At 42.0% G+C, this 135,423-nt stretch overlaps 7 protein-coding genes across 15 annotated transcripts; 2 read left to right on the top strand and 5 right to left on the bottom strand.

The window, feature by feature from the left end:
* Positions 1-11,868: 11,868 nt before the first annotated feature.
* Positions 11,869-15,914, bottom strand: LOC118089863 (nuclear transport factor 2). The gene is made up of 5 exons (XM_035124923.2): positions 15,865-15,914; positions 14,058-14,165; positions 13,004-13,075; positions 12,636-12,734; positions 11,869-12,249 (listed from the first exon to the last, which is right to left on the bottom strand). The coding sequence occupies exons 2-5, from the start codon at positions 14,154-14,156 to the stop codon at positions 12,136-12,138; spliced, it is 384 nt and encodes a 127-aa protein (XP_034980814.1). The 5' UTR covers positions 14,157-14,165; positions 15,865-15,914; the 3' UTR covers positions 11,869-12,135.
* Positions 15,915-19,128: 3,214 nt separating this feature from the next.
* Positions 19,129-24,980, bottom strand: RBFA (ribosome binding factor A). The gene is made up of 7 exons (XM_035125542.2): positions 24,665-24,980; positions 23,626-23,668; positions 23,345-23,521; positions 22,816-22,928; positions 21,353-21,437; positions 20,077-20,153; positions 19,129-19,742 (listed from the first exon to the last, which is right to left on the bottom strand). Exons 1-7 carry the CDS (start codon positions 24,877-24,879, stop codon positions 19,346-19,348), a joined length of 1,107 nt encoding a protein of 368 aa, XP_034981433.2. The 5' UTR covers positions 24,880-24,980; the 3' UTR covers positions 19,129-19,345.
* A 2,768-nt stretch (positions 24,981-27,748) lies between these two features.
* Positions 27,749-36,273, bottom strand: LOC118090273 (probable 2-ketogluconate reductase). Of its 3 annotated transcripts, none has more exons than XM_035125792.2 (6): positions 35,738-36,273; positions 34,019-34,403; positions 32,596-32,767; positions 30,817-30,995; positions 30,228-30,324; positions 27,749-28,372 (listed from the first exon to the last, which is right to left on the bottom strand). In XM_035125792.2, the coding sequence occupies exons 2-6, from the start codon at positions 34,398-34,400 to the stop codon at positions 28,219-28,221; spliced, it is 984 nt and encodes a 327-aa protein (XP_034981683.1). In that variant the 5' UTR covers positions 34,401-34,403; positions 35,738-36,273; the 3' UTR covers positions 27,749-28,218. The 3 variants fall into 3 exon arrangements, with proteins under 3 accessions (XP_034981683.1, XP_034981684.1, XP_034981682.1); XM_035125793.2 differs by lacking the exon at positions 35,738-36,273 and adding an exon at positions 35,276-35,359; XM_035125791.2 differs by lacking the exon at positions 35,738-36,273 and adding an exon at positions 35,100-35,320.
* Positions 36,274-38,174: 1,901 nt separating this feature from the next.
* LOC118090274 (glyoxylate/hydroxypyruvate reductase B-like) lies at positions 38,175-46,377 on the bottom strand. Its single transcript, XM_035125794.2, has 5 exons — positions 43,643-46,377; positions 42,061-42,232; positions 40,877-41,055; positions 40,247-40,343; positions 38,175-38,573 (listed from the first exon to the last, which is right to left on the bottom strand). The coding sequence occupies exons 1-5, from the start codon at positions 44,022-44,024 to the stop codon at positions 38,417-38,419; spliced, it is 987 nt and encodes a 328-aa protein (XP_034981685.1). The 5' UTR covers positions 44,025-46,377; the 3' UTR covers positions 38,175-38,416.
* Positions 46,378-46,667: 290 nt separating this feature from the next.
* LOC118090275 (probable 2-ketogluconate reductase) lies at positions 46,668-54,625 on the bottom strand. 4 transcript variants are annotated; one of them, XM_060277935.1, is made up of 7 exons: positions 54,375-54,542; positions 53,077-53,277; positions 50,928-51,312; positions 50,121-50,292; positions 48,775-48,953; positions 48,017-48,113; positions 46,668-47,016 (listed from the first exon to the last, which is right to left on the bottom strand). In XM_060277935.1, the coding sequence occupies exons 1-7, from the start codon at positions 54,453-54,455 to the stop codon at positions 46,860-46,862; spliced, it is 1,272 nt and encodes a 423-aa protein (XP_060133918.1). In that variant the 5' UTR covers positions 54,456-54,542; the 3' UTR covers positions 46,668-46,859. The 4 variants fall into 4 exon arrangements, with proteins under 4 accessions (XP_060133918.1, XP_034981687.1, XP_060133919.1 ...); XM_035125796.2 differs by lacking the exon at positions 54,375-54,542 and adding an exon at positions 54,557-54,625 and having other exon boundaries at positions 46,670-47,016; XM_060277936.1 differs by lacking the exon at positions 54,375-54,542 and adding an exon at positions 53,821-54,362 and having other exon boundaries at positions 46,670-47,016.
* A 31-nt stretch (positions 54,626-54,656) lies between these two features.
* Positions 54,657-60,984, top strand: TXNL4A (thioredoxin like 4A). Of its 2 annotated transcripts, none has more exons than XM_035125799.2 (4): positions 54,657-54,841; positions 55,999-56,171; positions 59,683-59,786; positions 60,162-60,984. In XM_035125799.2, exons 2-4 carry the CDS (start codon positions 56,019-56,021, stop codon positions 60,331-60,333), a joined length of 429 nt encoding a protein of 142 aa, XP_034981690.1. In that variant the 5' UTR covers positions 54,657-54,841; positions 55,999-56,018; the 3' UTR covers positions 60,334-60,984. The 2 variants fall into 2 exon arrangements, with proteins under 2 accessions (XP_034981690.1, XP_034981691.1); XM_035125800.2 differs by lacking the exon at positions 54,657-54,841 and adding an exon at positions 58,080-58,159 and having other exon boundaries at positions 56,035-56,171.
* Positions 60,985-72,159: 11,175 nt separating this feature from the next.
* On the top strand, positions 72,160-133,724 carry SLC66A2 (solute carrier family 66 member 2). 3 transcript variants are annotated; one of them, XR_004693230.2, is made up of 6 exons: positions 72,160-72,407; positions 74,356-74,694; positions 85,098-85,231; positions 88,400-88,453; positions 106,895-112,046; positions 130,160-130,290. XR_004693230.2 is itself a non-coding variant. In XM_035125802.2 (6 exons), the coding sequence occupies exons 2-6, from the start codon at positions 74,465-74,467 to the stop codon at positions 130,365-130,367; spliced, it is 843 nt and encodes a 280-aa protein (XP_034981693.1). In that variant the 5' UTR covers positions 72,162-72,407; positions 74,356-74,464; the 3' UTR covers positions 130,368-133,724. The 3 variants fall into 3 exon arrangements, 2 of the variants coding, with proteins under 2 accessions (XP_034981693.1, XP_034981695.1); XM_035125802.2 differs by having other exon boundaries at positions 72,162-72,407; positions 106,895-107,111; positions 130,160-133,724; XM_035125804.2 differs by lacking the exon at positions 88,400-88,453 and having other exon boundaries at positions 72,162-72,407; positions 106,895-107,111; positions 130,160-133,724.
* Positions 133,725-135,423: the final 1,699 nt, after the last annotated feature.

Here is a 135,423-nt window from a genome sequence, read left to right as displayed (position 1 = left end):
AGAACTGATTTTTGAGACAGAAGAGGAAGAAATCACTGTTCCACCGGTGGGAGGGGTGGAACAGGGAAGGGATGAAGAAATCACTGTTTCACTGGTGGGAGGGGTGGAACAGGGAAGGGACTCGATTCAAAAGCCCCCCGAAAAGGGGAATAACAAAAAGGTTGCTACCCCAGTGAGAGAGGGGCAGAAGGAAGCAGGTGGGGGGGGGCTGAAAGAGAACGAGATTGAGGATAAAATGTCGGGAATACAGCAGGGGAGAGAAAGGGGTGAGCAAAATTTAGAATGCGACAAAACAGGAGTGGGGTGAGGAGGAATTGAGATGATTTTTATAGGTGGATTAAACACGGTCTGAAATCGGAATGCAATAAGGAGCTGGCTGAAATCTCTGGAGACACCAATTCCAAGGAAAGGGGTGAGAACTTGCTTTTAGGGTGGCAAGAAAGGGAAGAAGATTTTGAAAATTAATTATGAATATTTTTGGGTAAAAGGTTAGAGGATATTGGGTAATAAAGGTAAAGAGAAGTAAGTTGGGTAAATGGTTAAAAATAAGTTATAAATTGAAAGAAAGAAGGTAATCTTAGATTTGGAAACTACAATAAATAGTAATTGATAAGGAACTCAAGAAGGGGAAATGAGGAAGTCCGAAATATTTGGATCAGAAATGGGAGAATGGGATAATGTTTTATGCCTTTTTATCTTTAATTTGGGGTTGTTGTTTTTCTTTTTTTCTATCTTTCCTTCACATTCCTATATATAATGAATAAGAATGATATAAGAACAAGGTTATGAAATGTGATATAAGATGTAACTTTATGATATTTAGATGAGATTTGGAAATGGTAAGAGGAAATTATAAACAAGGATTGTAAGAAGGGGAAGTGAAGATGTTGGAAGAAGTAAGAGGGGATATACATTGTCTTTTTTGCATTTTGTATTTTTGTATCTTTTTTTAAAAAAATTCTTTTTCTTTTGTTTTCCTTTTTCTTCTTTTTTCTCTATGTAAAACTCAATAAAAATTATTTTTTTAAAAAAGAAAAAAATACAGTGGTACCTCTACTTACGAATTTAATGCGTTCCGAACACACATTTGTAAGTCGAAAAAAATTGCAAGTCGAATCCCATAGGAATGCATTGGGAGAAAAAATTCGTAAGTCGAAGCAACCTTATTTAAAAATTCGTAAGTAGAAAAAATCCTATCTAAACCGCATCCAAGATGGCGGACGGAGCTCCATTTGTAAGTAGAAAAATTCGTAAGTAGAGTTATTTGTAAGTAGAGGTACCACTGTAATGCTTTAGTAAGAAGATAAAGAGGGCAAAATCACAGAAACAAAATGTGCCTATGAGCTGCAAAGTGTTACCTCTGTCATTTTCCTTATCTCACATGTATGTGGGCACAGGACTTCTCCCCTCCTCTCTTGTACTGTCTCCTCTGTACCTTTGGTTGTCCCACCTTCCCTGATTATCTCCCTTTCTTAATCTGTGGGCCAGGAACACATTTGCAAGCCTTTACAAGTCTATAATGTCATGATCTCTCCAGCTGCCATATGGTTAGCCGCTATGGCCAAAGAGAGGCATGGACTTCTAAGGCCATACAGATACATGACTTTGTGAAAAGGTTCTGGATTCCAGGTCTCAATGGAATAGGACTTCTCTCATACTGTCTTCCATTTGTGCATGGAAATACAGATCACTTGCTGGAAACAGACCCATCACACATACAGTACCATAGTGACTATTAAATGCAAGATCCTAAAATATGCAACACTATCAACCAACCCTCAAGTCTTGGGATCAGAAAAATATCACATTACCCAGCAACCACTTTATAAACAGCCTCTACAGCAGGCATCCCCAAACTGCGGCCCTCCAGATGTTTTGGCCTACAACTCCCATGATCCCTAGCTAAGAGGACCAGTGGTCAGGGATGATGGGAATTGTAGTCCAAAAATCTGGAGGGCCGAAGTTTGGGGATGCCTGCTCTACAGCTTGCTCCAGTCCATCTCTCTAACTCAAACCCCGTTAATGCGCTTCCTAACAAAAATCACAATTCTATTTAGCCTTAAGCAACCAGTTTTGTATTCCAAAATTATTATTTATTTAAAAAAAATGGGTCTACCGTTGGCCACCCCCCACCGAAGCAGTCGAGAGTTTACAGGCTTGCTGAAATCACTGAGGTTCCACCTGAAGGAGAGCGGCAGAGCTGGTGGAGTTAAACACGTAATAATAATAATAATATTGCAAACCCGAATGCCTCACGACATTCCACCCTCCCTAGCCTCCGAGGAGCCCCTGGACCTTATTTGTGCCCCTCAGCTATTACAGCTGCTGGCAGCGCCGGGGAGAAGCGAGCAGGCTGGAGAGAAGCAGCCCTCTCTTCCCTTCGCGGCTTTCCCCCCCTCCGCGCCCGCGAGAGGGAAGGCGGGCTTCCCCACGAGGCTGGGGTTGCCCTCTGGCTGTGGCTTGGCTGGCAGCGCACCGAGGCGGCTGCTGCCAAGGCGGCCTGAGGGGGGCGGGAGGCCGCCCTGGACACCAGAGAGCCCGGGCTCAGCGAAGCGCCGCAGTGCTGCACCTACCTGCCCGGGCGGCAGAGGGAGACCGCTGCCTGCCCGCCGGTTCTTGCACTCGCGCCTCCCCGAGGCGCTTGGACGCGTTGCAGCCTCCGCCGCCTCCTCCTCCGCCCGCGGCCGCTTGCTTGGTCGGCCGGCTGCTCCGTCACTCCTTCCGCGGCCGCCCCGCCCTGCCCCGCCTCCTGGTCCCGATCTGCAGCCCGCGCTCAGTGGCCCAGCAGGAGGGGCAGCGGCGGCGGCGGCAGCAACAGCAGCAGGACCAGGAGCAGCCGCAGCATCCTCGCCCCGACCGCTCGCCCTGCAGCCGTGCAGCGTCGGACCCGGTGCCCGGCTCAGCCCGCGCTCCCAGCCACCCACCCCCGGCTGCTACTCCTCCCTCCTTCCCAAGCCAGAAAGAGAAAATGGCGCTCGATTTGTCTAAGGAAGTGACGTCGGCCCTCATTTGCATGCCAGTCGGTGGACCAATAGGGAGACGCGTGGTCCATGGCTCCAATTGGTTCCCTCCATCAGCACCAACTCTCCAGGAAGGATGGTGTGGCTTCTGGGGAGCGCTCTGGGAGTGCTGTAGAGGTGTCCCCCACCCCTTAAACTACTCACCTGTGCCCTCCACTTTCCTTCCCTTGCTCTGACACAACTCCTGGAACAACTCCGAAGTGGAAACTCCCGCGTGATTTCGTGCTATGACGTCATTGTCAAGGGGCGTGGCGCTGTGACGTCATATCATGTGATGCCACCACGTGGCCATGCAGTATTTCCCTTGCCTATTTGCACAGAATGTTGTGGAAGCCTTGTCTGCAATCAGTATGTTGGTGAAATCCCACCTTACAGCCAGCAGCCAATGAAATGCTGACATGTCAAAAAGCTTTGCATCTCATTGGATGAGGGAACCACTGAAGCCTCTGAGGGAAAGTGTTTCACAAGGTTCACACTTTTCAACAGCACATACACCTTGACATACAAAAAAATGAGGAATATACTTTCCTTTGCAAATCATGCATTTAAGTTTTCCTCAAAGAGCAGGAAGAAGGATAAACTAGATTGTCTATCATAACTTCATAAGAAGATTGTTCATGGGCCTTAGGAACCATTGTGAAATGTTAATGAGGACCACTATATGATGGGTGGAACCACCAACCAATAAATGCAGCTAGAGCAGAACACAGACCAATCCTTGTGGAGCATCTCAACTTAGTTCTTACTAGGCAATTGAATATTTTATATCTTTCTTGGTCTTTGGTCTCTTAAGGTCTTGGGTTTTCCCAAGGAACAATCAATAATTAATAAATATCAAACCAATGTAGAGCTTTCCTTCTTAGCCTAATGTGCTGATCTGTTGAAGAATTGCTAATCTGAGTGACAGCAACAAAATAGGACTTTCATGATTCTGTCTACCCAATGTGGAGGAAATTTGGGGGGGGGGGGTTGACTATACAGTATAAGATATATTTGAAATATAGTATCAGTATTGTGATAATACAATGGCAAGAGGTAATCAAGTTCTATTGTAATTAAACGTATTATAGGCAACAGAAGAAGTGGCCAACATGGGGCTCTCCATGTGGTGTTGGGTTCCCATCAATCTCAGCCAAGGATGGTCATGGATGGTGGTCAACAATATCACTTTGACTATACTTTGGGCAATAGTACACTTGGTGCTGTTTGGAACATGGAACACTGAACTACCTGGATAGGCTACTTCCCATGAAACTCCTGTGATTTCCCATTCATGTGCTATTGTTTACCCACGTTGTTAAAAAGATGCAGGATCAGCCCATGCAGAAACAGCTTCCACACTTCAAAGAGATCTTTTGGAACAGACTGAGACCCTACCTGCCTGTGCACTGTCTCTCCAGGGTGGTACATGCTCAGGTTATCTCCCACTTGACTTCTGCAATGCACTCTACGTGGGGCTACCTTTGAAAGTGACTTGGAAACTACAACTAATCCAGAATGTGGCAGCTAGACTGGTGACTGGGAGCGGCCACCAGGACCATATAGCATTGGTCCTAAAGGATCTACACTGGCTCCCAGTACATTTCCAAACACAATTCAAAGTGTTGGTGCTGACATTTAAAGCCCTAAAAAGCCTTGGCCCTGTATACCTGAAGGACCTCTTCCACCATCATACAGCCCAGACACTGAGGTCCAGCTCCAAGGGCCTTCTGGCAGTTCCCTCACTGCGAGAAGTGAAATTACAGGGAACCAAGGCAGGAGGCCTTCTGTGTAGTGGCACCTACCCTGTGGAATGTCCTCCCATCAGATGTCAAAGAGATAAATAACTACAACATTTAGGAGACATATGAAGGCAGCCATGTATAGGGACGTTTTTAATGTTTGATGTTTTATTATGCTTTTATATTTGCTGGAAGCCACACAGAGCGGCTGGGGCAACCCACTCAGATCGGCAGGGTATTACTACTACTACTACTACTACTACTACTACTACAATAATCTATACAGTGGTACCTTGGTTTAAGTACACAATTGGTTCCGGAAGTCTGTACTTAACCTGAAGCGTACTTAACCTGAAGCGAACTTTCCCATTGAAAGTAATGGAAAGTGGATTAATCCGTTCCAGACGGTCCACAGAGTACTTAAACTGAAGCCTACTTAACATGAAGCGAACTTTCCCATTGAAAGTAATGGAAAGTGGATTAATCTGTTCCAGACGGGTCCGCGGAGTACTCAACCTGAAGTGTACTTAACCCGAAATATAAGTGTAATTGGTTCTGGAAGTCCGTACTTAACCTGAAGCGTACTTAACCTGAAGTGAACTTTCCCATTGAAAGTAATGGAAAGTGGATTAATCCGTTCCAGACGGGCCCAGAGTACTTAAACTGAAAGTACTCAAACCGAAGCGTACTTAAACCAAGGTATGACTTGGTTTAAAAATGCAAAAGGTCCATGTTTGTGTGTCTCCACTTTTCTCTGAAACCGCTTGACCGATTCCATTGAAAATTGGACACAACGTCACATGCGAATACGTGAGTGATCATATAGTTTGCATAGACAGATGTCACACCTGTGCCAGGTAGAAACCCGTTTTTCCAAAAACAAAACTCAGGACAGCGCCCTCTATTGGGCGCTGACGTAACAGACGCATCACTACATGACTCACACAGAGGAGGCTGCTGGGAATAACAACCCAGCAGCTACTACTCCAAGGGCGGGGGCTCAAAGGGTGATGGCGGGATCCTGCCTCTTGCCCCACCGGCACCTGCCATCACAGGCAGGCCGGGCCCCACCGCCAATGCAGACCCCGCTGTGAGAGGCAGGCCAGCCCCCACTGCCAAATACGTCAGCAGCACCCCGGGCCGCAATGACACCGCAACCAACGCCGCCGACCGACCAGTCCATGTGGAATGCTTCGTCTCCGAAGCCGCATGCTCGCCACAGGATGTGGGGAACGACCTACAGGAGGCCGGGAGCGGCACTGCGGGGAGGCCGGGTCAGGAGGCCTAAAGTCAAGGTAGGAGGAGGAAGGGGGGACGGTTGGGGGGTACCAGTCCTGCTGGAGACTCAAGGAAACATGGAGGCAGTCAGGGGAACTTCCACTTTCTCTTTCCTTTCTTCTCTATTTCACAGACTTGGCCACAACAAGTAAAAATAATAATATAGACTGTAGTTGGGGATGAGAACTGGGTAGCTTTAAATGAGGACTAAACACCTGAGCTTGATTCAGAGTGGCAAAGAACCTTTTCAAACACTTAAAAACAAAACATGCCAACAGTAGGAAAGGGTTGTATTTCAGACTGAGACTGCCTTGCTTGTCTGGATTGATGACCTTTGTCGGCAGAAAAAACAGGAGTATGGCCTTACTAATTCTCCTGGACCTCTCAGATGGTTTTGATACAACGGATGATGGTATTCTTCTGTCTGACATGTGTTGGGCATTGGAGGGCACTATTTGCAGTCATGCAGCTCCTACCTGATCAGAAGATTCCAGAAAACGATGATGGGAAGACATTCTTTCCCAATGAGCCTGTTCACGGTGTCCTACAGGGATCTATTCTGTCTCCCATGCTTATATGTTCATGAAACTACTAGCAGAGGCAAACTGAAGTGGGTTGTCCTTGTAATGCTAACATCACCAAGCTCTCTTTCTCCTTTCCATCTGAACCAGATGTCTTCCTTGAACATCTGGTTGGTGTCAGAAGCAGGCTAGATCAAAGTAAACACACTGAAATGTACTCTAGAGAAGTTGCAGATACTAACAATGGATGGTTCTAAAGTCAAAGAAGTGGTAGAATGGTCTGTCCTGTATGGAATCACACTCCCACTGAAAGAACAAGTTCACAGGTTGGAAGGAAGCCTTGAATACAGGGTTCCTGCTTTCTCAGCTGAAGGCTGTGGCCATGCTTACTATCAGTTCTATGCTTTTCTGGAAGAGAGACCTTGCAACTGCATGCCCTGGTGACCTCTTGATTGGACTATGCTACTGTGCTCCACATAGGACACCCCATGAAAGCACTTCTAAAAGTTCAGTTTGGCAAAAATGTGCCAACAAGTCTGGTGAAGAGTGGTAGCCACCAGGAGTATAAAATACTACACACGTTCCACTGGTTTCCAATCTGCTTGGGGCTACTTTCACAGTGCCAGCAGTTCTTACATTTGAAGCCCTATACAGTGTAATTTCTGTTTACTTGATGGCATGCCTATTTCCATATGCATCTCCCTGATCATCAAGGTCCAGTAATTACTGTAGTCTCTGCTGAAGATGCTGCTGCTTTGAGAAACTAGGTTGTCCTTGACAACTAAAAGAATATTCTCTCTTGCTGCCCCATGTTTATGGAATTTGTTACGACTGAAGATTCATCAGATATGAGAACTTAGCCCATTCATATGGACAATTACCAGTAAGTATAATTGAGCTGTAGTTCATTGTATTATTCTCCTTGCTGGTAACATAATAATGCTGATTTATTTCTGTATTTTTCTTTGGATGTTGTACTGTATCTATTTTGTTTTTGCTGTTGTTAATGTTTTTTGCTTTGAGAATTCATCAGCGTGAAAAGTGCATTTTAAATACTTAACATAAATCATAGTATCATAGAATTGTAGAGTTGGAAGAGACCCCATGGGTCATCTAGTCCAACCCCCTGCAATGCAGAAATCTCAACTAGATCATACAAGGCAGATAGCCATCCAACCTCTGCTTAAAAACCTCCAAGGAAGGAGCCTGCCACCTCTCATGGGAGTCTGTTCCACTGTCAAACAGCTCTTACTCTCAGAAACTTCTTAATGTTTAGTTGGAATCTCCTTTCTTGTAACTTGAATACATTGGTTCAGGTCCTACCCTCCAGAGCAGAAGAAAACAAGCTTGCTTCATCTTAGATGGTAGCCCTTTAGATATTTGAAGATGGCTATCATCTCTCCTCTCAATCTCCTCTTTACCAGGCTAAACATACCCAGTTCCCTCAACCGTTCCTCATATGGCTTCATCTCCAGACCCTTGATCATCTTGGTCCCCCTCCTCTGCACACATTCCAGTTTGTCAATATCCTTAAATTATGGCACCCAGAACTGGACACTGTACTCCAGGTGTGGTCTGACCAAGGCAGAACAGAGTGAGACCAATAGTGGCACTTAATAGTCTCCCTTATACCAAGTCGGTCATCTAGCTACTTCTATTGACTTGAAATGCCTCTTCAGGGTTTCAGACAGGAGTCTGTCCATCCCTTCATGGAGATGTCAGGACTGGACCTTTGGTGTGCAAAGCTGTTGCTCCACCATTAAGCTTGTAAGAACTTGTAAAAAGAAACTGCTGGGCCAGGCCAAAGACCCATATAGTCCAGCCCTCCGTTAGCCAGGTGCTCAAGAGAAGCTTGCAAGCAGAACCTGGGCACGGCAGAGCTCTCCTGTGATTCTCAACAGCTGGTATTCAGAGGCCTACTGCATCCTGACAACAAAGACAGACAGTGTCAGGAGTGCGTGCAGGAGCCAGGCCCTGTGGGTATATCGCCAGGTTCTGCCCGTCTTGAGCCCCTGCGTGGGCTAGGCGACTGGAGCACCTTCAGCAACCTTCCGATTACATTGACTTTCTTGGAGAACAGGTCCTGGTGCAGTGGACTCACAACTGCACATTGCGAGCACCAAATTCAGCAGAGAAATAATCAGCAGAGAGAGAAGCTAGCTGTGGAGGTTTTGAAGCATACCTCATTTTATTACAAACAGCTACTACAAACACAAAAGACATACATGAGAAAGCAGCTCTCATGCAGCCAACTTATCACTACAAAGATAAGAGCGAAACCCTTCTCTCTGTGTCAGGGACGGAAGAACAGAAAAGTAGTTTCCGCCCCCTCCTTTCTCATAACACCAGATCAGGAGATTCTCACAATGGGAGGGGTGAAAATGTCAACAGGCCCTGTGACTGGTAGGACCTCACAGGACTGGGGCCTGGTGGCAAGGGTCGGGAGGGGTATATAAGACCAGCATTTCCCTCTGGCTCTTTGCCACAGCAACATGCTACCCACCTAGCTGTGCTTTGACTTCCTGACTCCTGGTATCCTGACTCTTGGACCCTTGGCTTCCTGACCCCTAGACTTCTGATTCCTGCTTCCTGCCCTCTACCCTGGTCCCGACGTACTGGGCTCTAACTGACTGTAACACGGACCGTGACAGACAGGGCATAAACATCATAGCTAGCAGCCCGTGATAGCTTTATGACTCTTTAGTAAATGAAGAGTTCACTATCTAAACTTGATATTGTAAAACGTTATAGGCAACCTGCTGGCCTTGGCCCAATGTTGCGTGGATGGAAGGAAGGAAAAAATGGGAGATAGCCGACTTCGGCATTTGGGTCCCTCTGCTGCGCCAGCATAAAAATTCAACACTGAGATACCCATCACTGATAAAGCTCCCATCTCAGAGTGTCAGCTAGATTAGGAATTGCCTTTATGGAAAAGAAAAGTATGGGTTGCTGCTCATTTAATTGCACCCTGCATCTCCCAGGACAATGTTGCAGCAAGACCAGCCTGGCTTCATCCATTAGCCAGAGATGCAGCTGTTGCAGGGAGCTTGCATCCCCAGTCCCTGCCAGAAATAATCTTTACCGCACCACCAGTTGTCCTGGGGCTTCAGAGCTGAAGGGAAACATCCTGTGGCCTCCTCCATTAGCCAAGGCAGGGATCGGGGACCTGATCTGGCTGGTGGGGCCAGTTGCTCCTTAGCTCCCCTACTCTGACCTGCCAATCACCTGAGACCACAGAGAAGTCAGCTGATGATTGCTGGGACTTCAAAGCACCACTGAAGGATTACAAACAGCCCTGCATGGTGCTTTGAAGCGCTGCTGATCAGCAAGCTTGGTCACTGCCCATCATCTGATAGGGGGGTGACTTCAACCCTGCTTTTTTCAGGCAGGAACTGGCAGCACAAGCAATCAAGTTCCTCATGGGGGACTCGGCTGCACAGCTCATCGAGTGACATCTCTACCTGCCTCATATTTATCTTATTACCGGTATATTGTTTGTTTATTGGATTTCCTCCCTTCATCTGAGGATCACAGGACGGTTCACAATATAAAAACACAAACATACCACAGTGACAAACAAAAACATTAACATCCCCCATCTCAGTTTAAAAGGCCATAGACTGTTTAATTAGTCAAACGTCTAGGAGAAGAGGAATATTTTTGCCTGCTGCCTGAAGATATGTAATTAATGTGCCAAGGAGCCTCCCTGGGAGCCACCACAGAAAAGGCCCGTTCTTGGGTTGCTGCCCTTTGGACCTCTCGTGATGATCACCTCATATGATGATCAAAGGGCCCAGTTTTGTTGATATGGGGAGCATAGCTGCCAAGTTATCCCTTTTTTTTAAGGGAAATTCCCTTATGCTGAATAGGCTTCCTCGTGAGAAAAGGGAAAACTTGGCAGCTATGAGGAGAGGCAGTCACATATATACCATCAGGAGTGGGGCAAGTGGGTGTGGTTTGAGGAAAACAGCTTCACGAGCAAAATTGGAACCCATGCCACGTCAAATTTAGCCTGCATACTGGAGGTTCCCTAACCACGAACTATTGGACCGCGTGTATATGTGTCTACTATTACAATCTATGGTGAGCTGCCTTGATCATGTGATCAAAAAGTGGGGTATAAATTTTATACAAAAATCAAAATGAAAAGTGCCCAAACCTATTTTCTTCCCCCGACACACTTTGCAGCATTCTATTGCTTTTAAGCTCTATTCTGCACACTCTGGTTCCAATGCCACAAATAAACTGGATAGGGAACCTACCGGTATTGCTTAAGTTCATGGAGTTGCGGCAAATAAGAGCAAAGCGTTGTCCTGAACATCTAGATTGGCCTCAAGAATTAGTGCACGTATGTTTCTGCCAAGCTGAGAATCATGTCAGTGTTTCCAAGAAACTGGTATTCAAAAGCATACTGCCTATGATGGGGAGGTGGATCATAGCCAGGCTGGGTAGTAGCCACTGACAGCCTTAAAGACTTGGGTGCCTGACATTTATTTATTTTTGACCGGCCAGGTGTATCCAAATTGTGCCAGGCCTACAAAGCCAAGAAAGGCAGCAATGAGAATACCTATCAGGGCAGTTCTTTAACTGGTTAACAGAAGTTCTCTGGATGATCCATTTGATGAGCTCTATCTTATTCACACCAAGTCAGGGCAAGTTGTCAAGACAGCAGAGCTCCTAAAATTGGTGGAGCTTTTTTGCCAGCTCTCCTTTCTCCCACAGCTCCCCTATATTCAGACATTCAGAAGGCGTCTGCTGAATACGACTTTCCAGAGCTTTTTTTCCAGCCAGAGCTCAGTTCCATCACCTCTCAGGTAGGTGCCATTGCCATTATAAGAGAACAAAGGAAGTGTTCATGGTGAGCTCAATAAATTCAATATAAACAAAATATTCAATAGAGCTCAAATTATACTCGAGAGGTTAAAAGCCTGCTTAAAACGAAAAGCTTTCATTGTCCCTATGAATGGGCCAAATTCTTATTTCTGATAACTCTTTAGCCATAACAAGTTCCATCAACACGGGGCGGCACAATGGTGCACTCTTTAATTTTCAAAGGCTTGTACTGCCATGATAATGAACGGCTCCAGCCGCCTCAGACTTCACGCAAACAATATATTCAAAATGCAAACTTAGCATTGCAAATTCACCCAGAGTTCATGCCATCATATCAACAAATAACATGAGGATATGAAATATGTAGTCATGTGGAAGAAATGCATTTAAGAAAAACGGTTATTCCCTCACGTCCACCAACAGGACTTCTTGTGGTTATTTCAGAGCTAAATTTCAGAGCAATTTTAAAAGTGATCCTTTTTGCAAGTTACATGTTTAATGCAATTAAAATAGACAAGCAGAGCATTTTTACAATACTTTATATACACAATGTTTTATGTGACATGTGCAGGAGCGAAGTGCAGGTATATTAGAGGAAGTGATCATCCTAATGAGTTTGCTTAACATTTAAAACAGAATATACATGTTCTTTCAATCACCAAGCAAAAGAATGAAGAATACAAGCAATTTTAAAACCAAGTTTTGTTTAGGGGAAAAAAATTGAGATGAACGATCTCAAAGGCATGCTTGAGAACAGAGATTTCAAGCAAAGTTGTACAGAGCCAACCTAAATATGTCATTGGAACAGATCCATTTGTCATTAATGTTCTTGAGAACAAACAACTGGTGAAATCCCATCACTGGATCATCATCCACCTACATTAAGAGAAGATGACATTTTAGATTCCATATAAATATGGCCATCATGTAAACAGAAGCCCCATAGTAGTCTTAAACATTATAAAGCAAAATCCAACCAGATTTAAGCCCTTTTATGCCTCGCTTATTTCAGTGAAAAGACAAATAAATGAAATCTTACAGTATGTCACTTTGATTACATTGTACCTTCAGTTTCATTTTATGTGGTAGATGTACTGTATAACATCTAACACACACACTTTCCATTTTTATTGCTCGGATTATGATATTTTAAATAAATAACATTCTGTTTGGACGCTTTAATGTTTCAGCTTTAACAGCGAGGTAGCCAAAGATTTAAACGTTTTGCACATGCCAAAGATGCAAATAATTTTCAAACTTACCTTCAGCTGACCAACAACCATACTAAGGATACAGTTGTCAGGAGCTGGCTGGTGATCTTGGGATGTTATGTTGTGCTGAATTTTTTGGAAAGGGAGTCTCTAGTACCATAAAGAGAACAAGTGTTAAACCTGCCTAGCTTCTTAGATATATAATACTAGCAACATGCAAACACATGAGAAACAGAGGAAGTCAATCAGTCAATCAGTGCTCTCCTTTCACTTCCTCAGTTAAACTATTGGATTTAATTATTTTAAAACACTTACACAACAGGCAGCAAGCTAGCTTTGCAGGGGGTTGGACTAGATGACCCTTGGGCCCCTCCAAACTCTACAATTCTATGAACTACTGATTTTAAGTAGGAACATACCATCAATTTTTCCATGATTGATGCTTTTCCTTGGTACTGCTGCCCTTCCCATGATAAACAAGAAGCATCTGTCTGCAAAAAGGTATACGTTACTAAAATCTATACATTAAAAAGACCAAAGCAAAGTACACAGGTTCAACCCCTAGGCAAGATGCCTTCAGCGAGCTCCACTCCTCATCCTACCAGGCAGTGTCGTGTAGTGGTTAAGAGCGGTAGACTCATAATCTGGGGAACCAGGTTTGCGTCTCCGCTCCTCCACATGCAGCTGCTGGGTGACCTTGGGCTAGTCACACTTCTTTGAAGTCTCTCAGCCCCACTCACCTCACAGAGTGTTTGTTGTGGGGGAGGAAGGGAAAGGAGAGGAGAATGTTAGCCACTTTGAGATTACAGGTAGGTAGCCGTGTTGGTCTGAGTCGAAGCAAAATAAAAAAATTCCTTCAGTAGCACCTTAAAGACCAACTAAGTTTATATTTTGGTATGAGCTTTTGTGTGCATGCACACTTCTTCAGGAAGTGTGCATGCACACGAAAGCTCATACCAAAATATAAACTTAGTTGGTCTTTAAGGTGCTACTGAAGGAATTTTTTTATTTAGCCACTTTGAGACTCCTTCGGGTAGTGATAAAGTGGGATATCAAATCCAAATCCAAACTCTTCTACTCAGCTTCCCACAATTGTTTGCGGGGTGTGTGTGTGTGTGTGTGTGTGTGTGTGTGCAAAGTTTGGCAAAGCCTATGGCAGTATTTTCTGGGTCCTTGGCTCAAACTGCACTTCACATTAGAAAGGGGCCGATAAGAAAACACACTATTATGTCTAAAATATTTGGAAAACCTCAATTACAAGACTCTTATCTTCAACTACCGATAGGAATTAAAGGAAGCTGCCTGAGATCTAAAATTTACAGTATTTTGTTGTTAACAAACAACAACAACAGACCCATGTTTTGGTTAGGCACCTCAACCACATCTTAACTTTTGCTGCTTTAGCAAAGATGTCAAGTCAATAACCCAGGACCAATGAGAAAACAGTCTAAACAAAGGTAAGTTGGTACATACATAAAGTGAAGCTAGTTGTTCCCTGTTGGTATCAAACTGCTGGTAATACAGTTGTATAAAACTTGTTCCAATTTGCTCCCACATAGGTCTTTCTGCCATTTTGCACGCCTACAAAGGGAAAACGAATGTTAGGCATGTTTAACAAAACCTAGACCGTCACAAGCCCACCCACAATGGAACTATGTCTGGAGGTATAAATGTACAATGTAAGTGGGTTATGGTCACATTAAGCTTAGTAGAAGTGAAAGAGTGAACATCAAAGTTGCACAAGAACTCAGATATGAAATTTTCAATTTATTATTTTCCTTTTGCTTATCATTTAGGTAAGACAGGATGGCAGGACCTATTGCTGATAAACATGTTTAGGATTCCCCTTGATCTTCTGGATAAACTCAGGATTTACCGTACATGGAAACTGGTTGAACTTACTTCTAATTAAACACGTATAGGATTTGGCTACATAATCCAATGAAACTTTTCTTGGAGTAAGCCCAGCTGAACTCAGTGGGACGCCCACATAAACATGCCTAGGATCAAACAGTAAAGCTGCAGTAGTCCATTGTGCCACGTAGGTAAAAGCAAATCCTATGGGATGCAGTGGGAACAGGCATGCATAGAACGGCACAATGAGGCTGCAGTCCTAAACAGGCTTACTTGGGGAATCTCATTGAATTGAATGGGAGACTTCTGCATAAACATGCATAGGGTCCAGTACGGCATGGGCTTACTTCAGTGTAAGCCCCACGGTGCAGGGCGTATCTCCGATTCCATTAAACATTCATGAGATCAGGCTGCGCGATCCACAAACGCCTTTAATGGGGTCCCCCTAGCTTGGCCACCTCACGTGCTGACTTGGAGTAAGTAAGATAGATGTCCCTTCCGTTTAGGCTTAAAGAAGCACAGCACCCATTTTCATCCGGAGGTTGTCTGGGGGACAAACTGACTGTCGGCTCCACGCTCTTGAGCTCCCGTGATAATGCAACGAGGTCGCTTTTCTTCACTCACCAACCCCCAGCGCCGCCACTCCCCTCCCAGTTTTGGAAAGGCCACGTGCTACTAGCGCCCCTGCGTCTCGCTCGAGCCCGGGGGTAGGCGGAGGGGTGGGGGTGAGCTGCTCCGGCAAACGCTGGGAGAGCACTGGGGAAAGCGAGGATAAGGGAGCAAAAACGAGAAACTCGTGCACATCTTGGGAAAGGATCGGTGCAGAAGACAAGCTCCTAACGTGCAGTGCCAGGTCAGACCGCTCTCTTTTAAAAGCAGTTCTGCATTCAAAAGCTGCACCCACTTTCAAACTATGCAGCGCTCAGCTCAGCCATTCCATCCCCACTCCGCATCCCCAGGGCGTTGCACGCATAACAAAGCCCGCCGTCTGCCCCCCAGGCGTGGATCTTGGCGCCCAAACGGCCGACTCACCCGGCAGCTTGCCCGCCCGTTGTGGTCGCCTGCGCGTTACCTCCTTCCCAGCTCGACTCCAACCCTCTGCTTATCTCCAACCTATCGCCAGCAGCCTACAAAAGAAGTCGGCTGGAAACCGATTCGGATTATAAGCGAAAGGATTCAGCCACCGCGCCGGGTGCACGGGACCCGGGAACAACCTGGAGGGGTGCTTCTGGAATCCGACCACCTCAGGCTTGAAACGCACGTGGGGATGGCTCCCTCCACCGCGTCCCGGTTGGGGAAATGAATATATGAAATCCACCCACATTTTGGGAATCATAACACACACACACACAGAGTAACTCTCTGGAAATTTGTCGCCATTAGAATTCTTCCCGCCCCCACAAAATAAACTTTCCCGTATCCCCACCTCCTTAGCAGCCGCTTCTGTCCTGCAAACAAATGGGTCACGGATGCAAACTCGTTAAAACCATCAGATGGCGCGCCGACCCCGGCGAAATAGAATTAATACGTCACACCCTCTTCGACCAATGGCAGCCTGAGCGCCGCCACTTTAAAGGGACTTGGAATACTGGGCTGGCTTTGATGTTCACTCCTAAAGCGGCATGTTAGAGACACTTCCTTGCTCTACTAGTCGTCACAGTGCTGCTCGGTTAGTGGATATAAAATTAGCCGCGCAGAATCTTTGGCATGCATGAGATAAAACTGGGAGAGCATGTATTAAAATCCCTAGGCGAAAACAAGATTTTTTGGCTCAACTTCTGTTTCTGTTCACTCTTTCAAAGCTTTTGAGGAAGAAAGGTTATTGGGTAAGAATCCACAGCACAATGGAAAGTATTAGCCTGTAAGGTGCCAGGGACTCCTGACAAGAGGTCAGCAGGGCTAAAGCACAATCCTATGTATGCCTATTCAGAAATAAGTCAATTTAGTTCATTGAGGCTTAATCCCAAGTAAGTGGTTGTAAGAGAATGCTGCTGTTCCTCTGGAGCAGGTGCCGAAAATGGTTGCTGGCAACCAATTTTAATGTTAACCAATTCTTAAGTGGGCCTTTAAAAAACCCTAAAAACCCTATATCTGAAGCACATATTCCCCTCATTAAGAAGCCAAGGAACTGTATAGTTTGTCAAGAAAACTGGGAATTGTAGCTCTAATCGGGGAAGCTACATTTCCCAAGATTCTTGGGGGGGGGTGCTTTAAATGTACGATGTGTGCAGTACCTACGAAATAAGAAAAGCTGAGCTAGATCAGACTAGTCCCATTCTAACTGTAGTTTCCTAGTGGCCAACCCCCAAGAAGCCTATGGGAAGCTTGCAGGCAGGGCATGAGCCCAAATAAATATCCTCTCCCTACCCACCAATAACTGCCATTCAATGGCATTACAGCCTCTGATACCTAAAGATGCTACACAGCAATCACGAATAGTAGTCATTGATAGCCTTATTATCCGTGAATTTTTCTAATCCTCTTTTAAAACTATTTAAGGTGGCAGCCGTCACATCTTGCAGTAACAAATTCCATAGTTTTAATCATGGGAAAACAGCAGGCCATTATTCAGAGCCAGTGTGATACGATTAGAGCAGGTGTTGCCAATGGACGCACGTGTGCCCAGAGACCCTACCTGATGTTCACAGGTTCCCTTCCCCCTTCTAAAATTAGGCTTGGAAGATGCATTCTGCTTTAGTCAACATGTTATGATGTGTGTGGTGCCCATGAGTGTCTCTGGTTTACAAATGGGCCCTGGGGCCTCAAGGGGGCTGGCAATCTTTGCTGGGACTAGGGTCTGGGAGACCCGTGTTCAAACCTTCACTTAAGCCATGAAACTCGGTGGGTGGCTATGGGCCATTCACCATCTCACTCACTCCCCTCACAAGGCCATTAGAAGGATAAAATGAAAGAAGCTAGTATACCATCTTGAAGTCCTAATAGCAAGGTGGAATAGAAGTAATAGTAGTAGTACTAGTAGTAGTAACTTTGCCAGATCTACCCCTTCTCCTCCAGCCTACACAGCTGCATGGCTACCAGCCAACTTTCTGAATAACAAGGCTACTGTCTTTATCTTGGGACCACTTCTGATAGGGCTGCTTTGAAGAAGAGAATTATGGAAGGAGCCACAGTCATATAATCCATCACTCCATTGTCAGTGTTATCACCCACAGACCACTTCTTGGTAAAATTATTGGAACCACTGTTCTGTCTCTCATGGGAGATACTGCCAAGACTGCAGAATCTCATGTCTACTAACCCGGCCGTGGTATCTGGACTTAGTATAGGAAAACAGTTAAGAACATTAGCCCAGGTATTTCTTTCCAATCTCAACACATCTCAGGGGGTGGCTGTAAGAAAACTACTAACATTAAGCATCATCTTGTCTTATAATGTGGGGGTACTCTTACTAGCTGACCTCATAGTGCTGTTGTAAAGATTGCTGGAAAAAATGTGAAAGAAGACTGATCCTGTCAATGGTAAAGGTAAAGGGACCCCTGACCATTAGGTCCAGTCGTGACCGACTCGGGGGTTGCGGCGCTCATCTCGCATTATTGGCCGAGGGAGCCGGCGTATAGCTTCCAGGTCATGTGGCCAGCATGACAAAGCCGCTTCTGGCAAACCAGAGCAGCACATGGAAACGCCGTTTACCTTCCCGCTATAGCGGTTCCTATTTATCTACTTGCATTTTGATGTGCTTTCGAACTGTGAGGTTGGCAGGAGCTGGGACCAAGCAACGGGAGCTCACCCCGTCACAGGGATTCTAACCGCCGACCTTCTGATCGGCAAGCCCTAGGCCAGTGATGGGCAACCTTTTGAGATTGGTGTGTCAAAATTCACCAAAAAACCGAGCATAACTCAGGTGGTGTGTCACTTCGAGAAAAAAACCGTAATTCCGCGATATTATAGTTTAAATAACAAAAATGTATAATTGTAATATATAACTGTATTTAATAAACCAAAAACTAATTATTTAACCAAACCAAACAAAAAACCCCTTATTTATCACAAAGTACCCAGAGTTGTTGAGCTTTTGGGGGGGAGCTGCTGACCAAAGTTTTGAAGGTTTTGGGTGTGTGTGTAAAAGTTGCTTTACTTTTTTTGGGGGGGGTTGCCCCAAAGCTGCTGCACTTTTTGGGGGGGGGAGAGAATAGAAATAAATTACGAATAATACCTTCGCTGGAACTAACACATAGCACTGACACAGTCTGCCAAAGCGCCAAAAAACCCCAGCACAGAACGGGTTAAAAAATGAATGCTGTTACACCCAATCATTGTCTGCCAAAGCGCCAGAAAAAAACAGCACAGAAAGGGTAAAAACCAATCTCTGGCTACCAGCAACAACAACAGCAAAAAAGGATCTGGGTTTTAACAGCGGAGACAAGCTGTAGCGTGAGGAGGAGCGGGAGAACAAATGTGGGGGGGAATCAACAGCGCGAATGGGCCGATGGGGCGTGCCAGCAGTGAGGGCTCTGCGTGTCACGTCTGACACGCGTGTCATAGGTTTGCCATCACTGCCCTAGGCTCTGTGGTTTAGCCCACAGCGCCACCTGGGTAATGGTAAATATGGTTATTACTGGGATACCAATTAAGTTCCAGTGATACACATTATAATGAAGATAGTTTGGTACTGTCACTGTTGTTCAAATGTAAGTCATTGTGTGAATTAAACTGAACTGCTGACAAGGAGAATTGTACAATTCTTTAATAAAAACGGTTTGAAACAAGGTTTTTTAAACATAAACTATTCTATGAAAACTTATGGTTTTCCTCATCTATATGCTGTTTTAATGGTGAAAAGCAAAATGCTTATTCTCCTCATGTATATACCGTACCTACTTAGAAATAAATTCTACTGAGGTTAATGGGGTTTGCTCTCAGGTAAGCCATAGTTTTGTTTTACAAGTTTACTTGTGCTCGGTGGTACTGTTATCTACTTCTAGTCTATCTTCTATTTCCTGCAATTCATCCTCCAGTTCATTTTCCAGTTCATGTGAGGACGCAGTGTCACTGTCCCAATCATCTTCACTGCATTTGTCCATTAGGTATTCCTGAGGTGTAATTCCGTCATCAAATGGTTTCTTGGCTTTCTTCCATCTCATTTTCTTGCGCTTTTGTAACTCAGCCAGCTGTTGCTTCTGCTGCTCCGACAATGCAACTCCTCCTATTTCCTTGTCCTTAGTCATTTTTTTGTACTCAATTATTTGCTTATTTAATGCATCATGATCAATTCCAAACAGATTATCAGGCATGCAGGAAAGGGACGAGTCCAGGTATGTGGTGGCTTTGGTGTATCGTTGTTCACTGCAAGAAAGGGATAAAAAGGTAAGAACTGTAGCCCTAACGGTATGTGATACTTGTGCCTTTGCCTAGTTTTTTGCCGATTTCCCCCCTCCCACTGCAGCCCACAATGTTCTGGAGGGTTCATTGATTTCTCTAGAGACAGATCCTGCACTGTAGGAAGGGAACATTGAGACTACAGTAAGAAGGAGGAGTGGAAATGTCTTGTTCCACAAACAGCCTTTCATCCAATACAGGCACATAACTCTGAACCAAACCAACGGTAGCTTGAGAATGCATCTAAAAATATTTTAACTAGTTTTTCGAAAGCATTACATTTGTGTTTATGATTTTATACCTGAAATCATTTTGAACCGATTCCTTTCCTTCTTCTTCTTCAGGCCCAAAATCAGCAGTTGCCAGTAAATTCTCAATCTGAAAGAAAATAAATTCACATGTGTCAGGGACTGTTCTAGCAGTGAGCATTCCCTGACAATCGCAGAAGAGAGGCACCCTGACTCAGGCAGCATCCTAGAGACCTTACTGCAACCTCAAACAGGATATCAGGGGGAGGGATCAGGGGAAGTGTCCAGCGGGGAGATGCCTCGCCCTTTTAAGTTCATGCCTGACTTAAGACAGGCGCAAAGGGAGGAGGGCAGGAATCCCACGCTTACTATGCTGGGGGAGGAGCAGACGCCAGGCATTGGGAGAATCTTTGTCAGACTGATCGGACATGTATTCTTGATACTGATTCACATTGAAAATATCAGGCAAAATAAAAGCCTTAAAGACAGAATGGCTGTGGTACTAGTTTCTCAGAAGTAGTCAAACAAGGACCGTGACAACACGCATTTAAGATATCCAGAAATAGGGCAGTTTCTTTATCAAGAAGGTAAATAAGTTGCAAGCCCTCGTTACCATGCAAGTGGTCCAGTACACATGACATCATGGTAAGTCAATCTAGGGTTTACTGTGTGGATTCTGAGAAAGAACAAACCTTGCCTACAGCTAGTGGTTAGTGAGACAGTTTAAACACGGGTCTGGGTTTGAATGACAAACTAAGTCAAATCCTTGACTTAGCTTGGTGCGGTATGGGAGCAAAAAAGGACCGAGGTGGAGCAAAATGGTTGCAAGCTCATCTCCAGGAGCTTGCATGTTTGTGCACTTCCAGTAAGCCATAGTTTGGCTTAATGTGTTGAGCAAACAATGTGCCCCTGAAATGTGGTAACACCTTTCAGTTGCCTGGATGGATGCATGTGTAAAAAAATTCTGACATACACAATTGGAATGTAGCTTATTGTACACAGGTAAGCGTCGTACCCATTGATTTTACCATTTCTGCCACTGGCCACAACCCTTTGCTCTGCTCACTGCTGGCATGTGACCCCCCCGTCCACCCAGTAAGTTGCTCATGATGGAATGTGGACTTTGGACTGAAAAATGGACTCCACCCTGGATCAGCCTAGTGCAATAGTATATTTCTATTAACAAGTTGCTATGAATGCATCCCAAAATGGCTTTCCCTGGTTTTTGTGGCAGTGGGATGGGGAGGGCTTGGAGCAGTATCCCATCTCCATGCTGCGATTACCCTGACGTTGCGTATTAACAATACAGTTGTGCACTTTCTTCATTACCTCTCTTATAGCAGCTTCTTCTTTGTCTCTGACAAACACTAATGAAGGAACGGTTCCTAGGACCTGATGTGAAATCAGAAGGTGTCTGTAAAATAAAAAAAAGAAGAGGAAGGAAGGAAGGAAAGGAGAAGCCTCTAATATTAAAATCAGCTACAACATTTGTTAAATTTTTGGAGAAAATCAGAATAAAAACAAAGATAGAATGAAAAAATGAAGCACTGCAACATCTCCTAATTACCCCACTGGACAATTATCCAGTTTTCAAAATGTGAAGTAGGCCCATCCAACTTTTGTGGCAAACTCCATTCCACAGGGCCATGTCAGCTAACAGTACCCCTCGCGGGGATTTTCTGTAAAGTGAGAGTGATGTACAGGAAACAAGCCACTCTTTCCTGTTTATTCAGCAGAACAGCTTCCTCTTCTAGAGCAGATTCTTGCAGATCCCAGTCAAGTAGGTACCAATCAAGGGAAGGAGAAACATATTTTGTATGTGTGTATTTGAGAAGTAACATGGACTGCTCTGTGTATACACAAAAAAATGTTATTTTGAACACTTGCATGGAAGTGTGCATGCATATCTGTCTGTGGATGTTGCATAAGAATGTAACTGAAAGAAAACAGTACATACGGTACATGTTTCTGCATGTGTTGAAGTTGCTTGCGAGCCTAACGGTGTAACAAGCAAGCTAAAGTTGGGCATTTGAGTAACAAAAACACCATTTGACCAGTTAGATAATCATATATTGGCAAACTATTTTTAAAGTGTTAATAATAATAATAATAATAATTTATTATTTATACCCCGCCCATCTGACCGGGTCTCCCCAGCCACTCTGGGCGGCTTCCAACAGAAGAATAAAACAATAATCTATTAAACATTAAAAGCCTCCCTGAACAGGGCTGCCTTCAGATGTCTTCTAAAAGTCTGGTAGTTGTTTTCCTTTTTGACATCTGTTGGGAGGGCGTTCCACAGGGCAGGCGCCACCACTGAGAAGGCCCTCTGCCTAGTTCCCTGCAACTTGGCTTCTCGCAACGAGGGAACCGCCAGAAGGCCCTCGGTGCTGGACCTCAGTGTCCGGGCAGAATCATGTAGGTGGAGATGCTCCTTCAGGTATACTGGACCGAGGCCATTTAGGGCTTTAAAGGTCAGCACCAACACTTTGAATAGTTAAAGAGATACTAGTTAAAGAGATACTTGAATTGTGAACAGGTTTAATATTTATGCTAATCACAGAAGCACTTTTTAAAGATAAATCACCATCTTTACAGTGTTAGACAAAGTTTTTATACCACCTACATAGTGGCACTTTAGACTTTGGAAACTTGACCACAGCCAAATAATAAACCAGTCAATTGACCACATATTCTTAAGTCCAACACTCAACGTGCCCTTTTAAAGTTGCCAATATGGCCTCTAGACAAGGACATTCGCCCTCCTCTGGATACAGCAGTGTAGTAGCTACCTTATACGGGGACCACTCTTCCGTAGAACCTTCTCAATGTAGTCATCCTGTTCCACACTGCTAGTAGTCCTCCAGTAGATACGACATACTGAAAAATCTGATGTGAGGGACACCTATGGTGTTCAAAATGCCAGTTGTAAGGGCACATTTTACATGGTGAAGAACTCTAATCTTGGAAGGGGGCAATGACAATAATCCCATTACATTCAAGAGGTTCAAGAAGAGGATTACTATTACCTAAGCAAAGCAAATCCTGACAACAATACCTGTGTATCTAGCTGTTCACTCCTATCCAACTTTTTCTACTTATGCCCGACTTTCAACAGGGAGGGATGAATATCCTACATTAACCAAGCGTTGGACTACAGGCCCTTTCCAATTCTGTTACAGATCTTGCAGTCAGACGGCAACAAACCATCGTGAAATCTGTAGAACAGGTTTCATGACTGGGCTTTGACGGTCCCATTACATTTCTGATCTCACAACTTTATATGAGGGACTTTGCTGGATTTATGCCTTTTGTACTTGCCTTAGACAGTTCCACGTTGAGGTCATAAACTTCTTGGCCAGCCTCAAAGGTACTCAGGACATCCCTCACAGCTTTAAGCAGCAGAACATTTAGGGCTCTTTTACGTATGCTGTCTTCTTTCTTCACCTTTGGTGGATGAAGCTTTAATATACTTGCCAAGTTGGATGGCTTGTGTGCCTTTAAAACAAAAAAGATTGCTGAGAGGAATATCTTGTGCATCAAGCACGACCTACTTTTCCATTGTAGTTGTCTTTCCCATTTAAAAATCCGCCTGTGCTTACCAGGGAAGAGCCCAGTGTAGGACTATCATACCAAAACTTCTTCCTTTCGGAAAAAAAAGAGAGAGACTATATGAGTTTTATGGATTTAACATGAGCAATAATGTATCAAACATATGTCAAACTACAGCAGCACTATTTCAGGGAGAGGCAGATGCACTTGTCATCTGAGGCCCTTCTCTATGTCCCAGACAGGTTCAGAGAGTGGCAACAAGAGAAAGGGCCTTTTCTGTGGTGGCTCCCCATTTGTGAAATGCTCTCCCCAGAGAGGCTCAACTGACAACCTCATTACATGTCTTTAGATGCCAGGCAAAAACATTCCTCTTTACCCAAGCCTATGGCTTTTAAATAATCTATGGCCTGCGAAAGTGTGGGGAAGATGATGATGATGATTTTACTATCAGGCTGTCTGTCAGCATGCTTTTTACTATGTTTTTGTCATTGATGTTTCGTAATGTATTTCTAATGCTGTACACCACCCTGAGATATTTTGATAAAAGGCACTACAGTATATAAATTGAAACCGTAATAACAACAATAGCCTGGTTTATAATCTTAACACTTGCTGGATCCAGGGGTTAGAAGGATCTCACATATACCATTCTACTTTCCCGCCCCACCCCCAAACTCATAACAATATTAATCAGTAGAAAGTGCTAAAGGAGGGGCCCAATCCCCTCCTTAAGGGGGGTGGGGTGGGATCAGAAAAACAATTCATTGCAGTTTAGGGACTTCCTGTGTTCATCTGCACAGCACCTAGTGAATAGTAGTGAGAGCTCAGCTGGTTCAGCACGAGGCTCTTAATCTCAGGGTCGTGGGTTCAAGACCCCTATTGAGCAAAAGAATTCCTGCATTGCAAGGGGGCTGCACCCTCGCGGTCTCTTCTGACTTTCTATCCTTTCCCAAAAGAAGTCTGTCTTACCCAGAGAGGTAAGGAAAGTACTGTATTGCATATATATGGCTGTCTATTATTATTATTATTATTATTGTTATTGTTATTGTTATTGTTATTATTATTCGGGGGTGGGGGTGCATTACTCACTTCTTTTTAGAAAGGAACTTCTTGAGCAGGTTCCTGGAGCCGCAGAGGGCGGCGGAGCAGCGCAGAGCCCGGCAGCCGGGGCAGCCCAGCGGAGGGAGGAAGAGGCCGCCGTCCCGAGGCCGCCGCCACCACCAGGCTGCCGTCCCGGGAGGCGGAGTCGCTCGGCTGCTGGCAAAGGCTGCAGCGGCCGCGGCCGCGCTTCGAAAGCCCCACATGGTCACCTCGGGACTCTTCACCGCGCAGGAGTTCCAAGAAACTCCCCGTCGGCTGGAAACAGCTCCGCGGCCGCGGCTGCTCCTCGCCGCACCGCAAGGCCCCGGCAACGTCTATAGCGGGAAGCTGCCGCAGCGCCCCCAGCGGCCATGAAGCGCTCTTCTCGCCGCAAAGCATCCGCACTCGCCGCTCTGGACACCTGGCGGCGCCCGGCGCCTCTGAGTCGGTAAGCGTAGCCCTTCCGCAGTCACGCTTCGCTTTCTCATTCATGCCCGCGCGGGTTTGCTTGGCGATTGCGGTTGCGATCGCTCCCGTTGCGAGGTGGCTGTGTACTGTATATGCAGTGAATATCGCTGCTTTGTTATTACTACAATAAATTATATGCTGATGGTGACAATACAAATTATTATTTTGGGGGAGGGGAACCATGTATGGTGTAGACTTGACCTTATTACTGATCTATTATTTTATTTACATTATTACATTCATTATTACATTCAGTTACACATTTTAACATATGTAAATCGCTTTGTATATATACCCTGTTTCTCATATTTTAAGGCATCCCCATAAAATAAGCCATAGCAGGATTTTTAAGCATTCAAGGAATATAAGCCATACCCCGAAAATAAGACATAGTGATAGGAGCAGCAGCAATGCCGGTCGCGGCAGGAGGAGGAGGAAAAAAATAAGACATCTCTTGAAAATAAGCCATAGTGTGTTTTTTTGAGGAAAAAATAAATATAAGACGTGTCTTATAATATGAGAAACACGGTATTTCCCTTATTCCTACCCCTGTGTCTTCCCTCCACCACTTTACAGCTTCTTTTGTTTTTGTTTCCTATTGTATTGTGTTGTGTATATTGTCTGTATTTTCCCCATAAAACGTCTGTCAATATCTTAGCTTTACAAAATTTAGTCAATGCATATCAATAAGTTTGTTTTAGAACGATGTTTTGTTATATATTATTCCATGCATTCCCATTCTTTCCTTAGTTTCTGATTTGATTGGTATCTGATAGCTGCTGCCATTCTATAAATTCACATAGTTTATTTTGCCAATCCATTATTCATGGGACAGTGTCCCCTTTCCAATTTTTGGCTATTAGTATTCTGGCAGCAGCTGTAGTATATAAAAACACTTTTTTCTTGTCGTTGGGGATGTCTATTGATACAATGCCTAACAGGAACGCTTCTGGTTTTTCCTCAAATGATGTTTTAAACATCTTTTTCAGTTCCTCGTGAATACTATTCCAGATTTTTTTTATTTTCCCACATCCTCACCATACGTGGTACATCGTTCCTTCTACCATATTGCATCTCCAACAAGTGTTTGTTTTTAATTTGCAGATCTTAGCCAGTTTAGAGGAAGACATATACGGTACCACCTGTACATAATCTTCATAAGATTTTCTCTTATTGTGTAACAAGTAATAAATCTTTTATCTTGCTTCCACAATATTCCCCATTGCTCCATCTGGATGGTATGTCCGATATCTTGGGTGACAATACAAATTATTATTACCGTAATAACAATATTGATGTGTGTTCCACCAAATCCCATGCAATTCCTTGCCAATTAAGGTTGAAATGTGTACCCATTCATTATACATTTGAGTGCCTTCTTTTTTTCTCAGTAAGGCTACATATTTCAAACCCCAAATAGAGCAAGAGTGGGACTGTTTACAGCCGCTCCAAAATATGTATTTTTGAGGAAGAGATGAGCTGGTGATCAGTATCCTCTAATCTCATTTTAATCCTGGAATGTGCTGTTCAGTGATGACGTGTTTGGTGTGCAGGGACAGATAACCGTTGTGCAGGAATGCTGTCCATATGTGACTACTGTATATGTTTTGTGCTTTGAAGATGTGTGACCTCTATTGACTATTTTTATTTGGCTTTTAATGTATTTGTTGTTGTTGTTTAGTCGTGTCCGACTCTTCGTGACCCCATGGACCATAGCACGCCAGGCACTCCTGTCTTGCACTGCCTCCCGCAGTTTGGTCAAACTCATGTTCGTAGCTTCGAGAACACTGTCCAACCATCTTGTCCTCTGTCGTCCCCTTCTCCTAGTGCCCTCAATCTTTCCCAACATCAGGGTCTTTTCCAAGGATTCTTCTCTTCTCATGAGGTGGCCAAAGTATTGGAGCCTCAGCTTCACGATCTGTCCTTCCAGGGAGCACTCAGGGCTGATTTCCTTAAGAATGGATAGGTTTGATCTTCTTGCAGTCCATGGGACTCTCAAGAGTCTCCTCCAGCACCATAATTCAAAAGCATCAATTCTTCAGCGATCAGCCTTCTTTATGGTCCAGCTCTCACTTCCATATTTACGGAGGCTGAATCCTGTGCTCCTTTGCCAGGGAATAACACTGCATATCTACGAGGAAGAAAATCCTGTTGAATTTATTCCCAGGCAAGTAGGATTAAGACGGCAGCCCAAATCCCATTAAACTCTGTGGTACTTAACCTCTGAATTTATGTAGGATCATCGGGCAACATACCATTTTTTCTTCTGAACTTTTGTTTACTGTGCTCTTGTGATTCTCTTTCTTAAACCTGAACGCCATTGTTATAACATTTCCTGCTTCCAAACCCTTGATGAGATGGAGATGTCAACTCTTGTTTTAGGGAGGTACAATTACGGCTATGTTTACAAAGAAAATATAGACACCTAAATGTGACGAAGTAAAAGAAATCACTATCAATTACTTCTCTTATGAGCATATCTCATTTCATAATTTTCAAAACAGAAACTTTTATATATGAGAAAACACAGCATGTCACACAGGTTGTACCCTGGACAATGTAGCAGTGAACTGTAAGGGAGACACAGAGATCTAAACGGAGACCAGTATTTGTGGCACAACACCCTTCTCGCTTGTATTTATTTTTTATTCAGATTTGTCATGGCCATTGGCTAGTACAATAAAGTTATTTGGATTGGATTGAATATAGCTATACAAATGTCATGGAATTTTTCAGAATAATTCTTCTGATGTTTTACAGCACACTCATTTAATATGCCAGCGCTAAAGATCTCATCCAGCAATATTTTTTTAAAAAACAGAAAAAAGCACATATTACAACTTTTTTTTTTTAATTTGTGTTTCCATTCCATTTAGCAAAGCCCTGTAAAACAATTTGAACAATACAATAAAGGAAACACATCAAATAACATATTCATTCATTTTTTCTTTTTCATATCTGAATATAAGTGCAAATTTTGTTTTGTACTGAAAATAAAAATCGAATATATAATTTTCATATGAAAACATTGAAACAGATACTGTATAGCAAAACGTACACCGAATTAACATTTCATCTGTATCATGTGGAGAATGTTATACATGTACTTCGTTAGGGACTGGGAGACCACTGACGCCAGCCAAGATACTTTCAACCATGTTTTTCATCATCAGACGGCGAGTTTTTGAAGTTGCACTTCCAAGGTGAGGAGTTATAATGACATTCTTTAAATGTAATAAAGCATGATCTCTGAAGGAAGGAAGAAAATAAATCATAAATTTACTTAAAATCTTAGTAAAGCATGCCACTATTTTGACCACAAAAAGTTTGTGAAAATGAACCGATTATTATGTTAGGCTTGGTTCCTAACAAGGCAGTTGCTGGCAGAAACATTCCTACACAGAGTTCTGTTCGCAGGACGCTTCTGCCAGGAGAAGGGGAAGACGTGACTGACTGATTCCTTGTTCTCCCTGAAATGCCCAATGCCCATGAAAATTTGCTCCAAAGGGTTGGGGGACCCTTCAGAACAGCATGAGGGACAGAGAGGAGGGTGACTTAAAGGGAAATCAGTGAAAATTACCTTCCTTCATTTGCTGACAGAACCCTCCACTGCTCAGTCCATTCTATAATTGGAAGGAAACTAACTAAAATATGCCATTACACGCACAATCAAATCCCATTCTTAAAATCAGTTCAGGGCCACAAAGGCAGTGCTTTTTTCTTTAAAAAATGTTTAGGGGTACTCTCATTTTGACTCAAGAAAACCACCATTTTATAGTTCAAATCAGGGGAAATAAATACAGTAAATGGACAAAAGTACAAAGATTCACAAAATGTTTAGGGGTATGCGTCCCCCCAGAAAAAAGCACTGCAAAAAGGTACTGTATCTAAATGACAGGCATGTTCTACGGTATGTGTCTGCTAGTCACACATCACATTTTAATCTGTTTGTAAACATTTATATCCTCTCCTTCATTTGAGGAGTTCCAGATAGTGTACATAGAGATGGAACTGAATAAGGAACCTTCAGATTGTTTTCTGCATACACAAAATACAAGTAATATTCACATCTGCATTATAAAATGGAGTAATAAGTATGACCCAACCCTATGATTGAAATAGTAAAAAAAAAGAAGGTAAGTTGTGTCCATTAATTTGCCTGCTAACATGTTCAAGGTTTAAGAGGTCTGAATGACTGATCTACTCTTATGCTGCAATGGCAGCCATTTGCATAGGTGCTGCAATTTCACAGTTCACTTAAGGAGATTTGCACATATGAGGTCAAAGGAGGCCTTGGAATCTGAATTCCAAGGTCCATGAGCAACTGTTATTAAACTGATTGCATAAGTATTGTCTGTGCACCATGAGGTTTAAAATTATACCACCTTGCCTATGCAAACCAGTTAACATTTCAGAGCCATTACAATGTAAAGTTTGCATTAACACACTATGAGTGATACCCAACTAAATCATATTCCGACTTAGATTCATTGAATTTAATGGATCCACCCTGACTAATACTAGATAACAACCCTACATCACATCTACAGTAACCTGAAGAATTAACAATTGCCATGGTTTGGAGTAAATGTCCAGCTGCTTCATCTTAAATTGCCCTTGGTGATGGCGCCCTCCAGATGTTTATATTTACGTATTAGATTTCTAACCGGCCCTTTAACGTGAAGTGCCAGGGTGCGCTTCAACAATGAAATATACAATTACAAAAGACACATATAAATATAGTGAAAAGTTGCAGCCATAAAAGAGAAAAATGTAAAAAAAATTCAAAAAAATTTAAATATAAAAATGTGGTTTTAAGGATAAATTTGTACAAAAATGCTGGTGAATTTTCATGAAGATTTTTTCTTTAAATTAGCACATTTGCTGTGGAAATGTGGAGAAATGAATTTAAGATTAGAAAAGTAAGAAACTTTGAAAACCAAAACTGATTCATCCATCTTCAGGCAAATCAGAAATGAGTCAGAATACATTTTGGGACATAGATTATGCCAAAGATGGGGCAATCGATGGCAAACCAAATAGTTAATAGACAAACATTGATTCTGATTTCTGCTTAAGCATTTCCATGCAGAACCATTTTTACCTTGGCAATGGCTCAGGATATGTCACATCCAAAGCTGCGGCCTTAATAACTCCATTTTTCAGTGCGTTCACCAATGAATCTTGATCAACCACTTGACCTAAATGAAAAATTGTACTGTTTTCTTTGAACTGAAACATAAGACTGCATTATAGACAGCAATATAGAAAGCAAGGACTTCAAAATCCTATCAGCCGAGATTTCTGCAGAACTATAATGTGTGTCCAATATCTGTTCCAATCTAGCTCAGCCTTTCCCAATCTGGTGCCTTCCAGGTTTGGGCTAGAACTCCCATAATCCCTTACCATGGACCATTCTATGCTGCCTGCTGGAATGGTTTAGATTTATGCTCCAAAACATTATAAGGACACCAGGTTGGGAGAGGCTTATCTAGCTCTACAGCGCCTAAAAAGTAGGAGACTAATCACCTGAAGCAAGTGCAGTGGACAGTTGCTGGAGATGACATGATTTCCCCCAACTCCTCTCATTCTTGTGTGTTGACTCCACAAAATAATGGAGAGTCCTCAGTCTCTAGGCCGGCATCTCTCCAGGAAAATGTGGTTTACTTCCCAAACATGATTCGGTATCCTACCTCTAGAGATGTTGATAAGAGTAGCAGTGGGTTTCATGAGCTCCAGCTCCTTTTTACCGATCAGTTTTTGTGTTTGAGGTGTCAGGTTCACAGACAGTATGACGAAGTCAGAACGCTGGAGTAAGTCTTCCAACTTTGGGCAATAAACAGCACCGACAGCCCGTTCATCAACCTCATTCCTTCAGGAAACAGACATTTAGCTAGTTAAGCATTTAACAAAAATAACATCGAGGTTGTTGTTAAACATTTTCATGAAACCACCAGGAAAGGTCATCTGGGGATGTGAGTTTTAGTGTCAGCAATATGCAGGTGATACCTAGTTCATTCTTTCCTTTCCCAAAAAAATCCAGGACTTTTTGTCAAGGATCACTGAAGGACTAATAATAAACTGAAACTTTTGCTCTTCTGGATGCAACTGTATATTGTTTGGGCATTCTCCTGGAACCAACATGACCTCTGGATATACAGGTTGCAATACGTCCGGAATTTCCCAGACATAGCCAGGATTCAGCCACAGGGAACATCCGGACATATGGCAACCCATGTCGGAAGTGTAGATTTCGGTTCATTTCTTTTAAAATAGCTCAAAACATCTTCTTCTTTTCTTGAGACTTTGCAAAAAATAAAATAAAAAATCTCTGGCCAAAAAAACCCCAAAACCATCTCAACAACTTTGCAAAAAAAAAAAAAAAAAGCTGTCCGGATTTTCAATTTTTGAAATATGGCAACCCTACCTAGAATTGCTTTTGCCAAATTAAAGCTAGTGTACCAGCTTTATACTGTACATCCTTTTTGGAGAAGGAAGGTCGCATGACTTTCTCCAAGTTACAACCAGCATTCAGGGCTACAAAACAGAAATTTATGAAGAATGTGAAATCCATCAGAGTGCCGGGGGCGGGGCAGGATAAGTGGCATTTCTTCCTCCTCCCAGCTATGTGTGTGTAAAAAGACAGGATTTTGGAGGCTGGGGGGGGGGCAGTAAAACAGCTAAGCTGTAAGTAAAAACAAGCATTTGGGAATACCTCTTCCCTATGGAGGTTGGATGGGGCAGCAGCGAATTTTCTGCTTGTAGAAGTCCTGTGCTTTCTGCTTCCGTCGATCACATTTTATATTTGTAAACAAACCCAGATATTACCAAAACACCTTAAGTCCCCAGTGACCTCTCCTTCCAAACAAAATCAAACGAAGTAAGACCTGCCCGGTGACTAGATAGACATGGAGATGATATTAGAAAGGATTGGTGAAATGAAAATACAGCTATCCTTGGGAATTAGTACTTGTCTGAATTGTGCAATGCACAAACAATGTTAGCAAAAATGAATATATTAGGAGAAAGTGTGCATAAAACTGAATCTATTAGTTAAACTAACATTAAAAATGCATTGTGTTAGGAAAAATTGCTTGCAAAAATGTGTACTTTAATCCAAAATGTCTTCACCTGGGAAAATTTGCATTGCAATACTGATGAATTCTCATGGGGATTAAAAAAAAAGAATTCCCCAATTGTTGCAGAGATATAGAGAACCAAATGTATGATTGAAAAACTGAAAGAACGGAAATTGACAGATCTTTCTATTCCTACTCATGACCTTGTCACTTCTCAGAGAAGTAGGCCTTGTTTAATAGGAACTCTACCGGTATTAACATTCACAGTAAATGTTTAGGCAGTCCAGGGAAACTCAGTTACAATGGATTTATGCCAGGCAGTGACAAAATAAATGCTGAAGTTAACAGGTGGGTAAAATCAGATTAAAACACCGAGATCAGGCACAGGTTTACCTCTGGTTCCTATTATGATAAAGAATGTTCATTTCAAAAGCTCTGGCTCTCTGGGCCACTTTATACCCGATAGTGCCCATTCCAATGATCCCCAGCGTTGCACCGTTAATTTCCTCTCCTAACCAGTCAGCCATAAAACATTTAGTGTCAGGAGAAACTGCAATCTGATGACCTAGAAATTAAGATAGACAAAAGAAAACGAGGGTTTGCAGCGTTTTAGGAAAACAACCAACAAACATATGGTGTGATGCCAATCCCAGTGTGGCAAATTGCTCTGGTTTTAACAGCTCTGAGCTGTATTTGAACAACAGCAACCCACCAACTGCTTTGATTTCTAAAATACTACATACCAGGTCCCAAATCTTCCTTAAAGGCACACACCCTTTTAGCCCAAATGTACAGTTATACTCATCAGAGGAGTGATGGGGGGGGGATGGTTGGGGTAGGGCCTTTTCATTGACAGAACCCCAATTATGGAAATCTCTCCCTGTTTATCTGTCCCCCTCCTCTTTTTGACAATTAATACATTTTTATTATGTCATGATACCAGTGTGTTTTAATCTTGCTAGCTATTATTTTTGTTCTAAACATTTTACTTTGTCTTTCACTGCTCTCTGATTTTGCAAACTAAGACATTGACTGTTGTGAACTTGTCTGTGGGAGTTCTTAATCTGAGCTGGAAGGTAGTATAAATATGTAAAATAAACAGATATGAAGATATAGTTCTACCAACAGCAGGATGTCATCACATCCTTCAAACGATACCTGTGCTAGTGGATCTAAATCAAACATCTGTGGCAGTGCAATTATCCGTGACCCACTTTCAGTATTTAGCATTCAGCAGCTAGGCTGTATATTTTATGCATATTGAAAACGATGTAGAACAGGTTTATCCATGTGTTTGCTAGTGCAACAAGGCGTTCTCCAACCTATACAGACATCCTGCTGACTATGTAGACATTTTACAGATAAACCTCTCTGCACGTGCCTATTTATAGGCCTATATAATCAAGCGCTTGTAGACCATGAGAAAAAAACTTCCTCGTCCAAGAAACTGTTTGCAAAATCCAATAAACCAGGCATCCCCAAACTGCGGCCCTCCAGATGTTTCCGTCTACAACTCCCATGATCCCTAGCTAACAGGACCAGTGGTCAGGGAAGATGGGAATTGTAGTCCAAAACATCTGGAGGGCCGAAGTTTGGGGATGTCTGCAATAGACTGTCTTTACAGGGCAGGTGTTTCGTAAGACCGAATATGTTTTCTAGGGTGGATTTGTTTGGAAATATTTTTTTTATCAACAAACAGCATTTAATAATTCCCTTTATTTGATCACTCTATTACTTTTAAGCACAGCAACCCGTGCACAACCAGTTGCATTCACACCATGTTTTAAAGCAAGTTAATCGGAAAGCTAAAGTGTACCTTCCACAATCCTCCTGGCGGAAGCCAGCATCAAGGCCATCCCCAAGTCTGCTGTAGGATTGGAAACTGCGAATGGGGTGTTTGCTACTTTCACGCCAAAGCTGGAGATCAGTTTGAGGTCCAAGTGATCCACTCCTACGCCACAGTTTGCAATCACCTTTAAATTAGGCAAGCTTTGCAGGAGATCCCTGTCAACCACTGGTTTGTGAAACCACATAAAAATTGCTTTGATTTTATGACTAAGAGCTTGCTTGTTTTCAGTAAACTCCTTCATGGTAATGAGCTTAAAATGTTTCTCCAGAAACTCCACATGGTCTTCATATACTCCATTTGTGCCTCCTATGACATTTATCAGTGTATATGGATGCTCGTTCTCTTCCATGGTCTGTATATATATATAAAAAGAATTTATATATCAAAACTCATTTTTTAAAACCAATGTGAAGACAGCAGTGTTTCTCTTCAGATTATTGTTTTTTTCTAGTTCATTGTGATTAATAGGGTAGTTCCTTTATACAATAAGGGTGGGGATATCCAAGACTGCTAATTAGCATTCCGAAGCGTTCAGTCCAAAATTGTGTAATCTATGCAGATTTAATTTGGGAGTAAACCCAACTGAACTCAGCAGGGCTTAATTCTGAATAAGATCAAGGCGGAAGTGCCCATCAAGGGTCAAGGTTTTCACTATTAAATAATAATAATAATAATAATAATAATAATAATAATAAACCCTTCTCCCCAAGGGAGTCCAGGTAATCTATACCTACCACTACTGATTCATTAGCAAGAATGGAGTGTTCTTAGTATAAATTCTGTTGAGAAACACTGATTAGTGATTTACATAAAGGGGAAAAACTAAACACCATCATGAAACATAGTAGACGTTTTGTAATCTAATCCTGACCATATCAAAAGATGAACGTTAATGCTTCTGAATGCTGTATTCTCCTCCTCAGGCACTGCAATGCACAAAACTCTTTCCCCTAATTTAATATACATCTGGATTTTAAGAAGAAGTTCAACGAACTAAATACAAAACCAACTTCATAAACAAGTGTCACAGGACATGAGTCACTATCACCTCGTGAAATGACGCCTCCAGTTGCTATTCAGGGATAACAAATGCAAAAAGGTAAAGGACCCCTGGCAGTTAAGTCCAGTCGCGAACGAAGGAACAAAAGGGTTCACTTCGCCCAAGTGTATTTCTCCGAAAAAGTGCGCCCCAATTTAAAACAAAATCTGACGATTACAACTCACTCCTTCCTTCCCCCGGTGAGAATAGAATTGCCTACTGTCACAAAGCTTGAGCTGCAGAGACAATGTGATCCCTGCCCCGCTCCCGGAAAAAGCTCAGATAAGGACCCCGCCCCCTCTCTATTAATTTGCATATACCCCTCTTATTGGCTGGAATTAAACACCCACCCAAGCAAATGACAGTTAGGGATGGGACATTTCTGGAGACGGAGAGCCATGAAATTCCCCATGGAATTTAGGAACTTCTGCTTAGGGCAGGGGCTGATATGCTCGCTAGTTTTGTGAGAATGTTTGCCTTTAGGAAATTCCTACACAGACAAGCAACCCCTTAGATAGAAGATGCAAAAAGGGGAAAAGGCGTCAGTTAAAGGTTAATAAAGATTAGCAACCTTAAAAGAGAGCGAGCGAGCGAGAGATGCTACCAAGTACTATGGCGCCTTCGCTTGCCCCCGAAATACAAATTACCTTGTGGAAAGAAACGTCTTTCAGCTCCTTCAGGAAGGTTGCTCTTGAATTGGCACTTGCTGATTCGGAGCAGAGCTGAGGGACCGGGACGTGGAAATCAACGGGGAATAAATCCCGGAGTGTTTTGAGTCCCCAGCTAAGGAGTCGGCACGGCAGGGAGGACTTTGTTCCCCCTGGGCTGGGAAACCGCGAAGCTGCAAGCTAGGAGGACCTGCTGGAGGAAATCTGCTGTACAGATAAGAGAGTAACTAGAGGTAAACCCAGCCCTCTTGCTGCCGGTTATTTCACCCAAAGAGGGAAATATTGGCAGCCAGCAGCAATGGAAGGGAAATAAGTTGAAGAAAAAGAGATAAGAATAACAAGTATTTTACAATTTGGCATTATCTGGATACGCTGTCATTTATTTACATTTACTTCTCAAGATGCTCAGGATGGTAAAGGCAGTTCTCCCCATCCATTTTATCCTCACGTCAACCCTTTGATGTAGGTTGGGCTGAGGCTACCCAATGAGCTTGATAGGTATTGGAAATCTTAAATACCGGTACAAGCTTCTCCACTCCTAGTCCAGCTACTAGCCTGCACCAGCTCTCCCAAGTTCAGTATTGTACCTGCTTCCACACATAAACAGAACTTGCCACCTGTTTACTTTGAATGAATTGTTTGTATTTTGGGAGCCCCATCCTTAATGAAATATTATATGTGAGCAGTGCCGGATTTACGTATAAGCTAAACAAGCTATAGCTTAGGGCCCCACTCTCTTGCCCCCCAATATACTTCTTTTTAATTGTATTTCACTATTAATATACTTCTTGTCTTTCAGTTCAACAATTACTTTGATAAAATACATATTTTGTTATGTGCAAATAGCTTTAGATATCTATTAGGTCCATAAATTACCATATAGCATACATTCAACACACACAAAAACAGTGACAATTTATTGTTGACAAAGGACAGCTGGACCAATAAAGGGCCCCATCACCTTCAGTAGCTTAGGGCCTCATCAAACCTAAATCTGGCGCTGTCTGTGAGGGTGTGCAAATACCAGTACAAAACGGGGTGTGCAAATATCAAACTGCTCCTTCCAGTTTTGGAATTGTGTGTTTGAAGATGGGTATATGAGAAAGTTCAGGAAGGTGGTCAAAGAGCAACACCAAACAATTCTTCTTCCTACAGTTCTGAAACCACAGTTGGGTCATTTGAAAACTTACTCATTTGTCCTCCACTGAAAAAATGAACATGGGACTAACCATAGTGTAATAAACTACAGAGTAACATGAGCAGAGCCCTGCTTGATGCCTATGGGAAACAAACAGCAGGGCATGAATGTGTTGGTCTTCTCCTGTTGATGCACCCCAATGGCAATTCCATGAAAATGTCAACCTACAAACCCATTTTTTAATTTTCTTATATCATTTAAAAGATAATTTCCCAAAGTTTCAGGTTCTGCTAACAGTTTTTCAGAATTCTATTTCACATGTGAACAAAACAACCAGAAGTATGACATGCAACGCAACTCAGAATATCGTGGTTTCTCTCTCTCTCAAGTTCATGGTTTCTTGGATAATGCTTATACAATAAAGTAGACAACAGGTTAATTAACATTTATTCATTGTATTGACAGTTTTGCCTTCTCATTGGTGAACTGGCAATAAATTTTATGTTAGGAACAAAATCACATGAGCTTAAGACAATAAAACTTGGGTTGCTTGAGCATGTTGGTGTTGGTCACAAAAACACCTACTTTTCCCTCCCCCCCCCAACAAATGAAAAATCTATGTATTTCAACTTTATTATTTCGAGGTTCTTAGCATCAAAAAAATGCTCCCTGAAATGTGATTTACATGCAGGGACTGAAGGTTGTCTATAGCCATTGTAACTAGCAGCCATTGATAGACCTATTCTCAACAAAGGTCACATGTCCAGTCTTTCAAATATTCCATGCCTTGCATGGTTTGCTGCTCCCACTGGCTAGGGGAGAGAAATGAAGTAGGAACTTTCCCAATTACAGTGTAGGAGGGCTTAGTTAGGGTAGTATGGAACAAGCGAGTTGTGCCAAAGTCCTCACAGAAAACTTGGTTTTTGAGGGGTGATTTGACAAAATAAAAGGGCTGGAAGAACTTGTCACCAAGATCTTAAATTATCCAGTTTATAACTTTTAAAGCCAAGATGGTGGTACTTGATATTTTTGACCTTTTAGAAAAAGTTTACTTTGAAATGGCAGTCAGGCATAGTTTCCACATTCTGATTGATTACCAGGTAGCAATACTCAATTTGGCTACAAATTATTGTGAAATAAGTAACTTACTTGCAAATTTCAAAGCGCACACACACACACACACACACACACACACACACATATATATATATAATATTTTATATAATATTTAAAATTCAAGCATAGAAATTTTCACAAGTCTTTCATATTAACGAGCAAGCACTGTTTAAAATTTAATTGTGTGAAATGGTAACAAAGGACATATCTGCTATAACTATGATGAGGAGATAACAAAACATGAAATCTACTATGGGCTTGTTTTGTGTCTTCAGTCCAGAACAAACACTGCTACATGAGGCATGAGATTCAGGTTAAATTTGTACATCTGTCATTATGTTTCTTGCACTAGAGAAAAATGTAGAATAGTTCCATGTTGCTATGTTAGATGACAGCCCGCAGGTTTAGTCAGGAAACACTTCACTGGGCATTGGGAGACCATTAAGAGCTGCCAATACATTGCTTACTGCTTCCTCTGTCATCATAAAAGCAGTTTTGTGTGTTTTACAACCAACATGTGGTGTTATGATAACATTTTTTAAGTTTAGTAATGGATGATCTCTGAAAAGAAGAGGGGGAAAAGACAGGTTATTAATATAGGAAGTGGCATTCATTCAAACAAATGAAGGAAAAGTACCGGTACTTAGAGCTATCCACCGTTTGAAGGATTTTTGTTATCTGACTTGGCAATCATCCATATTCTAGCAATGTACCCAAGTCAAAGGACTTGAAAATAAGCAAGTGTACCCTTCAGTTTCAGCCGCCGTGGTAAATATTTACTCCCTCTGATTATGCAGGTGCTTTAGTAGAGTATAATAGTTAATGTGTAGTTATATATAAATAAATCACTGTAGATCTATGTAACTTATATTTCTAAAGTAGAATATTAACGGAGCAATCCTACCCATGACTTACGCCTGCAGTTATAGACTGGATCACCCCCATAGCCCACCTGCAGGCTAGAAGCTCAAAAACATGCAAGTGTTGTGGATTACATTGGTGTTGGATCACTGTTGCATTGGTGCTGCTTAATGCATGTTTAACTGATTCACCAACATGAACTGAGGAAGTTCAGGCATTAGGTAGGAGGAGAGAGAACCTCAGATACTGGTAGCGTCCATGGCACCAGCACACCATTATAACCGCAGAACAGGTAATGCAAAATGAAAACACTCACATTGGAGTCAATGGGGAGCCCCGGACGACTCAAAGCCCCACCCTCTGTCTCCCATTGCGTTGCTCCTTCTCACTAAACTTCTGGATATCTCCTTGTACATTAAGAACTCATGGCTGAAGTGCCTCCTTTTCTTGGGACTATATGGCCCTCTCTTTTGCAAAATGTTTGCTCCAATCACACAGATCCCATAAATTCATGTGTGGAGTATTCTTTCAGCTATCTATGTGGTCAGACAACTGACCATAAGCCCATGTCTTTGGGAGGAAGAGGGTGTAGGTGTGCAATGTATGTTGCACTGAGAAATAGGGTTGGCTGCTTGTTATGAATGGAATAACGCTCCTCCTTTCCTGTCTTATCTGCGTGATAAAAGGTGCATAGGATCTCAACTATAATACACGAGCATAATGCTTGTATAACTGTGGTGCAGGGATAATCACTACAATTATAGAACTGCCCTTTGAACTGCAGGGTCCCCAACTATTTTTGGTCTGGAGGAACATTCGGAAATCTACAAACTCCAGCATAAAATTCCCATTTTGTATACAAAAAACTGACAATGCTCAGAACCGCGCATCTGAAAATAGGCTCCCACCCCGATCCACAAACAAAACAAAGACTAAAAGCAGACCATACTCCCCTTCCTCTAAATAAAAAATAAAAAAATCAAGCGATCCTCCCAAATGAACAATAACAAAAAAGCCAAATACACTTTTTAAACAAATTGGGAGGGACAGAGGCCTTGGTGGGCGGCAAGGGATGTTTTAAGATGCAGTTAGGAATCCCAGCTGCAGATGAAAGCTTTCAGCACTAACTCAAACATTTATGGTACTTAACACCTGCTCACACTGTCCGTCCATTGCCTCATGGCTTTAATTTGGAAAGGAAGCATGTTGTGTACTATATAGGTTCTCCTACTACTTCCCAGAGTATACAGTGGAAGAAGGCAGAGATGTCAGTCTGAACTTTAGCACTGGTTACTTCTATGCTTTCCTGCAGTCTTTACAATGTGCTTATAGTCATTCATTTTTTAAAAATATATAAATACATAGTTGTTTACCTGGGTAGTGGTTCAGGATAAGTGACATCCATAGCGGCACTTTTAATGACACCAGTCTGAAGAGCTTCCACAAGCATATCTTGGTCTACAACTTGCCCTGTGTGGAAATCATGTTCTTATGATAACCGCTGGGTAATTGTGCATTGTACGGTTTCATCAAATCATACAGTTGGAAGGCACCCCAAGAGTCCACTAGTCTAATCCCCTGCAATGCAGGAATCTCAACTAAAGCATCCATGACAGATGGCCACCCAGCCTCTGCTAAAAAAGCTCCAAAGGAGGAGAGACCACCACCTTCCGAGTTAAGGAGAACATAAGTACAGGCTGCCGAACTGATCTCATTACACACCTCCATTCATCAAGCTGGGAGCAACAGACCATGAGCCTTGGTATAACACAATTTGTGAGCCAAGACTTGTAGTTTGTTTCTCTCAAAACAAACTACGATGTTAAGCTGAGCACAGATTCACATGTTGTGATAAAGAATGCAGGGCTTCTTCAAAAAGCAACTGCTCAAAATGGGAACACTGGGCTGCTTCAAAGCCTTTTTGCAAAGGGACTTTCAGACAGTGCTGTGCTTTGAAGTCCTAACAATCAATATTTTTCTTCAAGCAGCTCTTTATGACCTACCTCTAGAGATATTTATAAGGCTAGCTGTGGGTTTCATCAGCTGCAACTCTTTTTCCCCAATCAGCTTGTATGTCCGAGGTGTCAGATTTACAACCAGCATCACAAAATCTGACTGCTGGAGCAAGTCTTCTATTGCCCCACAATAGCAGGCACCCACAGCCTGTTCTTCATCTTCTTTCCTGCCAGAAAACAACAACAAGGATGATCTCCCCTGTTCTTGGGTTGGAATTCACAAATGTGCAGATCCCTTGTAGAACAAGGGGTGCACCATAGTTCAAGGCTACACAGTAGATCAGAATAATGTTCCAATCTACTCTGTATATTGTATTGATACTTATCTTTCTAAAAAAGTTTATCTTTTAAAAAAAGTTTAAAGACTTTTTCAAAGCTGAAGAACCTAAAATATTGCAATCAAGCTACTGAGATTTAATAACATAATCGAACTCAGCATAAAAATGAGCTGAGCTGTATACTTTTTCCTAGCAAACTCTTGACACACACCAAAAATGGCAACTGCATGTAGTAGAGCTTCTCCCTTCTCCCTCCATCATGATGAGGTTAAGTTCTTTTAATATTCTGATTTGAAGCACAGGAAAACCACAGGTAAGTTCCACAATGTGTTACTGAAGGGAAGAAGAGAGCTTTGCCCATGACTCTTTTCAGCAGTCCTTGTGGTTTTTGTAATAGCTAGTTTCCTCCCTAGCAAGGCAACAGCTTAGAAAACCAGAGTGAAGATGAAACGGAACACAGCGAAAGCCAATTTCAGACATAACTTGGGGTGAATATCAACCTTAAATCATGGCTCTCTTGTAGAAAAAAAGTGGGAGGGTTGGAAGACTGGCAGGAAGACTTCACATATTGTTATAGGATTTGGGTGAATGCTGGAACAAGCTACTTAGCCAGTTTCCTTATTTACAAAGAAATGAACTTGGTTTGTGTGAAATGGCCCTTATTTTTCCTTCTCTTCTTCTCACCGGATGGCTCGCCTTTCCTAAGCACAATAGGCTAGCCTCTCTTCATCACATTAAACAGAAATACGAGCTGAAAAGTACCGCTGTGTTTGTTCACTTCTGAAGACCAGCTGATCTTTCTCTCTATACACATGCACAAAGATTCGGGGGCAAAATAGCTTTAGAGGTGAAGATGTGTTCTATTTTGTATGGGACCAAACTGTGTATTTTTACCTTCTGTTCCTGTTATGATAAAGAATTTTCATCTCAAAAGCTCTGGCTCTCTGAGCAATTTTATACCCAATGCTTCCCATTCCAATGATACCCAGAGTTGCCCCAGTGACTTCCTCTCCTAACCAGTTATTAGAGAAATAGTCTGTGTCAGGAGAAACAGCAATCTGGCAACCTGCAAAATGACAAAATAAGGGGTGGCGGGTGGAGAAGAGGTGTTAATTAAAAACAGAATTCTAGGGAGGAAAGTGATTTTTGTAAGAAATCTGAGTTATTCAGTTGAGGCTGTAAATAGGTGATTTTTCATTATACATCAGGGTTAAATTATTTGTTTAGATCGTAACAAAAGTCATATTGCATACAAAATTTCATATACACAAGCATATACACAAGCAGGGGCTACCTTTGAAGGTGATCCGGAAAGTGCAAATAATCCAGAATGCGGCAGCTGGACTGGTGACTGGGAGTAGCCGGGACCACATAACACCGGACCTGAGAGATCTACACTGGCTCCCAGTACGTTTTCGAGCACAATTCAAAGTGTTGGTACTGACCTTTCAAGCCCTAAACGGCCTCGGTCATGTGTACCTGAAGGAGCGTCTCCACCCCCATTGTTCAGCCCGGACACTGAGATCCAGCGCCAAGGGCCTTCTGACAGTTCCCTCATTGTGAGAAGTGAGGTCACAGGGAACCAGACAGAGGGCCTTCCAGCAGATGTCAAGGCAATAAGCAACTATTTTACTTTTAAAAGACAACTGAAGGTGGCACTGTTTCGGGAAGTTTTTAATGTTTGATGCACTATTGTTTTTAATATTCGGTTGGAAGCCGCCCAGAGTGGCTGGGGAAACCCAGCCAGATGGGCGGGGTATAAATAATAAATAATAATTATTATTATTATTATTATTATTATTATTATTATTATTATGCAAGTAATTGCTCTACTGGGAGCTGGCTTCAGGCACCAGGCCTGTTAGCAGACCAATTCAGCATTACAAATATATCTGCAAACTGCAGGGTGAGGTTCAGGCAGGATACAAGGCAACCTGACGCAATATTAGGTAGAAAAAGGTTGAGGTTGAAGTCAGAGACTCGAGCTGTACTCTTTGAACAGAAAGCTTCTATGTTGTTTCAGCAAGGAACAAAGCGAGCTTCTTTCCTGTAGATCAGCAGCGTTGATACTTCCCCATTGTGAGCCTCACCCATACTGGAAGGTGCTGCTTTGCTTAAAGGGACCTAGCTCTCAGCATTAATCTCTATCTGCGACAGAACGTGGGAGACTGGTTGCTTGTCACTTTCCATGGAGTCTTCCAAGTCAGAGGACGACAGTACCACTTCCTCTGGCCAGGCTTACGTTGACTCCATGAGCTTACTGGGTAGCAACGCTTCTGGGTCTGGCTGTACCTGTCCTCTGTTTTGGATTCCTCCACTCCATCACCTGAATAATAATCGGACTCCTCATCCCTGACACCAGCCTCAACTTAACTCCTTCCATCTGGATAAGTGCTCCGCCCTGGAACGTCTCATTGCTCGGGAAAATGGGACAAGGGTAACTGTAAAAAAATGTGCACAGTATTGCCAGTGTTACCTTCTACGAGCCTTCTAGCAGCTGCCAGAAGCAGGGCCATGCCAATATCTGCTGTAGTGCTGTGGACAGCATGAGGGGTGTTGGCAATTCTCACTCCAAACCCAGAGATCAGCTTCAAATCCAAGTGATCAGTACCCACTCCTGCACTTGAAATCACTTTTAAGTTAGGTAGACTTTTCAGCAGCTCACTGTCAATGACTGGCTTATGCCACCACGAGTAAATAGCTTTGACTTTAGCACGATAGTATTCTTTGCTTTCGAGGAATTCCTTCATGGTGATAAGTTGAAAGTGTTTCTTCAGAAATGGCACGTGCGCTTCTAAGACACCAAGGGTGCCACCTACTTCATTGATCAGTAAGAGAGGCAACTTGGGATCTTGCATGATCTTCGAAAGGATGGGAGACAACTAGTTTTCTGAAAAGCATAGAAACAAACCATGCCACAAAATACTGGATTATTTTCCTTCATTGTGATACATTACAATATGCAAGACATACAATATACAAAAAATTGGTGGAACACCAACATGGTCAGAAAGATGTAAACCTGTCTCTTCTGAATCTCTTAAAATCAAACTTCACAAAGCCTGTCTCTTCTGAATCTCTTAAAATCAAACTTCACAAAGCCTGATCCTTAAACTGTCAAGATTTGTATGATAGCACTCATAAACTCATTCCTGTTTATTTTATTTATTTAACAAAACGTATATACCGCTTGACTGCAAGAAAACCTCTCTGTGGTTGATTATCTGTGAAGCAATTATTTCAAGAGAAAAGGAAACATCAAAAATTAACACAATACCAGTTGTGAAGCTGTGCTCATCAAAAGGATGTCTTGAAATAGTAGCATGCAAATCTCTACTGCTGAACTTTGAACACTGGAATTTATCAAGTTACTTTGTAAGCCACTTTGCTTGCCAAGAATGGGTATAATCCAAACTAATTTAAACTTATTTAATTATCTAACAAAGTTCAATCCATGAGCATTAAATATATGCATAATTCTCCACTAGTTAATCAACAGAGAGTACTTTGGCATATTGTTTCTTAAAAAAAAAACAAAAAAAAACACTCCAAATACATTGTTTGCTAAATCCGAGACTCAACCACAATGCACTTATTTGATTATAACCTCAACATTGTCGTAATAATATAAAGAAATGTTTTCAAATGCAAAGAACAGGTTGCCTCCAGCACTGCTGTTCCACTTGCACAGCAGACTTCCACTTGCACAAAACTTCCCTCTCCTCTCCCCTGCAGCACCCCTAACTCAAAATCCAGAGCATTGAGGGGACCCCCCCCCAGAGCAGAGTCTGGGGACACATGAGGGGGCTGCAAGGGAGAGGAGGGGGATGTGGTGTTGCTCAAGTTGAACTCCTCTTATATAGCGTTGCTTATAATCCAATCACACTGCTTTAGTATGTAAAAAAAAAAACAACCCACCTTTTTTGCACACTTCTCAGTTACACCATGAATGGAATCTGCTTTTGCTTGATGTGTGACGTTCAAAAGCAGGGGTAGCCTGCAGTGGTCAGTAGCTCTTTCGGGAAACAAAAAAATGCAAGGGAAAACAAGGTGGCTACTGCAGCATATTGGGGAGTGTCATCTTCCTCATGCAAACGGCATGTGTTGGACAAGATACAACATTGCTGTTTGGGACAGTTCACGTTTTTAAGGGTACAGAAATCAAACCTGTAGATGGTATGTCCAACAGAATACCAAGCTGCCTCTTATTCAATTGCAGTATAATTTGGTATTGATATTATGTATTATTTTACTTTTGAAAGCGACCGAGGCTGCATGCACATCCTTATTTACCAGGGCTCCAGGATGCTCCCACCATTGGTGTTTGGAATAGGGTACCCATGACATTAGTCACAATTCATATCTATTTTTGTAGGATTGGGATGTTGGTTTGGATTACGCCTTTGGGTCTCCACCAAGCTGGTAGTTTTGTATCTATAAGATGGGGCATGTAGTAGAAGGAACTGCTGGATTGTTCAAACCAGTTTCTTCGTTGAGCTGATGACCTAGCTGGCCCTCTTAAGCACCCTCCTTCTGCATGATGGAAGTTTGTCATGTTGTCATAGAGACAACTGGGTGTGGATACTCTTCCTAATGGGGAAGCAAGATGTGCTGGAGTGTGAGTCCCTCCATCCTATGCTCAGGTTGTATATATGTGTAACTAAAACCTTATATCCTAAAGAAACCAGTCTCCATTGGGTAAGCCAATGGCACCTGTGAAATCTCTCGCTGCTTAGCGATAGAGATGTTTGCAACACTATCCTAAAGCTACTTGAGGAATCCTAGTGCTTTCCCTCAAACCAGTGTCCCATTTGATTGGAAAATGCAGGCTGTGGTGAAGCCGAGATCTGCACAGACAGCCATTGTGCATGTGCAGACAACTGCTTCATTGGAACTCTGTGGGGAGAGCGGGGTTGGAGGTATGGGGAAACAAATCAGGTATTGTAATGTGTATCAGGTAAATGGGACCCAGGTGGCGCTGTGGTTAAACCACTGAGCCTAGGGCTTGCTGATCAGAAGGTCGGCAGTTCGAATCCCTGTGACGGGGTGAGCTCCCGTTGCTTGGTCCCAGCTCCTGCCAACCTAGCAGTTCGAAAGCACGTAAAAATGCAAGTAGATAAATAGGAACCGCTACAGCGGGAAGGTAAACGGCGTTTCCATGTGCTGCTCTGGTTTGCCAGAAGCGGCTTTGTCATGCTGGCTACATGACCTGGAAGCTATACGCCGGCTCCCTCGGCCAATAATGCGAGATGAGCGCGCAACCCCAGAGTCGGTCACGACTGGACCTAATGGTCAGGGGTCCCTTTACCTTTTACCTTTATCAGGTAAATACATCCTTCTCCTTCTGTGCTGTGTGCAGCAATGTAAGTAAACAACTTGAAATGCAGTGGGAAAAAACAACTTGGCTGCATTTCAAGTGGCTAATATTTACATAGCCTTACTACATAATGTATTTGCTATCATACAAACGTGCATATCTGTTTTGGGCTGGAAGAATCAGAAAGCCAGCTGTTGCGCTCAAAAGCCTTGGAGCAACATTTATTAGTTCTTTTACTTAAGAATATAATTACAGAAAATAGGAGGCCATAAATGAAAACTACGTAGGATGAGTTTTGATTCTCATACACCATTGTTACTTAGCAGTTAATGTCCTTTTGCTGACCAGCCATTGATTATTAATGTTCTCCATCAAACTATTGGGTGATCACTTCACTAGGAATGGGGAGGTCATTGAGAACAGCCTGTATATTTTCCACTGCTTCTTCTGTCATCATAAGCAGGGCTTGCACAGTTGCAGTTCCAATGTGAGGAGTTATAATAACATTCTTCAGTTGCAATAATGGGTGATCCCTGCAAGAAAGCCATAACAGAAAAATCAGAAGTCATCTGGCACAGGCAGATCAAAGGAACTATATTGCTATATGACTGCACTGAAAAAGACTCAAAATGGGGGAAAATAGTGTTAGCTTCCACTGAGCTGTCTTCTATACATTGTGTGGGTCACAATCATTAAGTGTGATATGATCTACTAAACCATTATAGGGAGTTAGCCCTATGAAGATCTGCTTTTGAGTGACTGGTGCTCTGAATCAAACTTCTCATCGCCTATAAACTTGTTTGTATGGCAGTACTGTTAGACAGAAAGCTTAGAACGATGCAGTCTATATTCGAGGCTTAGAACAAGAACTCCCCCTTACAATTCTGCTCTATTTTTGCATCTCAAATGCACGGTACAGGTTTGAGTGAAAATGAATTACAGCAGCAAAACAAATTTTGCCACCTACTATACAATCTGAAGGTTGTTTTGTTTCAAAGAGTTAGAGGGCAAAGGAAAAGGATTTGAGACCTCGGGACAAGGGACAGGTTGCTATCTCAGCCCTGAATGCAAGTGCTATTGTGTTGTTGGGTTATATTTAATACCTCTACCATCATGATTTCTTGTGTTACTTCAGTTTGTTTAAATCCAAATACTCTGAGACTCTGGTCAGTCAGAAGAAATGGCAAAATGACTTACAGAAGGCATATTTATGACTATCCATACACACAGATTTCTGAACACATCAAGCATTAAGAAGTCTGATTAAAATGGATTTTAAAAACCCCCAAAAAGAAAATTGGTGACAATGTATGTCCCTCATAGCACATATTATCAACATTGTAATATGACAGTAGGTCATGCTGGCTCAGGAACGGGACACAGGGAAAAGAGGCAGCAGCAGAGGAGGCAACAGAGGCAAACCATGATCATCTATGCCTTAATGTTGAAGTTTTGGACCAATGAATAATAATTATTCCATGTCAGAACTAAAACAACAACAATAAAGGTGGGGGTTTTTTTGTGATATTTTACCTTGGCAGTGGTTCAGGGTGAGTCACATCTAAAGCTGCAGCCTTAATAACTCCATTTTTGAGCGCTTCTACCAAGGCATCTTGATCAACTACTGCACCTGATACGGACAGAACTTTGATGTCAATAATCACAACAAGAAAGTCATAAAGTAGCTCATGATAAGGACTGAGAGCTCGTTTCTGTGCATTGTTCACTTGAAAAGCACAACATTGTGTCCAGTGGAGTAAATGCCTAGGTAAGTGTTCTTAGGATTGCAGCCAAAGAACACATTTTAAGGAGCTAAGGGTCTCTCCACATTATCTCTCCAAACACATTTTGATTGACCCAAAATAGGAAAAATGAAATCCAGTCCTTCATCCATTTCCTTTGCAGCAAACCTGTTAAAGTTCACCAATAAAGCCACTTCATGTGATGTTGGCCTTCCATCCTTCTACATCTGGATTAGGGTGTAATGAAACCCGTAGCTGTGCCAAATCCAATGTACCCAAAATATGTTGCTTCATCGCTGAATTTTCCCTTTCTTTTTATTGAATACCATACTCCTGATCCCCGCCCCCATACTACTGGTTTCAAAATAACCCATATTGATTCCTGACACTGAAAATTGATTGTCGGCCTCACCCTTTATTAGTGCTGGTGAAATGTATAACCTTTCACAAACAAAAATACAAAGAAAAGGATGGAATATATGCAAAAATAGTTATTTGAAAAAATGTATATAGCTGAAGTTTACATTTAGGTAGTCACACATCCCCTACCTCTGCAGATGTTGATGAGAGTAGCTGTGGGTTTCATCAGCTGCAGCTCTCTTTTCCCAATGAGCTTGTGCGTCTCAGGTGTCAGATTCACAACCAACATCACAAAGTCAGACCGTCGGAGCAAGTCTTCTATGTTTCTGCAGTAAGTGGCACCAACTGCCTGTTCTTCCTCCTCTTTCCTGGAAGGAAGGAAATAAATGTGACCATTGTCACTTATACTAGTAACTCTAGTCCCTGGAGCTACTAGGGCAGCATTTAAAGTCCACTGCATCCCTCCCTATTCAATGCAGCATCCATGTGAACATCAGTGTTGCTCCTTGCATGGTGCTACACGCTTGCCTTTCAAGGCAGCCAAAAGGCATTGCTAAAGGATGCTGGCTGATCATGGGAATCTGAAAATTTGAGGAACACGGGAGCCTGCATGTGTTTCTGGTTAGCAGTGATTTTTTTTTAAAAAAATGTTTACTATCCTTTGAAAAGATCTTCTAGTCCTCTAGTGCACCTTCTTGTGTTGATTGCTTTAGGTGTTGATTGCCAATACTGGAGATAAGCAAAATTACCCTTATTTTGTATGTGTCGCACTGTGCATGCTGCAAAAAGAGATTCAAGACAAAAATCTAATAAATCCTTATTTATATATTAATTCTGAACAGGCAGGGGTGTGTGTGTGGTCGTTTTACCATATTCTAAGTCTGAAAATCACCATGTCTTTAAAAATCACTTGCTTTCCACTTCAGTATTCAAATATTAGCAAGAAAAATCATCATACATGTAGGTTTGCCATGCGTCCAGGAATTCCCGGACATGTCGTCTTTTGGGATCCTACATGCCCATCGGGTGTGTGTGATTTTACATTTTAAAGCAAATGTCCTGCATTTTTTGTGGGGGTTCTTTTGTGGGGGTGGTGGCTCTAGTTCAGGCTCAGCAGTGGCGGAGGCACTATTGAGCGATTGCCCTAAGGAAGCCCAACAACTTTTTGTGTCCAGACTTTTACCTCTTGAAATATGGCAACCCTACCATACAATGACTTTTCCACTTTAATGGTAGAGATGAAAATAGTCTCAACTGATGGAGGAATTGTTTTTTTGTCTCTCTCAGCCCCTTAGCCTCCATGACTACACACAGACTGACACTGTAACATGGTGCAGAGATTGGTAGTTTCGAGCAACTGCTTCCAACAGACTTTGAAGCCTAGATTACCAATACATTGCAAGTTAAATAACTAAGGCTGAGGTCTTGTAGATATCTACTCAGGAGTAAGCCCCACTGAGATCCATGAGACTTACTCCCATGCTAATTTTGCACGGGCTGCGCTGCACTGTACAACACCTTCATCAAAGATATACCTACGGTTCCTGTTGTGATAAAGGATGTTCATGTCAAAAGCTTTTGCTCTCTTGGCTACTTTATACCCAATGCTGCCCATCCCAATGATACCAAGAGTGGCCCGGGTAACTTCTACTCCCAGCCAGTCAACCGCAAAATGTGTGGTATCTGGAGATGTTGCAATATGACAGCCTAAGAAACAAAAGCAGAAGCCACACAGCAGCGAATGAGAAACAATAGTGTTAGTACTTACAACAGCTTTAATTCAGAAATGAGAAAACATGCCTGCACTATTTACAATAGTTATTGAAAATCAGAAGACAGCTCTAAATGGGAGTCCCTGTAAGGCATACCGGTATTTCTACTTAGAATTTGTACAGTAAGCAGCACATAAAAATATAGGTGGGAAAATAAATTTAGGGAATAAGGTAGCAGAATCCATCACCGTTAAATCTAGTTAAGGAATTTCATATGGAAAGATTAGAGAAAACATCTGTTCAAGAGTTTGAAGAGCTTCAACACATCAAGGTTTAAAATGTTGAGCTAAATGGGTATTGGCTGACTCAATTTCAGTTACAAACTAGAAGCAAGCCAAAAATTGGAGTACTGTACTCCATAATTTTCAGTTTAAAGGGTAATTTCTACTGGTACTTGGTACCTGAATAGCTAGAAAAGGGAGCAAATACCTGTATTATTATTTATCAGTATATCATGGGCATTATCATGTAACTATTGATCAGCTGATCCAAGGACTGATTGATATTGGGAGTGGTGAACTCAAAATCTGCACAACAACTTACATAAACTGCAAGAGAAAATGACTTTACCTTCCACTAGTCTTCTTGCAGATGCCAGCATTAAGGCCATGCCTATGTCTGCTGTGGAGTCAGAAACAGCATGTGGGGTGTTGGTGACTTTTACTCCAAAGCTCGAAATCAGTTTCAAGTCCAAATGATTCACTCCCACCCCTGAGTTTGCTACCACCTTTAGGCTGGGCAAGCTTTCAAGAAGTTCCCGGTCAATGAGAGGTCTGCACTCAAATACAAAAATGGACTTGATCTTTTCACGAAGTTCATCCTTGTTTCTGTGAAACTCTCTCAGGGTGATGAGCTTGAAGTGTTTCTTAAGGAATTCCACATGGCTCTCCAGTACACCAAATGCACCTCCTATTTCACAGATCAAAACGCCTGGCAGTTCTTTTTCTCCCATACCCTGAAGAAAAGGGGATGACGAGAAATGTTAAACAGAAAACTAGGCTTTCATAAAGCCACTGGAAAATATCCAAGGATGTAAAGTGGAGTCTCAGTATTCTGCATTATTCTATATTAACAGTTAGACAGTCTCTGACAATAATTACATTTTGTTGGGTGCTTAAAACATCTATTTCTAAAAGCGTTCCCAGAAGGATGAGCTGACTCACAGGCAGTATCGGATTTCTCTTTAGAGATCCGCTTTATTTCTTTCTATTTCCTGTTTTTTAATGTTGTTGTACACTACTATGGCATTTTGTGGTGTTTAGATATTTATAAAGATTTTATACAAAAATACTGGTACATAAGAAAAAGAATATGCCCAGGAGGAATTAATTTACAACAGGATTTAATTGCAACAGATGACTTTCTACATGCGAATTTTCTTGCCCAATTGTGGCAATAAGATACTACAATGTAATGATAAAGCTGTATTCATCATGTAAGATGCAGGGAAAATGCTTCGTTGCTGGAGTGGAGTGGGATCCTCTCTAAAAATGTCTGAGAATGCTTCATGCTGATCAAATTAGCCTTTTTTCAGTTTTGATTCCAATTGTGTCAGCTTCTGTACAAAAACTGAGCTGCAGCCTGTCATAGAAGTGGTTACAGGACAAAAAACTTCACAAGATTTAGCTGCTTATCTTTTAATAGAAACACCAACATCAACTCATTTTGTTCATCCTAAAAGAAGGACAGCATACACTACTTTGGATGATTTATCAGGGGAAAAACCCTAGTAAATTATTGTTTCCTATACAGTATTTAAATATTGCTTAAATATTAAGGCACTAACCTTGTGGTCTTGAAAATAACAAATACAATATGTATATACAAGAAACAATGAATATGAAAAACTTCAAAACAATGTAATATAATCTAACATAAAACAATAAAATCCTTAAGCCCTCAAAACATAGCAGCACATTTTAAAAACTTCTTAAAGAATCAATGAACCCTTCCATCTTCAGCCTCCCTCTCGGCAAGGCACATCTTGGGTCACAATATACAACTCTCACCCCACTAAAACATACACATCACACCCAAATTCTGCCTTATATGTATGCTTCAACCCACAAAAGAGGGACTCCATTAGTTACTGCCTTCTATGATATGCTTACTGGACTTCTGTCTAATATGAGCAATACATTTAAGTGAAAAGGCATCATGTAACACGGCGGACCCTTCCATATAATTATCAGTTGTGGTGTGTGAGGCAGTGTGTTCAAAATGGAAGGCTGTGGGCAGCGCTATTTTTCTAGAAAAAGAGGTGCCATAACTCACCATGAACACTTCCCTCGTTCTCTTTGAATGGCAATGGAGCACACCTGAGAGGTGGCGGAACACCTGTCTTGCAGCACTGGAATAGTTTACATCTGTCTTTCCACATATTTTGTCAGCAGTGAGTTTTGCCAAAGAGTCACTTTGATTGGCAGCAACCCCATTCCATTCCCAGGATGCAATTAAATATAGGTGGCTATAATTTGGTCCAGGGGCTACTAGTACAAGTACCCTCAGCTGATTCCTGCTAAGGAATAAAATCTCTGTTTTTCAGCAAGCTAGAGATAAGAATAGTAATTCCTTCACTCATTGCCTTGACATGCAATATAGACACATGGCTTTATATTTACAGTATATATTATGTGATTAGCATAGATAATCACAATAAGCACTTTAATCCTAAACAGGAATATTTCTACAAGGCAATTTGCTTCCTCCTGGTACTAACCTTGGCCTGATAAGCTGCTCCCCCAGTGCTGTTTTGCTCAGTTCTGTAGCTTTGCACACTGGTAGTGTTTGTCTTTGCCCAGTGAGACCAATGCTTGCTGGAGACTTTCACCCAGGCGGCAGGCAGGCGAACAGACTGTGCCAAGCAGAAGGCTTTAACTCTGAGCATAATCCTACATAAAACACAGTGTTTTGGGAACACCTGTCCAAGAAACAACAATTTAAATCTAAGCTAGTGTTGTGAAAGTTTAGCAGATACTAAAGTAGACATTTCTAAATAAAAAGGAAGTAACAGTACAATTATATTCTAAAAAACCTTTGTGGAGTCAGCAAAATAAATCACTCAAAATAATTATGTTTAAAACTTTTAACAAAGATTACACCAAGATTAACAACACCTTCTGCTGTAACTAACTTACCAGTTTTGGTTGGGGAGGTGGATTAAACAATGTCTGCGTATTTCTTGATTCCTACAGTACACAGTGTGTATAGCACCGAGTACAGCCAGTTCTTTAACTGTGTGCTTTTAAGGCCCCTTAGCTGGCCTGGCTCTGCCTGAATGTGAGCTATGCACACAGCACATCTGTTCCTTAGTACCGTACGTACACATTGCTAACAAGGATGTATCCCAGTCTTATACTTGGGTTTCCAGATATTTATTAACAGCATTTAATTCTCAATTAAAAATAAATGCTCAATGTATTATCAGTTAGGAGCCAAGGAAATATTCATTACAGTAGCAAACCTGGATAAAACACATATGTGGTGGTGGTGGTGGTGGTGGTTGTTTAGTCGTTCAGTCGTGTCCGACTCTTCGTGACCCCATGGACCAGAGCACGCCAGGCACTCCTGTCTTCCACTATCTCCCGCAGTTTGGTCAGACTCATGTTGGTGGCTTCGAGAACACTGTCCAACCATCTCGTCCTCTGTCGTCCCCTTCTCCTTGTGCCCTCAATCTTTCCCAAAATCAGGGTTTTTTGTGGTTGCTATGTTATGTGGTACATATGTGGTAGCTATGTTTATTTTGCCCTGTCTACAGTGCAAGAATATGACAGGGACAAGCCATTATCAGCCCATGTTTTCATAGTTTACACATGGTGCTAAAATATGTAAATGCATATCTATGTAAAAACAATATGTATTAAGGCTCTCTAGGATAAATACACTTCAAAGGGACCACGTGGTTTGAAGCTGGCAAGAGGCTTAATTTGCAAGTCTCTGCCCGCCGGAGGGGGCAATGGCAAGAACTGCGGCCAGACGCGAGCAATCAATCCTAGCTCTCGATTTGCTTTTACTTACGGGTTGGAAGAAACCATCAAAACGAAGAATTCCTCTATACAAGCTTTCGGCGGACAACCTTTCCCAAACGGTTGACGTCATCCCATAGTCTATGGCAGCCACCTACGTGGGCTTCATAGTTGTCAGAACCACTCTCTTCTACGCACCAAGTACCCGTTTTACCAGATCGGTTCCCCCCTTACCTCTCTTTCTTTTTGCAATGGACTCGTCCCCATCGCTCAGGCGTCGATGAAAGAACAGCCATTCCACTTCCGTCGTGAAATGAAGCTCTCCGGAAGTGGCGAAATAAAAGGCGGGCAAACGGCTTCATTTGCCCTCGCGGGGCTAAGCGTAGCGCTGCATTAGGCGGCGCTTACCCCCTACCCCGCTTGGCCTCTAAGTTCGGCGGCCGCCGGTCGTTGCGAGTGCGCACGTGTCCTTCAAGGCGACTGTGGGGAGCCGTTACAGCCGTTATTCCTTTGCGTTCGGTGAGTGGCTGTTATCTAGCGGGCTGGAGTCCGCGGGCGGGTGAACGGTCGGGAGACTGAGGAGTTCAGCGGCGTTAGGAGGGCCGCAAGCTCCCCATCCCTTGGGGTTTGCAGGATCCCACGGAACCTTAAACTGGTCTCGGGTTTCCTTACCCCACTCTGTCTCACAGCCCGTGCCATAGCCCTGGTCAAGATGACGCTACCCTATTTATACACTGTATAAAAAAAACCCTGAACACGCAGGAAAGCAGCTGGAACGTGAGGGAAGAGGACTTAACTAAGAGGATGTAAGATAAAATGGTTTCAAAAGGCATGGGCATATGATAGACACTTCACCTAGATAGATCAGGCTCGATGTCAGGGGAAGGTGTTACAGATCCAGGGCACAAATCACGAAAATGCCCTTATCCCAGGATAATTGAAGGTTTATCCTTCAGTTTAAGGGCCTCTTAAAAATGATATTGATATTTGGGGTGTATCATATTGTATTGGTCCTGTCTATCTTTTTGGTTCCAGGTCATTTAGAGCAGGCATGTCCAACTCCCAAGAGACTGTGATCAACTCACAGTATAAAAAACTGACAGTGATCTAGCCATGGGAGGATGCACCAGAGTTGTTGAGCTTTTTTTTTTTTTTTTTGAATAGAGATAGCTAGGGGTCCAAGGATTGACCTGGGGATCAGGATTGACCTGGAACACCCCGTGATCAACCAGTAGATTGCATTTGACCTGTTGGACTTGCCTGATTAGAACCTTTAACATTAACCTTTAATCATGCCCTTGTTTTCTCTTTGCTGACCCCAGCCAGACCCCAAAGTCACCTCTAAGTTCTTCTGTTCCTTCCTTTTGGAGAGAACAATCTGAACTTATTACCAACTGTCATGGACCAGAAGAATTGACCTCCCCCATCAACACATCCCTAATTATGTCACACCATTGACTATGCAGTCTGCTGTGGTAGCTTAACCTGGCTGGACTAATGGGGTAAACTGATTATATAACAATTTGCTTGCCTTACACAAGAATTCACTTCAAGAGTTTACCAGTCAAAATCTAACAAATTGTTTTGTCTTGAATCAAACCTTTTTTTGTTGTTGTAACATTGAGCATAGTGAACCTGAACTGTAAATTCTTGTCTTGTTCTGTTTTCTCCTACAGGTCTTTCACATATTTTGAAAATGTCGTATATGCTTCCACATTTACACAATGGCTGGCAAGTAGACCAGGCCATTCTTTCAGAAGAAGACCGTGTGGTGGTCATTCGTTTTGGGCATGACTGGGATCCAACATGTATGAAAATGGACGAAGTTTTATATAGTATTGCTGAGAAGGTATTTCATTTTTATTAATATTGTATTATATCTGTTTAATCCAAATTTATATATTAAACCAAGTACATAAGCTTATGAGAAAACATGCCAATTATTTTGTTTATACTTTATCTAAGAAGGAACAACTGAAATGCATGGTTTTTATGTAAAATACTTTTTTCAGTAAAGGTTGCACGCATCCAGAGTCATGTGAGTAAGCTCCCTCTTATACCACAAGACTTCCCCTCTGCCCTCTGTAGCACTCCTGAAATCTGCCTGAGGGTCTTCCAACCCCCTGGAGCACAATTTTGTGGGAGGGGAGCAAAGAAAAGTTTATATTATGCTATAATAAGGAATTATCTTGGTTCTTGTTAGAATACAAAAGTTACTGGCTTTTCTAAACTTGTAGTCTTTGTGGTTGCAATGAATGAAACTGAATTAGGAGGCAGCACAAGGCAAAATTCTTGTATTTCTTCAATGTTATATTGCCATTTGTTTGATTGCTTTATGCAGCTGTGGTCCTTTAATTTTATTGTTAACTGTTAATTACTGTAGAGTAATTATTTTCAAATCAGCCTTTCTACTGAAAAACTCTTTACGAGGCATCCTCAACCTCGGCCCTCCAGATGTTTTGAGACTACAATTCTCATCATCCCTGACCACCGGTCCTGCTAGCTAGGGATCATGGGAGTTGTAGGCCAAAAACATGAGGGCCAAGGTTGAGGAAGCTTGCTTTTTACCTATCTGCTGCAGCACTCCTGCATTATTGAAGAAAGTTCTAGGGGTATAACTACCTCATGTAAAGGCCTGGATAAGCCTTTCAGATCTTATTATTGCATCATCTTAATTGAAATTATATCCTAGAATGGAACCCTAATTTTCCCACAGCTTTGTATCAGAGAGGAAGATTGATAGGGATTTGCAAACCACAGTTTAGGGTAGACCTAATGCTGATCTGAATATTTATCTAACCTGTTTATCATTAAAAATGATCCCAGAATGGTTTACAATATACAAAATAAATACATCACTCGCAATCAAATCATTTTCATAAAACAAATAAAATGCTAAAAATTCTTAATCACAACAGATTGATAAGTCACTGAGAGTAGGCTACACAACAGTATACCAGTTTAGCAAAAAAACCTGGGCGAATAGGTATGTTTTTAACTGATGCTGAAAATCTATCAGTTTCACCACCAGTTGGATCTGGGAAAGAAGGACATTCCACAGTTTGGGTGCTGATATTAAGAATGCCTTCAAGCCCCTGATAAGCTTCCAGGAACCCCTGCATTATTGGAACATAGTTTGAAAAACAGTGTTCTGTATCATTGTAAAGAATTTACTTGCATGGGTGGTAGATGAGGGAGGTTTGGTGTATATTTTAAAGCAGCAAATATGCTAAAGGTAGTTGCAGAAGTTATGGGGGCTGAAATAAAATGGGACTCTTTCTGTCACTTGAAGGGCACCTTTGGATCTAATCTTATATAAAATTGCATTGCAGAAGTTTTCATGAAAACAAAAATAATAAAATTCATACATATGCTATTAATAACAGCATAGAATGGTTTCATTCAAACTGTTATGAAAACAATTCTAAAGGCAATCCAACTGCTTGTATTGCTGCTTCTGAACAATAAAAGGCAAATTGACTTTAAACATCAGGGCAAATATAATAAGTTCATGTACCAAAATTGAGACAACCATTGAGTATTTTGACATTTTAAAGGAAAATATAGCTAGAAATATTAATAGGTGGGAGAAACATTGTCAAGGAAATGACAAGGAAAAGGACATAATATTCTTTGGAATACTTTTATAGGTAGTAGTAGTTGGAAAACTAGTAAGTTGGCAAGCATATCGGCACTTAAATTTTAATGTGGGGGAAAAGAGCAATGTAACTTTGTATTTAAACATCTCCCTCTGCAGAAATAAGCAGATTAAAAAAGGTCATCCTTCCTCATCTTCTTGCTAACAAGTCCTGTTCGGATATCACTGCTGTACAAAGAGTGAGTAATCAGTTGTACTGCATATTTACACTAGAACAATCATGCAAACCTATTATGTTACAGTTATATTCTGCATTGGGAGAAAATTTAGTTGACAGTGAGCACTAAAGTTTCCAGTTTCCATGCTGGTCACTTTCTTAGATAGAATTTCCAGTAAGTGCAGCTTGTTCCTCCACTATTTGTGCTCCTTCTCTGATACACTATGCATAATTTCCAATATAACCATGCAGTTCTGGGGTGTAAATGGTAACATGCGTGTTTTGGACAACAGTGACTTCCTGTCAGGTCCAGCAAAACAAAAAGTTTGCCAATATGTGCCGCTAAAGAAAAAGGCTTTTAAGAATATTTGTCTACTTCTGTTCTTATAAATTGCATATCTGACCCCATCATCACTATAAACATTTAAAGCGGTGTCATACCATTTTAAACAGCCAAAGGACTCTTAGAACTAGTTTGTCAAAGGAGCTGAGAGCTGCTAGGAGACCCCTATTCCCTCACAAAGCTAAAATTCCCATAGTTCCCCGGGAGATGGATTGATTGTAAAACCATTCTGGAAATTACTGTTTTGTAAGCGGAATGGGGTCTCTCTGTCTCTAGCATTCAAAATCAAAAATGAACTCCTTGGCATAATGAGACTTTTTATTTCCTGGTCTTTGAGCATTGAGAGTTTGTCATGTTTTAGGGTTTTAATACTAACACAAGGGTCAAATATTTTTAAATTTTCAGAATTCTCAATAAGTCTTGTAAGTGCCTTAAGAAATTTCACTGTATTAAAAAATAGATACAGTACTTATGCATAGGTTCTTACAGGTTTATGTGTATGTTAGTGTGCTGCAGAGGTTTTCAACCTTTTTGGGTCCACGGCTCACTTTACCAACTACATTCTTTCTGTCCCCCGCCCCCCCTGTGAGGCTCAGAAGCCCAGTTATGTATTGTGAATTTTTAGAAGGGATATTTACTGAGACTTTTTGTAGGTCTCATAGGAGATACTGGTGGGTACACTGTGGCCCACAGACACCACACTGGAGATCCCTGACCTTCTTGTCTTTCCTCCTTCCCAAATCTCATATTTGCTAGTAAAGTAAGTCTGAAGTGTTAAACTCATTGGCAATTGCAGAACAGTGTATTTTTTAAAATCAAGCTGTTTCAATCATCACTGCCACTGTATCAGTATGACCTATTGCATTGGGTGGGAGCTGTAAACTAATGAAGATTATGTGCAAATTAATACTGAACAACTATAACACCTTGAGATTTTCTAAAGCTTGCAGAAGAACAAACATTGAATTCCGGCTGCTATTGGGTATAGTGCAAATGGATCAGACCTGAACATATCTAAAATATAAAACCACATTCTGTTTTTCAGTTCATGTTATGTGTCTTTCGTTTTGAAACAAAATGGGAAACACTTGTATCCTTTGGGAAGCAAATCCCAGTGAGCATGTTTCTCTGTAAACCTTTCACTATTGTGAAGCTATTCTGCTTACAATTAATGTTTTAGAACATACATTTCTCTCCCACAGGTGAAAAATTTTGCTGTTATTTATCTTGTGGATATCACCGAAGTGCCAGACTTCAACAAGATGTACGAACTGTACGATCCCTGTACAGTCATGTTTTTCTTCAGGTATATTATAACTTGTGTATTTTCAGCTGACTTTTTCCAGACTTTTTGTAATTTTTGACCGGATCTGTTTATTTGTGTCATGTAGTGCAACTAAATAAGCTGCAGAATAGAGTAACTTTATTGATGTCCGTAATGTACTACAAATTTCTGTTGAATACCACTGGTACAGCACTGGATACAACCCCATTAATCTAATCTAGTTTTAGTATAAAGGAAATATACATCAAAGTAAATCACTCCATCTTGCCCAAATGTAGGATGGAGATAGTTAGGGAGGGAGGAGTATATATTGCAGAACATGAGGTTTAAATGAAATACTATGTAACTATAATATATTAATAATTTCCTTCCCCATTTTTCTTTTCTTTCTTAAAGAAACAAACACATAATGATTGATTTAGGCACTGGTAACAACAACAAAATTAACTGGGCAATGGAGGACAAACAAGAGATGATTGACATCATAGAAACAGTTTATAGAGGAGCACGTAAAGGTAGAGGTCTTGTTGTATCACCCAAGGACTACTCAACCAAGTACAGATATTGATCATTTGATCATTTTACTACAAGTCTACTTCTGGAGTTTCGTAAACTCAAACTTTGTATAAAGTATTCTTTCCTGCTTTCGTCTCCATTGTGAATATATTTTTGAATTTATGTAAATATGTTCTTATTTTTTATGCAAAAAAATCTTATTTGATTTTAGAAATAAAGTATGACTTTTACAAATAAAGTGTTTTGAATCTTCCATTTTTCAGAATATTATCCTTATAAAACTATTGTTTTCTATAGGAACAGATTGAGCTATGTCCAGTTGAAACATAACAAATGCCTCTAGACAACATAAACCATATTTCATCACAATATAAAAATACAGTACAGTGGTACCTTGGTACTTGAACGGTTTGGCTACCGAACACCGCAAGTAAGTGTTCCGGTTTGTGAACTTTTTTTGGAAGCCGAACATTGACACAGCTTCCGATTGAGTGCAGGAAGCTCCTGCAGCTAATTGGGAGCCACGCCTTGGTTTTTGAACCGTTTTGGGAGTCGGACAGACTCCCAGAACAGACTAAGTTTGAGAACCAAGATACCACTGTATATGTCCCACAAGGCACATTTTTGTAATTTGCTTGGATCCAAATACTGTTCTATCACCAGGTGGCTTGGGTTGGTGGTCAGGGGATATGGAGGTCTGTAGATAGGAGGGATAGGAATGAATTATCCCTCTTGTGTAAGCAAGTAGAAAGTGCTTTACAGAGCAGGAATTTTGGATTCAAGCAATTGTTTAAGGCCCACCTTTAGAATTTGGGAATCTAAAGTGTCATGGATACCAGAAAACATGCATAGCACCAACTGATCTTAATCACTGTAATATTAAGTAATCATTGTAATAAGGGAATCCAGTCAGTGTTTTATGTGTTCCACTTCCAGAGCCTAGAGCAGTTCCAGTATAGATTTTTCAAAAACAGTTGGAAGGCACACAGTACCCATTGCTGGCCAAAAAGAGATACATGTCCCAGGATGTCTTTGAAGAAAAAAGGCAACTTTCCTCCCGCCCTTTTATTTACTCCCCTCTTAGCATAATTATGCTATCTTTTTAAAAAGGTAAAGGGTGGTGCTGTGGTCTAAACCACTGAGACTCTTCAGCAGTTAGGTCAGCAGTTAGAATCCGTGTGATGGGGTGAGCTCCCATTGCTCTGTCCCAGCTTCTGCCAAACTAGCAGCTCGAAAGCATACCAGTGGAAGTAAATAGGTACCGCTGTGACAGGAAACTAAACGGCATTTGCATGCGCTCTGGCTTCCGTCACGGTGTTCTGTTGCGCCAGGTGGTTTAGTCATGCTGGCCACATGACCCAGAAAGCTGTCTGGACAAACGCTGGCTCCCTTGGCCTGAAGCAAGATGAGCGCCGCACCCCATGGTCAAGTTTGACTGGTCTTAACTGTCCAGGGGTCCTTTACCTTTACCTACTACAGTTTTTACTGAAAGGAGATGTATAGGAATTTCCTTCAAAAAGAAATATTTTGTTTGGCCTCTACACACAAACAACATTTTGTAGAAACAAAACTAAAACACTATAATTCATCAATGGCAATTCCTTATTTGTTTCAAAAGTATCCTCTCAGTTAAAAAATTATATTAATAATTTGGGGCCGCTCAGCCTCAGGGGGCCCTAATTCTGTGTGTATCTATAAATCTGCCACTGGTTCCTAGGTTTATTTGTGTAATTCACATAATTAATGGTGTTATTAATTGACATGGGCTTGTGTGCTTCTGGGTTACAGTTCTTACATAATTAAGACCTAATATCTTGAATTCATCCTGAGAATTAAAATCAATTTAGTTCTGGCTGGTCTGGGTTCCAGTGATGCAGCGGTCAGAGTTCAAAACATGCAACTCATACAGGTACTAGCCAGCCAATGGGGGAGGGAACCTAGGGGAATGCAAACTTCTGAACTTTCTCTCAATTTCATTATTCTTAGTATTGCCTTTTCTCATCTGGTGCTCATAACATTTATCCCTGTATGATCTACCAAAAGGAAAAGTAGGGTTGTTGAGCTTTATTTAGCTTTGCCCAAAGTTGTTGAGACCCAGGTGGCGCTGTGGGTTAAACCACTGAGCCTAGGGCTTGTCGATCAGAAGGTCGGCGGTTCGAATCCCTGTGACGGGGTGAGCTCCCGTTGCTTGGTCCCAGCTCCTGCCAACCTAGCAGTTCGAAAGCACGTCAAAATGCAAGTAGATAAATAGGAACCGCTACAGCGGGAAGGTAAACAGCGTTTCCATGTGCTGCTCTGGTTTGCCAGAAGTGGCTTTGTCATGCTGGCCACATGACCTGGAAGCTGTACGCCGGCTCCCTCGGCCAATAATGCGAGATGAGCACGCAACCCCAGAGTCGGTCACGACTGGACCTAATGGTCAGGGGTCCCTTTACCTTTAAAGTTGTTGAGCAAAAAAACTAGCACAGCGGATGTAGGGCAACCCTAGGGAAAGATAAGAACCCATGGGCAAAAATACAATGGAACTTACATGAACATAGTCTGTTCATATGCTGATAAAAATATGAATCACCATGGTCTTCACTGTTACAGTAAACTACGTTTCAGTGTTGGGGTGATTCCAATGTTAGACACTCAGGTAAACTTAAGTAGTCCACCGATCTCGGATGAATAATGACTTTGACTCATGCAAAACTTTGAAGAGCAAATGTTACCTTCATTAGAGAAATAATGAATACAAGTGATTATACATGTTCTGCTTGATTTTCTTTCACTATAGCCATTGCTGTGGTATAGAAAGATACTTAATCAGTTCCAAGTAGTAGGTTTTTTTTCATTTTCATGTCTTCCTCGTCAATGCTGTACAAAATGAATATTAGCATAAGGCTTGAGTTAAAATTAGGAAAATGAAACCATCAGGCCTGAATTAGGCCTCTAAATAGACTTTCATTATCACATTCCACATTTACATATGCTTCTAATTTATAATGAAAAGATTGCTATTGAATGAGCAGACACATTTTTTATACTAGAATATAGCGCCAGAATATTCTTATGAAAGAATATGTAGTTAAGCTAAACAGACATCTGGTATACCATTCTTCTGCAACATGCTATGTCTACTTAATTTTAGTTTCCCTGAACTATCTGTATCTGCGTGTCTTCCCTACACTCAGTTGAGTGCCATCTGTCTTGCAGAAACTCAGCTACATTTGCATTGTCATTAAGGTACTATGCATTCATACCTTCTTTTCCACACCCCAAGCACTTTTGAGTACAGTAGTACTTCTGGTTATGAATTTAATTTGTTTCGGGGTGCCGTGCACACCCCGAAAAATCTAACTAGAGGCGCTGCTTCTGCGTGCGCGCCGAAACACGGAAGTATACACTTCCGGGCTTGCCGCTGCCGTAACCTGGAGGTTACGCAACATGTGGTACCACTGTACTACTCAGTTGTTGAATTCACACTCTTAAAATAACTGCTTCTCTCATTGGCTTGAGTTAACTTCTACCTCTATTAGCCTGTTCATGCTTTAATATCAGAGGGGGATTTTCCTCACTTTCCATTGTTAGGAGATGCTAATTTGGTAATGACATGGAAGAGCCTTCTCTGGGAAGCCCAGTCCTATGCTCAGGATTTTTGACATGTAGGAGCTAAATGAAATGTACTAGTTTACTCAGGTACTTTAAATTTTGTTTGTAAAAAATGTATTTATTACTTTAAACATTTTAAATGAGTGATTGATTTAGCCTTCTCTGTTGAGCTGTTTGCTGGTGTTTTTAAGAAAGAAAAAAGTTTGTTTTGCAAAAGATTTTATCAATAAATCTGAAACCTTCGGGTATAGGGCGGTCATCATCATCACCACCACCATCATTGAAGAGTGGCTATTAATCTTCAAGCAATCAGTCAATCAATGTAATGTATTACTGCAGCCCAAACAAAAAGAACACTCACGAGTCTGAACTGGTGTTTCAAAAGTATTATACTCACAGATGACTATCAATACCACATTATTTTACAAAACCAGAATCTTACCGTTAGTTCTTCACTGGTGTTTTCTATCCCAGCTTGTGCCATTAGTCCAGTAACATGGTTCTCTAAATCATTTATGCGCTCGCCCATTTCATCTGGTAAAAAAGGTTAAAGAGCATTGTGCTTCTTTTCTGTGTCTTTAGTAATCATGTAGTGGAAAGACAGATTGCTCTTTCACCAGGAATTGTCTAATGCTCAGAGTGACATGAAACTGAAGGACATGCCAGTCAAGAGTGGTTTTGACTGAGAAAACAGGCTGCAATCCTATATGCATGCTCGGTGAATTCAATGGAACTTACTTCTGTGTAGGCATAGGATTTTTATTTTAAAGGCATTGGTCAGTATGACTGGTATAGCTTCTCTCTGGCCCTTTAATGGCCCTTGGTGGACTGAAATAAATAATAATAATAGTAATAATAAAATTTTATTTATACCCCGCCCTTCCCAGTCAAAACCGGGCTCAGGGCGGCTAACACCAATAAAATTACAATAAGACATAAAAGAAAACAATTAATTAAAATACAGATTAAAATACAATATTAAAATTTAAAATGCAGCCTCATTTTAAGTAGTCCATAAATCCAAACCATGAGGGAGGAAAACACAGGGGTCAGGCTGAATCCAACCCAAAGGCCAGGCGGAACAGCTCTGTCTTGCAGGCCCTGCGGAAAGATGACAAATCCTGCAGGGCTCTGGTCTCCTGTGAGAGAGCGTTCCACCAAGTTGGGACCAATACTGAAAAGGCCCTGGCCCTAGTTGAGGCCAATCTAGTCACCTTATGGCTCGGGATCTACAGAATATTGTTGTTTGTGGACCTTAAGGCCCTCTGTGGGGCATACCAGGAGAGGCGGTTCCGTAGGTACGAGGGTCCCAAGCCTCGGGCTGCTGGGCTTCCTTATGTTTTTGCATAAGATTTATTGGATTCCCATCACTGATTACTGTTCCAGGCAATTAGTACAATTTCTTTTTAGCAATTCTTATTACAATATATTTGAATGTATTTTTATCCAACTTTTAGAATCATAAGCAGTTATTTTGGGGAAAAAAGGTAATTATAAATCAAGCAGGTTATATAAATGGCTTCAAAAGTGTAATCAATTTGCAGAATTTGTGATATTAATTTTCGAAAATAAACTCAAAAGGATATTTCTTAGAAGTAATTTGTCTGCTAGTGCTTGAAAGTTTTCCTGTAACTGTTGTAGTAGATTTTCTGCCTGGGAAATAAAGATACTGTTAGCAAAATGTGTTTATGCTGTTGGAAAATGAGTCCATCAATTTGCTGTAATAAAATGGCATAAAAATAGTCGGCTTGGATTTTGTACACTGGGATAGGAAATGCTAACTGCATATTAAAGCTGACTAAAGGAAGATATTTTAAAGTGCATGTATACTCAGAAGAAATAAGAATGTCTTCCTACGTGCAATGGGCTTCATCACAACCCTGAATTTGCATAGAGTCAGGGCAGTGGAGCAAAAGAAAAGGCAGTTTGTATAACACTAGTGGCCATGGCATGGGAGTGAGAAGGGTTAAAGTAGTGGCTCAAAACAACAGGAGATTGAATAAAGGAGGAATGGAAGAAACTGAAAGGAGAACAGCAATTTTGAACATTGGCAGAGGTTTGCTTAAAGTACCTTCATACAATGGACTATTTTAGGGCTCCACATCCTTTATCTCTCTCACATGAGACAGCTAAGGAATGGAAGAGGGAAAAGGTTGAGTACAGTGAGAAGGAAATAATCCTGAAAGAAAAAAGTGGGTGCTTTAAACAAGTGCAGATGTCTGAGTAAAGTAGGAATGGAGGGACCCATGGGTGTAGCCAGGGAGAGCAGCTGCTTCCCTAAATCAAGTAAATAAATTCAAATACTTAACTGACCAATTGCATCACAGATAACTCGGTTCTGCCCCCAACGCAATGTCTGCCCCCTAAAATAAATCCTGGCTATGCCCATGGCTCAGGGACCAAGGAAAATTGTGGTTTAAAACAACAGTACAGTAAAGGTCTGGATAAAGTAAGGCTAGAGGGACCCAGAGGAAAAGTAAGATTTTGAATGGAAGAGCACAGTCCTATTGTCACTGAGAAGCTTTCTTAAGGGCAAAGGATATTGTAGCTGCCTCACTATGAATGTGGAGAGAGAATTTCATTATTGGAGACCTCTTTGTTGTGGCCGTAGAGCAGGCATCCCCAAACTTCGGCCCTCCAGATGTTTTGGACTACGATTCCCACCTTCCCTGACCACTGGTCCTGTTAGCTAGGGATCATGGGAATTGTAGGCCAAAACATCTCGGAGGGCTGCAGTTAGGGGATGCCTGCCACAGAGGTTTCAGCTCTGCAGCACCAGTGCTCTGATGCAAAGAGATGGTTCATTCTCTGGGGGAGGCCAGATTGAATGAGGCATTGGATCCAAAGTGTCCCATTTCCTGGATAGACCCTCCAAATTAGAAGAAAACTACACCAGCCCTGGAACTGGTGTAGGGAATATGTCCTATGGGACTCAACAGGAGCAAAACTGAAAACCAAATGAAACAAAAAACAAGAACACTGGAATTGTTGGGAAAGAAAACTGAATGACAAGCCCAGTGGGACTCAGACACAGCGCTTCTTCCACCATTAAATCTGACCACCCACCACGATGAGATTGCTCTGCCAATCTGTTTCAACAACATGTTTTTTCTCTGTAACATTTCTGTTTACGTGTGAATGCTCTAATATGCTCAGGGCTGGGGGCAGAAATTATTGCATAAGTGCTTGTACAACAAGAATTTATATTTGACATCGAAGCTGTAATTATCAAAGTGTCATTATAAGAGAACAATGAAGCTGAAGGATGAATCCATTACGTAACACGCTATTGGGAAATGAGAATCTTGTAAGCAGAGTGTGCAACAACCATGTATTGTAAGGTTAATCTCTCTACCTGTCAGCATCTTAAAAATACAAAATATGCCCATATCCAGCTATATACTTTAAAGGTTACATTTTCTCTACTCTACCAATTGTGATTAAGATATATAGAATTCAAGTAGGAACACTTCCTATTGCAGATTTTGTTACCTATAACAAATATGAATTTCTGTGTATGAACAGTGAAACAATCTGTTGGTGGCTATTAGTCCAGCAACCTTTTGTTGATTAATTAGTTAATGCAATATAGCAGTCTCATCAACTAAAAAGCTACAATGATAAGATTATTGCACTGTTAATAGTTCTGAAATGCAATACAAGTCATTCCCTCTGCAGCTCATGTGTACATCATCTAAGTCTAAGATGAGAACAAACTATTTCTCCCTTTAAAAAAGCTTGGTCTTGTATGCTGATTTGTGCAGACAGATGGGAACCGATTTGACTAACTCATTATTAATCGGCTCAGATTTCTTTGTGTGGCACAACCTATATGACACACCTGTGAAGTACAAAAATGAAACAGGGGCGAGGATTAATTACTAAAATGAAAGTATCATTTTAGGACTCCTGCACTTATCTGCATACTTCAGATTTATTATCTCCTGGTAGGATTGCGATCATAACTGCCAAGTTCTCCCTTTTTAAAGGGAAATTCCCTTATGCTGAATAGGCTTCCTCACGAGAAAAGGGAAAACTTGGCAGCTATGATTGCGATATGACTTAGAAGTATATAGTCTCATTTCCTGGAGTAAAGGCATTTCCTGGAGTAAAGTTGAAAGTGGCAATAACTACCGGTACCAGAGTGGCAACATAGGACGTGAAACCTTCAGTTAAGAGGAATAACCGCCCGTCCGTCCCCTGTTAAAAGCCTTTCCGTATTTCTGCCCTCTCTGCCTTCAGCTACGTTTTTCTGAGAGGCAAGAAGCTCTCCCTCCCCCCTTAATGGACCGCCTTCCCTGCGGCTCCAAGTTGGTGAAATCTTCGACGGCTGGATTTCTCCCTGGCCCGCTAGGAGGAGTACCCCATTTTCCACGCCCCATTTATTGCCAAAGCAGCGACGAGACCCATCCTCTCTCCAGGCAGCAACACATTTCGTGAGGGAGGCGCAGCCTAGTTCGGGCTAAAACCCACGCAGCCCCGAGAGGCGCTGCCAGGTGCGAGGCAGCGTCCAGCACTCACGAACTGAGAGAGATCCCTGGCGCTCTGAGGGTCGTTGTCCGCCATCCTGTCCTCCTCCTCCCTTGCTGTGGTGGCTCCGCCGCCTCGTCCCTCACCTTCCCGCTCTTCCCTCCTCAAACGGCCGCTGGTTGGCAAGCCAGTGGGAGAATCGAAAGCCTTCAGCCCCGCGCCTGCGCAGCGACGGGGTAGTGGTGGTGGCAGTTGAGCCTGGCTGCCTCGCCCGCGTGCCTTGTCGCCAGGCGGCAACCGTTGGGGAAAGGCCGCGCTGCGCGCTCAGTTCCCCCGCCAACTGCCAACTTCCAACGCTCAAGGCACACACAGCTTGGATGTTTCAATGAATAGTACAAGCTGAGGGATGTATTCATGCAGTGCTTTTTCACCTAAAAAAAAAGTTTAGGGGCACTCTCCTTTTCCTACTCATATTGAAGTACTGCCCCTCAATGAGGCCAAACTTAGATTCACAAAACCTTTAGGGGTATGCATACCCCTGCGTACCCCCAGCAAAAAAAAAATCACTGTATTCATGTATATAGTATTCCCTCGTGTGGCTCTGAACATAAACCCCCTCCCCCCATCAAATATAGTATAAACAACAAGAAGAGAGAACTTATCTATAAAAAAGAAAGAAAATACTTTTTAATTAATAAGAAAGTGCATAATATCAAGAAAACAAGGGAGAGGAGACATATAAAGACATAATATTGGTATGTATGGTCATTCCATCATTCTTTAAGTTTCTGTAAATGAAACAAGACTATTTCACCCGGGTCAAAGACCCAGTTTTTGCCCCCCCCCTTGCGCACGCGCGCACGCACACACACAGGCTGGGAGCCTCAATGGCGCCCCTCAGTTTCAATAGCTAGCTGTCATCTGGCAGGGAAAGGAGATTACGGTGCTAGAGAAAACAAGTCAAAAGCCCTGCTGGACTGGCAGAACTGGTTTCACAGTTCTTGAGATCCTGACCATAATATTTGGAAGGAAATGCAGGCCACATATCTCCGTGGAGTTGTCAATGAGGAATTATTTAAATAAGGAGTGCCTGGCAACCATAATTAAGGTTGAGATGTACTCTCAAATGTTCCTACTCACTCTTGAGTACACAGATGGCTTGCATTTGCTGAGAAAAATATGTGAGAGAGACTGGCAGAACAAGTTATACTGGTACTGTAGATTGTGACTGCTTTTCTTTGAGCTTTCTGGGAGTCATCCAAAAAAATTGGATAAACATACCTGACTGAATATATCCGTATTTACAAAGATGACAAAGATTATTATTGATGATTACATGTGTATGTGTTGTTTTTATCATATTAATCTCAACTGCATTTCTAGATTCATTATTAACTGTAAATGTTTCCATGTCATAAATGACAACTGTGGGGAGGAGAAATTACTTGTCCAGCGCCACACAGAACACCACAGCTCAGCTAGGGAGTCCCATAGGTTGCTGAGCTGCAGACCAAAGACTGCCATTTTCTTCTTAATACGATTTGTGTTTTATTTTGGTCAGGAGTATGCTGGGCAGTATAGTTATAAATTCCCCTGTCCATGCTGGTTAGACATGAGAAAAGATAAGGGGGAAAGATGAGGATTGGCAATTGAGATGTGAGAACTGAAGATGGCATCCAATAGTAATGGAAGGACAGGTGAGATGGGAGTGTGATTGAAGATGGAATGGTATTTCTCTTGCCACAGTTTTTTTTCCTGGTGGGGCAGGGACTGCAGCTTTCCAAAAGCCTTTGGTCCCTTGGTGTCAGAGGCCACCGTGTGCTTCCTCCTGCTCTACAGTTCCACATGAACAGGGAAGATTTTTGTTAGAAAGCTAATAAAATGTTCTCTTGGTGGATTGGTTTTGTTTCAACACAAGGCTGCATGTTTTGTGAGCCACAGTGAAGAAATCTAGAGCCATATACTCTCCAAAATAAATAAGCTTAAAATTGGTGAAAGTAAGATTTATAGATTTATAAGATTTATAGCTATCAATGGGATTTTTGTCTAAATAAGCATTATTGAAATTTTGTTGAACGATATGCCTAAGAAAGAGATTTAGTGTATTTGAATATTTGACATGATTTGTATATTCCTCTCCTGCAGATAATCAGTTTCAGCAAGACATTGTTTCCTTGTCCATGCACAGTTTGATAAAAGAAAATAAAGGGAGGTAGATGGTTCTATGTGACTGGTTGAAGCTAGCTTCCATCATAGCCATTAAGGTGAACTGCATGGGATTCATTATAGTCAGGCTGTGGTATGAGCAAGTGTGTGCTAGAACAAGATGCATGATGAGTGCCACATGAGATGTGTGACCTCTAGCAACTGTGAAGTATATGCTGTTACTTAAGCTGACATAGAAAAGCTATTTATGGAACAAAGGTTTCTCTGACCCCTTGAGGGTAATTTAGCTTATAACTGAGATGCATGAAATATCACAGATCACTTTCAAATAAAATACAAGGCACATTCTAGATCATTTTCAGGTGTCTTGTATTACTTTGCTATCAATATATCAGTAACCTATTTCTTATATATATATTTACTAAGTTGCATGAGAGACCCCCATGGTCTGTTCCAACTCTACAATTCTATGATTTTATGTTTTGCTGCACCAGCTCAAGGCTGATGTAGCAGAGGCGCCTGTCTCAAGCCTCGATTCTAATCTTTAATTGGAGCAGTTTAGGATTCAGCTGATCCATGACTGGTCCTGCTCCACTATTTGCAACACTCCAGTTTTGTGGTCTTACACTGGCTATCACTGGCAGGACTTCCACCACCAGTAGCTTCCGAGCCATCCACACTTTCACTAAGTGCTTCAGGAGCCTCCACAGTAGCAGAGGTTTTTTGGAGGGGTGCCTAAAAAAACACACACATAAAGGTTGTTATCCTGTTGAATTTGGTTCTTCTTCTGAATAAATGAATAAATGTACTTGGGATTGTACTGTAGCCTGGATTTGCTTTGGAAGCTGGAACCTCCTTTTTAGATATGACCATTTCAGCAACCATGTGAGAATAGAGTATACATGCACACAAAACAGTAATTGTGAAGTAATCTCTGAGGAATATCAGTAGCACTCCAGACCTTTACATTTCCTACAAGGTTTTAGAACAACGCCTGGGCGACCACTAGTTCCCCAATCCCCAGCCCTGTTTTAGAGAGCTGGTTTTATTCTGCTTTGGTTAAAAGCAACATTGCATATAAAAAAGGGAATAAATACTACTACTAATAACGGAAGTCAATTATCCATCGGTTCACTGCTTCAGAGGTCATCACAAATCCTGTTCGAGGCAAGAATTTACATACAGTGCATAAAAAAATGATAATTAATTGGGGGGATGGACCAGCAATTACTTTTACCAATAGTTAAAAATAGCAAGTTCTCTGCTGTTGCTTTGGCGAGGATGACGTCATTTGAAATGCCTTTTAGAAACACCTTCCTTGATGCTGCTCTGCGAAAAAAACACTTTTTTCCTCTCCCCATATCTTCGGAAAAGCTACCCCACCAAGCACACTCCAGTACTCGCATGGCAGAGAGTCTGGCGCAAAAAAAAAACAAAAAAAAAAACAGTACCCGTTCTTGAAAAGACAAATAAACTGGGACGTCGCTTCCTCTTGCCCGTCTACATCGTCACGCACGCGTCTCTCGCTAGGACCCAGGAGTCGCGGGGCTGGAAGCGCGGGGCGGTTCCTTTCATTGACGGAGGCGCTGCTGGCTGTCGTGACGTCACATAGGCAGGGCCGATTCCCTTGCTGCTTCTGCTATTGTCGCCAACCGCTCAGAAAGAGCAGCGGCAAAAAAGAAGCTGCACAGCGGCGGAGGCGCGAGCTGCATCTGGGGAGGCGTCGCGGGCAGGGGGCCGGAAGAGTGGCGCGGTGGGGGGGGGGGAGGAGGAAGGTCGGTCGCCGCCGGCGCTGCCCCCTCAGGCAGTCGCAGGAAGAGGAGGAGATGCTCGGGTTTCGGTGCAAGGGGCCCTCGGCGGCGTAACTGTTCCTGATAAGGGGAGGAGAGAGCCGAGGTGAGGTGTCGGGGAGATGCGAGACTGCGAGAGATCACGTCCCAGAGCACTTTATGCATGTTGGGGAGCTCCTTTTTCTTTTTTCTTTTGCGGCGGGGGCGGGGAGAGTTTGGTAGAGTTGCTAGGATGAGTATGAGGGAAGTCGAGGGTGGAACGGTTGCTTTGTGCTAGAAGAGGAGGCTGCCATTCAAAAGGCAGGCAATCAGTCACTTCGGGATAAGCGAATTATGTCTCTCTCCAAAAAGTTCCGCTTCCTTTCCCGAACTGTTTTAAGGCTCTTCCTGTGAAGGCTACGGCCAGTGTCCCCACACCCTGCCTGTCCTCTCTGGAGGCTGAGATGGCTCAGCTGTGCGGGAGTCTCAGTCATTTAATTTCCCAGCAGTTCACAGTTGATCATATAGGTTCAGTAGGCTAGAGGGGAAGTCTGCAAAGTTCCCTCAAAAATAGAATGTAGAAGAGCTGCCCCAGCCATTCCTGTGCACCTTAGTCAAGCCATACTCGGTAGCACTTGACATGCCTTTTTCATTTCCTTCATCTGGTTTCTCTTTTTACTATAACTTCTTGGGATTCAATTTCTCTCTTCTCTCTCTTTTTGGGTTTTTTGTTAACGCCGTCACTTCCCTTTCCTTTCTCTATGGTCTTTACACCATACAAGCAGTTAGTGGGGCAATCAGAGTTTTAAGACATATATTTCACTCACTGATTAATTGGTTAGATAATTGATTTCATGCGACTTTCCAGAACGTGCTCCCAGTTGATTGGGCAGCAGATTTTAATTGATTTCAAATAAAAAAAAATTCAACTAGTTATAAAAGTACAGCTGGCAAGTGTTGTCTTCTAACAGAAATACCCTCTTCTCACACACAGGAGTAAATGCCTCTGCAAAGATGATAGTAACAGTGATATGTGTGCATAATCTAAAAATATTTTTTCTAGATTATTAGTTTGCTTAGGAAAAAATAGTAAACTAAAACTCACAAAGACTGTCAATATCTTAATTGTTTATTTTGTAAGGGTGCTATAAAATATTTATTACCAAACAGTTGATAAAAACTTAGGCTACCCACATTCATTTTATTTGGTGTCATCTCTCTAAACCTCAGTCATGTGCTGCTTCATCCCTATGTTGTCAAGTAGATGTTGGTCTGAATCACATAACTATTCCTGATGAGATTTGTTCCAATTGAGCTGATTTTACTCATGGTTCAATGGTGCAGGTCACAACAATACTTTATGGCAGAAATCCAGTGAAATGACCTGCTGACAAGCATTCACTCACAACCTGAAAATGTATTGAGCCATTCACAAAATGCTTTCCAAATAAGTTGTGTCATGTTATCTTCAGTTGGGGTGGGGAAAACACGTGCAGATGTGTGTCTGGCAATACCGAAAGAGATGGAACATGAAGGCCTGGATGTAAACAGTCATTCTTAACCACAGAGAAGCAACTCATTGAAGAACTCTCTGCTTTGAGTATGGTTTCTGCAGTATTTATCTTAAGTGGTTATCCTAGCCCCTGAAAGACATGTTATTCCTGTAAATAATAATGGAGCATGCCAAATAACTTGCAGAGTCATCTTGCCTGCTGTATTGTAGTGGAGTAACCTGAAGACCCCATAAGTACATTATTTTGCTACATTTTGAGAGAGCCCAATGTGTTGGAACCAGTAGCATAATGAATGAGCAGTCTTTATTTTCCGAAAAACCTATAGTGACTGTGTGTACATCTTTATATACGTTCTTTCTCAGAGGATTTTGTTTCTAGGCATGCTAGACTTCCACAGTCTTGGCACTCAACCAATCCATTGTTGAACATGGTAGAACAGGCACTGGTTGGGACTGGATTGAAGAATGGTGACTTTCTGTGGTGCTTTGTGATTTGCCCAACTTGCGGTAACAATTTTATGAGATTTTATCTTTGGTTTTTGTTTGTTTGTTTGTTTGTTAGGGCTGCATAAAGAAGGACACATGGAATGACAAACTGATTAGATATGAATAAACGCCAATAAAGCCTCAGGAAGAAGTAAAAGGGGAATCCCTTTGCAGCAGCTGCCCTGATGTTAAGGGACTTCATATTGCCCATCATGGAGGAAGATGGATGGGAGTGGCTAGTGGCTCCGATTCAGCAGCTGATATCCTGGGGTGCATCTGCAGCCATGGTGTTTGGAGGTGTGGTGCCATACGTCCCGCAATACCGAGATATTAAAAGGACACAGAATGCAGAGGGCTTTTCAACCTACGTGTGTTTAGTGTTATTAGTTGCAAACATTTTAAGGATACTCTTCTGGTAAGTTGACTCTTGTACCACTTTGAATGTTTCCTCTCTTCTTGAGTTTCTGGATGTTGATGTGAGAGATGCTGAGAATGAAATATGTTTTTAATGTAGTGTCAAATTCTAGTACAGTATAGTAAACTCGCTCTGAGTGAAAGTAAAAGTTCTAGTTCCTGTGGGTCCCTGTCTTTGTTTTAAATTAAGATGCCACATCACAAATTTATATTGGAGTTGGAGACAGACCCACATTTGGGTCTGTGCATGCTGTCAAAATAGAGCAAGGTGTAAACCTAAATTTAAAAAAATCTTATTTACTACATTTGTATCCCATTGTGGTTCACAACAGAAAAATACAAGATGAGAATGCAAAATACATAATAAAGCAAAACCAAACCAATAATGTCACTTCCACAGCAGATCTTGAAGTTTACTATGGAGTCTTTTAATCTCAGGTGGTGCCTCAGCCAATTCTGGAAGATGAAACTGGCAAACAATGTAATAAGGTTCTAGTTTCTAGTTTGGAAGTGGATAGTTAAATGTGTTGCAAAGGCTAATCAGCACTTTAAAACCAGAGAGCATGAAGGGAATAAGTGCCATTTTGATATCACAAAAAATATTTGCAGAAGGAACATGAAATCTGCTTGAAGTTCACAATTCTTTTACTGGGTAGTTGATTGTGAACAACTTTGTGAATTATCATTCATAAATTCTGCATTGGTCATGCAAAACTGAAGTAGAAGAAGGATCCATCCTAGATTTGATTCTAGGTCCCAAGCCCAATCCACTCTCAAGTGCAACACATTGGCTGTCAGTAATAGAACAGCAGAGAGAGTAAAATATTATGGAAAAGTCTATTTTGATTCCCAATCTGAAAACTTTTAATTATACACACACACACACACACACACACACAATTTTTAAATAAAACTTACAATGGAAGAATAAAATAAACAGAATATTGAGCTAGAAATAGTTTCACAGATTTCTTGCTATCCATGTGAGTCACAGCATGCTTTATGTTGCCCAAGTATACCCTCTTTGTGTTGTTATCCATTTGGCTGCAAACACATAGGGTTGGATCCAGACTTAATCATGCTTACTGATTTCAGTGGATTTACTGTAGGCATGGCTAAAGCTAAAAGCCCAACTATGTCTTATTAGAGTGTGTCCTGTGAATTAAATAGGGCTTACTCCCAGGTAAGTGTGGTTTAGATTACAGCCCTGGTATGGATCTAATCCATAGGATTCTTTATGTAAGTGGTTGAGGGTCTGGAGCTGAAGAGATTTGTCTTCCTAATTTTTAATTTTGTGTTGCTTTGCACCGTGTTCCCAAAATAGATTCTTGCTTTGCTTTCTACTGTTCCAGTTATGGCTAGAGTCCACAGAATGTGAATTTTTTGGCACATCTATTAGAAGGTTATGCTTATAAGTAACACAGTTAATCTTGAGGCTGTCCTCTAACAGCTGATATGTGTAGTCATTTATTGTAGAAATCTTCTGGGCTACAATATTCATGTGTGCAATCTGTGGCCCTCCTACTGTTCTTAAAACATTTCCCACTTTTCTGCTCTTACTATACAGGTGTCAAAATGGGCCTCAGTATTAAAGAGAGCATAACCATTCCTTTATATGGTAAATTTTGCTTCATAATAAAATATAATTAACTTTGGCCACTATCCCTAACCAACAACACATTTTATGAGAAGTTCAGTTTGAGGAAGAGACAGAGAGTAGTGGATTGACGCCCCACCCATCAACCTCAAAGAAGATTGTTCCACATAGCTTTCTTGCATCAAGATCCTAAAACTTCCTAATTTCTAAATAATAGAGGTCAGTTGTGGAAGTTGGCCTTTCCCATCCCGATACCCTCCAGATATTTAGATTACAACTCCCGTTGGCCCCAGCCAGCTCGACCGAGGAGTGAGGGTTGATGGGAGTTGTAGTCCAACAACACCTGGAGGGCAGCAAGTTGACGAAGGCTGGTATAGTTAATTGGAGCAATGAGTGCAACTGGCAAATCTGGTGTTGCTTCCTTTTCCCCCAGTGGTTATAGCTTCATGGTTTTGTAACTATTTTATTATTTGTTTATATAAAATGTTTATCCTGCCCATGCACCACTTGGAATTAGGCACTTGAGATATTTACAGTAACTTGTTGGATAGAAATAGAGATACACAAACAAACCCACCGTGTTTGAGTGACTCTTTGCAAGACTCTTTTGGATTATTTCCTATGTCTGCAAACTTTTGCTTGAAACGCCATAGCTAGCTAGATGTGTAGTGCATGTCACCCTGATATGTCTCAAATAGCTATTACAAGTTAACATATTTTACAGTATAGTGCAAGAGTATTTTGTCATTGGGTCCAACCATTGCTTTGACATGCTGCTTGGTTCTATTGTCACCCTATAACACATGACATTTTTTCTTCTAGCCTTATGTTTATTTACTGCTTTGGTCTATTTGTATAGTTACGTTTTTATTTGGAACATTGATTCATTATACCTGCATAAAATGTAAACATCATAAACCGGGAAAGTTCCTACCACAAAGGAAACATAAGAAGAATGATCTGATTATGTGGACTTTAGTTCACAAAAGCTTGTGTCATTATAAATTTGATAATCTTTAAGGCTTCACAAAATGTTTTTGTTTTTGCTACAGCAAATTAACACAGCCACCTCTCTGGGAAAATAATGTTATAATTTAATAGTTCTGTCACAAATCTAATATTTAAAATTATTACTACTGTTTTTCTGGGATAGTAGTACAGTATGCGGTTCTGCTGTCTGCAAGAGATACAAAAACAAGTAGTTTTAACTTCCTGTCCTCTAAACATTTTTTCACAGAAATCTGAATTCACACCATTATTTTTCTAGCAATGTGACTCCTAGCAGGTATTGTTCTATGTCAGAGGTAGGTACTTCAAGGTGACAGTCTGCAGTGTATTAAATAAATACTGTTCAAGAAGCACATTCTGGGGACCTCTTTTGAGCCCTTATACTGCTCTTGTCGCCCTCACACAAGGTCAGACAACTAATCGTACTCTTTTGATGCAGTGTTGGAAAATGCATCTGTATTTTTAAAATTTCCCCGCTGCTCCCTGCCCTTGCCCCCTATCAAAGGACAGCCATGGTGTTTGTTCTAAGTTCTGGGAAACATGTGAGAAAAGACACAGGAAATAAACATGCCCCTTTCATTTTGATAAGCCGTATTTGTCTGTGGCAAACACAGTAAAGTGGATAGGCATTTGTGTTTAGAGTGGTAACAATTTAGTGCTTGGTTTGGTAACTGGGTTTGCCCTAGGATTATTGTAATGTACAATTTCAATATTTGATCTTAATGTCAAATGAACACTGGGCTTAGGGAGTTTGGGACCTTAAGTCAGTGAATGAGTAACTCAGTTTTACCTCTATGCCAGTGTTTCTCCACCATCACTCTGGTCCTGGTCAGTGCACTCTCATCATCTTATTACTGATCTTAAGGAGTGTTTCCCCCATGCCAAAGTCTTGCAATGAAACTATTTATTTATTGATCCATGAATCTTGGGGAAATAACCCATCCCCCGATTTTAATTTGTTTATGGATGGCCATTTAGGTCGGATTGCTATAGCTCTCATAGATGTAATGTGAAACCAGGAATTTGGACACAAGCCAAATGTTACTGAAGAGTATTCTTCTCTGTTGATTGCATTGGATTGCACTGTAAATCCTGCATCTGACCTTCAGAGGATTGGCCACTGTCCAAATTCATCTTGTGTCTCCTGAAGGAGAATAAGATGGGTGCTCTTACAGTAGCTTTTTAGTGGTGTGTGTTGTAGGTCAAAAATATTAACTCATCAGTCACTTTTTAAACATGCGGAATTGTAATTGGATTTTCATTTATACCTTTCCCTGTTTAAAAGTTGTTGAGAGTTCAGTGATGACAGAGAAAGCTTTGCTACTTGAATCAGCATAAACTGGCTTTTAATCAGCACAATAGTTAGTCAGTTGTTATCCATTGTGTGGTTATGCTTCTGCTATGCTTCTACTAATGGTCAAAATTTCATAGATGTGTTTATTTCTGTTTCATAGAATCATAGAGTTGGAAGGGACCACAAGGGTCATCTAGTCCAACCTCCTGCAACACAGGAATCTTTTGCCTGACATGGGGCTTGAACCCACAAACCTGAGATTAAAAGTCTTGCACTTTGCTCTGTCTGAGCCAATTCTATGATGTTCATTCTTAAATTATAGAACTTCTGATGCTGATGGAAATTGCATCTTAATTGATTATCAGTAATGCTATGGACCAGACTTTGTAAACTCAATCTAAAAACTGTTTCATGGAGTTTGTTTGAAAGACCTGCGTCTCAGCTAAAAATTCATCATATTGACCTAACTTTCCCTCCACAAATTAACTGGTTTGGCATAATGGTGGTAAGGGAAAACTTTGGGGAAGTCTAAAAAAGGCTCAAGCTGTAGAGAGGACGATGCAAACTTTGCTCCCCAGGAACTTGTTGGAGTGAAAAAATGAGGAAAAGGTCTGGGATGCTTGCTGTAACGAGCAGCATTTATTGCTGCAGGACCTGAGGTGGATTAAGTTTTGGTTGCAGAGATTTAATGAAACTAGGGCAGATAGGCTGGAAGGAAACAAACAGGACTGGGAAGAAATTTAGGGCAGAATTTAGTCAGGAAAAGGCTTACAGGAAAGAGAAGGCAAAGAGCCACAATGAATTAAAAACCCACCCACCCAAGTTTGGGGAAGTGAGGTTTGGTAAGACATAGAGGCATACTTCAGGCAAGAGGTATTGTCTAGTCTGTTAGAAGCATCTTCCAGCATCTCTCTACAGCAGTGACTGGGAGACAGGCAATGCAATCTGAGTAGCCAAACTACTCCCAGCTATGCTTATTTTAAATGTCAATGGGGCAAGGTTGATTTATGACAGGTTTTCAGGGGGAAATTGTATGAGTGAGCAAAGAAGAAGCCAAGTAGAGTCAGTTTGGTAGTGGTAGGGAGAATATATTACTCATATATCTCATTCTTGGGGTGGGGGGAGAAACCTCTCTCGGTTTCACATTCCATATTTATAATTTATTTATGGGTGGGCAGGACAGATTTGTCAAAGGATGGAACAACTCATGTTGCTTCTCAGCAGTGTTTGTGTGGGGGGGGGAGAGGGAGAGAGAGAGAGAGAGAGAGAGAGAGAGAGAGAGAGAGAGAGAGAGAGAGAGATCTAGGTCACATACTGACATCTGGGAAACTGTAAAAAAAATGACTGAGGCCACCCAAGGGTAATGAAATGTCTTGCTTATTAAGAATTTCTGGGTCAAAGCTAAAAATAATATTTTTTCATTAATAATATTATAGTGAAATGTCTCAGCATTAGGTGCCATAGTGTAAATTAGGCTTAAAAGAACAAAGCATAGAAATAGAAGCTTGCAATCTTTAAAGACATCTCAGGAATATTGAGTGGGGTGGAAGGGACACAAGGAAGGGTTAGGAGAAGCAGCAGAGATCCAAGGTTAACTCTCTGCCACTTTTTTATTTCAACAGTATCCATCTACTGTGGGGTTCACTGGACCCTCTAAATTCTAGCTGGAAAGAAAGACCACAATTGGATTCAGGGGTTTTTTAAACAGAAAAATGTTGTCTAACAGCAAAACTGCTGAGATACATTTGACACCGTAATTTTAACTGGTTTTAAAACTCTTGTGTTGAAGAGAGCACCTAGCTCAATAAACTACTACTACAGTGTTTCTGAAGTTTTGTAGCAGTATAAAAATTGAATTTATAATGGAGGCAAAGTTCCCACCAATCATTCAGTTATTTATTTACTAAGTTTATGTACTTGTAAACTGCTTAGTGGTTATATAATCAAGCAGTATATAAACTTTGTTAAATAAATAAAATAGTGTTTACTAGACCTCTGAGTGGTATATTTTGACAAATTGGTGGAGATAAGAGTGGACTCCAGTTACACCCTGAAAACCATCAGGGATCAGATGCATCTAGATGATTTGGGACTCCAGGTCTAGTACTGTCGGCCATGCTTGGGCTGATGGTACTTTTAGTCCACTATCCATAGGGCCAAAGTAGTGTCACTTTCTCTTCCATTTCAGTAGAGATAAATCAGGCCTCCAGTAGCTTAATAAGTTAAAATGGATTTAAACTTTTTTTTAAAAAGGAATTAAGGAGGGGGGAGCTGAAATACCATGGGAAAACTGATCCTATAACTGTTGGAGAGATGGGGAAGAACTCAGTGTAATGCTAAGCAGATTGCTTCATTGCTGCAAGCAGTTCTGCTTTTCTGATAGAATGGTCTGCCCTCTTCTCCCCCACGTGCTGTTCTAGGGGTTCTCCAAGCCGATTTGGGGAGAGTGAGGGGAGCGGGGTGGAAGCCTCTATGCTAGTGGAAGTCCTTGTGTGTGGCCGTGGCTTATTATTTGAATGAATCCCATCCATGGAGTATGAAGACGTTCAGGTTTGCTATATTTCAAATAGCCGCTGGGGTCCACAGCAACATCACTTACTGTTTCTTAAAGGTAGGCTTACTATTCTGCCATGCTTTGTGAAAACTGGATCCATTTTTTGTTAAATTTTAATATGTGCTTCTTTATCTTTGCAAACGAGCAAATGACATTGCGTGACAAACCTGTTGTAATTTATAGCTGTTTTGGAACCTCAGTGCTAGTTGAACTGTAATAAATTATAGGCTTGGATTTAATGATATCCATGTTTGAGTGGAAGCATTCTCCTCACACATGGGGGACACTACAGTTGTCCCACCCACTACTATACCACATAACACATTTCCCAGAATTTATTTGGTCCCATTTCCATCTGTTGCCTAGCTTGATAAGAGCAATATACCTGGCAGTTTTTCTCCAGAATTTATATAGATTGGTGCTGGAACTGGAACTGAAAACAGGAACTAGAGTAATAGATTAGTGTTCGTTGCTTTTGCACCCTTCCTTTGAACACCAGTATTGTCTACTCAGAGAGAGGGGATACTGGTCTAGACGGACCATTGATCTACTTAGGGAGTTTGTACTATGCTAGTGGAGGAGTGGGGAATTGGCTCTAATCAGGAGGCTAGGTTGTAGGTTCCTCTACCTTCAGGCCAGTTTGAGAGGTCAGAAGTACCTCCCCACCAGTCAAATCAGCTGACATAAATGAGCATCCAAACCCAGCCAAGCAGGGCTTGAAGTGACTGTCGATTAGCTGTTTGATGCTGACTTCAAGCTCTACTTTTCTGTTGGGATATGCTCACCACGGAGTTCCCTATGGAGAGTTCAGGTAGCTTAGCCAACCTCAGCAGGCTTGAAGTCTGCATCTACCAGCTGATTTGTGATGGCAGCAAAGCTGCCTTGCTAGTTCACAATCAGGAGCAAGTGTGGTGTGGAAAACTGTCTGTCGGGTCAATTGGGGACCTGTGCTGTCTCTAATTAGGCCTGTGAACTGGAGGTTTCTCACCCCTGTGCTAGTGCCTGCTACATGTCTACATAATGGAGGGTGTGATGATGACAGAAAGTAAATTGAATTAGCAAAGGATAACAGAGGGTTTTTATGGAGAAGTGTGATTGTTACGATTTAAGACTCCTTAAAAAAATTAAGTTGAAAGTGGGAGCCTCCAATTTTCAGGCATATGTTTCCTACAGTTCATTTGCCTTTTGGTCATAGACCATAACTGAATTTAGGATAATGAAATACATTAAACTGGCACTAACTGCAATACTGTATACGTAGAACTGCAAATATTACAGATCCAATAGTCTTCAGAATAGTCAGCGAATGATACAGCTTTTTTTTTCTTTTATAAGCCTTCAATTTTGCATGTGCTTACCCATGAGATTTATTAGGGGATTATGGAGGCTTCTATGCAATTCAGGAAGAAGAATTTGAATAGCAGCCAGTTCTTATTGAAGGTCATGCCCAGGTTTTATGATTAGGATTTAATGCAGTCATAAAAGGTAGACTATCCAGTAACATTTGGCTGATAGCCAAATCCTGATCCACAGGAAACATAGCTAAAAGACAGTAGTAAATTAATTTCTTTTGGATGGCTTGTTTCTTAATTTCACTCTTAGTTGATTCCCTATGCTTCCTAAATTAATTTTTGCCTGGCCCTCAATAATACTTATTGAAGATACGTAGCTGCCTATTTTTAGCCTACTGTTGCTATGGTTCTTTTATAAGCTACCCTAACTTTGGACCCCTGTCCCTTACCTTAAAAAAACCAACAACACATCCTAGGCCTTCTTACCAGTCTTCAGTCTCCTCATCTGCCACACAACCAATTGCTCTTCCTACTATCTTCTAAACTTGCTTACAGAAGCGACACTGTTCATAAACATATCATTTCTAGCAAGTCCTCTCAAAGTACTAGAAGATTTGTGAACATCATGTGCTATAACTGTGGGAAGCTTGTTTGAGTTTGGAAAGGAGGAGGACCGAACTAAAAGAATCTGCTATATATGGTGTAGTGTTTTCAGTGAAGTTTCTTGGTTCGTTTTCTCTCCCTCCCCACCCCACTTGGAACCTAACTTAGAATTTGATTAAACTAAAGCTCAGTTTTGGATGAGAGAATAATAAAGAGTGATAAGTATCATGCAGAAACCTTTCCTTCACCACTGTAGGCTTGCTGAAACTCTCCCCTAATACACATGCTGTACATCAGAAAACAGCCCCTCCCCATTTCCAGTATAGTGCATAGCATGTGACACAGGTTGTATGTGCATATAGCATTATCTCTGTTACCATTTTTAAGGTGAGAGGTTTGCAGAGATTAAGTGCAGTATCTATGTGATTTTCAGCATGTTGGGTGTGACTTGTCCCTTGGTAACTGCAGCAAATCCCCATTTGTCTGAAATCAGGGAAAGGATTGCACATATTGCACACATTCACATGGTTGGGTAACCAGTAAGTTTGTGCATGTGCAATATATATTTAAGATAATCTTTTGGAAGTTAGTTGTTGCTATGAGTCTGTCTTTCAATTATTATTTTTAAACCTTAGGAAGTGAAGAGACCTCCCTCTAGTGGTTTTCATTAGAGAGACTGAATTTTATACAGTACATCAGTTTAAACTTACGGGAAAGCATCTTCTAGTTAAAAGCAGTTCTTGAGGAGATGAAGTACTACCCCTAAATAACTTCATTTGTATCACGTGACCCCAAGAAGCACAGAAGAAAAGCAGTCATATCCACATAATCTCAACCATTTCACTGTAAATATCCTTAAAAAATCCTCCTATTTCACCATTTCCCCAAAGAATCAGTGTTAGAAGCTGACAGGAAAGCTAGGAGCTAAATGGCACCTTAAACCTAGGTTATAGGCACAACAATGGAATGTCCAGAGGCACTTTTTTTATAAGAAGAATACAAAGCTAAAAATGAATGAACTGCAGCTAAAATATTATATTCATTTTTCACATGGTCTAGCCATTCTCCTACCCACCTCCCTAATATTCTCAAAAGGGTCTCTTCTCCAGTCTTCAGAGAGTAGCTGGAAGTGGGTGGGCAGAAAAAGGTCCTCCTTTCCTTCCACTCTGCAGTTTTAATCTGAAATCTTAGGCGCACTACTGCGCCCAGAGCTCAGAAACTGCTCGCGCCAATGAAATTCCTGGTCACAAAATGCGCCTAGAACAATGGGAGTTTTGAACACTGTAATGAATCATTTAGTTAACACAAAGGATAGCCACCCAGCTAAGCAACTCCTATGGGATTGTTTCCTTGGATTGTGGGGTGGTTTTAACAAAATTAATATCCTCAAAATCCTTTTCTACCTTTACTCACTGTATTTTGTAAATTGATTGTAAAAGTAAACGTTGTTGACTTCCATGCTTTGAGCAGCTTGCAATGTAATCAACCCACAAGAAGGTTTTACTCTGATGCCTGGTCAGAAAGAGACACGTAGGGTGGACCTGGAAAAAAAAACCTTTACATCTCCACTGGGGGGAACCTATGCCCCTAGAAAGAAGTGCACATCCACATTTGAAAAGTCCTGGTAAAGGTAAAGGGACCCCTAACCATTAGGTCCAGTCATGACTAACTCTGGGGTTGCGGCGCTCATCTCGCGCTATTGGCGTACAGCTTCCAGGTCATGGTGAACCAGAGCAGCACACAGAAACACTGTTTACCTTCCCGCTATTTATCTACTTGCACTTTGATGTACTTTCGAACTGCTAGGTTGGCAGGAGCTGGCACCGAGCAACGGGAGCTCACCCTGTCGCGGGGATTCGAACCGCCGACCTTCTGATCGGCAAGCCCTAGGCTCTGTGGTTTAACCCACAGTGCCACACTTGGGCTAGTATGGAGTATAAATGTATTGGCATAGTCCAAGTGGAATTATTTGATCCACATTTGTTTGTGTGTGACTATTTCTGTTGCAGTTGGTAGAATGAATGGTCACGATTTGATATGTCATCTTTTCTTCCAGGTTTGGGAGGCACTTTGAATCCCCTCTACTATTGCAGAGCATCATTATGATAATTACAATGTTACTGATGCTGAAACTGTGCACTGAAGTACGTGTGACAAATGAGCTGAATATAAAACGGCGCTCCTTTTCAGGTGAGTTGAAGCCCTTGGCCAGTGATCCTATGTACTGTCCTTCCCTTCTGCATTTGCAGTTGGGTTTTTGTTGTTGTTGTTACTGAACTGTAATAATTTGGCACATGTTATATAATACTGTCTTTAAAATAATAATAATAATAATAATAATAATAATAATAATTAATAATACTGTACTAAAAGAACATTCAGCCTGACTTGTGGCAATGGGCTTTTTTTTGGGGGGGGGAATTTGTTATTTGTTTAAAAAATGCTTTGTTATGAATATGCCAAATCCTATTCAGTAGTTGGCATCATGTTTTGTTGCAAAAGTTAATTCAGTTGAGCTCTGGGATAATTGCAGAACAAAATGGTATTTTGCCTGTAGAAGAAGGGTGGTCTCACTTTTTGATCTCCAGTCCTAAGAGCAACCAGATACTTTCCAGGTTGTAGTTTTATTTTGTTTTGATTACGTCTTTGTTGGTTGTCAGTTTGCTTTGATTCTTCAATATATGCTTACTTAAAAAAGAAAATGCTGCAATCCTAAAATGCAAGATAGCTGCCTTAATTTATGAATTGCTTGGCCTAGGACATTTACATTTTCAAATGAAATAGTTTCAAGATTCCTTCTTTGCTATGAGATAATGTGAGAGACAAGCATATTGTAGCACAAAACTCACTCTGCTTGTATTTGGGTCAGATGGGGGGGGATCCTTTGGAGCTTTTCTTCTGAATGCTGGCACCATGGAAGTGATCAGCACAAGGTATTCCTTGATTGTATTTATTCCTTTGCGTATAATGGAGAAACACCCTTTTCCCCAAGAGGAATAGGGAAAGATGGTAGGAAGAGATGTTTTTCTGTTAACTCCAATTAAGTATCTTTTAAGAAGATAATTTTAGGAAGCTGGAAATAACTGTTGAAATTGCGAGCAACTTCTGATCTGCTTTTGTATGGACTTCTGGGGGTCATGGCTGAAATTAGATAAATAAAAGTTTCCCCCTTACATTTTCTCCATCACATTGATATAGTTATCAGACCAACAGTACTGGACTAGAGAGCCATTCCTCCTGCTGGGTTCCTTTTCGCTCTGGAAATAATTCTCTTTACAAGTACAGCCTAACCCCCCCAAAATCATAGTGCTCATACAAGTGCAACTTCCAGCTGCTTTAGAGCTAAATTAGATGTTGTGTTAATTGTGTGAATGCAAATAATGTACATGCCTTTTGTTATGGAAATAGGAGCCACAGGAAAGCTTGAGTAGGTTTGGGATCATGAAGGGTGGGGAGGGGTACTGTATATTCCTGCGTATAAGACTACTTTTTAACCCAGGAAAATCTTCCTAAAAGTCGGGGGTCATCTTTATGCCGGGTCGTATTTCTTATACGGTGAGTATATCCCAAACTTTATATTTTAACTGGAAAAGTTGGGGGTTGTCTTATATGCCCAGTCGTCTTATACACCGGAATATACGGTAGTTTAACCTTTTATTTCCCAGCCACAGTTTAATGCTGTTTTCAATTAAAGGAAAGCTTCCATTGGATTCTCACACTTTACTGTGATTGCTGTTTACATAACAAGAACCTGCACATTTAATTGTGTTTGCACAATAAATATCATGCCCCTTTTCACCTTTGTGGTAATACTTTACTTTCTGGAGCAATGTGTACAGAGAGCTCCCATTTCAAAACCCTGTTGGCATCTGTTTCCTCAAAATTCAAGACTTTGAATCTTGGAATGTATCACAGTTGATACCTGTGAGTTTCTGATATGCCTGCTATGTTGCAGACGAAGAAGAAGAAGAAAGAAAATGAACACTTGAAACACCCCTAGCTGTAGCAAACACTAAGGCTACAGTGCTGTATATGATTACCTTGGTATAAGTCCCACTGAACTCAATGAGGCTTGCTTCTGAATAGATATATATGTAATTGTGATCTGTCTGTTTTTGCACTTAATTGACTAGCCTGTACTAGCTAGGTCACGGTGTTCCAGTGTAGAAAAGCTGTACAATTGTTCAGATTTGGTATACAGTACTGAGTAAATATATATTTAAGTGTATTTGTAGCCCAGGTATTAGAACGCAAAGTTAGGCTAGCCAGTGTGCAGGTAGAATCAAGGTTAATTCAGCCATGGAGCTGACTAGAACATTGATTTTGTTGTTTCCTTAGAAGAAGCAAAATAAAGTAACAGAAACTCTGAAACCATATTAAATTCCTTGATTTGCAAAACTTATACAGAATTAATAATTTACAGAATGCAGAATTGAGGTAGCTGCCCAGAATTTAATTGTGTTAAGCACAGAATATACACAATCATGGCTATAGAGTTTAAATTCAGTAATTGTTGGTTTCGTAGCACTGTGAGGAAGTGTGTGCAACTGTTTATCTCAAGTCGAGTGAAATAGCAAAGAATCCAATAGTATGTAACTCACTGAAGTTTGAACATGGAACATGCAATGTACATGGTCACTGATTTACAATCAAGCAATCTATCTCTAAGTAATATTTATCAAAATGCTGAGGGTAAACTCTTTCATGCTGTTTTAACTTCCATAAGTGAAACATTCTGTTAAATTTTATTTAAGAGTAGTGTAAAAAGACAACATAATCCATGTTTGGTATTGATGTATATACTGCATTGGCCACCTAATGAGAAGAGAAGAATCCTTGGAAAAGACCCTGATGTTGGGAAAGATTGAGGGCACTAGGAGAAGGGGACGACAGAGGACGAGATGGTTGGACAGTGTTCTCGAAGCTACGAACATAAGTTTGACCAAACTGCAGGAGGCAGTGCAAGACAGGAGTGCCTGGCGTGCTGTGGTCCATGGGGTCACGAAGAGTCGGACACGACTAAACGACTAAACAACAACAACAACACTGCATTAAATACTTGCTCAAGCTGTGGATTCTATATGTTTATGTAAATATATACCGGTATTTCAGATTATTTCTCAGATTTTTTTTAGCAGTGCGTTGTGACTCAATTATTATTGTATCTAGCTTCAAACTCCAGGGGAGAATGTTTTGTAGACAGCACGCACAGGAACTAAAATAACCAAATCCTTCCAGCATGACTACCAGCATTATATACTAACCCTGAACTAATTTAGAGCAAATTAAGAGGCTGGCTATTATATGGAGTCAACTAGTCTGTTTTGTCTTTGCTTTCTCTTCAATGTTTTAATGTAGCTGCAGATAGTAAGGATGAAGAAATCAAAACACCTCCCAAGAGATCCTTTCTGGGTATGTACTTTACAAACCCAAGCTGCATGAGGTTGCCATCTGAACTCCATCTGTTCTGCACTGCTTTTTATTTTTACTTTTTGCCTTTTTAATATTTTTGTTGTGTTAGAAATGAATGCATGATTATCATTTCTACGAAGACGATGCCTGTGCTACATTTTTCATAATAATAAAATCCCACTTCAGTGTTAACACTGACTGAGGAAAAAGATGCATTCAGGTTTGCTCCTCAAGCAAGTTTTTACTCCTTTCCACACATTTTATCTTCCAAATATTATTCTATGTTAGCTTTCCTGGCCAATTTTTAGGTCCCTTGATGTGCACATTCTTAATTGATCTTTATTCCCCCTTTTATGCACTCAGTAATAATGTTGCATTCTTCTCATGCCTGAAGTTCAAGAGTAAGAGTTCCATAGCCAGGTTGTTTCAACTTCCCTTGCCAGCATCTGGTAAATTGTAGGAGATGAAAAATAAAATCCAGGTGATTTATGAGATATGGCACCTGCAGATGTTGCTATTGCATTTTAGAGCTGAACAGATGGGTTTGTGTGTGACAACTCTGCCACAGAGATTAAATATAATCCAAGCCTATAATAGGTTTGAATCTGTTGCAAGACTTGAAGCAGCCAGAAGAGAATGGATTGCAAGAGGAGGCACTTTTTTTAAGAGGCTGCAAAGTATTTTACATTCCTTATATTTTGGAATTGGAGGAAATAGCATTTTTCTCAGTGTGCAAGTTGGTTTATTATTCTATTGTTCAGAACATTTTCTGCTGCATCTTTTTCCCAAAAAGGATTTTTCTTTTTTGCAAAACCTTTGCTGCATCTTTTTTTGTTCTTTGATTTCCATCATTAGCTTGTAGTGATCTTTACCAGTGTGCTGTGCAAAGATCTACTAACTCACACGATGTAAACTTGGTTGAAACTCCCTGTTTACATTTCTGCTTCCTGTCTTATTTGTGGTGCATGGTTGAAAACGATAATATGTTGAAGTTTAAAAGGTTAGAAATATTATTCATCTGTCTTTTTTCCTGTAACACCGAAAAAGCTTACTAAAGTTGTTTTATTAGCAAGTGTTTCAAGTTAAAAAAACAATACAGCCTGACAGCCTGAGAAAGTTAAGTGTTGCATTAATGCATACAGTATTTATTTATCAATAGTCAAATAGCAGACTTGCCAGCTAATTTCCATATCAACCAGGGCATGTGCTAGCAGTCACACAAACCTGGTTCAAGGTTTAATGAAAATGTGCACTCTGTGAATGTGTGGGAAAGTACAGTAAGTGCTTTAGCAAAACTTGCAGATTGTGGGGGCAAAAAGCCAAATATTTTTCCTTAGTGGCTCAAGTGTGCTTACAGGCCTGGCTCCAGCTCATTAAAACGGGTGTGCAAGTTCTCAACATGCCTACTTGAAATGGATATGTAGCCTTCAAAGATGAAGAAGAGCTTTGCCAGTTATGCTTTCATGCCAGAATCTGTGACTCTGCACACTCTGTATAGTCGCTTGCAATAGCGGACAACTGATAATGAAGTGTGGTGGCTTGAAGGAGATGGGTACTTGCATCCTATAAAAATGAGAATGATGCATCCTTTGCACCAGGGGGTAGGGAAATGACTCTTACCTTTAAACAATAGGTGACATTTCAGCCACACAAAAATCAGAGAGCGATATGTGTGTGCATATTAATATGTGGTATTTTATATGTGTGTGATATCTGTGTTTGTGTGTGTTGAGGCCATGGAGAAGGGCCAGTGAGGGGTGTGACTTGGGCAGAGTCCTGAGGGTCAGGTGGTACTTGGGGCTCAACCCCCCTGGACCACCCCCTTAGAATGCCACTGGTGGGCATGGTGTTGTGATGTCGCCTACTGATGATATTGCCTGGGGTGGATGCCAAGGGAAGGAACCAAGTGATGGCCAGTGAGGTGAATAATTTGCATATTGCTGCCATGCCATTCAGATCAATGTTACACATTTTCCCACACTGTGCATGTTGCCAGCCAGTTGGGAAGGATCATGTGACATTCTTCAGTTTGCTGGCTGAGAAGCTGCTGTACAAAGATCTTCCTGAGACAAAAACTTTTCTATAATGGGAAGGACAATTAAGTTAAAGAGAATTATTAATCATATTCTGGGGTAGTTTGTTTCCTCTTTCTGTGAGCAGCAACTTGTTTTTTCTCATATTCATAGCATTTTCTATATCTAAATTGTGTGTGCATCCATTGAATTATGAGAGTTGTTTATGTCTGCATATTGCAGACTGCACTTTAAAATGTACTGTATGTGTTGCTAAAATAAATACTTTCCATTTTTTTATTCTTGAAATTGGTTAAACCAGAGTTTTTAGGTGATAAAACAGTTTTGTAAAGTGCTGTTAGCTCAAATAAGGATGTGTTCCACTTTATCTGAGTATCCGTTGTCCTTGAAAACTGTCAGTACTATTTCATGCTATAGTATATTAGAGTGACAATGTTACCTAGGGGGTTTAGATGAATAGAAGTTCAGTAAACCTGATATATGATATTGGAGCTGCCATTTAGTATTACCTTCCAGTCTCAAACTGAGCTACTTCCTTATGCTCTCTGAGGTCCCTCTTGAGCATATTTGTCAGCAGTCTAGCAAACCACTTAGTGTCATTGATTCTTCTCCACCCAAAAAGGAAAAATTAGGAGAATGATTTTAACTAGTGCTTTATTCTGAAACGGGACTCTTTATTTTCTAATGCATATGGATAGCTTTCTGTTTTCCAATAGAAACAAATTAGGAAACAAATGAAGAGCAAAGATAATGAATAAAACATTTCAAGCAAATTTTAATATTCAAATTAAGCCTTTAGTGCTCTTAGTAAATTAACAGAGTATTTTTTTGTTTTTAAAAAACTTGATTCCCCCCAATTACATTGTTTAACTCATCAGTGCTGTTGATATTTTGAAGGTGATTAATGTTTTCCTTGAAACAACAAGTGTGTAACATGTTTGGATTATCTTAGAAGAATCTCTGAATCAAGAGAATGCTAGGTATTTACAACAATGCTCTGAACGAATTGGTCATTTGTTAATGCTGTTGTGGATTTAGTGTCACAGGTGAGATGAAAAGTTTGCTTGACCGCTAACACTCAGCATGGGAGTACTATATCTTTTAATCTTAATTTTTCATTTACCGGTATATAGTGCTTTAAAATAGTACCATGGCTAAATCCATTATTTTAATTTTGGTGTTGGTATTCCCCCCCCCCTTTGCCTTATTCCATCTTCCTTGGTTGTTGTTTTTAAACGATTGCTATAAATGTGGGGAGAGAAAATGATGCCTGCATTTATATGTTCCAAGCTATACACATGTGTACAAATTTAAAATGATAGGATGTACTGAGGAGTCGGGGGGGGGGAAGCTATGCTGATTTAAAAACAACCAGGTGGCACCTCTCGCCTCTTCCTGTGTTTTTAAAATGATCTGTCCTCACTTGCTCCACCAATTTCATTTCATTTCTCATCTCCATCTGCTGAAATGATCAGCCAGCTTCCAGTTATGAATGTTAATTTAGTTACCATTTCATAGAGATTAATGAGGGTCAAAGCATTTGTGTTGTTTGAGAGCCACACATGAATATTTCAACAATGGATTATCTTGCTTCTGCCATTTATTGCAAGGTCCTACTTTAAGCAGTTAAGAGTTTTGGAGCTCAGCCTGTTGTTCCTGACTGCTTTCTTCTGTTTATAGAAGCCAAAATAGTGAACCAATTAACATATTACCCATCAAAGCAAACGAGAGAGAGAGAGAGAGAGAGAGAGAGAGAGAGAGAGTCCCAGTGTCCAGTGTCCAGTGGGTTCAGCTGAGGTGCTTCTCTTGCTAGCATTCCTTTCCTTTTCCATAGCCAATGATGAGACTAAGCTGAGCATCCAATTGTTTGGGAATTCAGTCTGATTCTTAATTTCAGGAATCTTCCGCGCTGAAACTGGTCAAAATAAGGAGATGGAAAAGGAAGAAGATGACTGTGATTAATTCCAGACACAGATCATATAAGTGCTGATGATGTAAAGTCTTGCACTTTGAAAGAGCACTTGGTTTTGATTTCAAAAAATAGCATTTGCGGGTAACAGGAAACATTTTTTTTTTTGCTGCAAGAGTGAAATGAGGTCCTATTAGAAAAGAAAAGAAAATCCCAATTAAACGTCTAAAAAAGTTGCAACTGCTGTATCTAACCACATGAGGGTGCTCTTAGATCTTGAAACTACTGTTTTCAGTTTGTAGAAGTTAAACTAAAAGAAGCAATTTCAGCTCTTAAGGGAAAACAAGAACCAACATTCTCTGGTATTCAGAGTGGATGTAATTGGTGGATGTAGCTTGCCTGCAGCATTCAAATGTTAGGATTAACAGAATAGGGGAGGGACGATGAAAGAGGGGTATTGATTTGATTTCTTTATATCTGGGAAAAATGTACAAATGCAGCCATTAAATATTACAAGCATTTATGTACGCATGATGAGTATACATTTAGGATAAAATGTACTAGAGCCAAAATTCTGTGATTTTTGGAGTAAAAAACCCCCACCACGAATGGCTAGAGATTAAACCTGTCCAAAGTAATGTGATCACATCCCTGTATTTTCTTCACTTTGCATTGCTTCAGTGGGCACAATAGGAAGAACAGGCTGTACAATGGTTGCATTTCCATGCTTTGGAGGAATTCTCATTGCCCCTGCCACCGCTACCCCTTCCCACTTCCCAAGATAAAATATTCAAAAAAGCACCCAGAAAAGATGGGGACCAGGATGTGACCAATTCCCAAAGGGTGTGCCCCTATAGTACTCTCCAGCTATTTTGCTGTATTGTTAGCATTATGCCTACCACAGTGCTGGCTCATACATTATAGCCCTAATATTTGAAAACCATTGCAAGGAAACAATTTCCTCATGAAATCCCTTGGAAGTGGAACATCTTATAGGACATGTATAGAGCAGGGAGAAATTATTTGAACATTGACTTATTTGGATCTATCCTAAGAAGAGATCGAAACAACCTGGTAGAAAGCAAAAACTGGTCTTGCTGAGACCTAGAATGCAGAAGAAACTGCTGACATTTTCAAATGTCTAGTCTCAATGTGGCATATTAAAGATGTGGTGCATCTTACTACAGCATCTGGGCCTTATATAATCTTCCCAGCAGAGCAGAAAAAGCTCTTTTGCATGTGAAATGCTTCAGTGTTGGCTGTATTTTAGAGGGTTTGCTCATTCTTCAGGTATTTGAAACAACCCACATTACATGTTAAATGACTTTGGCTGTACAGTGGTACCTCTACTTACGAATTTAATGCATTCCAAATGCACATTTGTAAGTCGAAAAAATTTGTAAGTCGAATCTCATAGGAATGCATTGGGAGAAAAAAATCGTAAGTTGAAGCAACCCTATCTAAAAATTCGTAAGTAGGAAAAAATCCTATCTAAACCGCATCCAAGATGGCAGACGGAGCTCCGTTCGTAAGTAGAAACATTCGTAAGTACTGTAGAGTTATTTGTAAGTAGAGGTACCACTGTAATTCTAAAAACACTAGCAAGGGTGTAAGCCCCATTTGGTATTGCGGGATATACCTCTGAGTAAACGTGCATAAGTTTGCACTGTTAGTATTTTATCTTGCTTTCTGTCCTCCCTCGCTTTTCATAGTTGTCTGGCTGGACAAGCTTCACATATTTTCACAATTGTTCCTCTTTATGCCTATCTCTAAAAGATGGTGCAATAATGCTGTGTGTTGCTCAGTATGCAGTGAATTGAGCAAATGATACTTAACATTGAAATTAAATAGTATTTGCCTGCAACGATTTAATTAAATAGCTATATCATATGTATGCATCTTCCTATATTAATACTTTGGTGGTGATTCCTTCTCTCTGCTCGGAAGCAAAGGCCAAGTATAGAAGATGCATAACAAATTGGACCATTCATTAAAAAGGCAAGTTCTTGTTGAGTATATTTCATTCTCCTTTATCTTTAACAGGTAGACAGTAATAAAGCATCAAACAACACTTCAGACAAGTTTGTTCTGGATCCTGTAGGATCCAGTTCTGAGAACCACCGCCTGTTGAATTGCTAAAGAGATGCCAACAGATCCAGCAATGTTAGCAAAAAGGGATGTACACAACTGGGTGCACTTGCTGGACCCATTAGCACCATGTGACCTCAATCTAGAGGATAGTACTAGCATCACTTGGCTTCAGCAAATGAGGGTCTTTCTAACAGCCCACCCTCAAAGCTCCAGAACTGCCACCTTGGAAACAGCATCATTTTAATCAGAGCAATGGATGAAGCAGAAGCTGAAATGGTTAGCTGTAAGGATTTAAAATTTGTTTGTCACTGTAATATGTGTGTGTGTGTTTGTTTGTTTTCCCTTTGCACTTTTTACACCTAGCTTCTCAAAATGTTTCACTGGATTTCATTTCCATAGGTTTTGTCCCAACAAAGCCTCTGGGTGTACAGGGAGTTGTTAAAATGGACTCGGTGTACACTAGGTCATGGGTAGGCAAACTAAGGCCAGCCCAATTGCCTTCTAAATCTGGCCCAGGAATCAGCGTGTTTTTACATGAGTAGAATGTGTCCTTTTATTTAAAATGCATCTCTGGGTTATTTGTGGGGCATAGGAATTCATTCATCCCCCCCCAAAAAAATATAGTACGCCCCCCCCACGGTCTGAGGGACAGTGACCAGCCCCCTGCTGAAAAAGTTTGCTCACCCCTGCACTAGGTTGTTTTATTCCACTCTCTTCCCCACTCTTCCTTTTTTAGCAGTGATCTTCTTGACTCATATTTCAGGATGCTAACAGAGTTAAGCATCTTAAAGGTGGGTTCAGAGTTAGCATCTTGAAGGTATGTTCAAGGCACAATCTTGGATTTCTCCCTTTTTGTTTTGTTTTGTTAGCAGTATATGCTAAGACTCATCTCTGGTCAGTATGAAATAGATGTTGAAAGCTAACTGGAGGATCAGGGTGCCATTCAGGATCTAGGAGGCAAGTCTTAAGGAAATGGCTTAGGATCCAATAGATATCTGCTGAGCTAGGACATTCCCAGCACAATCAGGCTATGCTGGTGTAAACCTCGCCCCCCCCCCCCCGGCCGAGCTTTGTATACATTGGCATATTGCCCCCCCCCAATTTGGCTGAGCCAAGCCCAGTGAATTTAAAGCCTTTACCTCCACAGCTACTGGAGTTCTGCTCTGGGTACCTCTGAATCCAACTCACTGCCTTTACTGGGTCCCACAACCAGCTTCTACAGAGCTTGGGAACGGTTCAGAATTTGCGGAGTTCGTAAACTGAATCGTTCGTAAATAGGACTGTTCTTAAACCGAGGTACCACTGTATAGGAAACAGTACGTCCAACCATCTCTGCTTTTCAGAGTCAAACACTGCCTGCTAATGTTTAGAAATATTATGACCATAGAACTTTTGTCTGTTTCTGTGTCAAGTGAACAGACGAAACAGTTGATAAGCTGAAGAAAAGCCCCGTTTCTTTTTTCTTTTAAACCTGCCTGGCTTCTCTTCTAATTTTTTTCCCATTTCAAGCAAGCAAATAGATCAATAAATGGGATCCGAGAAATCTCTCCTGAATAAAAATTCTTATTCATTATGAGAAAGCGTTTGAGAACACATTAGTTGAGAATGCTATCCATAGAATTTGGAAACTTAACTCTCCTTTGTGTGGAAGTTTGTGGGGTATTTATTTCTATTTAATTTTTTTTGAGAAACATGAACTTTTTCTTTTGACAGTTTTAATTGAGCTCTCTACGGTCTTCTGTCCTCTCCTGCTGCCGAATCCTGTATTTTTAACACCGTTTCTGCTACCCAATTATTTTTCCGCTGACAGTGATGAGTATGCATCTTTCTTATTTTGCCAGGACTTCTTAACCTTGAAATCTCTTTTGATAGCACAAACCTTCTCCCTCTCCGCCAACTGTTAGAGAAATGGGATAAACACAAGTTCAATCCTGCTGTGAAGGCTTTCTGAGCTTGCTGACTCGCTGAGCCTTAACCTCCTTATGTTTGCACAGGGTTTTTCCAACTTTCAACTTCCTTTCTTTTGTCTAACTCATTACTGTTCAGGAGTCAATATTTTCTTTTCTATGTACCGGTAGGTGTTGTATCCAGATTTCATATCAGATCACAATAAAATATTTTACTAAGCACCTGGTACCACTTCTCCTAACAGCAAACTCAGGTGGTAAGTGCTGACAGGACTGTAGCTAAAACTGGACTAATCAGAAAAGGAGGTTCTAGTATATTTGGAAAAACTCAAAGTAATACTTAGCAAAAAAAACTTAAGGGAGGGCAGCTCTTCCCCTGACATTCCAACGGAGGATGGTACATACTAGTGTTCGCAGAATGCAGTGTGTCTTGGAAATAAAACCAGAAAACTGCATTTGGAACAGGAGACTTCCTGTCCATTTAGGCCCCCCCCCAATCTTGTACAGTGGTACCTCTGGTTACGAACGCCTCTCCGGGGTGCACACTCCGGGTTGCGAGCTCTGCTAAACCAGAAGTAGCCGCTCCTGGTTGCGAACTTTGCCCCAGGATGTGAGCGGAAATCGCGCGCCCAGAGGCGCCATTAGTGAAAACGTGTCTCATGTTACGAGCGGTTTCCGGTTACGAACGGACCTCCGGAATGGATTCCGTTTGTAACCAGAGGTACCACTGTATTTGAAGCAATAGCATAGGAAACAAAGTGTCATATCCCTCAACTGGGATTTAAAATCTTTGTTGGTGGGCCTACTATGGCTGCAGGATCTAGCAAACAGTTTATTCTTGCATATCTCTACAAGGCCACGAAAACATTTTGCAGGTAGTTGACCTTGGGAAGTAAGATCAGTTTCACATTTGAGGCCATTTGACTTAGTCCAGCAGGCTGAAGCCTCGCTGCATTTCTGTACAGGCTGGACAGTTCACATTTGTGCTGTCGCCCATATGACGTTCTATATTCAGTGTAGTAATTTAGAACAGATAATGCTATCAATAAACAAGCAGTCATATTTGTGCAATATCAATCAACTGAAGTTAATCGCTGACGGGCTAGTTTGCAAGATTGTCTTCAGCTTAAAGATACAGTAAGACATGTCATCACAACATTGATGAATCCTGCCCCAATGTCCTCAGCTACAGTAAAGCCTGAATCTTGGGGATCATCTGTTCTTGATTTGGTTTAATTGCCAGCATAATCATTCACAGATCAGATTTAGCAAAACTCTGGTCTAGGTTTGAGATACAACAGCCATTTTGTTCACAAGTCCCCTTGCTGGCATAGAGGGAGATTTTTATTATTTTTACGTGGATTGAGATAAAGTTTTTTTTTCCAGATTTGACTCCTTTTCTTATTTTTGACTGCTTTTCTTATTGCCTGATCTACCAATAAAAGTATCCCAATGAACTGCAAAAGCAGAGTTATATGGCAAATTACAGCACTCACAGGGAAGAGCTCAAGTCTCAGACAACCAGCACAAGAACTGACGTAATCTCTCTTCCCCCCCCCATTTATTGATTTATATTTGGCTGTTGGTGCTGCTGTGCCTTGTTGATGTGCTACAAATGTTAAATGATGGTAGGTTCAGAATGCAAATTACATCATTTTGTTTCTAACATCATTTTGCTGCTGCTTTAGAAACCTCGGTTAAGTGCCTTAACAAAAATACCCATTAAGCCATTTTGTGAATGTAACTGGCTTTCAACGCCAAACTGCTTGTGGATTCATATTTTGTTGTTTCATTCATGCCTGAATTGAAGCTATAAAGAGTTTCCATACAGGCATGTAGAAATAGGTGTTAAAACAGAGCTTTACCAGGTACTCTCTATACATTTTTTGGTTTTAGCTTTTTTAAAAAAATTAAATTAAATTAAATACAGCTATGTACAGAGTGATTCCTAAGAAGGTAATGCTGCTGCCTCAGAATTTGAAATCTCTATTGCCCTGGTTTAAATTATTTGTATTCACTATTCCTGTCTTCATAACTCTGTACCTTTAAGGCTTTCTAAGGCATGAGAGCTGACACTAAATAGAGCTTTCCATTAAAATTTAGGGAGCAATACTAAGCATTGGAAACCAGTGTAATTTACAGTGCTTTACATTAAACTGGCATAAAGTACACCAGAGCCAAAATCTGTTCGGTAGTGGGGCTACTGCTGACTGAGGCAACCGATGCCTAGCAGGGAGGAAACAAGCCTTTAAAATAGAGTTTGACCCATACCATCTTTTTGCTAGTGCACCTTCCTTGGGATTTCTGGGTCATGTGACCAAGCTGATCAATGTTGAAATCAGCTTATGTCAGCCTGCCCTGCCCTGTCCCTCCCCCTCCCCTTGAACACCCAATTTTCAGGGCTCACAGTCCCATAACTTCTGCTGGTTTTGCCCTGGCTAAATCAGGATGAGGGAGCTATGCTGGCATATTTAAAATAAGTATTTTAAAATTCAAATTTTGGGGTAGATTGACATAGAAATAGAATGAAATGCACTTATGAGTGGAAACATGCAAAGTAACATGACATGGAAATACTGTTTTATCCATCTATACTTAGAAAATAATCAAGGTAAAAAATAGCTGTTGAGCATTGTTCTTGTATTTTTGCTTTTGTGCCGTTGTATTTTCAGGCCATATTTGCCCCATTACTATAGACTTGAGCTCTACAATCACTGAGAGGAATAGCATGTTCTTTTGAGGTATCGGTTATCCACTGAGCAATTTCTTCCCCTCTTTTGTTGCTACAATCTAGAGACTTGAGAAATCTTACTGGAATCTCATGCTGTGTTTCTTTTAAACGTACATACCTCAAAAGAAATGTTGTTCAATGTGGGAAGAATCTGGTGTGGAATCTACTATTACTGCAAAGTGCTTTGCAAATTGCCTCTCAAGCAAAATGTGTTGTTTCTCAAGATTCAGACTTGATTGCCGCTGTCTTTTGGGAATGGGAATAGGACTGTTTGTAATATACTCTTTTAATTTCCTTGTGAGATGGAATCTCAGTGGTGATACATCCAGTGTCAAGGCCTACATTGTGATCACTCCTCTCATCTTCCAAATTTACTTCCATATGTGTCTCTGTATGTCTGTATCTTTCTGTTTTCCATTTCCATTTCCTGCATCTGCCCTTTCATCAAAATACTGTACATGGTTAACCAAATCAGCTGCTCCTCATATGGTGATGAGGTTTCCAACAGTTTCCTCTTGCTTCAATTCTATAGGTGAGTTCATTGAAAAAATGTTTTGATGCCACACTTAATCCACATGGAGAAAGTGTTGACCCGCCCCCCCCCTTTTCATTTTTCTTGCATTTTCTTTGCTGGCCTCCTAATTCATGAGAATACATTTTGGGGAAATGATTTATAAATTAATATTTTTATAACTTTTAAAAAGGGGGAAAGATAAAAAGACAAATATTATATACTAATAATTTAGTAGTAATAGAAGTAGTGGTAGCAGATTAGTAGATATTTCTGTACTTTAGTATTCAAAATTCTACCATATCTGGCACATTAGTACCAAATGTGGGAATGCTGCATTAAACTCTGTCATAAAATAGTACTGAAGCAGTTGCCATGGTGATATAGAATGGGAAAGTAGTGGGGTAAATGTGACCCCACTTATTCATTTAAGGGTTAAATCACACTGATAAAGTGATGCTATGTTGAAAGTAAGTGATATTATTCATTATACCACTGCATTTCGCAACACTACATAATAATTGTATTATGGTTCATAATTTCTATGAACTATGATATATAAAGCTCACACAAAACTAGCATTTAAGACATTAAGGCAGAAATGCGGTTGTGGAGTGTTGTAAGGATACAGTAGTGAGGGATTTCCTATGTAAATTCAAATACATTTAATACTTTGATTTTTAGAGGAGCCAACTACCTACCTAATTATTTGCTCCAAATCAGGAGTGGAAAATTCTGAGAGTTGTTTTGCCCACTGTTTCTAGTTTATTTATATGAGACAAAATTAAAGGGGACATATTTGCAGTGACACTGCTGGGATGTGACTAAAGCTACCGCCTTCCTCTATAGTAAAATATTACATGCTATAAGGGGACCCAGGTGGCGCTGTGGTTAAACCACTGAGCCTAGGGCTTGCTGATCAGAAGGTCGGCGGTTCGAATCCCTGTGACGGGCTGAGCTCCCGTTGCTTGGTCCCAGCTCCTGCCAACCTAGCAGTTCAAAAGCACGTCAAAAATGCAAGTAGATAAATAGGAACCGCTACAGCGGGAAGGTAAACGGCGTTTCCATGTGCTGCTCTGGTTTGCCAGAAGCGGCTTTGTCATGCTGGCCACATGACCTGGAAGCTAAACGCCGGCTCCCTCGGCCAGTAATGCGAGATGAGCGCGCAACCCCAGAGTCGGTCACGACTGGACCTAATGGTCAGGGGTCCCTTTACCTTTACCTTTCCCTATAACTGATCTCCCTTTAATAAAAAAAATTCGTGTGTATCTGAAGAAGTATGCATGCACACAAAAGCTTATACCCAGAACAAACTTAGTTGGTCTCTAAGGTGCTACTGGACAATTATTAATTTTTTTAAAAAAAAAATTATTTCGACTGCGTCAGACCAACACAGCTACCTACCTGAATCTGATTTCCCTTTGTTCAACTTTAAAACTGTTCTCTGGGCTTCTCCATTCTTTCTGTCAGTCTCAGCTTTATTTGTAAGCAAAAATTTAAATATAAGTAAAAATTGCAGCACCTAGCTGTGCTCACTTGACCAAAACAACAACAATGCTGCAAGAGCTCCCCTGCAAACTTTGCAGCTTGTTGCAAGTTGGCCAAAATAACTTGAGTTGTGCAACACTGTTTCTCAAGTTAACCAATAATTCCAATTTAACAACACTTTTTGTCAGAAAAAGTCCAAATCAAAATACACAGAGATGAACAATGTTCCAGTAAGTATAAATATCTTTGGTGGGGTTTTCTTTTGGTAGAGGTTTTTTTTTTTTTTTGCTTTTATGAAGACCTTTACAAATATAATTTGAATCAGGGCAAATATCAACTATCTCCTGATTCTTGGGAGAGTTGTTTGGGAAAAATAATTTTACCAGATGTCGTCAGCTCTTCATCTGTTCATGATACTGGGGGCAATGAGTTGCTTTGCCCTCCTTTGCTTGAAGGCCGGCTGATGTCAGTGCTGACACCCTCTGCCCTTCGCCAGCAGATGGCAGTCCCCTCAGTAAGTGGAGCACGTCACCTGCAGGAGAGGCTAGGCAAGCCTGCCTTCTCAAACTACCTTTCGCTGGAACTTTAGTATCGCCTCTCCGGATTGGCTGAAAGAAGTGGGGCACTTGGCAGAGGAGAAAGCGGGGGAGAGACGTGTCATGGCATTTTATGTAGGCTTGCACAAAATGGAAATGCTAGTCTTCACACAATATGTGCAAACGTTTTCTGAAGTCCAAGGACCTCCCTCTCCTGTGCCCTGGGCCCTCTGCTCCTCTGCCACTCATGCTTCCACACTGTCAGGAACTAACCCATAGACTGGTTTCGTGTGATGTCTTAATCTGGATTGATGGTTTCCTTCTCTGCGATCAAGCCCCGAGCTTGTAACCAAGATTTATTCTTGTCATACCACTCATGCTTTATTTGTGGGGAGCAAACCATAACTCCAGGATTAGACATAAGGTTAAGCCAGACCAGCTGCAGGAGTGGGGAGGGAATACCCACGATTTCAGTAGCTTGCGGCAGCACGTTAAGTTTAACATGGCATATGAACCATGCCAATACGCGTGCTTTCAGCTGCTCCTTTTTGCAAGAAGGAAAGAGTGCTGTGGTAATTCTGTGCACATGGCTGTGCAAAAAACATCCTGAATACACATTGGGGCTGGTGGTGTTTATTTTACTTCACTGCAAACCAATGTCATCTTGACTTCACTTCAGTCTGTGTGTGGTTCTTGCGAGGGCTTGTTGCCAGGTCATTTTGCACCACTCCTTCCCTTCCCTTCCCTTCCCCCTCCCCCACTTCCTGTTGTGTTGGAGATGTGACCCTGGATGGAACAGACACAGCAGTTTGCAGCTTTCTCATTTTATAAAGCTCTGTGTTTGGGTGTGTGCGTGTGGTTTTCGGTTGAAGTGCCTAAAGCTCAAGAGCTTGCGTGCTCTTAGCAACTAAAATTGGTGCAAAGTCTCTTCTGCCTTTTTCATTGCACTTTTGAAAGGCCAGCTCACTGGTGAATTATATCAAACCTTCAGTAACATCAAATCATTTTACCAATATGGGTTGTTGTTTTGTGTGTGTGTTGGGGGGAGAAATCAGGTGTTCATTTTCATATCAGTAGGAAAAAGTACTATGATTCAGATTACTAATTCACCACACCTATATTACAAGTTATAGTGTGCGTGGCCTGGAAAAGCAGCTCTTGCCAGCTCATATTGTGAATTAGCCCATAGACTCTACTTCACACCACAAGGTGTTGGAGTAGAAGTGGCCTGTAGAGGCAGGAATGGGGTATCTCAGGAAGATTGAAGCAGGAAAAGTTAATGGTATTATGACTAACCTCAGAGAGGATGTTTGGTATTCAATATACATTAATTTAGCCCTGGCAATTGCCTATTTATTGATAGAGGAAGACAAGCCAAAAGTCAAGGTATGTAGGAGATTTGTGACTGGTTCTCCTGACACTTTAACACAGCCAAGGGAGGCTGCCAAGTGGACTGGCGCTGATGTACAGCTCAGACGAGGAGGTTGGGCAAACTTCATGGTGCTTAGAAGCTGTGAATAATGAGGAAGCAAGCTTGCGCTTTTTCACTCTACCCATTGGATGTGCTTGTCCCATGCTCTTGTCCTCACTCCCATTTGGGGCTGGCTTTGGGCTTGAGGGGGTCTAGGGCAGTGGCTTTCCCTGTCAATGGTCCTAGTAACCTTATTTGGCTGGAATGGCAGTGCTCCAAGCTAGGGCTGGGCAATATATCAATATTTTGTCCAAAACTGGTTTGAAGTATTATGATATCAGTTTCATAATTATTTACCTGGTGATATAGCATGAATCATGGTGGGTGTGGGTGGGTGGGTGTGCGTGCGTTTGTGCACACTATGCAAAAATCACAGTGCAGGAAAAGCTGTGAAGCCAGCCAATGCCTCCACATCAGGCGTCCTCAACCTCGGCCCTCCAGATGTTTTGAGACTACAATTCCCATCATCCCTGACCACTGGTCCTACCAGCTAGGGATCATGGGAGTTGTAGGCTCATCTGGAGGGCCGAGGTTGAGGAAGCCTGTTCTACATAGTTCCATCCTTATTTCAGACATCGCGATATATCGGTATATCGTGATGTTTAGTTGGTGATATAGCATGATATTGAGAAACAGATATCGCCCAGCCCTACTCCAAGCAAGAGTTGTTGGTTTCTCACAGTGTCCCAGAATAATCCAAAGCCGCTGGTATTTCTGGGAGTTAAAACAGAGCTTAGATCCGGCTGACTCATGCTGTTCAGTGTTAGGAGGGCCAAGAGCAGGCATAGAAGTAGGCTTTGACAGGTGCTGTGGCCCTGGCACCTGCTCAAGTGTGCCAGGTGCTGTTGCTGGCCCTGCTGCCCCCCCCAAAAAAAATCAGTGTACATGCTTTGAGCTTTGAGGGCTCCCTCGCCAATCTTCTTCTCAACCTGCAGATGCCAGGAGATGTTGCAGCGTGTAGATTAGGAGTAGAGCTGGCAAACATGATTCTGCTGCTCCCGCCACACATTGGCTAATATATGGCGGAGGCTTTTTGCTCAAGCTCCCCTTTGTGTAGAAGGAGTGAAGTTTTAATCGGCTTTTAAACTATTGATCACACACACTAACCCATGGGATAGGATTTCAGTGCCACGCTGCCTTTTATTCCTTTTTTAAAATGTAAAGCGGATTGCCTCCCTTGCTTCTTTCGTCAGCGCAGCTTCCCTTTTTGGAAGCTGAAGTGCATGGCTTGCCTCCGTGTTTGATGAGCCCTGCTATCACAGACCACTTGGCAACAATTAAACTGGTACTCACCAGGCCCCTCAAGCCTGGTTTTCTGTTACAAGCACATGGAATCTGGCACACTGCTTTCTGAAATATTGTTAGAGCAGATAGCCAGCTGGTAACTGGACTGTAATAGGGTAGGGAGTTTCATTATAGCTACCCTCTGAAAGTTAATGCTCATCTGTGTAGAACTTTGAGGGGGAAGGAAGAAACTCCTTCCATTTTTAATGTTCCGAGCAAATACTCCTTTCAGTATTGTCCTGTTGTCTTTTATTTCCTCTTGTTTGCCTGTTCTTCTTAGGAGAGTGTACTCTCTTCTTAGGAGAGTGTACATCCAGACCTGCTTTGGGTTGTTCTTTTTGGTAGTGTGTACACACCTGCTGCTTTTAACCTGGTTTCTATAGAAAACAAGATCTTTTTGTTCTGTTTTATCTGTTTATTTTTAGAGTATGCTTCAACACTCTTAACATATTATCCATCAAAATTAGTGAAATTAAATGTTTGGAGAACATAAAGCTACGTGTTAAAAGTTGTAACAGTGTCTACCGGTATGTCTACATTTTCTATGGATATCTATATCATTAAAAAGTTGTTAGCCATCATAGATGTAGAACTGAAAGGTTAAATAAACTGCTGCTAAACAATCACCCCAAATATAGAATGATGCAGTCATTTAAAATATATTTTAAAGCCACAAAGGTATTGGTTGAATTTTGGAAGCAATGTTTCACAGGAGTGTCATTTGCTATATCATTTTATTTATACTTTTCCCAAGGCATTTAGAAGTAATCATTTCACCATGTAACGTGACTTATCTAGAACAGCTTTGCAGAATATTTAAGCCCTATTGTTTGTGATGATTTAAAATACTAGTTTAGTTATCTGAGGAAAGATTAGCAACATTAGGGAGTGGTGGAGGAAATTCTGGAAAGCAGCATGACATTATTTACTTCTTCTTGGAAGAAAGGGCTGGTGGTATCCGAAACTGAGCAAAAAAATTATTATGCACCAAAATAGACTTGCGTTTTTAAAAAAATACAGCTGTTTAATTGCACCCTTAAGAATGCATTTGACTGTTTTTAGCATAACTTTGACAACTGATTTCTCTCCAGTAAAGAACCTAGTAATATCCCCCTCTCATTCCAGTGTAACATGTGCACAAGCCCATCAGTGTGCACTAACTTTAGATACAATTCTGGGCCAAAGAAAATGAGGGAATGATTAGCACCTGCTTACCATGTCTTAGTACCATGCAAATGTAAAACTTGTTCATATTTCCTCATACAGCAGGGATAGGAGGATCATTTCTGACCGTTGGCTCTTTGGGATGGGAGTGATGAGAGCTGGAGTCCAAAAACACCTGGAGGGCCACAGGTTCCCCATTCCTGATAAAGAGAGTTGTATGAGCTGTACTTTCAAAGGGGGCATATGCTTGTGAGCTGTACCATCATTGGGAGTGCATGCATCTCTTTGCAAAGGGCGTTTGTACAATGCCCCAAACCATGGCTCTGGAGATATTCTAAACGAGCTCTAAGAGCAGATAAACCACACTGACTGAAAAGTGAATTTGTAAGTGAGACAATGTATGTGTGAATCAGCCTGGAGATTCTCAGACTTCTCTGTTGGTGGTCATTCGTTCTGTGACATGATCATGGTACTCTGTGGTAATATCTCAGTGCTTTATCAGCATGGTTTTTGTTTCAGTCTCTTGTTGTTTTTCTTAAATTGGGGGTGGGTAACTTTTCCTTCCAGGTCTGCATACCAGTGGTGGGTGGAGCTGGGGGGGGACTGGCTGTAGCAGGTTACATTCTAGGTATGTAAAAATCAGAGGTTTCTATACTTACACCTCTCCACCCACCCATCCATACAAGTGAGCAAGTCAGTAAATAAATAAGCAAGCAAGCAAGCGTTAACTATTGCTGTACAAAAACAGACAAAAGCACTTGAAGAGGGCATGGAGCAGGGCCATTCATGGATGTGGTCTGAAAATAGAAGGGAATGGTCCCAAGGACAACGGAGAGAGACCTGGAGGGCTGCATTCTAGGCAGATTTTGGAATCGGGCTGAAAAACTTTTCAGAAATAATGCAAAATGTGTTTTGGCACTATGATCACCGTTTTCTGTTCTCTCATGAGTTGCAACCTTCTCGTGGTTAGCGACAAATCATAGCAGCATGTGCCTGAACCCTGTGTCCATCTAAATATCCCTCATTCTGCTGGCCTGCAGTGTACCATGAACATATTCTAAGTTTTATCCATCACCACATGCTTGGTTTTTACAGCCTTCACCCTTCTTATCACTGCTCGTTACTAATGATTTTTTGCTAGCGTGTGTGTCAAATTCTCAAGTTTATCTCCCAGCTTAGTGTTTGTGCTGGTTTCCTTACATTGCTTGAGTATTCTAATATTACTTCCCCACCCCCTTATGTCCAAAGACTGTTGATTGAATTTGTTATTTTTGAGCTTTTGTTTATTATTTATAAATATGAACATTGTCTTTCAGATTTTGACTTGTACTATTTCTGGCACTGGAACAAGTTTACAGATTATGTGCAATGTGTTCTGGCTTTCACTGGAGTCGCAGGATACATCACGTACCTTTCTCTTGACTCGACTATCTTTGTTGAAACTCTGGGCTTCCTTGCCGTGTTCACTGAAGCCATGCTGGGCATCCCTCAGCTCTATCGTAACTATCAGAATAGGTCAACGGAAGGAATGAGGTAAGATGGTATGCATGTCTCTTAAAATACTTCAGTCACATTTCTGGCTCTGTTCACACACGTAATTATTTCTCATTGCTTCGGCAGCCTTCCCAGAACTACTTTGATTAAAAGAGGAAAATAACACAACAATTCTCTGGGGAGGTGAGGGGGGGGGAAAGCTGCTTGGAAAGGTGATTTCAAACTGGAAATGGCCAACTCTTCTGCCTCCACTTTTCTTTCTCTGATTTCCCCCTTTCTCTGAGGCAGCTTTTTCCTTTTCTAAAAGGGCCATTTAAAATTTAATATACCTATACCTTCTCCCCTCCCTGGGGTTTCCCATGCAGGACATCCATTTGAAAATCTGTGAGTCCATCAGTGTCCAAATTCAACATTGCAATGTTGAAAAGGAAAAAAGCTGCTTCCAGGAGGGGAGGGTTGATAAGGAGAAGCAAAGTGGAGGCACAGGATATGTGTAGCCTTTCTCTTGTTAGCCATTTCCAGCTTGAAATTGTTTTCCCAAGCAGTTTTAACCTCACCACCACCCTGGGATTTCAAGTGTATAGATGTACCCATGCAAACACACAAATTTGAAAATCTGAGTGCATCAGAGTCCAGTCTGTTTTCTTCTCTACAGCTTCTGGAGTTTTTCTGAAATTCATGAGGACAGGAAGGGAAATAAGCCAAAAGTTAAAAATATGTGAAGTGTATGAGGAATAGTAACTGTCCTGGCCACTGATACTTGTACTGTAGACCTGAGAAGCTTGCCAAGGGAGCTCAGATGGAGTATCTTCCAGTAATTTCATATACTTTTGGAATATATACTAAGCAAAGCCTGCATCACTTATAAAGCAATTCCCCCGCCCCCACTTAGATCTGCATTGCAGTTGCTATTTAATAAGACTTTGGAGCTCTTTTTGGGTGTGGAGTGTGTTGCAGAGCGGAGAATTTAAGCAGAGAAGTTATAATTCTATTAATGACCATTCTAATCTTGACATCCAAGTACTAGAGCTCCCAGAATAGCACATTAGTAACATCTATCAAGTAAAGAATTGCTTAATTTCTATTCATCTCAGGACTTCAGTAAGTCTCCAGTCATTTCTTGTTATAAATGAGTATTTTAATGGAAGTTAATTGTTTTAAAAGAGAGGATTCAATTTATCACTGGTGGTTAGATTATGTTTAATTTCTTTGACATCATCTGATTAAAAACTAGGAAATAAGTGCATCATTTCAGAGTTCCCGGATGTTAACATATTGCAAGAATGTGACATCTGAGAAAAGGAAAGATGATAGTTCATAAAATGGTATTGGTGTCCGAAACTGGGTATCTACTTCTAAAACTTCCTCTTCTTACCAAGTCTTCTCCATCTTTAACTTCTACCACACCCCCTTTAACCGTCCCTTACTCTTCCTTCATAACCACCATATCCTCACCTGCTGCCTTAGCTGCTACTCTTTACCATACTCTTTGTCAGCTCTTCAGTTTTTCCTCTGCTGCAGAGATGGGAAATCTGTGGCCCTCCCAGATGTTGTTGGGCTCCCCATCAGCCCCAGCCAGCATGGCCAGTGGTCAGAGATGCTGGGAGCTGGAGTCCAACAGCATATGGACGGCAATAGGTTCCCCCCATCCTTGTCTAACCATTTTACTCTATCTTCCAAAGTTACTTTGTTTTGTGTGTGTGCTAATCAGCTCACTCGTGACCATGTAGACTATTTTCCAAAACTCCAGAGATCCACTTATTTACACTTTAGGCAACTCTATTGTGGCCATTTGTCCGGTGGTTTTTTGTTTTGTTTTGTTTTGCTTTGTCTTTAAAAAAAGCTGATTAAGATTTGAACTCTACAAAGGTTAATGCAAGGCAAGGGCCTTTTCTTTCTTTTTTAATCACTTCAGGAATGTTCTTTCAAAGAAGAATTGCAAAGAACCAGCCTCATTTAATCACTAAATGCCACATTGGTGTTGATGAATGGATTGCAGTTATGAATGAGATGCACCAGCAGAAGCCGATGAGTCATGGGTCTGAGAGGTTTTTTAATGGTTGTTGGCAGCGCATGCAGGGAAATCTGGTGGCTGAAACTGTCTGCTTTGTTGCTTTTTTATTTTGTTTTGTTACATCAGCATGAAACAGGAGAGCAATTTGAAATATGAACAGTTTTCCGAGTTAGGATGGTTTCTTTCAAGTAGCTTTATGTTCAAGGGAGAGGTGAATGCAATAAGCAGGAACCCCTTTTTTGTTTTCCATTTTTTTTGGAAGGAGATGGGTGTTCCTTTGTAGTTCAGTGGAAGGCTTTGCCTGCAGAAGGTCCCATGTTCAATCCTCAACATTTTCAGTTAGAAAAGGGTAGCGGGTGATGGTCAAGCCCTCTGCCTGAGAATTGGAGAGCCACTGTCAGCCAGAACAGATAATATTTGACTAGAGAGGTCAATGGTTCGACTTTACTCAATGTTAGCAGGAAATGGTGCTTGTTGTGTGAAATTTGAAGAGCATGGTAGCTAATGTGCTGTCCTCCAGATGATGGACTCTACAACTTCTGTCAGCACCAGCCACCATGGCCAGTGCTCCAGGATGATGGGAATTGTACTCCTGTAACATCTGTATGTTACATCTGTATGTATGATAGCATGTTGGTCATTCCTGCTCTAGACAGTGACAAATTTCCCAGTTTTTTTTCATTAGAATATCTTTGGGTTTTTTTGATACCACCTCCCCATTAGGGTTCCATGAGTGGGAGAAAGGTGAGATATAAACATAAGAAAATAAATATTGCTTATATTTATTTGTTTAACCACACACACTTGCAGAATGCCCACCAATTGGAGGAGGCGGTATGTGTGATGAGGGAGGGCGTGCCAACCCCTTTCCCCCCTACCACATCTTCACCACCCCTCTCCAGCTCGCCTCCGAGGCCAGGTCTGGCCCTACTCTTGCATTTTCTCAGTAGCTGCAATTTCACTAGTTGTTAGATGGTCTCACCAGATGAAAGACTGGGCAGTGTGGGAGAAGGGAGGAAGGAGAGGTTGCTGTGCAACTTCACAGGTTTTGAGCTTCCCTTTCCCCACAGTTTCATTTGATGCTTTGGAGCAGTGCACTTGGAAGAGAGCTTGTATATGTGCCTGCATGCTCCATCTAGGAGCAACTGTGGCTCCAGGGGACATCTCCCTGTGATTGTCCCTCTGTGTGTGGGAAGGCCAGACCAGAACCAAGAAGCTGGAGCTGGTGCTGCTTGGATAAACAATCCAGGCTGTGCTTTCACTTGCTGGTCTTCTAGCTCTTCAGCCAGGCAGCAGCAGCAGCTTCAGGGTCTGGTCCTTTGGAGTTTCGGCACCCCATGGCAACTCAAAGAAACTCTTGAAAGTGGCCCTGTTGTTCCTCTACCCTTCAGTCATGTTGAACAATTTTGGGGTCAGCACGCATCACAATCTCTAAACAAATTACTGCTTTCAACTTATCACCTTATTGGTAACATTAAGCGGGATTTAGCACTACAAGGAGATTGATGAATGCAAGTGCATTGTGGGAAGCTCCTTATGTCTGATGACGGCCATGGGAGAAGAGATAAACAGTAGAGGAGAACACCATTTATGGAGTTTTATATGTCCCTGGCGTTAAATGTACCAAAGCTTTCTCTTGCTGAAGGGTGTGATTAAGACACAAAAATTAACTAAGGATATTTTCACTAGCTCTCGTGTGGAACACTTGTATTTTAAGACCATTGATTCAGGCTATGGGGAGTATTAAAGTTATAATAGGAAAACTTTAATATATATTTATATTTACAAGAGAGAGAGAGGGAGAGACTTCATATTCTACTGTAATTGAAAACCTCCTAATATTTAAATAGCATGGACAGACCACGGAGAGAATATAATAAGACAAAGATATGAATCATTGGCATGGTACCAGCTAAAATGAACTTGGGGTTTAAATATTTTATTACCACTATAAATTCATATGTTCTTGAGGGGATTGCAAGAAGAAGGATTAAATAAATTTATATTTAATAATAGTGGGTTCTGCTGTGACCCTCAGCCTGCAAGAATTGTTCCCCAAAGCAATAATAATCTCTCATTAAATTGTTTGTAGAATTCATATTAGAAATAAGTAGAACACTATTGCACTTGGTGTTCTCAATTGTCTCTATGAATAAAAAGGTAAACAACCAGCGTTTGTTTATGTGCACCGTGGCCTGGTGTTTAGGGTGCAGAGTCTTACAACTCATCCATTTTCAGGGCCCCTGTTCCCAAATAGTGTTGCTCTCCTGCAGTCATAGGGAGATATGACTTAAGTGACTGCATATAGATGTAAAATAGCATTGAGTGCAGTGTAGTGCCTTGCAGCACCCCACGGTTTGCCAGGGGGCTGTGGCACAGTCACACAGTGCTGCTCTGTGGTAATCAAACCACTGAAATGCAGTGCTTCTGACCCCAGTGTGTAGAGATGATTCAGAAGAATGCCTTTGGCCAACAATGCATGGAGAATACTGGAGAATACTGTGAACAGCAGCATCAAAAGAGATCTGCAAGATTAACAGGGTCACATTCCCTCTGCCTCTCTCACAGAGGTGGGCATCCATTAGGGCAATTCTGTCTCCAAACCAGGCCTCAGACCTGATTGAAATGGCTCCAGATAATCAGTTCCCTCCAACAGTTTCTGCAGCTTAATACACACCCTCTTATGCACCTTGCACAGAAAGGGACATTAGTTGGAATAAACCTCTGGTTCCTTGGAATAAAATGCCAGGTCTATTCTGTGGATTCACCCAGTTTATCAGTGGTGGGGTGGGGGTAGCTTTAAGAAGTCACAATAGGCAAGTAAGCCATCCTGCTACAAGTGTCTTGTCCACATTCTCAGGCCTTGAAAATTGAAACTGGTGCCATAAAATAGGACGAGACAGTGCATTGGATGCCTCATCAGATACTATTTCAGCAGTGATGAACAGATTTCCATGGAGGTGAGCAATTTTGTCTTCAGAATGCTTTGCAGAGTTGTCACAGCGAGCTGCTGATGGCCCGTAAACCCCAAACCACTCAAAAAAGTTCAGCTGGATAATTATCTGAAGATGTGATGGATGTAGCAATGTAAGCTTTTCTTTTTCTGCCCTCACCACCACTTAGTAGACACAATTAGTGTGTGTCCGGATGTCATCATGACAGGTCTTGTGCCTGTGTCATTGTTTGGAGCTCTCTGACGTATCAGGAAGCTTCACAGCATTGGGAATGGGAACTTGGGTGCAATTGTGTTGATGGCTTCACGTCTTGTGCTATTCCATGGGCAAGATTGCTGACTCTGCTACCAGATACCCCCACCCTCCAAAAAAAAGAGCATTTGGGTATCCATTAGATTCAACATGTATCTGCTTGGGAGAACTGGTGCCATGATACCAAAATTCACAATATATTGTTCTGATCATAACAACAGGGTAATATATATGTGTGTATGCACACACAGAGAGAGAAGATCTAGAAGCCATCTGTGTTCGTGAAGCAGCTATTGCCTGTAGGCCTGCTTTATGCACTATCCTTGGAATAAGGCTGCTTCTGGAATATAACCCTGTGGGCTGAGCTGCTAATGTGAATCTAGCAACACCAAGGAAACACACTGCAAATGAGAAAATGCCCTGGTATCCTTAGAATCTGTGTGCCACACATGTGCTGCTTGATGCCAGTGTTTAACCACCCAGAGAGATGTCGACGTGGGTAGGTTCTTGCTGACTTCTGCTTCTCTGTGATTGGTAGATGAATTTGACCTTAATTCCCACCCACTCTGAGGCAAGTCCATCAATGGTAAACACATTCCAAGTTGATGTAGTTGTTTCTTGAGCATGACATAGATTTCACTCTGGATCATCTTTCTCTACTGCAAAACTTCTATCATATGTTCTTACTGAAGGGCTGCGTATAACCCCCCCCCAAAAAAAGGTATGTTGTAATAAACCACTGATATTATGTTATCCACTCACTCAGGGATATGGTTTCTGCTTCATGCCAATGTTCTAAAAATAACCGCCAGAGCTCTTCCTTCCCAATTCCGGTCAACTGGTTTTTGTGATAGACGAGGGCTGGACATACTCCTTCCTCTTGAGATTGTCAGTGTTGCTGTAATGCCAGAGAGATTGCTGCAAAGTGACATAAGAAATTCCTTCCTGAGGTTGTGCACATCGGCATGCCGGAATGAGTTTCAAATTTAGAACTCTTAATGGTTGACCAACTTTTGCATCCCGTCAGCCTTTAAAGAGGGGTGATTACCTGCTCATTCAGGAATTCCATATTTTTAGGGTGCAATCTGATGTGAAATTGTCATAAGCTGCCAGTGCTTTTAAAAATGTCCCCATTAATAAAAGCACTGTTTGGAAGCTTGGGACATGGATTGCATTATTATTACCAATCTGGAATTTTGATTGCCATTAAATTCCCAACAGCTTCTTTGATTTCATGGCTTGCATTTTCATTTAACTAGCTTCCTTGCTGTCTGTTTTTAATTCATGTTGTGAGCCATCTTGGGGCTCTGCACTGGGAGAAAGCTGGGAGATAGATAGATAGATAGATAGATAGATAGATAGATAGATAGATAGATAGATAGATAGATAGAGCAAGCAAACTGTCACAGTGGCCGGAGTGGACTACTTCAGAGTAACGACGCTACGCAGCTCTGCATTTTATTCTTTTATTGGTGCTGCGTATTTACAGTGCTCAAGTCATTGCTATTTACACGGAGCGATGTTGTCAGTCGGTTTCAGAACCTCCTAATGGCTTTTGGCGCGTCTTTCTCCAACACAAAAGCTTTGGCAGACCCATCCTCTTGCCCCTCCTCTTCCTGCGTAATTCTGGAGTTGGGGGGATGGGTCTTCCCCCCTTACTTGCCCCTTCCTGTCCCACCTGGGACCCTGGCTCCTCTACCTTGCCTGAGCCTCGGACACGACTTCCTGCTTCCCCACTGGAATCGGAACTCTCCCTGCTTTCCCCTTTGCTCGGGGACGGGCTTGAACTCAGGAGGGGAGGGACTTCGCGATATCCCCTGTCCCTCACATCCACCCCCCTCCCAAGCTCTCCTTCACCCCTCCCCAGGCCCCCCCCATGTGTCGGTGACGACTGGAAGCCTAAAAACTCGGTGCTCTCCGAGCCCGTTGGTGTGAACACCTCCCCCCAGTCCTGCGAGCCCCCCCCTTCCGCCTGGGAGGACGGGAATCCCAAAAAGTCCGTGGCGTCCGAGCTGGTGGGGGTAAAAATGTTTTGCCAATCTGCTCCTTCCTCTGACTGGGTGGATCTCGGCGACACCCATACCTCATCCTCTGGTTCCTCAAACTCCGCTTCCCAGCGCCATGGTGAGCTGTTCTCCCGTGCCTCCTCCTCCTCCCCCTCCCTTTCCATGTGCCAGGGCTTGGGTCTGTGGGGAAAGAGGGCGTGAAATTCTTCCACCAAGAATTCCTCCTGTATCTGAGTGGCGGGAACCCATTCATTCTGGGACGGTGGAGCATCCTCCCATGCCATGAGGTACTCCAGGCCCCCCACCCCCCACCTTGAATCCAGGATGGCCGTGGCCTCATTGAGTTGCTCCCTGCTTTCCCTCTCCCCCCCTCCCTCGGGGGTTTGTTCGCTGTCTCGGAGCCTGCTGCTTTCCCTGTACGGCGACAGCAGCGATCTATGAAACACTGGATGCACCCTCATGTCCTCTGGCAGTGCCAGCCTGTATGCCACCGGGTTGACCTGTTGCGTGACCGTGAAGGGGCCCCGCCATTTGGGTGCCAGCTCTTTGCACCTCCCTCTGGTGGGAAGGCCCTCCGAGGACAACCACACCTTGTCCCCCACCCTGATGACCTCCCCTTGTCGCCTGTGGCGATCTGCCCCCTTTTTGTACGCTTCCTTGGCCCTCTCCAAGTGTTCTCTGAGCTGCTGGTGCACCGTCTCCAGTTCCTCTGCCCAATCCTCAGCCTGTGGGCCCTCCTCCTCCTCCTCCCTCTCCCTCTCTGGGAAAGATCTGAGGTCGCGCCCGTAATTGGCCTTAAAGGGCGACACCCCTGTGGAGACGTGCACTGCATTGTTGTAGGCAAATTCTGCTAGTGGCAAGCGATCCACCCAGTCCGTTTGCCGCTGGCTGACGTAGCATCTCAGGTACTGCTGCAGAATGGCGTTGACCCTCTCCGCTTGTCCGTTGGTCTGCGGGTGTCTAGCCGTCGACAAGCTGACCTCCACCTGCAGGAGGTTCATGAGCCGCCGCCAGAACCTGGAAACAAATTGGCGGCCACGATCCGAAATAACCCTTAAAGGTAATCCATGCAGTCTGAAAACGTGATCAACAAACAGTTTGGCTGTCTCTTCTGCCGAGACTGCCCTGGCACACGGTATAAAGTGACACATTTTGGACATGAGGTCCACCACCACCAACACTGCAGTCTTACCCCTGGACGAAGGCAGATCTGTGATGAAGTCCATGGACACCACTTCCCACGGCCTGTGTGGTGTGGCTAAGGGCTCCAGCAACCCTGGTGGCGCTGCTCTGACCACCTTCGCCCGCTGGCAGGTGGTACAGCCCCTTACATAGTCTCGAACATCTTCCCTCACCCCTGGCCACCAGAAGTGTCTCATGACTAGGTGAGTGGTCTTGTCCCTTCCAAAATGCCCCGCTGTAGGGTTGTCGTGCATCTGCTTGAGGACCGTACGTCGAAGCTGGGTGGTGGGTAGGTACAGCGCACCCTTGTAGAAAAGCAGCCCTCTGCGTTCTGCAAAGTCTTTTGCCTGCTCCCTCCCCCCTCTCAGTTCTCTGAAGATGCGGTTGGCAAATTCATCCGCTGCCGTCAGTGCTGTGAGTTCTGCCTCGCTCACCACTGCTGCTCCGCAGGACCATGCCGACGGGGGGAAAATGTGCCTTGGGGCTGGTGGCGCCTCCTCCTCCATGTACTCTGGCTTGCGGGAGAGGGCATCCGCCCTGACATTCTGCTCTCCTGGGATGTAGTGTATGGAGAAGTTGAAGTTCGAGAAGAACTCCGCCCACCGTATCTGCCGCTGGTTGAGCACCCTGGCAGTTCTCCAGAACTCCAGGTTCTTGTGGTCTGTGCACACCTGGATGGGGTGCTTGGCGCCCACCAGGAAGTGTCTCCAGTGCTGGAACGCCGCGTGGATCGCAAGAAGTTCCCGATCAAAAACTGTGTAGTTTCGCTCGGGCTGGGTCAACTTCCTGGAGAAGAAGGCACAGGGTCTCCACTCTCTGTTGGCGTCCAGTTGCAACAAAATGGCGCCCACAGCCTTATCAGAAGCATCTGTTTCAATGCGTAGGGGCGCGTCCTGAACCACGTGGAACAGGTTCTGGTCTGAGGCGAACACCCTCTTGAGGCTTTCGAACGCTGCTTGCGCCTCTGGTGTCCACCTGAACTTCTGCTTGCCTCTCAGGCAGTCAGTGATGGGAGCCGTAACTCGAGAGAAGTTCTTGATGAACTTCCTGTAGAAGTTGGCAAAGCCTAGTAGGCGTTGGGCATCTTTGCGCGTCCTGGGGCTGTGCCAGTCCAGGATGGTCTGCACCTTGTCCTTGTCCATTGCCAGCCCCTTGTCTGACAGCTTGTAGCCCAGGAAGTCCACCTCCTTGGTGTGAAACTTGCACTTCTCCAGCTTCACATACAGGTGGTTCTCCTTCAGGCGCTGCAACACCTCCCTGACGTCCTTCACGTGCTGCACTGGGTCGTTGGAGTAAATAAGGATGTCATCCAGAAAGACCAAGCATTTCCTGAAGAGTAGGGACCCCAGGACGTGGTGCATGAAGGCCTGGAAGCATGCTGAGCCCCCTTGCAACCCGAAGGGCATCACCAGATATTCAAAAGAGCCCAGAGGCGTGAACATCGTGGTTTTCCACTCATCGCCTTCCCGGATCCTGATCAAGTTGTACGCCCCCCTCAGGTCTAGCTTGGTGAAAATCTTGCCCCTGCGTGCCGCTGTCAGGAGATCATCCACTCTGGGCATGGGGAAAGCCACTGGCTCTGTCACCGAATTCAGCCGTCTAAAATCCACCACAAGACGGCGCTGTTGCGTGTCTTTCTTGTCCACCCAGAAGACCGGGCTGCCCCCTGCTGCCTTGCTTTCTCTGATGAACCCCCGCTTGAGGTTCTTGTCGATAAAAGCGCGCAGATCCTCCAGTTCCTGGTCTGACATGGCGTACAGCTTGGCTGGGGGTATAGTTGCCCCAGGCACCAGGTTGATCTGGCAGTCAAAAGGCCTGTGTGGGGGCAGGTGGTCGGACTCCGCTTCACTGAAGACCTCCTGCAGGTCCCAGTATGGTTTGGGTATCGCCTCACCCCCTTTGACGTGCATGGTGGCCACCGTGGCTATCGGAGGCCCCTCCCCTGGTTGGTGCTGCATGCAATGTTCCAGGCAAAAGTCCGATCCAAAAGCGATGCATCTCTGATGCCAACTTATGGAGGGGTCGTGGCGCGCCAGCCAGCTCATGCCCAAAACGATTGGGGGGTCTGAGATGGTGGTGACGTTGAATGCCAGTGTCTCTGAGTGCCTTCCAACCGTCATTCTCATGGGGGGGGTTTGATGAGTGATGGCCCCTCCCAGCAGCTCTCTGCCGTCAATGGTTGCCACGTGCAGAGGAAAATCCAGCTGCAGAAGCTGGATCTGGTGCTCTTCTGCAAAGTTCCTCGAGAAGAAGTTCGCTGACGCCCCACTGTCAATTAAGGCGAGGACTGTCAGGGGATAGCCATTAGGGAGCGTGAGCGTCACTTCTAGAACCACTCCTGCTCTGGGAGGGGTGGGCTGGCTCTGCTCCTCTCTGTGCGGGTGGGTGGGCTGGGGCTGTGGTCTGCTGACTGTGCCTGGCTGCCGCCCCTTGTCTCCTGCAGCCAGGCTTTCCCGTTTCCCTGCTGTGGTGCTGCGTCAGTGGGGGAGGGCACAACCGTTCCCGCCTTTCCTTGCCACTCCCTGCGATGTGGGCAGTCTCTGACGAGATGCTGGGGGGAGTTGCAGAGAAAGCAATTCCCACCCCTTCCCTCCTTGCGTCTTGGCGCCGCTGGGGTTTGAAAAGCCCGCGCGCGCGCGCTATCAATCTGCATGGGTTCCTGGTCCTGCCTGGCCCCAGGCGTGGCTTGAAAGGGTTGTTGAGGGAGTGGCTTCTCCTGCGACCGTGGGAACCAAGCCCGCTTTGCGCGCGTTGCTTGCTTGTCGCTCCATCTGGATTCCTGCCTCACCCCCACCGCCAGAGCCGCTTTGCTCAGTTGATCCATATTACTGGGCTTTGGACCTCTTGAGAGCTCATCCTTCACCTCCTCATGCAACCCCAAGTAAAACGCCGCTTGCAGTGGGGCAGACTCCAGATCCCACCCCAATCTGTGCACCAGCATGGTGAATTTCGCCCAATACGCGCGAACTGTCATATTTCCTTGGCGTAAATTATGAAGTTCCTCCTTAGTCTGGTCCATATGACTATCGGACGAATACATCGTTTTCAAACCTTCTAGAAATAGTTTGACATTCTTCATGCAAGGATTCCTTGTTGCAATTAACGGTCTTAGCCACTCCCTGGCCGCCCCTGTAAGGTGCTCCACAATAAACGCTACTCTGTGCTCATCATCAGGGAACTCATCGTGGTGCAGCTCAAGAGCATACACAATCTCAGTCTCAAAGCCCTGAAACTCCTTCGGGTCTCCATTGAACTTGCTTACTAGGGTCCCGGCTCTCCTTCCTGGCAGCACTTGGACTTGGGGTGCCCCTCCCGCCTTGTTTTTCTCTGCATCCAGCTTGTTTTGGAGGTCTACCGCCACCGCCCTTAAATGCTGCTCTTTTTCCTGGAGCTCTCTCACCTGTTCCGCAAGTTGTAGCCGGTCGTCCTGGACCTTCTTAGTCTCCTCTTTAGCTGCCTTCAATTCTCCCTGCGCCTGCAGCGACAGCTGTTGCAGTTCTAGCTGGGCTTGCTCAGCGATCTGCCGCCACTTCTCCGCCTCTGACACGCTCATCCCGGCAACTCCAAAGTAGCCCAAAAATGATTAGGAGGTTGCTGTCACAGTGGCCGGAGTGGACTACTTCAGAGTAACGACGCTACGCAGCTCTGCATTTTATTCTTTTATTGGTGCTGCGTATTTACAGTGCTCAAGTCATTGCTATTTACACGGAGCGATGTTGTCAGTCGGTTTCAGAACCTCCTAATGGCTTTTGGCGCGTCTTTCTCCAACACAAAAGCTTTGGCAGACCCATCCTCTTGCCCCTCCTCTTCCTGCGTAATTCTGGAGTTGGGGGGATGGGTCTTCCCCCCTTACTTGCCCCTTCCTGTCCCACCTGGGACCCTGGCTCCTCTACCTTGCCTGAGCCTCGGACACGACTTCCTGCTTCCCCACTGGAATCGGAACTCTCCCTGCTTTCCCCTTTGCTCGGGGACGGGCTTGAACTCAGGAGGGGAGGGACTTCGCGATATCCCCTGTCCCTCACACAAACAAATAAATTTATGATGGCACATGTCATAGACTTTCTGCAATAAAGCCATACTAAGAATGCAATCATGTGTTTACTTACAAAAACAGTGAAGTGTCTTTCAGCACTTTGAAAACTAACACATTTATTATAGCATTTTTAGGAGGGTGGGGGTTGCTGCAAGAGCCTTTAAGATTCTGGGCATCTTAATTGCCCAATGAATAACACTTCCACTGATGTTCATGCCATATACTGTATATAGTTGGGGTGTCATTATATTGAGGAAGAGACATGTAGCGTTTTAAAATTTCTGTACTGACTTGTTCGGTGAAAACACTAGAATTTTAGAGAGGAAACTTTATCATTCTTGACCCTCTTTTCTTCTGTTTTCTTAGCAGTATTTGCGTATGTGAAGAAACAGTTGCATTGTGAGCAAAATTGTCACTGTACCTTGTTGTGTAAAGGGTCAACTGTGACAGTTCACTTCTAACCGAAGCCAGAAAAGATACTAAGGCCTAATTCACACTAAGTGATAATCCTTGGTTAAGCATGAACGTTGAGCTTGTGAGTACTTACTGCAAAAATTGCAGCTGCTTTGCTCCTTCCTGACGAAGGACTAAGCAGAAGTAAGCCATGGTTTGTCTTCGTATATCCATACCCAAGCTCATGGTTTTTGTCTCCCAGAGCTACAGATTTGGCTACAGATTAAGTTTTGTCTGTAGTGAGACAAACCTTGAAAGTGGCTTCTTGTTTAACACTAAAGCAAACCACAGCAGGGCTGTGGGTAGCATGATAGCGGCATGATGGTAGCAGGAGCAAACTTGACATGGTTTTTTGTACCCACATGTACACTTGTTCATGCTTAGCCATGATTCAGCTTAGTTTTAACATGTAAACCAGGCCCTGTACATGTGGCAGTCTGCCGAGAAACTACTTAGGCTGGAACATTTTACAAATAGGTGTTTTGTCAACATGCAAGGTTTTCTGTTATGGCAGTTAATAGCAGAATCTAGCTTTTCTGTGGGTCAAGAGAATTGACAAGGGTTAAAATGTGATTGGCCCTTTAGTGGCTATTCTGTTCAGAATTTGTCCTTAGGTGTACACCAGTGAGGAGTCAGAATTCCAGGAAGGACCTGATGATTGGTAAAATTGGTTCTGGCTGGAGGCAGTAGAAGGGTAGGCAAAATATTGTTTGAAGTCTGTCAGTCATGAAAGCAGCAGTTGGTTGGTCAGAGGGTGAAGAGACTGAAAAGACTAAAGATGCAGAAAGTGAGCTCAGAATCCTGATGGCAGAAGCTTAAGGAAGCCACCCAGGAAAGCGAGACTCCGGAGTCAGTTCTCCAGTTTAACTTCTGACTAGTCAGTAGCTGGCTGCAGGAAGACAACTGTAAGACCTTTGTGGCTAAGTCCTTCAGCAGACTTCAGAGGAAAACTGATGCATGTCTGTCAGGTGGACAGCAGCAGTCTCAAGAGAATCATAGAATTTTAGAGTTGGAAGGAACCACAAGGGTCATTTAGTCGAAGCCCAAGAGACAGTAGCAGATTTAAAGCAACAGCAACTTATTTTGAACAGTTATTATACCACATACTATTAAATAACCAATCTGCAAGCAAACAATTTATTATTATTTTATATTATCTTTAATAAACTTGGCATATTTTCCAGTTCTGTTTGTCTCATATCTGCTACTATGTGTAGTAAAAGAAACAAGGTGGAATTAAAATGCATTGATAATTTAAGAGGTTTTATTTAAATTGTATGAGGCAGGGATCCTAAGAGTGTATAAATAGATAATGGGATATTGTACCTACAGATATTAAACACCTAGCAACTAGAAATTGCTAAGCACCCAGAGATATGCAAACCAAATTCCTCCCCATCCCTAGTTAACAGTAGGATTCCTCTACATAATAGGGACTAGAGGTGGTGGTTCTCCACAAAGTGGGGGCAGCTGATGGGAAGACAAAATCCTCCAGACCCAATCCTCCATAATGCATTTCAAGTAGCAAGCAGAAAAGTGTAAGTAATGGTTAAGTGAAAGCTCAAAGTAAAAATACTTGCTCAGGGCAGATGCAAGCTAGCATAAGCAGTCAGACCAGATAGATGACACTAATAATGGTGAGATTTCTCCTGGGAGTCTTATAACTGAGACTAGTAAAACAAACCATTTTGCACAGTGAGATATACCACAGTGTAGTAATGACCCACCTGAGGTCTTAACCCACCAAGAGAGAGGGAGAAAGAGAGAAGTGCTCGAAAGTCATGTATATTTTAGAAATCTAATTCTGTGGCTTGGATTTAAGAAACAATTTGCCATTATCCTGGCAGCAAGCATGTAACTGAAGCAAGACCATTTGTCTGTGTTCACAAACTTGATCCAGAATAACTCCTTTGCCATTTTAGTAGCTGTATGCAGATTCTGTCCTTCTGTCCTAGAAGGACAGATCGTGAAGCTGAGGCTACAATACTTTGGCCACCTCATGAGAAGAGAAGAATCCTTGGAAAAGACCTTGATGTTGGGAAAGATGGAGGGCACTAGGAGAAGGGGACGACAGAGGACGAGATGGTTGGACAGTGTTCTCGAGGCTACGAACATGAGTTTGACCAAACTGCGGGAGGCAGTGGAAGACAGGAGTGCCTGGCGTGCTATGGTCCATGGGATCACGAAGAGTCGGACACGACTAAACGACTAAACAACAACAACATGCAGATTCAGTATGTCTTGCAGCACAGAGTCACAAAAATCCCTATTTGCAAGTTTTCTCTTTGTTATTGAGCTACCCAAGGTACATGTACTTAAGAACTACCGTACCAAGTTGCCTAAATGAAAATTGTATTTGGCAAATTGGTTGAGTGTAAGTCTGGCTTTCCTGACTTTGATCATCATACTTTAGAAGATGGCTTCTATGCCTTGAAAAAAAATGACTGTGGAAATGTTTGAATTGATAATCCATAGGGAGTTTCACATGGTCTCCAGTAAAAGAGGTTTTCTTCCATCTAACATACAATGTGGCCTTCTCAACAACAAACCATGCCCTGTGCTAATTTTCATTTGGCTAAGGGTCGTCTCTGCCTTGATGGCAGAAAGTGAGGAGGAATTAAAGAACCTTTTAATGAGGGTGAAAGAGGAGAGCGCAAAATATGGTCTGAAACTCAACATCAAAAAAACTAAGATCATGGCCACTGGTCCCATCACCTCCCGGCAAATAGAAGGGGAAGAAATGGAGGCAGTGAGAGATTTTACTTTCTTGGGTTCCATGATCACTGCAGATAGTGACAGCAGTCACGAAATCAAAAGGTGCCTGCTTCTGGGGAGAAAAGCAATGACAAACCTAGACAGCAACTTAAAGAGCAGAAACATCACCTTGCTGACAAAGGTCCATATAGTTAAAGCTATGGTTTTCCCAGTAGTGATGTATGGAAGTGAGAGCTGAACCATAAAGAAGGCTGATCGCCGAAGAATTGATGCTTTTGAATTGTGGTGCTGGAGGAGACTTTTGAGAGTCTCATGGACTGCAAGAAGATCAAACCTCTCCATTCTTAAGGAAATCAGCCCTGAGTGCTCACTGGAAGGACAGATCCTGAAGCTGAGGCTCCAATAATTTGGCCACCTCATGAGAAGAGAAGACTTTCTGGAAAAGACCCTGATGTTGGGAAAGATGGAGGGCACAAGGAGAAGGGGACGAAAGAGGATGAGATGGTTAGACAGTGTTCTCGAAGCCACCAACATGAGTCTGACCAAACTTCTGGAGGCAGTGGAAGACAGGAGTGCCTGGCGTGTTCTGGTCCATGGGGTCACAAAGAGTCAGACACGACTAAATGACTAAACAACAACAAGAGTTGTCTAGGCCTAAGCCAGGATGACCCCTCAGATGAAAACCCCAGTGACATGAAGACTGAAGACCTTATGGGATCTCCTGACTCCAGTGCTATCCAGGACACCCCCCAACATCTCTGGAGAAGTGTCGCCAGGCCCATCAGCAGCAGAGGACCCAGAAAGACCCATGAAAGACATTCCCGATTGACCTGCTTCTGCTCTTTCAGCTGTTGAATACTGGCATCAGAAGATGCAGGCACTGACATCCACTGTTCAACTGAGTGTACAGCTCAAGTCCAAAAGAACTAGACTTCTCAAGAGAAAAGGACCTACTTAGAAGCAAACAACCTTGAAGGCTACATAACTCCCCAATGAAGACTGTCAGTTGCTGGAACAACACTGATCATTGGCTCTGTGCACCCAACTTCCTGTTCCTGTTTCCTACTGCCCTCATTGACCCTGGGCCTCGGACCTTTGCTAATACTTTGCTCTTGGAAACGTGCCCACTTTTGCTTTTCATTTCTGCTTTGCCTCTAAATCATGCTATCTGATGGCACCCACTTTGGAACTGCTTCATTGTGCTTGACCTCTGCTTCTCCTTAAGGCTTTGTGTTTCTGGATTGCCTTGAAATCCAGCTGCTATCTTAATGTTTCAGAGTTTGGCCTGCCCTGTCTTCTGGGGTTCCAGCTTCTACCTCTGCTTTGGCTCAGGATCAGAACCTGAACACTTGGAGGCCACTGTAAAGGAGAGACGCTACAGTGGTTTCCCATGCTCGTTGGCAGAAGGACACAGACAAGGGATTAAACAGAAATGGTTTAGGACACATCTTCATCTATTTTTGAAAGACACTTGATGCTTTTCCAGAGCAATGAATATACATGCACCTTCTTGGCAGTCCACATTACAGAAGAGCTTCACTGTGGTCCAATTTGGGCAGTCTGCATAACTGGCTCGTCAATGCTTTAAGCTCAAAAATGGGTTAATTCTTTATTCAAAGATTGTTTCATAAGTGCTTCCTGAGTTTCATGTTAAGTGCAAACCTGACAGTGTGCAAAGTGAAATGTAGAGAATATACATTAAAATCTCAAGGAAAGAGTAGCATGGCAATGGACTGCATTGCCTGGGGTAGCTTATAGAATACCCTTTTCTTAAATATTTCAATATGAGCCCTGAATGAGTATCTATGATGTCTTGCTTAGGTCTAGAAAAGCATGGAGATGACTAGGTTTGAGCATCCTTTTTAAAACACTGCAGGTGTAAATATCAATCTTACTAGGTTTGAGCCAAAGCAGTGCTGTCAAAGGAGATTTAAAAAATAATTATTAAATGACTTTATAATACGTAATGTTTAAGGTTTGACTTCTTGCATTTCTGAATGTTTTCTATGTTTAACTTTCTCTTGGACTGTCTTGTTTGTTTTGTGATATTGTAATGGCCACTGGCTACAAACAGTAGAAATCTGACTGACTGAAGTTTTTACTTTTAATGCGGCATGTGGCATGCAAAATATAAAATAAAGGAAAATGTATCTTTCCCTTGCATAGTAGGGTGCTCCTTGGCAGTGCACAAAAAGTAGTATCATAGGTACTTGACTAAGAAAGTGAGAGGGGGGTGCTGGGTGTTTTTTCCCAGAGAATAAATTGCAGTTGCATAAATATAAATTCTGTCATATTTTAAATTACATGGCTGTACTGCTGGAAAAACGTTGGTATGTGGTAAATGCAGCTTTATGCATTGCATAACTGGATTGTTGCATTTGCATACCGTTGTTTAAAGTAGCAATTTTGAAGAGCTCAGCTATAAGAAAAGCCCTTGTACTGGGGAGGTGTGTTGTCACTGGATACCATTGGAGTGCATTACATCGCTGGGAAGTGCTATTTTTGTTGCTTGAGCCTCTGGCAATAACATCTCTTTCAGAGCAGCTCCTGCTTCCTTCGCTCCTTCTGGCATATGTGTTGTTGCAGGACCAGATGTTACTCTTGCACCTCTCGCTAGTTAACCAGCCATGTTGCGGCTCGGATCACCACATGTTTGAACCCCGCCTAGCCCTGCTGCTTTGTTTTCCTGATAGCCATGGAGCCGTTAACATTTCCCTAACTGATGGGTCCTTTGGTGACAAATCAAAGTAACTTGGAAGAGCAGCCCACAGGAGATCTGCAACAAAGTGTGTTTAATTCTGCAGTTGGAAAAACTAAATTCTGCGAGGAGAGCCTCTTGTGATCAAGACACACTAACAAAGTTGAAGCTGTAAATGTATTAGCTTTGTGGATTCTGGCATACACTGCTTGCTTTCTGTTTTTTGGGAAATTTGGAGGCTGCAGCAGGAGTTGCATTTTGCAGAGTTGTATACTGTAGTGTGAATGTTGGTTTTGTAGGGCCATTGAGCAATTGAACTTGGTGGCAACTCCCAGGAGTTGGGGATTGTCCTTGAGTTGACCATGCAGTAATATAGTGGAAGCATTCATTTTCTGTCTTAAATCTACACTTCTGAGGTTACCAAATTCTGCAACAAGTTTTCTTGTTTGGTTTTTGCTGTTTGTTTGAAGCTTCAGAATCCTGGGTCTATATTGTATTTTATAGTCAAAAATGGAAATGTTAGTGTATTAGTAAAAGCAGCATTTGGGTCAGACTAAATTATCCCGTTACTACTGCACAATTGTGCTCATTTCACACGCTAGCAAGGTTATGTTTAAAATTCTACAAGGCAGGCTTAAGCAGTATGTGGACCGAGAACTCCCAGAAGTGCAAGCTAGATTTTGAAGGGGCAGAGGAACCAGAGACCAAATTGCAAACATGCGCTGGATTATGGAGAAAGCTAGAGAGTTCCAGAAGAACATCTACTTCTGCTTCATTGACTACGCAAAAGCAAACTATGGCAAGCTGCATACAGGCTTGTACAACTCCACAGGTATTCTAGGCAACTGCAATATTTGGAAACTTTTGAATTACAGTATGGTGCTGGAGGAGACTCTTGAGAGTCCCATGGAATGCAAGAAGATCAAACCTATCCATTCTGAAGGAAATCAGCCCTGAGTGCTCACTGGAAGGCTGAGGCTCCAATACTTTGGCCACCTCATGAGAAGAGAAGACTCCCTAGAAAAGACCCTGATGTTGGGAAAGATTGAGGGTCCAAGGAGAAGGGGATGACAGAGGATGAGATGGTTGGACAGTGTTCTCGAAGCTACGAACATGAGTGACCAAACTGCGGGAGGCAGTGGAAGACAGGAGTGCCTGGCGTGCTCTGGTCCATGTGGTCACGAAGAGTCTAAATGACTAAATGACTAAACAACAACAAATTCTCCCGTTGGAATTTTACCATTAACACAGCCTTGTTACACATTTGATATACATGGATCTGCACACTACATGGTTGCTAGACACTTGGTAAATAAAATTCGAGTTTTACACATTCTGGACCTTTTATTTTGAAGTCGGCAGGATTTCAAAGTCTCCTTAGCTTATTCCCAGCTTGTTAAAATGCCTTCTGTATCTTTCATTAAATGATTGCATTGTTGCATATCTCTTCCCCCTTCTACTAATGGAGAGGAAAATTGTTCCGTAGAACAGCCGCTCAAAATGGAGAAAATAACCTTTGTGAAATGAAATCCTCCTTATCTGTCCATGCACTTGGCTTCTTTCTTGCTTCCAGGCAGATTGTGTGCTACTTCTAGCTTCCTGCCTATCTGGGGTTTCTTTCTGTTCCCCCCCCAACCTAAAAAAAAAGGGGGGGAGAATTCCGAGCGGCTGTTGGACTTCACAGAAGGCAACGCTTTATTCAGCTTACAAAAGTCTCTTTCTCCCATATGAAATTCTGAAATGACTGAATAGGAAAAAGTGGTGTGTCTGCAAAGCTAGCCTGGTTTTCTTAGATATACTGTATGCAAAAAAAAAGAAGTCATTCCCTTATTCATCAGGGAAGCTGAGCTTGTGCAGTGAAGAGACAATAATATCATAAATGGGGGCACACATGAAGCAGAAATTTCCAGTGTCACTAATTGTACCAGATGAGTTCCTGAGTGGGCATGGAGTGGGGGCAACTTTCCCTTTTTTCCCTCCCTGGGCCTCTGGGCAAACGCACTTTTACTAAACTGGAGGGGGTTGTAACTGCGCTGCTTTATCTTTTCTTCCCTTTTAAGTGGGCTTGAAATACAAAGCATTGATAAATGAGTAAGAATGACTGCGGCATATTGAAAAAATATGTGGCATTAACGAAAACATCTGAAAATGTTTTTCTTTTGTATTTATGTGCAAAAACTCAGGCCTGTAGGGTAGGGTGCACAATATTTTTTAAAGCAGCATTTAAAAAGCACAGTCAAATAAGACAGGGGTGTCTGTGTTATAAATTGCCTAGGTTTATTATTGTTCAGGAGTGACAGGAGTGACTGGCGTGCTCTGGTCCATGGGGTCACGAAGAGTCGGACACGACTAAACGACTAAACAAACAAACAAATTATTGTTCAAGGTTAAAAAGAAGTTTAGGATGTCCATGTATCCATTTCTAAGTTTTGTCTTGCCTCCACAGTGCATCCCATGGGTTGGGATTGAAGATGCGTAGTGAATATTACTGAAACACTGTGTAGAATCATTCCTGTTCTTAGACGGCACACAATACAGCATCAAAGGCTACCATAAACACTGTTGTCCCAATACTTTAATGGGAACGTCAAAGCATACATAGGGTTTAATGTTGGAGCTTATGGGTTACTAAAATGTTGAGAAATGCTCTGTGCAAGTACAATGGCAGTGTTCCTTCAGGCAGAAAGCTTTGCAATCCCCTGCTGCACTTTTGATTGCTGTCCTTGGTATCAGTTCATGCAAGAGAGCTGTATATGCATCCAGGGCTTTCAACCGTTTCCCAGTGTATGCCCCATGTGGTTTGTGAGCCATGTAGCTTGTTTTCTGCTAGTCCTAGTATGAGCAGAATGGACTGCAGTTACATTTGCAACAGTCACTACCAATGACAGTAGCTCCGGATCCGATGATAAGTTGCCTCTTCTTCTATGAAGTCCTTCCTGTTTTGCTTCTAGGTTTTCAGGCACCATCCCCAGGAAACTGAGATCTCAGGGCATCTTAAGTAGCGTGTGAGAGGATTGCAACTCTCTCTTGTAGCATGAGACCCTTCCTTCAGGATTGATCATTTTAAAGCATTAATTTATCTCTTGCATAACCTTATTTTCTGATCTCTAACTGGGTTTGTATGAAGTGTACGCACAGCTGTGATAGTTTTGCTCTCTTCAAAACACAAGTTGACTTGTGTTTATGCTGTAATCCTGAGCCCTCTTAATACAGATTAAATACCATTGAATGCAGTGGATCTTATTTCTTAGTTGCCACATTGAGTACTGTGCTACACATCTCATATTTTATTTTATTTATGACTTGTATTGAACCATAAACAAATAACCAAATCCCTAATATGGATCTTCCCTTTTTTTTTGTGGACTGCTGTCAACTACAGTATAAACTTGTCTCATTTCACTTTTCTCTTTGCTTCCATTTTCTCTCTCACTGATTAGAGAATTGCTGGACGTTTCCCCTATTTTGTCACACACATGGTTGCGTCTGATTACTTGTAAATAAGATCTGAAGTGCTCATCGCTTTCAATTATATTTCATACACGTTGCATAATATATTTTAGGTTATTATAACAATGAACTCCAAAGCTTTTACTGGGAGCTGCTTATAATTCCATTAAAAATATGTCCATTTATAATGCATTAAGACTGTTACAGGCACTTAAAAACTGGCAGTGGTTTTGACTTTCACCACTGAGAATGTGTTAATGAAAATTTATTTTTTAAATTATAAAAGCTATCTCTGACTTCCTTCACTTCAATATTATACTTGAATAGAAAGAAAAGTTTCAATAATATTGTGCTTTAGGACTCACAAGGGTAGTTTATATGAAGTAATGAGTGATGATTAAGGTACTCCTTTTAATTATTTATATACTTGGAGACACTGTTTTATTTCTTGGTATGTGTGCATAATCTGATTGTCTAGTGAGTTGGAATAAGCTATAAACCAATATAAATAAATGGAAAGGGGAGTGAACCTGGAAGGCTCATTAAAATTCTATCTTATGCTCATCCAAAGCAAGCCTTTATGACTATCTTGGTGCTAAAAGTCGAAAGATGACTTCTCTCTTCACACAAGCCTCAGTTAAACCAGGAAGTATCTGCTTAACCATAGTTTTCCATTCCACCCAAGCTAGGAAGCTGTGTTTGCCAGCTTTGGAGCCAGACACAATCTTTAAAACCGTGGTTTGAAGTTGGGTTAAGAGTCTGGCTTTTTTGAAGATGGTAACCATAGTTATCTGCTTTGAGTCAAACAGGAAACTGGTTAATTGGATACTTCCTAGCTTAATTATGATTTGAGCTGCTTGTGTGGGTAAAAAGTTCATACATTAAGCCAAAATATGATGATCCAAACCAGCTCATTCTCAATAGCCTTGGGTTAGTCATAACTGGTTTCAAAAGCTAAATATCACGGCTTCTAATATAGGAACCTGTTTATGCATTTGAAAAATTAATAAAGTTTGTGTGTTTGAAAGAGACATTTTGCTTCTCTATTTTATGTACTGTGACATTCTTTTGATTTCTAGTATGAACTATATGGCTTAGGACTGGCTGCTCTGCCGAAGAGTAGACAAAAGCTCTCTCCACATTAATGTTAGATTTGCCATGCATTATAGCAGAAGATAATAAAGTTTGCTGATGATTGTGCTTTGCTTATCCTAACTGTCACTCATATTTAATCAGTTACAGTTACAACGCTGTGCTACGGTTGTAATTCTGTTTCAGTTTTCAATTTTTCCTTTTCTTAAAAGTGCTTTCCCTTTCTCTCCCTGTTAAGTGTCAAGATGGTGCTGATGTGGACCAGTGGTGACACCTTCAAGACCATGTACTTCCTTGTGAACCAGGCTCCCTTCCAGTTCTCTATCTGTGGACTTCTACAGGTCTTTGTGGATATGGCCATTCTGTTGCAGGTTTACTTCTACAGCTGCTACCCTCAAAAGCCAGCTTCACACACAACACACCCGGCCAGTACGAAGGCACTTTAAAGCACAAAGTGGAGGCAGCTATCAGTCAAAATACTTGGAGCCAGCCTTGCAGCTTCACTTTCAGTTGTAAATACTCTGTTTCTGATGGGCTGCAAATAGAAGCGTCCAACATGCAAACCTATTCAGGTATCAGACCTGGCATTGCTTTTATTTGCTTTCTTTGTGTTCCAAATCCATTGGAATGGATTTTTCTTTTGGGGGCTCACATGAGGGTGCTTTTTAAATATATATATATATATGGACATATCTATAAGTCTTATTCACTCATCACGCTTCGTATATATGTGCTTGTGTGTGTGGGGGGGGGTTATGTGTACCTACTCAAGGGCTGGATGTTTTTCAGTGCTATTTTTTTAAAAAAAGTTCAATCACAAGAATTGGAGTATTTTGTCTGAAGCTTTTACCTATTTATATAAAATGTATAAGGGTCATACTTTTGGAATGTCTGTTATATTTCAGTTAGGACTCATGAAGGCAATGCAGTTATCGGCAGAAATGTTAAAATTGTTTTTTCCAAATGGTGACTGAGGCTGCAGCTAGGAAGAAAGGGGTAAATGAATGATGTAAAGAAAATGTATTTTATTCAGTGTAAACGTGTTAAGCACACACTGCTGGACCAGTGTGTCCAATTAATAGATCAAAGTGTGAGGGGCGGTTGTGGAGTGGGTGATGCTATGGACAGATGAAAAAAAACAATGAATTTGCAGTCAACTTGTTGCTGTGAAGAAAGAAGGGAAGGAAGGAGTCTAATACAACTCAGCCTTGTTTCTGAAGTGGCTACAGTCATAAGAGACCTGAGGAAAAATGCTGAGCAGGTTGAGAAACCCTGTAGAGGCGTTGCCAAAAGACCCAATGAAGGATTTATGACAGTAGCTGTTTGGAAGGGGTAAAGCCAGAAAGAACCCAAATGTGTAGCCCTAGGCCTTAACCTGAACTCTCTGTGCCCATATATGTTTGGCGGTGGAGCCAGCAGTGTTACGTAGGTGAGGCTTTCCAGTATGGGCACAGTGAAATGCCTTCCGACGTACACTCTTAAGCTGCACTGACAATGGGAGTGCTGTCTATATAACTGCATCTTAATTTAAAACAAACTACCTGTGTGTGCGGTCTGCTCCAATGAATGAAAGGTAGGCTAGGCTAGGCAAGAACCACTTGGAGGAAGAAGAGCAATTGCCTACTGATGAATAACACAGCAGGCCTCTTTTTCAAAAAAGAAAGCTGAAACTTGACACTTTCCTTAGTATTATTTAATGCCAAATGTGTTCTTTGCATTAGCCAAATATTGAGGAGGAGGAATAATCTTAACATTATTTCTAGCCCTTTAAGATCTTGAATGTTGCTTCCTTTTAGCAAGTTCCATGGCCAGTAATTGAGATAGTATATGAAATACAGGTGAGAACTTGTGTTATCTACATGCAACGTAGATGAAGATTGGGGAAAATCTGTACCTCAAGTATGTTTGCCGGTTTCAGACTTGCATATTTCCTTTACTGAAGACTTGATCTAGAATTCAGCAACTGCACAGCTTGAACTGTTCTACTTTTCAAACCACTCCTCTTTGGCTGCTTGCCAAGAGGAACCTGCTTTGACCTGGTAAGGTGAATATGCAGTCATGCTGTGCTTCAGGAACTGTTTTGTTCTCTCCACAAGCCATGGTTGTCCAGAAACATGCTGTATATTCTCCAAGGCTAGATGAAACTGCTACATGGATTATATTTTGGGTCAGCAATAGAAACCTGTTTAAATGGTTGCTTTCCTCCACTAAAACATTTTCAAAAAAATGGATGAACTTGATGCACCTGCACGTCTGATCTACGAAAGCTGTTTTTAGCTGAGCATCTTCCTTGTTTGATACATTTGGCTGTGCCAAATCTTTTCTGTACTGAAAAGACAGGGAAGTTTCATAATTGTTATAAGGGTTGTGGTTTTTTTTTAAAAAAAGTAAAGGAATTATTTGCCTTCTGCACTTGTACATTCGCTTCTAATTTCTTCGTCTGTTGAGTACGGAACAACCTCAAAACTGGCTGGACTTCCTCTTCTACCAGTTAGACACTCCATGTCTGAGGAGCAAATTGTCCTGGAGACCAGACTGTTCTTTTTTAAAAGAAGAAAGAGGAGAGGCTACTATCATTCTGCAGTAGCTCTGTGGATCTCTCCCTCCCTGGCTGGCATATAAACAGAACCACAGGAAAACTGTTTAATTGAGAGCTTAGTGTGAAGCGCTATGGTTGACCTCAGACTTTGTGCTATTGATTGGTTACCATGCTTGTTCCCTAATGCCTGAAGTGACCTTACCTAGCTGATGTTATGTGGCATGGCAGAATATGAATGTTTAATTGCTCTCCTTTTCACAAATGTTCTTGCTGTGTTAGAACTTCTGGGCATTTGTCTTTTAAATTATAAATTTCCACCACAGTTCTATTTCCCTTGTATGCTGCTGTAATGAGGATTGTATTTCTACTTGTACAACAGGATTTCCTAACAGTAACTTGCAATGCTGTGCTTTATTTTTGTATGGGGCAGTCTCTCCCCCCCCGCCCAATTGTTCTTTGAAAAGGGGCTCAAGACTCGGCTAGTTTGTGTTAGCTTAGTCTGTGCATATTCCCCCATGCCTCTTTGTTTAACGAGTATTATTGATGGTAAAATTGGTAATATTTCCCAGGACGCTGTGCACAGATTCACAGATCTGTTAAACTGATAACCATTTGTTGTCAATATCCAAACAGTTTCCTTCATGCCAGGATTGCGGATGCCAGAAGAAAAGCCAATAGAGTTGTGTCTAAAAACACTACTTTCATCTGTGGCATCTAAACAGGAACTGGGGAACCCCTGAATCCCTGATTTCAAGGTATTTAGGGAAAGGCTCAAGGGCTGTTTTCAGGCTTGCCAGTTAATAACATCAGCAGATTCCAGCGGAACTACAGCTATCTCAGGTGTCTTTTAGACATTTTCCCAGGTGTGTAGGAATGCTAGTCTGTGATCAGCTTCTATGTGCCTGGGAGAATGTTTAAATGACCCAGTGCAAGTTCTGCAGAAAAGACCCCGTCACTTTTACTCCATGGTTGGGTCATTGAAACATTTTCCTAGCCACAGGTGAAGTGCTTGCATACAAACAGCTACATACCTGGGAGAACATCTAAAGGGCATCTCAGTGGTCAGTGAATCACTGGCTTTAAAAAAATTGCAGTTCTTTTTACAGGTAAAGAAATCTGTGTAACCACGATTGCATCAGAGTTCAGAGATTAAGTAAATCTTAAATCCATCTTTCTGCTGATTGTATGGAATATCTCAATGGCACTAATGTTGATTTATCAGTTGCATTTTTTTAAAAAATAAACCAATCAGTTGTGCACAGAATTTGTTGTTGTTCCTTTCAATTGTAAGATAGAGAAGTGCCTTTTGGCGGTGGTTCAGCATGTCAGTAGAAATCAGAGTTTGTCTCGCCATCCTACAAATTGATGGGGGTGTGAATTTCCCCCAAGATTGAAAATCCAATACATTATTCACACAGGCTCATACTAGGCGCTGATCCACTCTCTTGGCAAGTGTATTAGATGGATATGATTTACCAGGTCTTAAGTTTATGGAGTAAGCAGGGTTACACATTCATACAATTAAATATAGGGTTGTATTCAACTTCTGCTAAGAGTAGTACCGTCGAAATTAATGGTCATTGCTAACTTGGGTCAATTAATGTCATTGGCTCTACTCTGTATAGAAGTTAGTTAGATACAGCTCATACTTTATAACTGTGTTCAACAATACATAACCGTTTTGATCCAGAAAAAGTAATAGGGCCAGATGTAATTGATGAGTATTGGGTATGTGTAACTTTCTTGAGACTGGGGGGGCATGGAAAAGAAATACTTGTCAAATTATTTCCACCAGTCAGTTCTGCGGGGAAAGACAGAAAATGTTTTATTTCTTACAAAATCTCCACCAGCTTCTCAGAACAAATGTGTGAAAATACAGCTCAATAAAAACAAGGCAAACAGCTTCTGCGACACTGCATGGGGCATATCTCCAGTAGTTCTAAGCCGGGTTTAATCTGTTTAATCTTTGCAGCCCAGAACACTAGAATCCCTTTATAGCCCCTGGCAAATTCACTTGATCCTAGGGTCTGAAGTATGGGCCAAACCTGCATCCTATGGTATGCTCTCCAAAAAAGTTTGCAGTCTGAGAATCCAAGTGGCTCAGCACAACATCTTGATAAGCTACGTGGCCTGCTGTTTATTTCCCCTCGACATTCAACAAACAAGTGTATAGCTTTTAATTCAGCCAACATTTTTTTTTTGATATAAAACAGGGAAATGACATTTCTTTAATCAAGAGCACTGAATGGAATGGAGACAGTGCTGTTTTGTGCCACTTGCTATTATCAAAGGTTCCCTTTGGCATAGTACTCCGTGGATTAAAGCGGCAGCTGCTGCTATTATGCAGCAAAAAATAAGTATTTTATTAAATTCCTGCAACAGTGAGAGCCTTGTGGAAGCAGGAAAACGTGATGCCCAACATTACCAGAACAAAGGAAAGTGGGAAGTAACTCCCTCAATGTCTAAAAGCAAGGAAAACATAATGATCTGAGCCATTAATTGTAGCCTAACTGAATTTCAAGAAGGGGTTTCATGTTGGGACTGGAATGGAGAAAGATGTTAAGGTTGGGGGCTGAATTCTCTTAGTGGTAATCTCATGGATGCCATTTGCCAGGGGTAAAGAGGGCTGGAATTGCTGTTTCCACCTTCTTTCTCCCTCCCACAAAAATTGTTCAGTGTAGCAATCAAATAGGGTTGAGAGAAGGCTCCCATTGGTGTCTATTTGCTCTGTATAGGAGGGGCTGAGGGGTGCTAATAGAAATGTCTATCATTTTCTTTGGCACCCTTCAGACAGGCCTTCCTCAGTGACCAGATGGGACAGAGTGCCCAAAGTGGAGGGTGGGGCTGAGACTTACTATTTGCATTGAGTTTAACACCAAGTGTAGTGACACTGTTCCCTTTTGCTATACTGCCAGACTCTGTGTAGGCTGCTGATCACTTAGTACTCTGATTCAGACCCACAG

Source organism: Zootoca vivipara, chromosome 8, assembly GCF_963506605.1.
Source record: "Zootoca vivipara chromosome 8, rZooViv1.1, whole genome shotgun sequence".
Classification (NCBI taxonomy): Eukaryota; Metazoa; Chordata; class Lepidosauria; order Squamata; family Lacertidae; genus Zootoca; species Zootoca vivipara.
Note: the sequence above shows the minus strand (reverse complement) of the source record. Positions and strands in the feature narration are given on the sequence as shown.

Excerpts from the sequence above, each read along its gene's own strand:
- LOC118090273 (XM_035125792.2), bottom strand. The coding sequence starts at position 34,400 with ATGGAAGAGAACGAGCATCCATATACACTGATAAATGTCATAGGAGGC. Across the intron at positions 32,768-34,018 it reads CGCCAGGAGGATTGTGGAAG|GTCATCAGATTGCAGTTTCT; the intron begins GTACACTTTAGC and ends CTTAATTTCTAG. Across the intron at positions 30,996-32,595 it reads TATCATAATAGGAACCAGAG|GAATGAGGTTGATGAACGGG; the intron begins GTAAACCTGTGC and ends TGTTTCCTGAAG.
- SLC66A2 (XM_035125802.2), top strand. The coding sequence starts at position 74,465 with ATGTTAAGGGACTTCATATTGCCCATCATGGAGGAAGATGGATGGGAG. Across the intron at positions 74,695-85,097 it reads ATTTTAAGGATACTCTTCTG|GTTTGGGAGGCACTTTGAAT; the intron begins GTAAGTTGACTC and ends CTTTTCTTCCAG. Across the intron at positions 107,112-130,159 it reads AGGTCAACGGAAGGAATGAG|TGTCAAGATGGTGCTGATGT; the intron begins GTAAGATGGTAT and ends CTCCCTGTTAAG.
- LOC118090275 (XM_060277935.1), bottom strand. The coding sequence starts at position 54,455 with ATGACGTCAACCGTTTGGGAAAGGTTGTCCGCCGAAAGCTTGTATAGA. Across the intron at positions 51,313-53,076 it reads GAGCAGCTTATCAGGCCAAG|GGTATGGGAGAAAAAGAACT; the intron begins GTTAGTACCAGG and ends CCTTTTCTTCAG. Across the intron at positions 50,293-50,927 it reads TGCAAGAAGACTAGTGGAAG|GCTGTCATATTGCAACATCT; the intron begins GTAAAGTCATTT and ends TTTGTTTCTTAG.
- RBFA (XM_035125542.2), bottom strand. The coding sequence starts at position 24,879 with ATGTGGGGCTTTCGAAGCGCGGCCGCGGCCGCTGCAGCCTTTGCCAGC. Across the intron at positions 23,522-23,625 it reads CTACACTGGGCTCTTCCCTG|GCACACAAGCCATCCAACTT; the intron begins GTAAGCACAGGC and ends TTTGTTTTAAAG. Across the intron at positions 19,743-20,076 it reads TCGGTTCAAAATGATTTCAG|TGAACAACGATACACCAAAG; the intron begins GTATAAAATCAT and ends CCTTTCTTGCAG.
- LOC118089863 (XM_035124923.2), bottom strand. The coding sequence starts at position 14,156 with ATGGCAGAAAGACCTATGTGGGAGCAAATTGGAACAAGTTTTATACAA. Across the intron at positions 12,735-13,003 it reads CAATCATGGAAAAATTGATG|AGACTCCCTTTCCAAAAAAT; the intron begins GTATGTTCCTAC and ends TTATGGTACTAG. Across the intron at positions 12,250-12,635 it reads TGGTTGTTGGTCAGCTGAAG|GTGGATGATGATCCAGTGAT; the intron begins GTAAGTTTGAAA and ends CTCTTAATGTAG.
- LOC118090274 (XM_035125794.2), bottom strand. The coding sequence starts at position 44,024 with ATGCAAGATCCCAAGTTGCCTCTCTTACTGATCAATGAAGTAGGTGGC. Across the intron at positions 40,344-40,876 it reads CCTTATAAATATCTCTAGAG|GGCAAGTTGTAGACCAAGAT; the intron begins GTAGGTCATAAA and ends ATTTCCACACAG. Across the intron at positions 38,574-40,246 it reads TATCCTGAACCACTACCCAG|AGATCATCCATTACTAAACT; the intron begins GTAAACAACTAT and ends TCTTCTTTTCAG.
- TXNL4A (XM_035125799.2), top strand. The coding sequence starts at position 56,019 with ATGTCGTATATGCTTCCACATTTACACAATGGCTGGCAAGTAGACCAG. Across the intron at positions 56,172-59,682 it reads TATATAGTATTGCTGAGAAG|GTGAAAAATTTTGCTGTTAT; the intron begins GTATTTCATTTT and ends TCTCTCCCACAG. Across the intron at positions 59,787-60,161 it reads ACAGTCATGTTTTTCTTCAG|AAACAAACACATAATGATTG; the intron begins GTATATTATAAC and ends TCTTTCTTAAAG.